At 43.7% G+C, this 144179-nt stretch overlaps 3 protein-coding genes across 3 annotated transcripts; 1 reads left to right on the top strand and 2 right to left on the bottom strand.

The window, feature by feature from the left end:
* The first annotated feature begins 59125 nt into the window (after positions 1 to 59125).
* marcksa (myristoylated alanine-rich protein kinase C substrate a) lies at positions 59126 to 62687 on the top strand. The gene is made up of 2 exons (XM_084314611.1): positions 59126 to 59499; positions 60724 to 62687. The coding sequence occupies exons 1-2, from the start codon at positions 59401 to 59403 to the stop codon at positions 61426 to 61428; spliced, it is 804 nt and encodes a 267-aa protein (XP_084170737.1). The 5' UTR covers positions 59126 to 59400; the 3' UTR covers positions 61429 to 62687.
* Positions 62688 to 64243: 1556 nt separating this feature from the next.
* LOC311229317 (histone deacetylase 2) lies at positions 64244 to 91423 on the bottom strand. Its single transcript, XM_084315393.1, has 14 exons — positions 91257 to 91423; positions 89214 to 89326; positions 88954 to 89071; positions 87580 to 87654; positions 83206 to 83344; positions 82881 to 83022; positions 81921 to 82013; positions 81414 to 81522; positions 72461 to 72601; positions 70622 to 70730; positions 68621 to 68751; positions 66721 to 66888; positions 65233 to 65290; positions 64244 to 64794 (listed from the first exon to the last, which is right to left on the bottom strand). Exons 1-14 carry the CDS (start codon positions 91309 to 91311, stop codon positions 64764 to 64766), a joined length of 1482 nt encoding a protein of 493 aa, XP_084171519.1. The 5' UTR covers positions 91312 to 91423; the 3' UTR covers positions 64244 to 64763.
* Positions 91424 to 93981: 2558 nt separating this feature from the next.
* LOC311228011 (heparan sulfate glucosamine 3-O-sulfotransferase 5) lies at positions 93982 to 105156 on the bottom strand (the record flags this gene model as incomplete). Its single annotated transcript, XM_084313901.1, has 2 exons — positions 93982 to 94912; positions 105050 to 105156. 2 exons carry the CDS (start codon positions 105154 to 105156, stop codon positions 93982 to 93984), a joined length of 1038 nt encoding a protein of 345 aa, XP_084170027.1.
* Between the last annotated feature and the right edge of the window lie 39023 nt (positions 105157 to 144179).

Genomic DNA, 144179 nt, shown 5'->3' with positions numbered 1-144179 from the left:
GAAAGGCAACGCAGATGGAATATCAGACTGTTGACCCCTGGGCTAAAGGAGGAGGAGGGAGGGGGGAGGGTCTCTCATAGAAACCCTCATTGTGATTCCCACTCTAGACTTAACAGGTGTGAACATGTGTAAAGGCTGAAGTAATTCGGCATTACAAGAGTGGGAATCCTATTTCACATGTTCTTCATTAAAAGTGACTGAGAGAAACAGCTGTATATCTCTGTTTGCCTCGTGCGTTGTCATATCAGCCCCAAATAAAATAGACTGGATCAGATTAACCATCACGTCAGCGGTTCTCATGTTGTCGTTTGTGAGATCCTGCTGCCATTCGCTGCTTGCTACCCCACTTCCATCCGTTTAAAACGAGGTGGCCTTGATTACGATTACGATCCTCACGAATGACGTTACCAACTATTTTTCTATAGCCTTTTGACCCTTTGCGGAGCTACTAGGATAAAACAGAAACTTCAGAAAGCTGCACATTTGAAATGATGGGTTCAGAGAACAGTAAGGAAATTGGCGGTAATGATTTCACATCCACAGTTTCCACGACGAAAAGGACCATGGGTTACAGTTGGAGGAGGTGGATCTACCCGTCTCTGGGAGTTTCTCTGGCAGCGATGGTGTGGCTATCTGCCATGTTACAAACTGCCGCAGCAGGTACAACAGACAGAGCAGCGTTTGTCACCGGTGTTACCTGATCCGAGTAGTGGCAGGCAGGGTAGGTTTCACCCAGTGTAGATGTGAAGTGACAGGGTGTTATTGTGATAAAACTGAGACAGGATCAGTGTAATTCCAGGGGGCTCTGTTAGCCAACGAGAGGGGCAGCGCGACGCCGGCCAACTTTGTAATGTGACCTGAGCCCCAAACTGCCTGCTCGCCTCAGAGTGAAGTGAAGAAGTCTGGAGCTGGATCACCATGTGTCTCCATTAACACCACAAATGCATTACTTTTCTATGACACCGTAGACAATAAGTTAAATCCAAATTCAATCCACTTATCTACGATACCCTTGTCTACAGTGTCCACAACACCGACATGTGTAAATGTAGTCATATTTACTTGTGTTAAACAGAATTGTACCTCTGACATGAACAACGTTTGTTGTAAAGATGGAGACAGGGGTATAGACCACTAACAGGGCAACTCAACACGTGGGCAGAAGGGCGGCTGGCAGTGAAATGTAGGAGCATATGGCAGGGGAGGGGAGGAGCAGCAGGGGTGATCTGGGTGGCTTAAAGGAGAATTAGACCAGAGCGAAGCTCAGTCCATCACTGCTGCTGTTTCCAGCCCACCTTAAAAATAAAATATTGTATATAATAAAATAAAATAAATCATTAATAAGGAATGATAATTCAATAAGCAACAGGGTTGAATATTAACTGTAATTAAATTATGTCATCATCCTCAAATACGCTTACAAGCATTCCCCCTCAAAATGGAGGACAATGTAGGGGATGTGAGAGTGATACTGATGTGGGTGGGGAGGGGAGGGAGGGGTGCAGCCCACCATTTGCTGCTCTACAGGTCAGGGAGCGATACCCCCACCGCCCCACCCGATCCCCCCACCCCCCGCCAGCCGCCACTGCATCACTGGGGCATTGTAGAGCTGTTGCCATGGCGATGTGGCCGACAGTAAACTCCAGCTGAATCTAGGTCAGCGGGGTTCTCCGGAGCAGAGGCAGGCTGTGACTGAGTTGTGTACAACAAGTTAGTAGGAGAAGGGAGAGTCAGTAGGGAGGGGGGGGGGGGGTGAAAGGGGGTGCCCTGGTGGGAGGTGAGTGGTGGCGGAGGGGAAGGCGGGGGGATTCCCTGTTCTGCTGAAGCAGTTAAAGGTCTGGACTGGGAGTTACTGTTGGTGTTCACTTTGATTACTGCAGTGTGGACATATTTCACGCCCTTTTAAATGGCAAGTTTAGCTTTGGATTATGAGTTATTCAATAAGAGAAGAGCAAAAAAAAAGTTTACATTTAAATTTGAGATATATATGTTTGATATGATATGATCAGGGTGTGGTTGTCATACAGTTTGGGCTAGCAACTTTCTGAATCACATACAGTATGTGAAGAGGACTGGTCCCTAGATGCTAGTTTTGTGAGAATCGTCTAGGACAGTGGTTCTCAAACTACGGGTTGCGACCCAAATTGGGGTCGCGGATAGGTGACAGTGGGGTCACGAATTGGAAAGTAAAAAAATATTAAACAATTTTATTTTTACTTAAAATCTTAAATTTGTAATGTTCTGGCAACATATTTTGGCTAAATATGCCTCGTTTTATAAATGTGTATTGATAATATAATGCTGTAATTACATTTTCTAATAAATATGCATGATCATGTTCAACGTGTGCTTTTATTTTGATATTCCTTAATTCCACGTTTAAATTACGCGATACACTTTCAGCGCCTGCCATTACCCTTATCCCTGTAGCATTGTAGCTAATGCGCCAGCTTTCCATAGCCTATTTTTACTGTGCGTCACTATGTTTGCAGAGCTATATCTATATTCTATATATATATTTTTTTTTAATTATCTTTTTCCCCCTTCTTTTTCCGTTTTTCTCCCATCCCAATGTTAGTCGTTATGCCAATTCCCAATCCCCTTCCTGGTCGTTGCGCACTCTACCCCCTACCGTCGGTCTGGGAGGGCGGAGACTATCACATGCTTCCTCCGACACATGTGTAGCCAGCCCACCGCTTCTTTTCACCTGGCAGCGTGGACTCTCACTGGGAGAGTGTAACGTGTGGAAGGTCACACTACCTCTCCCAGATCCTTCCCTTGCTGTGCAGGTGCCCCGACCAAACTGTAGGAGTCGCTGTTTACAACGACCAGGCACCACAGCCGGATTCGATCCCACTGGCTCTGTGGTGGTAGACAGACGCTTAGTCCGCTGCGCTACCCGGCCGCCCATCTATATTCTATATTATAGCTATGGAGACAATACTGTGGTCATTTGACAGTCACTTTCTCCCGTCGAACATGCACAAAAGAGATAATTTTTTCATGTATACGTTTGCGCGTTATCCCGTGGTGAATATTGTATAGTTTAGGAGTGATCTGGGCTAATTCCTGAAAAGCTGATTTATAGGGCGCTATGTGAATTTAGCTAAAGTCGTTGGCGTTTCTCGCCTGGACACGCTACTATTTCCAAATCAAATGTATGGTATTATGTTTTTTTTATGCTCTGATCGCCAGTAACAGCATTTCGTTTTGAACACCACACACGCTGATCAGCTGGATCGATATGAAATCATTGTAGGATCAAGGTGGAATTGACGTCAGATAGTCCTTACCTTTGCTCGGGGTTATTCCACAAAGAATATTCCAATTGTCTGATAGCAATTTCCAGTATTGATGTCCATCTGGTCCCGGACATAATTTGGCACAACTTATGGATCAAGTGTGCTAGATGCGTTTCAAGTTGCTTGGGTGAAGCGTTAGACTTGCCTGACCAAAATTCTCCGCCCGGAGGACATTAGATGTGACACACAGTCTGGAACAGGGTTTCAAAGGGTGGGCGATACTGCCACCTAGCAGGATCTGGCCGGTACTGCACTTTTTGGGTCTCAGTATGGCTTTCAGCGGTAACATATAGGTCCATGAGTGTAATATTGATATTAAAATCTAATTGCTAAAGATGGTATAATCCAATATGCCGGACATGGCGTGTGCGGGGGGTCCCGTATTAAAGTTGTAGAATAAGTTTCATTGGATATGTGTACAAAGGCTGTATCCATCAGACTTAAGGTGTATGAGTTATGGCTTTCCAAAGTTGGTGACCTTCGATTATAGCGCCACCATCTGGCCAATTGGTGTGATAGTTGTTGTTTAGTTTTGTTTTTGTTTCTTTGGTTTCTTTATTAGTTGTCATACAAAAATACAGAATACTTTTATATGAAATGCTTTTTTCCGTTTTGCCCCTGAGAGTGTGCTAGATAAAAATAGATAAAGTATAAAATAGAAAGTCAAGTACGTAAACAAAATGTAAACAAAAAGTGTTCAATATACATATATACAATACAGAGTAGACAAAATTAGTAACTGCGTTACAATACAATACAGTATACAGTACAATGCATAAATGGGATGAGGTACAATTTAGGGTATAGGTGTAAGGTGCAATGAGGTATGAATTGTAGTGCAAATCTCTTTACCAATAAATATAAAGTGTGTTAAAGTGTCTAAAGTAGGTAAAGGGGTGTTACAGTGAGTTGTTTATTTAAAGTGAGTGTGTACGTGTGGATGTGTGTGCTGTGAGTGTATTTGATGGTTTGTTACATAGTGTTATTGTCGTTGAGCATCCGGATGGCCTGGGGATAGAAGCTCCTTCTGAGTCTCTCTGTACTGGCCATGAGACTCCGGTATCGCTTGCCTGACCGCAGCAGTTCAAAGAGGCAGTTGTTTGGGTGACTAGAGTCTTTGATTATTCTCTTAGCCTTGGTCCTGCAACGCTTGTTATAAATGTCCTGGAGAGTGGGAAGCTCACCTCCAATTGTGCGCTCGGCTGAACGGGCCACTCTCTGTAGTCTGCTGCGGTCTTGTGCGGTGCTATTCCCAAACCAGGAGGTGATGTTACCAGTCAGGATGCTCTCTATTGTGCATGAGTAGAAGTTCTTAAGGATCTTAATGTGATACCTTGACACACCAATATCCATCATTGGGACACATTTTATGTCTCTATGGTGTACTATGTTGGAGCAAACAACGTTTTTTTATTTACCTTCTTTAACTTCTTGGTTGCAGTTAAAAACAAGAAAGCTAAGACCTTGAGAATGAGTGCTACACTCTGAGAGCATAATAGTGTACTTTAGACCAGGGGTTCTCAACCTTTCTGCTGCCAAGGCACCCCTGTGTTCAATAAAATATTCCAGGGCACCCCTATATACGATAAAGACTTTTCCGGTCCTGTCTTTTTTGCTACAATGATGAAAAGTGCTTGCTTTCAAAATAAGGTTTAAATGGCGTTTCAGGTCTAAATGGCTTAGTACTGTTGACATTACACTGCTTGTAGTAGTAAATCAAATAGCATATTTTTTTAATTAAAATTACAGAAAATTATCTGTTACAGCTGCACTGTTTTCCATTGAAATTGCATATTTGGATAAGTGTGACCATTTCTCAAAAACAGAAAATCATGTATTTCTTTTAAATACAGAAAAGGATCACCAAGTTACCATTTCTCAAAATTTTTTAATAAATCCAGAAGATAAGCACTTGTTCACTCAGTGGACATTTCTAGCTCAATGCGAGGTCTGCTGCTGCTGCTGGCTAATAATACGGTCAATACATGGGGAGATCTTTGACAAGGCAACACGCATGTCATCCTCAAGGCTCAACTCAATATTTTGTTTTCAGAGCTGTCATGATGAAAAGCCAGCTTCACACAGATATGTGGTGCTGAATGGTATCAACACCTTAACTGCTGCATCATGAGTTACTTGGTACTCAGCTCCACACTCAGATCAACATGTTTCCAGGGGCACTTCACTGAAACCAGCTCTCCAGGTAGTATCAGATGAGATTTCAATGAGTTCTTCCAAGAGTTTGGATTGAGATGTGTCAGGAAGCTTTGTCTCAATGTTGTCTGTAAAGGGGTTCTTTATCCAGAGTAACTTGGTGATCCTTTTCTGTGTTTTATTAAATAATGATTTTCAGGGTGCCAGGGTGGTGCACTGCACGGCCGTCCCGGGTTCGACTCCCGGACCCGGCGACCTTTGCAGAATGTCTTCCCCCATATTATCTCTCCCATCCTTCCTCTCTGCCGGACTTGTCCAATAAACAAATGGAAAAAGCTACCAAAACATATTAAAAAAATATATGATTTTCAGTTTTTGAGAAATTGTCAAACTTATCCAAATGTGGTATTTTCATGGAAAACAGTGCAGCTGCAACAGATAGCACTTTAGTTATCATTTTCTTTAATCATATAAAAGAAAAAAAATATATATATATATATATATTTTTTTTTTTTGTTGAGAAATCTCAAGGCACCCCTGGCAGCTCTCTGAGGCACCCTATTGTGCCTAGGCACCTCTGTTGAGAACCGCTGCTGTAGACAATTAGACATATTAGCATGGTAGGTAGTAGTATAGATATTTAGCATGGTAGGTATAGTATAGACATTTAGCATGGTAGGTAGTAGTATAGACATTTAGCATGGTACTGTAGGTAGTAGTATATAATTATTAGCATGGTAGGTAGTAGTATAGACATTTAGCATGGTAGGTAGTAGTATATAATTATTAGCATGGTAATAATAATAATGCAGGACCTCTTTAGGGGGTCTTTATTCGGCATGCAACGAACTGGACATGCAATTGGAGCGGCACACACACACCGGGATACACACACACACAGACATGCATTGTCTTTTTCTCAGTCGCCGATGCGATTGAGTCTCTGCACTTGACCCATCCCGTCGTCCTTCCCCCCATGGGCAGCCGGGAGCAGATAGGGCGTCAACGTGAGCTGCGCCCCGGGGACCAATTCAAGTGCTCCTGCCCGTCTTCGTCAAGGACGCCACAGCGTTAGCGATCTGTTGTTGTGCATGTTTTTCCATTGGGTTTATCTTATCGGGGGGGAAACCATTGCGAGCACGGGGAGAACATGCAAACTCCACACAGAAAGGCCTGGGAGATCACCCACCTGGGTACCTGGCATCATGGAAACCTGGTCCCCAAGCGGGAATCGAACCCTGGACCTTCTTGCTGTGAGGCGACAGTGTTAACCACTACACCACCGTGCTGCTCCACTACACCACCGTGCCGGTAGGTAGTAGTATAGACATCAAGTCAAGTCAAGAGTTTTAATTGTCACGGCATACAAGTATACAATGAAATGCCATTAAATAACATTTATCATAGTAGGTAATAGTATAGGGATAGTAACATAGTACATAGTAAACAGTAGTATAGTCATATTAGCATGGTAGGTAATAGTATAGGGATAATAGCATAGTACATAGTAAATAGTAGTATAGGGATAATAACATGGTATTTAGTAGTATAGGGATAGTAGCATAGTACATAGTAAACAGTAGTATAGGGATAGTAGCATGGTATTTAGTAGTATAGGGATAGTAGCATAGTAGATAGTAGTATAGACATAGTAGTAAAGTACATAATAGTAAAAGACAGTAAGAATTTTTTTATTATTATCATCATTATTATTATTATCATTATCATTATTATTATTGGGTCCAAACTGTTCCCTAGCAACAGATTTTAAGTGAGTCACGGTGTTACAGTGCAATACCAGCAAAATATCTCAGTGGTGGTAAATTAGGTACTTGTCATTTTACGATAATATAATAGCTATACTTTCTGTTTGCATTGTAGAACTGTAAAATAGTGACAGCTGTACAAGGAACCCACTGGTTTCTTGTATGAATAACAACAGCTATTGGGGACTCGACTGGTCTCCAACAAGTATCACAAAAATCACAATAAGCTTTATTGTCATGTCTCTATCCCTTTGAGAGTATAGAGGAGTGAAAAGCATGTCACTGGGTGCTTCCAAAAATGAGATGTCATTCACATCAGGAATGATTTTAGCTGAAGTCTACTCGTCTGAGATCAAAATAAATAACTGTCACCTAACTGTCCCTAGAACTGAAAAAGAGCCATGTGGGTCATGAACAAATATTAACATTGCTTGTTGTTGTGATACAGTATTAACCACTCATACGGTCAACGTAGGGATCTCACAAACACCGATTTCCATGGCTTTCAGAGTTTCCCACATTAGGTTATTATGGGATTAGTTATTTCCAACATCGTCTGCGAGCACCCATATGATGTTCTTTTTTTAATTAAATGTTTCTTATGAACCATCTGTCAGATCTCAAGTCCTGCCATTTAAACATAATAACAGTTTACTGTGCACGTGGGTTGTTCTTTCAGTCTAGAGAGATTTAATCAGAGAGCAGCTCCTAAAAGATAAGATACTGCTATAAGCCATCATCTAGGCACACAGGGACCCTTTTCCCCCTTAAACAACTCAAATCTAACTCTGATCCTATTACAAAACATAGGCCTGTATCATGGAACAAACCCAGGCAGAATGAGGGGAAACCATTTTCTCCTCTGGCAGTAATATCAAAGCAGCCTCCGTACTGTATGCGCCAATTCAGTGACTTAAGTCTCCCTGCCCATAAATCAGTCTGTCTGTATGAAAAGGCAGACAGTCTTCCCCAACCATTATGACACAAACCACACAGAGGCAAATTCTCACTCACCACCTTGGTAAATCTTTGACATGGTAGGAAACCTGGAACAATGACAGCCATTCTTTGCACACTCCACCAAAGGGCACCACAAAAGGAGGCAGGCGAAAGGCACAGAAAAAGACTTTGTCCAAAAGGAAAATGCAGATATAGGGTGTCGGGAAGCGAAAGGGTGAAAGGGTAGAGGTGAAGCAATGATGGAGCCCCTCAACGCTGATTAAGAACAATAGTGTTCAAGACTAATTGACCCGAGTTCTTCATTGTTAAACATCCAGACTAAGAAGGGAAAGGCATCATTCTCTAGGTGGACCGCACACCAGATGCGCCACAATACTACCAGTATGACTCCATTTATCCACACAATTATCATATAAACACCTTAAAAGAACACGCCGACATTATGGGAAATGTGCTTACCGTCATCACTAGAGTTGGACAAGAAGATAGAAACCAATTTCCTCTCTGTACGTTTAGTAGAAAGCTAGCCTAGCTTAACACAAATTAATGGAAGCGGAATACGGACGTGCTAGCCTAGCTGTTGGCCAAAAACACCTCTCCTAGAGTTTTAAGCTATAGACTAATGGTCCGTATTGTGCTAAGCTAGGCTAGCTTGCAGCAGGATAGCTTTCTACTGAACACACAGAGAGGAAATTGGTATCTATCTTCTTGTCTGACTCTGGAGAAGACGGTAAGCACATTAACCATAATGTTGGCATGTTAATTTAATCCAAGTATGTAATCAGGCATAGCATCATAATCAAAGCATTCGTTATCTTATTGAAACCTTGTTTGGACCTGTTTATGGTATAATCTGAGCATGCTTATTTATTTTAATTTATTTATTATTTTACAGATTGTGTTGATGTGTCTCTCAGCCTATGGGAGAAGGACAGTGGAGCAGCAGAAACGCAGTGGGAATATCACTGCAGTTTATCATAGGAAAGAAATTAATGAAGTTCCTTTGCGGCCTATAAGGGAGCAGGCGATCTGCGTATTCAATCGATATTGCTACATGAGATTGCAAGGGAGCAGAAAGAAATGACGGGAAATTCTATTTCACTACGTATAGAACCTTTTACTGTTTGTAAACTACGACGTGTTCGCGGATGCGTGTGCAAGTTGGCTTCACAGAGGTCTCCGGAGACGGTGGATGAAACTGTGCCAAAATCCATCCGGAAATGCCCCAGGAGTCTCTCCCCAAAACACGCACGCACGGTCTGGAAGCAGAAGCAGAGTTTTGAAACTCAAGACGATGTTGATGAAAAAGAATCGTCTGGGGAGACAGCCTAAACAAGTAAAGGCAACCGTTCAATTATTGTGTGCGTTTAGATTAACTGAACGACTAGACCTCAATCTTGTTGAATACTTAGACCACAACATTTTTTGGACCATTTTCCCTCCATTGCGCATGTTACATCACTGTTTTCTACAACAGTATGGATCGGTATTTGAATGTGTCAGAAATGTAAATCAAATTGACAAATTACCTGCCAAGTGGATACAACAACAAACTGTAAGGATCATAACAGCATTCCAAAGTTCGCCCCGAAGGCAAAGTCAGTTAAAGCTTGCGGTTGCAAGCTGTCTATCCCTGCTGGGCCGCTAAACTCACTCTTGCCAATTTCTCCAAAGTTGCCTACCACAGCTTTAAAGGTTATCTGAGACCTGTGGTTATAGAACACTTCCCTACCTTAATCCAGAGAGGAAGCCGTGGGACTGTCTTTCAGAGGTTGTGGTGGGCTCAGTTTTGAAGTTTAAAGTAAACAAAACACAAGGTTTATGATTCATTTTTTTTATCTACTTTTTCTCCCCATTTTTCTATTTTTATCCCATCCCAATTTCGTATTATCCAATTCTTCCCTCCCCTGTCTCGAACGTTGCTAGACCATGCCTCCCACTGGTCGGCTGCAATGTGGACGAAGCCTTGCATCACGTGTCCCCTCCGGTACACGAGGCAGCCGTCGCATCTTTTCACCTGCACAGCGCAATCTCTCAGTGGCGAGGAGTAACGCGTGGGAGGCTCACGCTGCCCCCGATATTTCCTGATTCTGCTGTACAGGCGCACCAACCGACCTGTAGGAGTCGCTGTCCACAACGTCCGATCCCCACCCACCGGCTTTCCCACCCCCTAATACTGCCAATTGTATTAGTATGAACGACCAGCCAAGCCGGAAGCAACGCCGAGAGCTGGGCTCGAACCCAGCATCTCCTGCGTTAGTGGCGAGCGCCTTGCCCACTGCGCCACTTAGCCGCCTAAGGTTTATGATTCATGACTAGAAGCTGCATCTCAAATTAATCTACAGGTTTCCAGCTTTCAGATGATGTATACCTCTTCTAGGTGGCATCTACTGGTGACCTGCTATCTCCCCCTAAATATCCCCTGCCCTCCCCCCTATAAAAGACAAACATGGGTCTATGTGGGTCTCAGAGAGTTTTAGAGTGTTTTCCGTCACTGCGTACCATTATATCACTGTTTTCTATAATGTTATAGGTAACAACCGGACAAGTAAGGATCAGGATTTGAACGTGTCAGCAATGTAAATCAAATTGGCAAACAACCTACCCGTGGATACTGTAAGGATCATAACAGCATTCCAAAATTCGCCCCCAAGGGAAAGTCAAACGTAATCGTAATCTGAGACCTGTGATTATCCAACACTTCCCTACATTACCCTACAACTTTGTAACAACTTTGTACAACATATTGAAGGTTTGACGGCTTATCATATAGGTCAGATCAAGACAATGAAGATAAACGTTAATATTCCCGGTTCCATGGGACTTCTAAAAAAGAGGGTGAGAAGGCTGGGTGTGACTGTTTTAGGCGGTTCCGATGGAGCTTTAAAATCTGTCTTTTCTCTCCCAAATACTGTGCTAACGCACAAGCCAGTAAGCAACACTGCGCCAACAGTGTTGTCACTTGTTGTAACTTAACTCCGTTATTCACAAAAGGATGATTGTGTAACCACCGGTGAAGCTCCCATCACTAGGGAAACCTTTTATTTGGAACAAGGAACAGGCAACCGATCCCACTGATACAAAAGCTGCTTATTTAATTGACATCCATTGTGAGTGTATCTCTATCATGAAAGGTAGGGTTCGAAAATGGGTTCGAAAGCATTTTTTGTTTTTTTATCCGAATCCAGTAGGGGAGAACAGGGGACGTTGTCACACTCTTTACTCTAGTGTGAATTGCTCATCATCAAAACATCTTTCAATAGTCATTCCTACATTAAATTGAAGCTTAAGATGTTGGCTTGAAATGTGTATCCCTCTCATTTTCCAACGTATTGTAACAAAGAGTTAATCACCTATCAAAGACACTCTGACACATTGTGACAACCAACCCCATCATGGGGATGGTTGTCACATACTATGGGGTTGGTTGTCACACCATGTGTTTTAATGGGGAAAATCTTAAAAAGAAGACAAGAAGGCAGAACTAAATTTGAAAGTTTTATTGCATTGACAAGTTGACAAATACATAACTTAACCTGTTAATCTGTAGACCGTTTTCGCCTAAAAATACATGCCTAAGTAAATGGAAGATTGCTCCACTTCTGCAAGGTCAATTAGCATGTTCTTGGTATCTAGGAACATCTAGGGACCTGGGGGTATGTATTTCCAGTGTCAGAAATGTTGTGTCTGTTACTAGGCTGAGTAAATTGTAATGAATAAATAAATTATGATTAATTATGATTTATGATTTTGATGATGATGATCAAATTTTTTTTTTTAAATCTGAAAAATGCTCACTGAGCTCATTCACCACTTTATTGAGATCATGTGTACAAAGAATCTAAGGAAATTAACCGCGGGAAGATGATTAAACAGAAGGATTTGTAGATACAGTAATGAATGATAATCAACTTTAATTATAAATTCATATTTGACCTTGAACTTGACCTTGACCTTATTATGGCCAAATCATACATCTATGGATAGGGAAAATGCTCCTCTTTCCAATGGCAGGGTTGAATCTCGATTTAGTCATTTATTGGTTTTTACGATAATTAGCATTTTCCGATAAATTTGTATTTCCGATAAAACATATAAAACATTGGTAAAAATGAAAATATACACTTTGACTACTGTTTTTGATATGGTTATGGTATTTACTCTTGGCTACGAATTATTTTTTTGAAAAACTTTAACCTCTTAACATCCAAGGGCCCACATGTGGATGATTCTTTGCCGACCTCTAGTGGCTCGTGTGTGCATTTCTTTTAATACAATATATAGGTAGATTGTTGCCTGTCGATTGCCCTTTCAGGTGACAAAATCCGTTCAGCGGTTCTCGAGTTACATGCCGATATGTGAGGCGTGCCCCAAAGTACGCAAAAGTACACATTACCACCCCCGACTCCCGGGGCTCTAGCTCCGTCAATCATTTGGCGATCTCGAAAATCGTTGCACAGGGTTGTAGCCAATGAGTGTGGCTTTCCAATGATACCCCATGATATGATAATTGGGGATCTAATACGGTCTGTATTGATCGATTTATGATAAAGAAAAGCAGGGTCCCCCTATAGGGGGACCTTAAGGCTTAACAGGTTAATGCATCTTAACATGAACATAAACAGGAAACACATCTTTAGGCCATCCTATATAACAAAATAAGAACACAATAAATCGGCCTAACAATAATAGCCTACACAACATGTGACAACCAACCCCAAATAAAATGTGACAACCAACCCCAAATGGAATGTCTTGATAGCATCAAGGGCCAGGCTAACAGCCATCTAACAACTAGTTAGCTAGCTAACAACAATCTAAACTATAGCTATCCCTTCACACTTTTTAAGGGTAATAATTGTTTCATTATAAACCAATTGTGTAAAAGCCTAGAAGAAAAATACTGAGGAGCGGAATATTTACAAATGGACATGAAAAACACAAAAAGTCCTCTCACTTCAAATTCAGCTGTTTCACTCCAAAGTGACAACCTACCCGTGTGACAACGTCCCCCGTTCTCCCCTATTGAATCTGCTCATTGCATCCAAATCCTCTACAAATCCCTTATAGAATATTTTAAGGTCATTATTTGAGGGGAAAAGACAATTTCTTAGGTAAAGAGTTTGTACTGCTTTCATTGCACTTGCAAACAAACTATTCTTTCAGCGATGTTGTAAGTAACAATGTTGAGAGGCTGGGGTTGAGGTTGCAGAAGAGGTTTTGAGGACTTTATCAAAAGTGTTTTGCAGCGGGCGCCAGGGTGGCGCACCACGTAACGCACTGTAGTGCAATGCGGCTGTCCCGGGTTCGACTCCCGGACCAGGCGACCTTTGCCGAATGTCTTCCCCCATATCTCTCTCCCATCCTTCCTCTCTGCCAGACTTGTATCCGAAATAAAGCAAAAATAATTATGTAAATCTAAAATGAAAAAAAAAAGAAAAACGGCTAAGCCGGCGTTGCTTCCGGCTTGGCTGGTCGTTCATACTAATACAATTGGCAGTATTAGGGGGTGGGAAAGCCGGTGGGTGGGGATCGGACGTTGTGGACAGCGACTCCTACAGGTCGGTTGGTGCGTCTGTACAGCAGAATCAGGAAGCAACGGGGGCAGCGTGAGCCTCCCACGCGTTACTCCTCGCCGCTGAGAGATCGCGCTGAGATGCGACAGCTGCCTCCTCATGCACCGTGATGCAAGGCTTGGTCCACATTGCAGCCGACCAGTGGGAGGCATGGTCTAACAACGTTCGAGACAGGGGAGGGTAGAATTGGATAATACGAAAATTGGGAGAAAAAGTAGATACAAATTTAATAAAATAAATATAAAGGGTTATGCAGACTCAGGAGAATGAAGGCCAATGTGAAAAAGTGGACCAACAGAAAAAAAGATTCCGTCTAGAAATTGGGTCAGATTGGTCTAACATATGTCTCATTACTCCTTTACAATTCCATCCGAGTGCGTGAGCGACTGCAACGGACTGGCCTGAGCAGTTTCCATCCAGGGCCCGGCTCACCCAGCATGATCTTCTTTGACGGCGCCTCATTTGGAAGCATTTCTATTGTGTTATACTTACTTACCCCCGTTTGACACTGTGTACATGTCTACTGACGTCTTTACCGGTCCAGGAGATCCCAGGGAACTCTGACTGTGGCCTCGCCGCTCTCCTCCGTGAAAAACTACAACCGAGGCAATTAGTTGACTGTCAGTTACAATATGTAGAGGGGCTTGGGAACATAACAATCCACGGACCTTAGAGGACCTTTCAAAAGGACCAAACAATGCCTTTCCGGCATTCCAGGGGTACAAATGTACATATGTCCCATGGCAAAGAGGGGGGGGGGGGTCACATACCAAGTCGTATTGGAAAGTGACGTCTAAAAGGGTTCACAATTAGCCCTCAGATGGAGTGCAAGATGAAGAGGTCTGAGAAGTACTGTTTGAGAACAACAAGGGGGGGGGGCTCAATTGAGATCAACCTTTTAATTCCAGCAACTCAATGAGCTCTGATCATCTGGAATGAATGGGGCTCGTTTTCCATAGGCCCCACGCTGTAAAGCAGCTACAGTACGGACGCGGATAATCCACGGAAAGGGGCATCGGTGCATGTGTGCCGTATAATAAATGTAAATGTAAATAATGAGAACTTCCTTCCATCAGTCCGAGTGAATTACGGGGAACATAGCGTGTTGCGGGTGTTCTCCCTCTGAGTCGTAGTGGAGGAATGCCCCTCGGATGGTTTTGAGTGAGCAACCCAGGCTTCGCCGCTGCCCGCTCTAAACGCTCTAAGCGCGGTGCTTTCATGCGGCCCGGTCAGCGACCCAGAGGAATGCCGTTTGACTTATCAGCAGATGAAAAGGTGAAAGCAAGCGTTCGTTTCCTTGTGTCGTATCAGTTGCATCTGAGGTACCAACAAGACTGATAACATCATTAATATTTCAGCCGGCCTAAAAATATTTGTATATTGTATGGGTGGCTTTGCGCTGAAAACTTTTATTTTCGAGTTAACATTCAAAACATTAAATCTGAAGGTGATCAATTTTTTTTTATGATTTCTAGAATTGGAGTTTTTAAATTATGCCCAACAAATAACCAACATACATGTACAAAAGATAACGGTATACATCCAGCAAGGAGAAGGGCCACCAAGATGTTCATCAAAGAATGTTCCAAGTCATATGCTTAAATCAATGACCAGCCTAAAATGTGTTTTGCTCCTAATAAAGGTTAATGTACTTTCTGTCGCTTACCCACAATACTGTGGGGATCTGCATTTAAAATTGCCGTCATAGCTACGTCCAATGCCCCAGGGCATCCTGGGTAGTGTTAGTAGAATAGAATAGAAATACTTTAATCATCCCGGGGGAAATTTGGCACTACAAATCGTTCACAGTAAACATTTAGGTAGACAAAACAAAGTCACGAATAAGAATAACAAAAAGATTGCCTAAGAATAAAGAATAAAATAAGCCTAAGGATAAAATAATAATAATAAAATACGGTCCGGGATTCACATTTCCTATGTTATATATATATATACATTCTAATATAAAATATAGAGTAAAAATATACAGAAATCTACAGTAAGTGTACAGTAAGTGTAATATTGAACAATGTTGTTTTAAAAGTAAAAGTTGTAGTTCTGTTGCTCAAACTATGTGTTTGAAATGCGCCGGTGAGTATATTTCGGCTTTTGTGTCACAGATATGTGAAAGATTAGTCCATAAAATGCTAAATATCCTCACAGAGAGCGACTGAAGAGGCCCCCGTGGGAAACACAACTTAAGTGGTGATTGAAAGTCCTCTGGGACCCACGGCCACAGAGAGGGGGCGGGGTTGACTTGAATTTCCAACTCTATAGGCTGTAGGGCAAGGAGATTAATGCCAACAATTCAATCGAGCTTCATTCCTTTACTGAATATAAACCCACCTCTGCAGGAATCTAAGAAGTGATTACCGCTGCCACATTGATCGTGGCTGTTCTCTCTTACGCTGAACTTCCATTAGTCTCCCTCGCCTCATCGGTGTAACAAAACAAGCATGTTTTCTTTGCTGTACCAAAGGCATCACTGTTCCAATGTCAGTGATAACTTGAGAGTTACGGATCAAACAAATTGTTCCTTGTGTTACATATGTCATCATTCCCTCTGTATTGTGATGGATTCAAATAATATTGTGATAATTCCCTCTGTATCAGTGTAATGTGATCAAAAAGGATCCCCAAGCCAACTGCTGGTTTTCATCCACTCGTCTGTTTCCTGTTTGTTGAAGTTCAAAGGTCGCCGGCAGAGAGGGGAGAAAGGGAGGAGGGAGTGTAGGAGTAGAGAAGGAGTACTGAGTAAAGCAATTCATTACTCTTAAAGGAACACAACAACATTAAGGGAAATGCGCTTACCATCTTCTCCAGAGTCAGACAAGAAGATAGATACCAATTACCTCTCTGTGCGTTCAGTAGAAAGCTATCCGGCTGCAAGCTAGCCTAGCTTAAGCACAAATAAATGGAAGCGGAAAGCCTAGCTGTTGGCCAAAAACATCTCTCCCTGAATTTTAAGCTAGGCTAGCTGATCCGTACCCGCTTCCATTCATCTGTGCTAAACTAGGCTAGCTTACAGCCGAATAGCCTTCTACTGAACGCACAGAGAGGAAATTGGTATCTATCTTCTTGTCTGACTCTGGAGAAGAGGGTAAGTGCATTTCCAATAATAATGTAATTTTTTTTTTTTTTTAGGAACGACCCCAATGAAGCCCACAATAACACTCAACCAGAGACTCAGTCATGCATGTCTAATTTTACAGCAGATGTGATAGAGAATAAAAGTTTACTTTTCTTTTCTTTCTGGGCCTGGCTACAATTGGCACATGGTCTGACAGGCACATCACAGACTGTACGACCGCAGATATGTCGTGTGGTTGAGACGCCAGCTTCCCCGCTGTGTCCAGAGGATCCTGCATGTGTAGCCCATATACATGCTCCACTGGGAGATTACAGTGGTTTTCTATTTGGCTGGTCTGAGGGTCACGACTGTAATTGTCATAATCATGGTTAACACAATGCCAATCGGGTCCAGAAACGTGATGGGTAATGTGTTGCCACCTAATTGACCGAGCTTTGTTCCGAAAAAGCTGATCAGAAAAGCAAATGTCATCAATTGGAACGTAGTATGTGGGTGGTGGGGGAGTTCTGATTTGTGAGCAGCATTCAAAGAATGCTTCCTCTTCCTGCTTCCCCTTAATCTGCATTCAAATGAGCGTACCGCACTTCCTCCTGTGTCTGCTGCAGGCATGCATGCAGCTCAGGTATGAAGCCTATACTATACTATACTGCAGCTTGTTGTCTTGGAGAGGATTTACAAAGCTCCGGACACATAGCACATCGACCAAAAAGTAAACATCACACCAATTACACACAAGTGCACACTTGCAAACGGGTACGATTGGAAATAATGAGAAATGAGACGACCACTGCAATTTGGGAAGTGGATTCCTGCTTCGAGCGCACGGTAGCGACGGACCGTGATTGTGTCTCTCTGATGGAGCAGGTTTGCTCGCGTAGAGTCGTGGTAGAAACCCTATTGATTAAATGAGTGACCTGCGGGAGAGCAGGAGGCCCAGACAGCCCCCAGGTAGCCGCAGACACCAGCCAGGGTGATGAGAACAGCAAGCAGTGTGCAGTCTCATTAAGGAGCTTGTTTCTTTTTTTTTTTTATATAGCACTTTGCCATTCTGACATCAGGCCAATGGCAGCAGAGGCCAATGGCAGCAGAGGCCAACGGCATTAGTTAAATATCTGACACCCTGGCTCTGACTCATTAAGTGTCGGTGCTTTGGAGACTGAGGCTGTGTAATTTGGCAAGGGCTTAAAGGTTATATCCTCCCCTCCTATTGTTATCGAGCCCGCATACGCAAATCAGCATTATCAAGATCCAGTTTGCACACAATGGAATGAATGCTTTGAAAAGGAATTGCAGCGGAATAATAAAACAACTATACTGTGTGCGTCATGCCAAATTGTTTGCTTGTAAGTGTACGCGATGACAGTCAGCTGCCTGACATTGCCTTTACACCAGAGGCGACTCAAACGTCTCCGGCCAAACATTTGATTTGAACAGACTCGCCTGTCAGACAGCCGGTACAAATCTTAAAATCTGGACCTCCGCTCAGCCACACATTCAAAAACCCACAGAATTGCGGTCGACGGCGAGTGGAGGTTCTCGAGAGAAGTCAGATCCATTTATTCTGACGAGGCAATTAACTACTCTCCTTGTATCAAAAGCCACCTCAGTGTGTTCACATGCCCTCAGGACATCTGTTGACTGTTCATTCCATCATTTCATAATTCCTCCATCCAGTTGTGCGAAGGTTTTCACTGAACACCACACGCCATGTTCTATAGTAGGACAGAGGGGGAAACCAGCACCAGAGCAAAACAATCGTATGTAATGATAATCACTAGCATTAGTATCTTTGAGCTTTGATGTATATGCATTACTGGCCTTGCCTTTATTATTCATGTTGTCTACAGGCTTTCTGCTAGTAAGCTACAGTAGGCATGGGCCCTGTATATCCCTGAAGAAGCAGTAGTGTTTGAACATATACTATTATGATCTCTGTCAACTAACATGCTAAGCTATTTATTATTATTTCCCTGGGAGGAATCAGTGGAGGAGGCTTATGAAAGGGAAAAGCTTAGATATGCAGATATGGCAGCAGAAACAGCGAGGATGGAAAGCTATAGGGTTGGTCTGGTAGAAGTGGGATGCAGAGGGTTCATAGCACGGTCGACTTCATCATTTTTGGGAGAGTTGGGGATTTGTGGGTGGAGTTTGCAAAAGGCAGTACATGAGTTGTCAGAAGAAGCATTGAAAGCAAGTCAGTGTATTTGGCTGAGGAGAAATAATATTTGTCTGGGGGCCAAAGTAAACAAACTCTGTTTCATGTGTGATATTGTTATCAGGAATAGTTGTGTTTTCGACATAAGGATAGGATAACACAAGGAAGTTCTGCATGTGGGTATCATGGACAGTGAGAGCTAGCATGGAGGGGGTGGTTCTGGGACGCTGGAACTAACTGTCAAGCCTTCCCGAGGTGTCCTGGGCCTAAATTGACAAAACACCAGTGAAGGGAGGCGCAAACTTGATAACCCTGGTAATGTGCTGCCTATCTATCCACACGTTGGGTTGTGGTGGTCATTAGGGGCCATGGTAGGGTATGTAGCATAAGCATTGTCAATACCTGGAGCTCGTACAATGGGGCACGGATCTGTTGAAGTTGTCAATGCTGTGTATGGGCTGTTATGGGCCATGTAATACATTGGTAGTGTGTAGTTCCATAGTATAGTATTCCTAAGCACGTTCAATTTTCTTTTGGCAATGGGATTGGGTTTCTTCATTGAGCGCTTATCCTTATCATTAGGGCAAGTATCTTTTTTTTTATTATCTTTTTTTCCCCCTTTTTTACATGAAATATAAAACAACACAAAACACCACACAATACAATAATAATAATAATAATAATAATAATAATAATAATAATAATAATAATAATAATAATAATAATAATAATAATAATAATAATAATAATAATAATAATAATAATAATAATAATAATAATAATAATAATAATAATAATAATAATAATAATAATAATAATAATAATAATAATAATAATAATAATAATAATAGACATGACTTCACAGGACAATAATAACACGAACAATAACAATAATAACAATAGGATCACAAAAATAATAAATATAGATGTAAAAATCTAAATAAAAAAAGAAAATAATTTTTACTACAGACACCACAAAACACATTCCCCCCCCCCCCCCCCCAAGGACCCCTGGACCTCCCAGGACCAACATCCCGCTCCCGCTCCGCTGCTAGATAGATGCCTTAACCCTCTCGGCTGCAGAGACCCACAGCTCAATGCCGGCCTGTCAGGGCACAAGTATCTTGTGTTTTATTATAAATTAATATCTGATCAAAATATCTCAGAGGTCATCATAAGGAATGTAATATCTTTTAGTGATTAACTGACTTTGGTTTTATTTGAAATCTAAAAGATTGTTTTGCAAATTCCTATAAGCCACAATGTACTAATTCCTAACATAGTCAACTGTCAGAAAATAGGTCAGGGTTGTTGTTTGAAAAGCATTCTGGTTTATAGTAAGAAAGACTTTCTTGTGAATTATACGGATATGGATGTGGCAACAGCTTGCATCTTGAAGTACTAAAAAGTCTTCGCTGTGGTACGCTGGGGGGGTCAACTCAACAACTGACAAACTGATGAGGAAGACTAGCTCCGCAGCGGGGGTCCAACTGGACAATCTGGAGGTGGTTGTGGAGAGGAGGATGAGAAAGAAGCTGGACTCTATCCTGTAGAAGCCCTCCCATCCACTATATGAGGAGCTAGCTAAGATGAGGAGCACGTTCAGCCACAATGCAATCCCCTGAAGTAGAAGTATTTCACAAACATAAAAAAAAAAAAAAAATGCTACAGTGCATAAAAGAGCTCAGTGCTCCATTTAAAGTGCATAGTGCCTTAAAGTGCCTGTCGGCTAGTGCTAGCCCTTATAGTACAAAGTGCCTGTGCATTAGTTTCAAGTTTGTTTTTATTTGTCAGAACAAAATACAGGATACTTTATAATGAAATGCTTATTTCTTATGAGCCCCTGAGAGTGTGCTACATACAGTAAAGAGAAAGTAAGTACAAAATGATGAAGTAAAAAGTAGGTAAAGTCAATATACATATATACAATATACAATACAGAGTAAAATGAGTACCAGTGAGGTAGAATGCAGAGGTACAAAACTTGGGGTAGGGTGCAAATGAGGTATGAATGTGGTGCAAATCTCTTTAATAATAGATAAATATAAAGTGTGTTAAAGTGTCTAAAGTGAATAAAGTGAGTGGTAAGGTGAGTGTTTGTTTAAAGTGAGTGTGTGCATGTGGATGTGTGTGCAGTGTATGTAGATGTGGGTTGTTACATAGTGTCATTGTCATTGAGCATCCTGATGGCCTGGGGATAGAAGCTCCTGCTGAGTCTCTCTGTACATTAGGGCTTGAGTTCAGGTGACAGACAACCTCAGGATATGTTCTATTCTTAAAACGAGATGTAGACTTTGGAGTCTTCTACCAGACTACATACCTACATATATATACATACTAGTGCTGTCAATCGTTTAAAATATTTAATCGCGATTAATCACATGATTGTCCATAGTTAACTCTTGATTAATCGCAAATTAATCGCATTTATTTTTTTATTTTTTTATCTACCTTAAACGGATCTTTTTCAAGTTCCAAGTTTTAATACTCTTATCAACATGAGAGTCAACAAATGCTTGCTTTATGCAGCCATTTAACACAAAATGATGACCCTCATGCATTGCAAATTTGCATCAAATTCAAAACAGAGTGATGCACAAAATAACTTAAAAGAAAATAATAATTTAAAACAATGAATAAAGTGTGCATGAAATAATAGGGGAAAGAAAACGTTAGGAACCCTCTCTCTCTCTCACACACACACTCTCCCCCCTCTCTCTCTTGCCCCTTCCTCATCTCTCTCACCCCCCTCTCTCTCTCTTTATATCTCACACACACACACACACACACACACACACACACACACACACACACACACACACACACGCACACACACACACACACACTTCAGAAACAAACATAGTATCAATGAGAGCATCAATAATACACCTGAGTGAAGTCTAGTAAAAAAAAAAAAAAAAAAAAAAATATCTTTCTTAACACTTTGAGTGCCAGCGACGTGTTATGTCGTCTTATCATGCCTTCCCGTTGAGTGCCGACGACGCAAATTGTTTTTTTTTTTTTATTATTAGCAATCTGAATTCATATTTCATCAACCGAGTCTCCCGTTGGTACAGCAGCCCCTCTAGGAGCCCAGATGGTAAAATACCGCCCCGTATCGTCTATCCCTGTGTAACTGCAGGCCATTCGATTAGACTGGTGGATCTGTGTGGGGGGAGCCTACTGGCTCCATTATGCTGGCGAGGGATCTGATGATGAGGGAAGTGATCGCGAGTTGGAAAGCAGCGTGAAATATATATTTACAGCAGCCAATAATCAATCAATAAACGCGATCGATATTTGGAATGGCGATCAGGAATTGGAATAATCTTTTTGGAGAACATCTGATCTAAGGTAAGGAGTCTATGTTACCAGTTTTAGGATAATCAGAGCTGTATTCACTGAGATAACAGCGTGTCCTGTATGTGTATATGTGTGTGTGTGTGTGTGTGTGTGAGTGTGTGTGTGATGTTGAGGAAATGAGAGATTTCTCAGCTCGCTTCTATAGTGTGCATAAGTACACATATACTATCGATAATCTAGCATTTATTTGAAAACGATTCATAAATAGGCCGACAAATGACAACGTGTCTAGTGTATTCGAGAATATTCCAATAAATGCCGTTTATGAGGGAATCTTTCTATTTTCCGGAAATTTTCAAGAAAACGATAGATTTTCGAAATGCTATAAAAAGGATATGAACCGATTAAAAAACAATCCGTTTCGACAATGTTGACTGCAAACAAGTCATTGATAAGCGACAGGCAGATTAGACACATAGCCATAATTTAAAACATAGATTATGCGTTTTTAACGCTAACATTGAAGTGGGTGGCGGCATTCAAGGGGGTAAAAAAGAAAACACAGAGTTAAAAGAAATTGTGGCGTTAATAGAATCGGGCGATAACGCGTTAATACCGCGTTAACTTTGACAGCCTTAATACATACATATATACACATACACACAGCCAGATATCAAATCCCTTCTTCATCTCTGTACCTCTGGAAAACCATTTGACTATATTTTTATTTTAAACTGTTTTATGTTTTGACATTGCTTTAACTCCACAATCAGACCATTCCATAATGTTACTGAGCAAATTGAAAGACAAAGACTTTTGATGGTCGTTCGAAAACTGAATTGTAACCCCCATCTTGCACATTGAAAATCTTTTGAATATTTCCTGGGAGTTTATTATTTTTTGCTTTATACATTATTTGTGCAGTTTGATACAAATCAAATCAAATCAAATGTATTTATAAGGCCCAACAACACACGTTAATGTCCCCATGGGCCGTACAAGTCTTCTTTAAACAAGTCAAGAAGAAAACATAACAATAGGTCAAGAATAGAACAAGGACACCATAAGGTCCAACAAATTTAAAATAAATGCAAATAGATGAAAGAATGCAAGCACTCCCAGACATACCCCACGCGAAGGTAAGGAAAAACTCACTAAAACCTAACAATAGGAAAAAATGCTCCACAGGCAGTGTGGAGGAGAGAAACCTTAGAAGGGCCATTCAAGGGCGGATCTCCCTTCTTAGATGTCGGTGATAGTAGTGTTGCAGACGGACAGTTGGTAAGCATGCACTCAAGTGTGTAGTGAAACACAGATGAGTGCATGCAATAGCAACTGAACATTTTGAAAGATTAAAGATAGAGCTGATAGCGATAGCAACTGAACATTTTGAAAGATTGAAGATAGAGCTGATAGCGAATCTATTTGAGGCACAGGGGCGGCGCAGAGAGGGTCGCGTCCTCCCCGTCTTAATCACGGGACATTCAACACTCCGGTCATTGCTCAGGGACAGCCGGAGACAGGGAGATAGGGGGCGGCGCAGAGAGGGTCGCAAACTCCCCGACATCATCGCGGGACGTCCGGCACTCCGGTCACCACTACGAGACCTCCGGAGACAGGGGGGCACGCAGAGGGGGTCGCAACCTCCCGGCCTTCATCACGGGACGTCCGACACTCCGGTCAGCACTCCAGGACGGCAACTCACAGGGGGACAGGGAGACGGGACAGGCGTTAGACAGCTCATGTGATTGTAGTGGGCGGACATAGCAATAGATACAAGTGGTAAGCATATATGTGAATGGAGTAAATATATGAAGTAAGCATATTATGTGAATAGAATAGAAGTACTTAACCCAGCAATAAAACCGCGTTGACTGTTAATCTGTTAACAGTCTGTTAATACTGTTAATCAGTTGACAGGACCACGGACAGACGACGGTAGATAACTGATCCAAGGCCGCGGTGGTGCATGTAGAGCAGTCACTGCAATCTTGGCCAAGACCCCGAGACATCCATCACCTTAGTCAACGCTAGGAGACGGGCACTCAGAGAGATGGGGGAGGGAAGGGGGGGGGGGAGGGGGGAGGGAGGGGGGGAGGGGGGAGGGAGGGGGGGGGAGGAGTTAGAGAGTTCCCATGTTTGTGGTGCTGCAAAAGAGCAGACATGTAGTACCCTGTAGTGCCATGTAGTACCATGTAGTACCCTGTAGTGCCATGTAGTACCCTGTAGTAGCCTGTAGTGCCATGTAGTACCATGTAGTACCCTGTAGTGCCATGTAGTACACTGTAGTGCCATGTAGTACCATGTAGTACCCTGTAGTACCCTGTAGTACCCTGTAGTGCCATGTAGTGCCCTGTAGTGTCCTGTAGTACCATGTAGTACCATGTAGTGCCATGTAGTGCCATGTAGTACCATGTAGTACCCTGTAGTGCCATGTAGTACCATGTAGTACCCTGTAGTGCCATGTAGTACCATGTAGTACCCTGTAGTACCCTGTAGTGTCATGTAGTACCATGTAGTACCCTGTAGTACCATGTACCCTAACTAAACTAGACAGATTAATCTAAAGGTCAGTCCCCGACCAGGTGAGATCAGGGTAGGTTGAAGGAGAGAGAGAAGAGATGAGTCTTAAGCAGGGATTTAAAAGCTTCGACAGAGCAGGCGCCCCTGATGACGGCAGGTAGTTTGTTCCACAGGTAGGGAGCGCAGTAGACAAAGGCTCTGTGGCCGGCGGATTTCTTTTTAACCCTAGGGATCGATAGAAGCCCCGCATTTTGTGAGTGCAGAGCACGAGCGGGCGAGTATCGGGAGATGAGATCGGATAGATAGAGCGGTGCAGTACAGTACATTTTAATAGTTTTGACTGTAAGAAGAGTGAATGAGTATGGTCCAGATATCCAACCTTGTGAATGATGCGCATCTCTTTTCTGTAGGATGGTGGGTATAATGAGCATTTAATTTTTTAAGTTTAATAATTTCCTTTGTAATATCCTCCTACAGTTTATTTAAATAATAATAATAATAATAATAATAATAATAATAATAATAATAATAATAATAATAATAATAATAATAATAATAATAATAATAATAATAATAATAATAATAATAATAATAATAATAATAATAATAATAATAATAATAATAATAATAATAATAATAATAATAATAATAATAATAATAATAATAATAATAATAATAATAATAATAATAATAATAACTTTATTTGTATAGCACTTTTCATACAGAGGTTGCAGTTCAAAGTGCTTCACAACAGTAAAAAATACAGGCATAAGCGAGCATAAAAAAGATAGACAGGTAGCAAGGTATGGTAAATCACAGTGTTTCACATTAGGATCTAGCATCCCAATAGGCTCTCTGTTTACAGTTTCATTCAGTAATACAAATAATAAAAATAGTTTAAAATTATTCAGTTTAAAAATAGTCTAAACATTTTAAAAATAGAACGGACATACAACAGAGTATTAACATACAACAGAGCAGTGCATCAGTAAGAAGTAAAAAGTGTGACACATGCATACAGTAGGAAATAGTGAGATCAAATTAGCATAGAACCGACACATGAATTTGATAGGCAGTGTATAAAAGTAGGCAGGGTAAGAATAGTGCAGGTAAGTACAATTTGTGTCAGGATATCCCTGATGTTTCATTGAAATGCCTGAGCAAAGAGATAGGTTTTAAGCTGTCTTTTGAAGATGTCTAGCGAGTTGAAATGATCCCCAGAACAGAAAATATTTGTATCATTAGCAAATAAAACTAATTTCAATTTAACTTGGACACTTTACATATATATAATAGTACAGTAACAGTGATGTTCCCCAATTCTATTGAATATAATTCAATAACTCACCCTTTTTAGCAACGAGGTGAGAAGGGACTTTTGCTGTTAAGAATCAGCGCTGCTTCTGGAGGCTAATTGGATAGATAGACGTTTTCTGAAACACTCTAGTAACCAATGGCCCAAGTCTACAGGAAAACATGGATAAACCAGCCAAGCATTAGCAGAGTTTTGTGGACAGAAATGATAACAGCCAACTACATGTAAATCAATCGTATATCATGATACTACAACAGCAGAGAAACTGAGACAGAGAAGACATTTAGATATGAAGCGTTTTCCAGCACACTATGTATCACCAAGAGGCACTTGACCAGTCAACCAGAAACAGATGTGAAATGAGCAAAAGAGAAGCTCTCCAAACGCTTAACCCTGACTCTTCCATGGTGAACAATGCTCCTCTTGGACGCTCTGTGTTAATCCACTGGAAACCCCTCACTGGCTTGATAAGACTACAAAGCACTGTCCACCTTCCTGGGGTGCGTCTCCTCAGCTACTACTTCTGTTGCCGAGACAGGAAGGCTTCCCTGGAGAAGCCTCCTGTGACACGGTAACATCAAAAAGGAAATCCTACTCCTTCAAGAATTTTTCAAGAACAATGAAGTCAGAAGGTATGAACTAATTCTTAGCTAATCAGGGACGATCCGTAAAGCATAGTGAAGGGTTCAAACAGCTGAACCCTTCACTAAAACAACTGTACAGTATTATCATATAGCCAAGCCATTTGCTCCAATTTCAAATCCAAAATCCATATTTTAGAGTATCTGCCTCTATGAAATGCCTATATTGATCTGCCTGTTTTGTCTTTTATTTTATGAAACCAAATGAATATCATATTCTGTATGGTGCATGCCAGTTAAGTTCCAATACGTCATATAAAAAGATGCATTGTGGCATCAAAGGCAATTTAAAATAAGCTGTATTATGTATTATAGTGGCTGCCTCCTTGTTACTATGGCGATACAGCTGGAGAACGTATGGGAGACACAGAAACATTGCATGTATTTATTCTGCCTATCCATTATCTCGAATGAAGACATTTAAAAAAAAAAATTACATTACAAGCAGTAATAATTTTTTCCTCCTATGATTTAAAATGATCGAATAATTGTCAAAATTATAGTGCTGCTCGTTGCAGGTTTGAGAGAGATGACGGGAGTGTTGTGGACTGGACTGAATTATTGTGAAGATTGCTGTTGGTGTATAAATACCAGGTGCTGAGCTGTGGGCCTGGAGCAGATACCCAGCCACTCCTCCTCACCCACTGCCTGCCACCCTAAACAACCTCTTCAAGGCCACTCTGGTGCCAAGTTGACTGTCTGCCAGACCAACCCCCCCCCCCCCCCCCGACCCCCAGCTGCATCTCCCTGTGGTTCTATCAGCAGCTGAAAACGGGAGAGAACATTGACCTGATAGAGAGACTCTGACACCCACACTGCTCTAGTCTCCCTTCCCCTCCTCTCCACTTCCTCTCTCTCTCTCTCTCTCTCTCTCTCTCTCTCTCTCTCTCTCTCTCTCTCTCTCTCTCTCTCTCTGACTCCATCCACTTCACTCCCACACCTTCCGCTGGTGGGACCGCCATCACCTCTCCTTGAACGCTCAACTCGGCGGCAGACCGGAGGCCCGGGGTCACCGACACGTTTCCCAGCCGCCTGCGTTGCACCGCTGAGGCGGACCGAGCTGCCTGTGTGGCTCAGGTTCCATTTCACCATCGATTGCGGATTTGGTAGGGATTAGCGGGGGCTGCCCACATCATACTAAGTGTTTAATGGGGATTCCAGACAAACAAAAGAGTCTTAACAGTGAGAAGTGAGGATGTGTTTGGGGCGATTAGTGGCTCAGGAGGTAGAGAGCACTGCGATTACAGCTCCTCCCGGCAGCGCGTCGAACGTGTCCTTGAGCGAGACCCTTAGCCACTAACTGCTCCCGATGAGCAGGTTGGCACCTCGGCCTTGCATGGTTGCCTCCGCCGTCGGTGTGTTAATTTGTGAGTGAATGGGTGAATGCGAGGCATAAGTTGTAAAGCACTTTGGATAAAAGTGCTATATAAATGCAGTGGGGAGGAGGTGTCTGGTGCTTGCAAACCTAACTTTTCACATCACCAACGTGGACAGAGGTTGAAATTAGCGTTGCAAAATATAATATATGGGCAACTCCGAACTTGTTTGTTATCAGATGATGCATAGTATTGCCGAAAGTCTATAGAGGTAAACATGAAACAGATGGAAATGCCAGAACGAATGTCACTTCCTCTTAAATGGTAGAAGAGGAAGTCGTTTTCCATCTCGTGTAACTGGAACTGTAGGACAAGCCAGACATGTTGAAAAAGCGGAAGACATTCAAAGTCAGATTCTTCCATAGGTCCCTCACGATTAAAATGATCTGAAACCATCATCATCATCATCATCGCTTTTATCACCATCCTGCAAAGACAATTGCACCCGTGTGTGCATTCAGGTCCAATCATGTGGCATCGTTTCTACAAATTATGTGAAATAAATGGTAGTTTAAAAGGTGGGGTAGGAGATTTCAGAGAAATTAGCGACAATGCGCGTACTTGTCGAGCAGAAAATAGAGCAAGCTCAACGTCACTTTTCAATCCTGGCACCGTTTGCTGTCTGGGATGGGTAATAAAAAATCGGTACCGGTTCCCTAATCAGTCCGTACCAAAATATCGATAAGCTTCTGTTATGGTTTGTAACCGACCTCAAACGCAACGGCACAGAGAGGAAGTTCAGAGTTAGCCAAAGCAAGGGCGTATTTATTTACAGAGTCACAAGATGGAATGAAGTACAGCAATCGAACAAACGGGGAATCTGGCATGTGAAGATGTTGCGGCTCTGCAGATACTCCCAGTAGGTAGTGGTGAGGAATTGGCTAGTGACGTTGAAGCGGCTCTGCAGATACTCCCAGCTTTCACTCCCGGTGGAAACGGAGAGAGAGAGAAATCAGAGTTAGCCCAACGAACACACAGAGGCAGAGAGGTGACTGATCCATTATAAATCCAAGTGACTTGATCTTCGGTGTACCACACACAAGTTTAGCTGAGTCCAGAGAAAAAACAATACGGTATCTTCAGTGTTAATCTAACACAAAATTAAGTGAGTCCTGGTACAAACAAAAACGAGATCTCTTCGGTGTTCACCAAACACACAAAAAACTGATAATCCAAAAGACAGTTTCCAAAAACTCACCAGAGCGCAACGCGAGAAGCGGGCAGATAACGAGGCGTAGCTCCGAACGGGGAACCAGGTTCTCCACAGCAGTTCTCCACAAAAGATCCTGGAGAGCAAAAAGACAGGAACAGCGACGGGGAAGGCAGGAATATGCAGGTGTAATTCAGAACGACCCAACATCGATAGTAAGGGGGTCTGAGCATATAAAGCCTTCAGGGGCGCTAATTACAAGCTGTGACAGCTGCGGGATGAGATTGATACTTGCTCCAAAAGCGTGTGGCGGGGAAAGCACCAATCAAACACGGCACCTTAAAGGAACGGAGCGCGTGGCGGGGAATGCATTAATCACATAGTACCTTAAAGGAACGGAGCGTGTGGCAGGGAGCGGACCAAAACCTCACAGCTTCTGGACAAATGGTGCTGCTATTGATATTTCCGTCCCCTAATGATGACGAAGCTGACGCTGTCAGCTGTCGTGTTCTGTGCTCTCAAGTCTCATGACTGATAGGGCAAAAGGTTCAAAAGTGTGGCTCACTTTACTAAATGGAATGAATATGCAGCTAAATGCAATATTGTGGACATCTACAGACGATTGCACTTGAAACAAAAACATTTCATTTGGAAAATAAACGTCTTTACCAACTTTACCATGGACAATTGCTAAGCTAATGTAAACACTAGATCTGGTAAACGCTAACGCTAGATCAGACAAAAGTACTGGCCACTAATGAATGAGTTTGCCGCAGCTAATAGATTTGCTATCAGCTCTATCTTCAATCTTTCAAAATGTTCAGCTGCTATCGCTATCAGCTCTATCTTTAATCTTTCAAAATGTTCAGTTGCTATTGCATGCACTCATCTGTGTTTCACTACACACTTGAGTGCATGCTTACCAACTGTTAGTCTGCAACACTACTATCACCGACATCTAAGAAGGGAGATCCCCCCTTGAATGGCCCTTCTAAGGTTTCTCTCCTCCACACTGCCTGTGGAGCATTTTTCCCTATTGTTAGGTTTTAGTGAGTTTTTCCTTACCTTCGCGTGGGGTATGTCTGGGAGTGCTTGCATTCTTTCATTTATTTGCATTTATTTTTAATTTGTTGGACCTTATGGTGTTCTTGTTCTGTTCTTGACTTATTGTTATGTTTTCTTCTTGACTTGTTTAAAGAAGACTTGTACGGCAAATGGGGACATTAACGTGTGTTGTCGGGCCTTATAAATAAATTTGATTTGATTTGATTTTGATTTGATTGTCAAGACAGATGACTCAACAGTTGATTTCTACCATTACTGAGCAGGGCCGGATCACAGTCAGATAACTTGGCAACCCACTCCTAACCTCCACACCGCTTGGTAAGGACGGGAGCGCTTTCGAAAGATAGCAAGCAAGCTAACGCCCTAACAAACACACCATTAGAAAATACAGAACACCCGAACAAACAGACACCATTAGAAAATACAGAACACCCTAACAAACACACATCATTAAAAAGGACAGAAAACCTTAACAAACACACACCATTAGAAAATACAGAACACCCTAAGAAACACACATCATTAAAAAGGACAGAAAACCTTAACAAACACACACCATTAGAAAAGACATAACACCCTAACAAACACACACCATTAGAAAAGACCATGATCACATCTTTTCATGTCATGTCTTAATTTTTGGCACCAAGCTATGGAGAGTAGTACCAATAAGTGTATCGATAAGTATCGGTAATTAGGGCTGCACAATTCTTGCTAAAATGTGAATCACGATATTTCTCTCTAAGAATTGAGATTTAAGTAAAAAATATATTAAAAAAATCGTCATAATTTAGAAATGAGATTGCATGAATCGAGATTAAAAAAAAATAAATCCGATTAATCGTGCAGCCCCAATCGGTATCGATACAATCCTAACGATCCCCCTCCCTATTCACTGTGCACGCCTACAACTAAAGTACCCTACAGACTCCCAGACTCAATAGCTGCACTAGCAGCTTCGAACTGGATGTATGGAGGCTGGGACAGTCACAGACAGTGTTGCGTTGCTCATATCAACACTGGTTGCACGCACACTAATGACGCCACGTGCACGCGCGCTCCCGGGCGCGTACGTGCGCTCCCGCGCATGCGCATAAATGTTCCCTCGCATAAGGGACAGACTAAAGACGGTGCCTAATTGCCTCTACGAATGGAATGTAACACCTGACGACCGGCGCTATTGATATGCCAGGTGGGTACTGCGAGTTGGCGCATCAGTCTAGTGCAGCGCATTCCTGTGCGCACGCGCTTCTGCTCACAACTTTGGTTGCACGGCGTGCAACCCCGTCCCATGAGCAACGCATCACTGGTCACAGAGAATTGATTTTATTCTCAGAGGATTTGATTTATTGGTAGCTGTCAGGGTGTAAAGACAATTTCACAAAATATTACCCAAAATGGTTCTTTAATAATGGCCTACTCCACCTTTAAATATGACTTAAATTAAGCACTGCAAGCGGCTGTGAAATTCACATGTGAAATTCATCAGCATTGCACACTGGGAATATTTGTAGAAATAGGGAAATATTCCGTTTGTGTCATCACTTCCAAACACTGCTGTCAAGCAGCACCCCGGGGGAATCTAGTGAGGAAGAGAGATGTACCACTAACACTAAACCTAAAGGCCAGACCACAAATGACTTAAATCAGTATCTCCTAAATGGATAATATTTATAGCATGGCTGTTGTATTTAGGCTGGAGAGGAGTTAAGCCTTTTCCCAACAGCACGTTTGCTTGTATGAGACTTCAAAACATATTTAATCCGGCTCAAATAACTACTTCATAGAAAAGGCTAGTTTCGCTGCCAAATTTTTATTTGCAAAGGAATTCAACCATGAGAGTATAATGCTGGGGGCGGAAGGGGGCGGAAGGGGGGGGGGGGGGGGGCATATGAGAGTACTTGGATCTCTTACTTATAAATAATAGATGTCAAAGAGAGCATCTCTGCTCCTGTTAGTCCCCCATAATGAACCCTTTCAGTCATTACACAGTGGGTCCTCATAATGAACAGTGATGTTTTTGGTGCAGTCTAGAACACAACTAAAGACATTCATCGTGACCACGGCAAAGGACTCAGGCGATCTATCTACCTTCATGGCCGAGGGACATCTTAGCCCTCATTGGGCAAATATTTCTATTTTAAATGGAAGAGGAGGAAATTCGAGGTTGGTGTCATGCGAGTGCTTATATTGTGTCATTCCAAACAACACCTATCGTGTTCCACCCCCTGCACAGGGTGTGCTCTCCGTTTCAGCCACCGGTTTCAACCACTTGACTGCTAATCAAGATGAGAGAGACCGTGTGTGTGTGAGACAGCTGTGTGGAGTGGGGTTTTTAAAAGTTGGATACCTTGTGATGTGAATATGCCCGATGCAGCCCTTTTCCAGTGCCATTGCTTGGGGCCGTACAGGGGAAAGATCACGTGTCCATTCCTTCTCTCTCCTACACTGCGACAGCTCTCTCTCCGATATGGTTCCGCCTCACCCAAAGACACAATAAACACATTCTCAATAAATAGATAACATCGACCAAGCACAATCCGTTGATAGTTAACCAAGATTAATTAGGCAAATCAATCAGTGAGCCACGAATTCGGAAAAGGGATAGGACGCTTAGGGCATCCAGGAATTTACATGAACATGTGGATGTTTTGCTCTGACGAAGAGTTTGCAAACAGTGTCCTGCCCCGGCGCCCTGTAGCGCAGATGACTGAGGAGGGGGGCGGGGCTTCGCTTCACAGTTGCCACCGCTGCTGTTCCTGTTGCCCCTTAAATTCCTGCTTTAAACACTGCTGATCTGACACACCACACGCAGCGGCAGTCCTGTTTACTGAGGCCAGGGGTCAAAGATCCTCTGCACGTGTTTTGTCATTAATTGGGAGCAACTGGCCAGAGGGGCGATCAAAGGAGACTAGTGCAGACGTGTAAACACCGGCCTGGCCTCTGAGGCACTGCACTGCTCGGGGCACTCCGGAGATGGAGAGCAGAGCACCACACCCATGTATCATGACTTCAGTTTGTTTTGTATTGCATCTTTTGACAAGGCATCTCGTGACTCTCTTGAGTTTACAAAAGGCTGCCTTAGCTGCACTGTCACTTGTGGAGTTGATTTATCGTGATTGCTCAGGCCTTTATATCTGAGGGATAAGAGTTGATTCATCATGATTGCTCGGGCCTATATCTTAGGGATAAGAGAGGTGACCGGCGTCATCCTATTAAATGTTTCAACGAGATAAAACAAATTAGATTAAAAAGAAAAGATTAAAATTAGGCCGTTGCTGTTCCCTGAGGCTCATTCCTTTAGCTAATATCTACCGACCGCAGTGGCGCTGGCATTAAAAGGCATACCAAAGATACCGAAGCCATTAGGTCGCATAAAGCTAAACTACTCTACCAAAAAGCTCAGAGGGGGTACAGTCAGGGAGGGATATAAGCCTGGCACCCGGCGCGCTGGCGGGCTAAACGATTACTCTGGGAGACACATGCCGCTTGTATTCTGGTGCATCTGTCACCCGGTGGCATTCCTGCGGCTGCAGCCTGTGCTGAGACAGCGATCTGCACAGACAAAAGTCTTATCAACACGCCACACAAACAACAGCCTGACCCCCCCCCCCCCCCCCCCCAACCCTGCCCTCCTAGCGTCCACCACCACTACAACCTCTCTCTCTCTTTCCTTTCCCTCCACCCATGGGACTGCTTTTAAATGGTCGGCTGTACCTCATGGGAAAAGGGGGGAGCGTATTCGAGTAACGGGCGTGTCGCTGTGATGTGACAACATCTGGGGCTTCGGCGTTGCGTGGTTGTTGTCGACAGATAAACGTTTGGATAAGAGATGTTTTTTTTTTTCGTTTCTGCACTGTAAATGAGAGAAATAAAGAGGCCTTTTCAGAAGACGGGATGATGGAGTGCAGCCGAGCCGCGCACTCCCAACGTGAGAGACTATTCCCTCCGCTAATGAGGAACACTTAACCCTTTCACTGCCACACTACCAAATGGTTAACCCTTTCACAGCGACAATACGGAAGGTTAACCCTTTCACTGCCACACGACAGTAGGTTAACCCTTTCACTACCACACTACGGAAGGTTAACCCTTTACTATCACACTACAGACGGTTCGTCTCGTAGAGTGATAGTACAGGCTTTACCTTCCATAGTGTGGTAGTGAAAGGGTTAACATCACTTTTGGAATGTGTGACTATTAGTTCCAGCTGCCAGAAGCCAACACACACACACACACACACACACACACACACACACACACACACACACACACACAATATGATTCATATTGCCGTTTCTTACAGATAATGTGGTTAAACTCTCAGTAATGGCTGAGGAGACAAGTAAAGGGATATTCCACCTTTTTTTTAAGAAGCGTGTGACCATGAACTTGGAACTTATTTCAATTGATTTAATGAGCTATTCTGTTCTTTTTCCAAATTCCATAATTCTATCATTCAATTTAGGCGCTTATGGGAATGGCCTGAACTGAATCATAGAATTAATATAGGAATTTTGGAGAGAAAAAAAAGGACAGAAGTGGGTGATCTCACTCCTGTCCTCTGAGAGAGGGGTGTGGGTTCAGGGGGCTGGATACAGGCTATCAAAAATTAAATACCATTCTAAATGAAGTGTTGCGGTGCTACGGAGAGGTCCTGGCCCACAAATCATATTCCACAGACCTAATAATAATGATTTTTTTTTGTTACAAACCCCCGCAATTTTTTTTATCACATCACAATCATTTAAATATTTAAAAAATATTGAAATAAAATAACGAAGCTAAAATTATCATTCCCTCTAATCTCGCGAGTCATATCGCGATTGCACAAGAATGTCAAAAGAATCGCAATGACCCCCCCCCCCCCCCCCCTAATTGTTCAGCCCGACTGTTAGCTATGCATCTAGGAGGGGCCAGACGAGCGGGAGACGAGGAGGCCGGGGTTATCAGGTTCTCCTACCTGGAAACAATGTCAGACAAAAGACAAGATTCCACCGCAAACAACAACCCCCCCTCCCTGTTTGTGAAAACATGCGGTGTACACAAATACAGGTCATCTGCGAGGGAGCAGTGTGGGTCAGAGATAAGCCCGGTGTGGCGTTTGACATGCGGGAGCCTGACTCGCCATCTGTGTCAGCAAGGGCGGAGGCACACCCAAAACAAGAAGGAGATATTCCCTCAATGGTCCCAGGCAGGGAGAAGGGGGAGGAGGGTAGGGCGGGGGGGGGGGGGGGGGGTGTTATGGAGCAGAGGAAGAAACAAAAGCCACGGGGGAGCAGGAACCTGGCCCCAGATCAGCTAGACAGACCTGCAATTATTCCGCCGAGTGGAATCGCTACGTCCCCTCTCTCACACAACAACCCAGGCTTATGAAACAGAATATTATATTTCGGCCCGTCTTTTGTGCATGGCCCCCGTGTTCGGTTCCCATACCTTTTGTTGGTATAACCACACACGGACAAATCTCGTGCCAGTGAGGTTGAAGTGAGGATATTCCCACAAGGCACAAAAAGGGGACGCGGCTAATGGCGTTCCCGTAATGGCGGTCTGGAAGAGCAGAGGACTAACATTTTACGGTCGGGGCAGATCGAGGTTTAAAGAGGTCCTTTTCACCTCCTGTCCTTGGTCCCATTTAGCCGGTCAGCGGGCTCCTCCCTGCTGTTTTGTGTAGAGCTATTCACCAGGTCGTCATCACTCAAGGCCTCCAAGCTCTCTCCCTGTGACCCTTGGTTCGGTTTAATTACACAACATTGATCCTGAACAAATGCATTGCATGGTATTCCTCAATACCTAAGGAAAATTAAAAGCTATAGGCTATTTGGATGTTCTCCTCTGAGGCAAAAAAGAGAAAAAGGAAGCAAATAAAAGTGAAGTGATAAAATAGGGGGCATGGAAACACAAAGGGGAGAGTGTGTCAGTACTTCAGAGATATTTCAGGTATTGGTCGGCCTTATGTTGTCAGCGCCGTTGATATCAGGCGGGATGTTATGGATTGTTATCGCCTCGTGTTGAGATAGGTTCCGCTCCCTTATTGGCTCCAACCCCAATGCCGTTCACACAATCGCGCGTTCTCTGTGCAATCGCAGTGCTGGAGATTACAGCGAGCATCAAGCCTCCGACAGGCAGCTGCTTCAGACCCGACAGGCAGCGACGGGAGGCCGCGCTTCAGAGACCTGAAAGAAGAGTTCTGTTGGGTCAGGTTTGGAGGCCGTGCTTCAGAGACCTGAAAGGGGTGTTCTGTTGGGTTGGGTTCTGTGGGCTTGGGTTCGGAGGCCGTGCTTCAGAGACCCGGAAGAGGTGCTCTGTTGGGTTGGGTTCTGTTGGGTTGGGTTGGGAGGCCACGCTTCAGAGACCCGGAAGAGGTGTTCTGTTGGGTCGTATTGGGTTCTGTTGGGTTGGGAGGCCGCGCTTCAGAGACCTGAAAGAGGTGTTCTGTACTGTTGGGTTGGGCTGGGTGGGGGGCGGGGGGTTCTCAAGAGTTTTTAGGTGAGCTAAGAGGACGGTTTAACATTACAACAGAAGTCACATGAAAGTCGCCCCTCCCCCGCACCTCCCTTTGCATCATACGGCCCTAAGGCCCTGTATCTCATTAAACAAAGGTGTGGTTACTAACCACTTGTGTTCGTTGACAAAACAACGTGCTGTTGTATCAGTAATATCATTCGTGTAACATACTGACGCGGGGACTTTTGTGTTTGAGCAATGGCTCAAATGAGCCATCTAATGGTGTTCTCTCTTAAGATGCCAATCATGCACTGTCCAAACACTTTATTGTCAACGCCCGGGTCTCACTAGACTGAGTGATGCTATCACTTTCCCTTGTCATTGAGAATCTATAACATACTAGGCTGCTAGAGGCCATGGTGGGCATCTCTGTAGAGATCAGAATGGACAATGAGATGACATCTCCACTGAAACCGAGAGTGAGATATTCTAATTAGAACAACAGCAATGCTAAGCAAGCAAGGCATCATCAAAGTTCCCTGTCAAAGTCTTACAGCTTATTAGGGGTGTAAAGGTACACGTATCCGTACCAAACCGAACCGATTCAGTGTGTACCGTACGGCTGTGTAGTGTACCGAACGTGTTAACCACTAACGACCGCCCACCGGGAGCTGTTTTTTTCACAATCTAATATAATAATAATTATTTTTAAATGTTTTAAATACAAGTCGATTATTAATTTCAATATAGAATATTCGTTGACAGCCCCACAAGTACAATTAGTTACTGCACACTACATCACCCCTGAGTGGAACATTTCCCCCACTGTACCGAAAACCGTACCGAACCTTGACTTCAAAACCGAGGTAGGCACCGTGGTTTTTGTGTACCGTTACACCCCTACAGCTTATACAAGTTCTACTTGTTTAGGAAATGCAAATTGTCCTGGAAAAGAACTACGAAATAAGTTTCCTGGGCAAACATGAAAATTAATGTCAGTGAACCTGCCTCTAGGTTTGTTAGGATGTTACGTTGAGTCAAACAGAATGAAGAGAAAACCTGTCTCTTTGATACAGTCCCTGTATAAATCATCTTAAAGGTGCTATAAGTGGTATTATGTTTTTGTTCAAATAAGTGGTCTACACGTTAAAATAATAGCTCTACATTCTGACAGCTATCACTGATATAGTGTGTTTGGTCAGTAACATGAGTCTCCCAGTCCCTCTGCATAAGAAATTTAAAAAAAAGGTTTGAAGCAAATGTGATTGAAACAAGTAAAATAATCTGCCAGTGCAGTAAGCAAGATGGGCTTGGCAAGATGTCTTGAAATAATTAAAAAAGTATCTCTGTTGATTGGATAAAGTGGGAACGTGATACCAGGTTATGTATTTTCTGTTTACTGCAGAGAGGAGGGACTGAGAGGCCCATGTTACTGACCAAACACTCAGAATGCTGTCAGAATGTAGGGCTAATGTTTAAAGTCTGTGTAAAGGAAATTCAGAGATTTGTTTCTAAACACATTATACATGTTAAAAAATAGTTGCTGAAAACATGTGAAAAGACTGAACATAAGGTTATCCTATAACCCTAGTTATATGAGTATAGCGAGCGCTCTGCTCTTTGTGGAACTATCCCTTTATCCACTCTAATAATGAATAATTTTCTCCACATGCCACACACCCATCCGCCTGGCCACACCCACATCCGCTCCTCTATATAAGCGGGGTCGTGGCCACACCATCAGCTCCTTCCCAAGTCTTTCAGCACCGAAGGCGAAGACCACGGGGTCCTCAGTGAGTCAGAGCAGAGCGCTCGCTATACTCATATAACTAGGGTTATAGGATAACCTTACGTTATAGATCTTTGTGGAACACAGGAGCTGAGCAGAGAGGACGCTAAACAGATGTACCCGCTGAGGCCCCCCACAACCATCAGAACCGGAGAGGACCCGAGCCCCCTGGACCCCCCTAGTGGAGGACGGGAGGGAATCGGATCCGACTGTGCAAAGAGGGTTTAGCACCTCAAAACGCACAGGGTGAGCAGACCGTGGGACTTACCTTCACTCAGAAGGACCTGCGACCACTCAGGCGCGCATCTCACATGCCACCAGGGAACGGACGGGAAGCAAAAACACCTCCGTCACAGCCCCCAACATCACAGGGTCGAAGGTCAAGAACCCAACCCCGTGGCAAGGCCGTAGCAGTGGAGCGCGGAGGAGGTCCCAGCCCTATGACAACCTGAGGGCCAGGACCCCCCGACAAAAGGGGGCCTGGTGAGCCCAACAACGCCGTAGCATCGGGAGCCCACCAGACGGTCACTGGTGACACCACCCCCCACATCGCCAGCATATCGGACAGGGCCCAAATCAAGAGCAGGCCCTTCCCCCCTCGGCACGCCGTTCTGAAGCACTCTACAAGAGGCTACTCCCCCACAACACTGCAGGGCCAGTTGGCGTGCCGGGGAGACAACCCCCAAGGAGGTTGATCCCTCAATCCAGGCAACAGGCCCCAAGAGCAGAACTCGACCTGTGCCTGGAGCACTGCGGACTAGACAGGCGCCTAAGGGATCTACTGTGAGAACAGTATCCCGGCGGAAGGGGTGTTCGGTATGCCGTGCACCATGTCATAACCTCCACAAACCCGACCCCCCAATCCAGCGGGGTCGAGGTTCAAAGAAGAGGCTGACACAATTGGCAGACGTCATGAAAGATGCGGGGGCATACTCTCGTGGCAGACGGGGTCAAGCCCAGCCTCAACCCGAGAGTCGACTCTGCTACCAACACACCGGAGAACCAACCACCCCACTATGTTTAGTTTAACAGGAGGCAGTTGTTCCCTTAACCCACAAATAAAACTCAGAAAACATACCTGCGTGTATACACAGGCTATACAAGCAGCCCCCTCCCAGCCCCGTCCTAGCAGGGAGGGAGGGGTGAAACAAATGAAGAGGGACCAAGCCCCCTAACACAGCGCAAGGTACAACACAGTATGGACCAAGCATGTCGCTGTTAAGGGCAACCCGTGGTGGCATACATAGTCCTTCGGGGTACCAGAACAGCAGATCTGCGCCCTGGCGGACAACAGGTTAACTGACCTAGTCACACCGCCATCCCCAGTCCTAAGAGGGGGGTAGGTACGCGTGTCGATCTAAAACCTCACAGAGGGCGCCACCAAGACGGTCAGTACGCGAATGCACTGCTCCTGGTGGCCCACCTCATGGGCGTGAGACCCCTCCGCCAATGTTTTAATCTACTCAGTCATCTCCCCCCGGAGATGCAAGTGAGCCGTCGAGTCTAACCTAGTGCATTGGCGCTCGATAGAGATAAAATCCCCTTCCCAGCCGCCTGCATATAAAACGCCGTTTCTATGCCCTCCGCCAATTGGGCAACCAAGGCGTGCCAGCCATAAAGTGGTTCCACATGGAAAGCACCCAGGGCCAGCGCTATATGCACATCGAGAACCCGAAACATATCGATGGCGAATTCTAATAAGAAACACCAGACAAAGTTTCCTCCATGCTGTCTGGGACGAGCAGCAGAAAGCCGGCCTATAAGACACAGACACAGGTCTCATATGACACGTCTGAGAGTAAAACCCTGTAAATTCTGCTCTTTACATAAGAGGGGAAGACAGAAGTTCCCCCAGAGAGACCTCTACGTGAGTAACAATTGAAAAAGATACATGTAATAACGATTGGGCCAAGTGACCAACGGCCCAATACACACTTTAACAGAGAGCAGAGCAGAAATCCAACAGTTCTCGAATGCATCGCATCATCCAACTTTGACAATGACAGCGGTCTGTAGCACAGACCTGAAAACTCACGGATGTCTCATGGCCAACAAGAAAAACGCGCCCAGTGACGTATTCCATGGCCGGGGGGAAATCCCGTGACCCACCCATCCTAACATGGAGTGGAACCAGGGAACCCCCCCCACCCCTTCCCCCTCCCTGGACGCGCTGACCCCTCAGCCGACTGGGAGACTGACAGGCAGGAGGTCCCACCTCCCGGCCAATCAGTAAAGGGGGAGGGGTTATTAGTCCACCCCTTATGACTAGGGTGACCATATTTTTATTTCTAAAAAAGAGGACATGCTGGCCCCAGCCTCGAGATACTTAATGATACTTTGCACAATCGAAGCAGGCATGGCCACCTTCATTTCACTATGTCTTGTGTATGTACTGTACTGTATGTGATGAATAAACCTCTTGAATCTTGAATCTCTACTCAAAGTTTACTCAAAGATGCCTTTATTGTTTTAACCTCTTAACACTTTGGCTGCCATGGGTTAAATTCATTATCAACCGTAGGTTGCCGGCTCTATTTGTCTATAGAGAAAGTCCCCTTCTTTGCATGGCTATAACTTTTTAAATTCTATTGCTACATTGCCATTATTAGGGCCCATTCAAAGTCCTATATGTATTGTTCATTGTGTAGCAACGTTAAACTTTTTCATTCACATATTCATAGTAAAGTATGGTCTAATGTATAAGTATGTTTTCATCTCTTTCTGCAGCTTTCTCCAGAACGTGATATATAGCCCCAAATGCATTATATTGATGATGAAATACAGTTTGATGGCAATCAGCGCGATATAAAAAATTCCAACTAGACGTACTTCTAGAAGTTACTACACGTCATCTGATGTTGACCGGATGGGCGAGGGGGCGTTTATAATTCCGTGGGCAGCGTTATACCAATCATCTAATGTGGGTCAAATGTTGATAAAAGCAGTTAGTATCGAAGATGGTAACGTTACACGCTGAAACTCACCCCAGTCTCCGCGCGCCGTTGGGCGATCATCGTCGAGTAGAAATTTTATCATTATGGGATATATTATTACCCGGTCCATCTCCAGCTTGTATAATGGTATATACGTCCAAATCATGTTGTTTATCGAGTTATTGGCAATCGATCGCTATGTAGTGTGACGAGCTAGAGTGCCGGAACCTATACCGAGTGCCCGGAAGTATTACGGCCGACCAGCAAAACCTCTACTGCGCTTCCTGTTAAGCGGTTGCGCCGATCGGCCACCAGATGGCGCTCCTGAACCGCCAGAGAGCTCAGTGGGTCCTCCTGGTGGATCTCAGGCCAGCGGAGGGGAAATATGAATCCGATTCCAGATTTTTGAAATATTGATATAAGGACGCTGTACAGCGTCCCCCGGCAACTTTAGCATGGCCGGGAATGACGCTGTAAAGCGTTTTTAGGCAGTCAAAGTGTTAACATGCACCCAGAAAAGCGGCAAATTTTATTCTTTCAATAAAAATCACTTTTAGTGCTAATGAGTAACATAGGGATGAACATGAGTTGAACTTGTGTACTCACGTTTTTGTGTAGTAGTTGCAATATTCCAAAATAATATATATTTTTTTAATAAGCTGGAAAACACCGCAAATCCATAGCCTGAAGTCTTACGTGTGTTGTCAGGCCTTACAAATACATTTGATTTTGATTTGATTATCAATAAGGTGATATCTGGAACACACAAACACACTATTTTTTAAATCACATGCCATGAAACTCTGGGACCTGGCTGAATGTAAGACTGCACAAATCATGTTTAAAGCACGAAACAATTCATTCCCGGGTAACATCCAAAAATTCTGTTATAGAGAGGGGAGTTACAATTTAGAGGAGAGTCTAACTTCAAGAAACAGGCTGTTGATTCAACAATGTATGTATATTTCAGTTTGTGGAGTGAATATGAGTTGCATAAGATAATAGAGTGTGAAGGTATACTGAATACTGTCTATCTGTATGTCATGTACAGTATGTCATATATGTTATGATGAATTGAAAATGGGGGACCCTGATGTAAACAAGACGAAAGTCTTTCTCTGGTCTGCATCCCCTTAACAATTGTGTGTATTGAGCCGTACTGTATTGTACCCATTCTGCAATCTGTTAATAAAGTTTTCAATCAATCAATCAATCAATCAATCAATCAATCAAGGGGGTAGGAATACATACGTTTACTCCTGCTTGTTTGTTTTTTAATCTGTTTATTACTTGTTTTTTTATTATTATTTATTTTCAATTTATGTTCGAAATAAATAAATGCATTCATTCAAGATATTGTGTGAGCAAAAGTATAGTTAATTTACTCATACAGTATGTACATCCTCTGGCCTCGCGCGGATCTCACAGCTGTGCCCGCACAGTGCAATACTCCAATTCAGCCATTGGCAATTCAGCCATTGGGTGGGTGGCGCTGCTGAGCGGCCCTCACAGTGCGGCTGTCAAAGCGCGGCCCTGAGAGCGCCGCTGGCTCTGCGGCTCTGCAGCTGCATGCTTCTCCGGGAGTCCGGGGTGATAATCTGGCGCGCCGCGTAAAAAGTTGCACGCCTGACATATCGGCATGTAACTCGAGAACCGAGGCACGGATTCAGATGGCATTAGAAGGGCAACGAATGGCGCTTTAATTCGGTAATTTATATGTTCGGCGAAAAATGCAGTCCCGAGCCTTCAGATGCTCGCAAAAAGCTGAGAAACTGAAACTGAAAAACAATGAAACCCGGACATTACCATGAATTTATAAACCCCCCCGGACAGGGCGTGAAAAGAGGACATGTCCGGGCAAAAGAGGACGTTTGGTCACCCTACGATGCAACAACAAAGCAGAGCCATGACACCAGTCGTAGCGCGCTACATGAAAGCGCATTACACCTGTTAGGGTAGGTAACAGCTTCACATTCTGCACGCCAGCCACAGACGATAACCTCGTTTGTGCAAAAAACGCGCTTTATACACGGCTTCAGGCTCATGTGCGAACTTGCCACCTGAATTTTTACACCTTTACCCTAAAGTAAGAAAAACACAGACCAAAGAGAGAGGCCAAAGGCCTTGGTACAAGAGCTATACATGTAAACTTCTGTAGGCTAACACCTAACCCAGTTGTGGACTCAATGCCACGTTTACTTAAACGTGAAACATGATACACACACAACCCTCTTTCACAATAAAAAAGGCTAAAGTTCACTCTCACTATTGCAAGAGGAACGCCGTCTTTTATGACGAGAGAAGACATAAGTCTTCGACCAAGTGTTAGCTACAGGCCTTGCTAAGTCCATAATAGCGACCAAACAATTTCCAGAGAAAACTGCACTCTCCCTAAGCAAGAGCACAACCCCAGCAGTAGCTGAGGGATTACACCGTATCCCCAAAAATATAGTGAATCAACACACGTTTTGAAAACAAAATCCTATTTGAGGGGGGGGGGGGGGGGGGGGGGGCAGGGGCAAACCGGGGAATCATTTCACCCACCCCCTCACCACCTCACCCCTGATGCGACGCCAAAAGAAAAAAACAGAGCCGTGACACCAGCCGTGGCATGGCGCGGCAGATGAAGCACATACTCACCTGTAGAGTAAAAGCTTTACATCATGCACGCCAGCCACAGCCGATAACCTTGTTTGAAAACAGGTTTTATCCACGGCTCTGCTTATGTGTGAAAACTTGCCACTCGTTATTTTTACCATTACCCTTAACACTTTCAATGCCAACGACGCGATATGTCGTTTGTTCATGCCGACCGTTCATTGCCAACAACGAGATATCTCGTTTGTTTTTTTATTAGCGATTTGAATTCATATTTCATCAATCTAGTCTCACGTTAGTGCTGCAAACTCTCTCTGAGCTCCATTGGGGAAATACTTTGGAATGGATTGCATGAAAACACATGGGGGGGGGGGGGGGATCCAGCTTCCTCATTTTACTTCTCGGGCAAGCCAAATCTTTTTGGAGAACATCTGATCTGAGGTAAGGAAGCTTTTTTCACAGAGATATCAGCGTGTGCCCTATGTGTGTGTGTGTGTGTGCGATCAGGAAATAAGAGATTTGATTTTTCAGCTCGCTTCACTAGCGTGCATAAGTACACATATACTATCGATAATCTAGCGTTTATTTGAAAACGATTAATAAATAGGCCGAAAAATGACAACGTTTTTTGTGTATTCCAGAATATTCCAGTAAAGGGCGATTATCACAGAATCTTTATATTTTCCTGAAACTTTCAAGAAACTAGCGTTTTTCAAAATGGTATAAAACGACGGCCAGATTAGACACATAGCCATAATTTAATATGTAGTTTATGCGTTTGCAAATATGAGAGCTCTATCATTGAAGTGGGTGGTGGCAAGGAAGCACTAAAGCTTGCACCGAGCTCCGGCATTGAAAGTGTTAAGTAAAGAAACTAACAAGCTAAGAGAGGGCTCAGGCCCTCGATCACATGCCATTATGTACAGCGCTGCAGGTTAACACCTAAACGTTACATGAACACACACACAACTTCTCATCATACAACAAAAAAACCCAGTAAATTTTTACTCACGTAAAAATAACGCCGTTTTTAGGTAGAGAGAAAGACACAAGCCTTGGCAAATGCTAAAAACCCAAGCTATACAAGACAGCGACCAAGACAATTTTCACACAGCACACGTCGTATCTCCAAATGCAGTGAAGTAACACATGTTTTGTTAAACAAAGACATCGTTATTAACCAAAAACATTCGGGAGGGGGAGGAAGGAAGAGTGGGGCTATGTCCAATGGACATCTTACCTGCACCTCGTATGCAGGACGAAAGGCTGCAACTTGCAGCCTTTCGTCCTGCATACGAGGTGCGCCTGCAACACAGGCTGGTCTACCACGTTGACGAAGCCTCTCGCTGGCTGGGCCAGAAGCGGCGGCAGCTGGAGCCTTGCTCCGGCGCAACGCCCCCCCCCCCGCCCCCCCCTGCGGTCGTCATGGCGCAGGCCCGACGACATCTTCTACAAGAGATGACGCCGCAGTCAGAGTGCCAGGGCCTGCTACTTCCTCACGGCTAGCGCCAATGGTTGTAGCACAAGCTAACAGTTTAACTCCAGGCTAACTGATAGCATCAAGCTAACGTTTCGAGCCGAGCGTAGCCGCCAGCTAACGTCGTAGCTTAACAGCTAACTGGCTAACAGTTAGCTCATACCGGCTATCGATAGCCACTAGCTAACACAGAAGCAAGCTAAGCGGCTACTACTGAAGCTGTACAACGTGGGAAATAGCGATACAGGCCAATACTACTGACAGCCGCTGTCTCTTCCTCTTTTTATCAGAAGAAAAAAGGGAAAAAGGCAACACACGTCCCACTCACAGGACGGTGTTTACCAACAGCGGTATCGGCAGTAAGCCCCATAGCGAATGCATCGCATCCACGCGGGCTGCAGCCGACCTGAGCTCGGAGATATTCTCATAATGAACACCAAGGGCTAGATCCACAAAGAATGGATTGCACGGAGCAAGTTGCACCCTTACTTACTGTAGGAGCCATTTCATTTGATTTAATAGTTTTGACTAAATAGCGCCGCCACTGGTCGCCTCGTAAAATGGCACCATGGTTCTCCTATTAATTACGGCACAGCTGTGTGTAAACGCACGCCAGACGAGAAACAGTTTTTCAACCGCTCGCTTGCTACACACACACACAGCGCAGATTGAATGAATGAAAGACTGAAAAGAAAGACTTTGCTTAGAATCATTATGAGTTTATTTGAAACCCTTTTGCTGCGCCTGTTTGTTTTGAAACCTCTTTAGTACAAGTCTGGAGCCTGTTTTGTTTCATTTGTTTGCTCCGTTATTGTTTGAAACTTTACGCAACTCCTTCCATAAAACTCAACCGGTTCGAACCCATCGGATGCAACTATCAACAACATCAAACAGTGAGTAACAAGACAGCCCAAGTCAATGTGGTGTGAGCGCGTTGAAGACGTATCCTGGCTTAGATAGGCAAATTGAGCCTTCATTCAAGTTGAAAAACTCTCTGATACGGACACAATGAATGGAATTTGATGGATCAAAAGGACCTAATGGATGTGTCACGCTATTGAGAACAATGGAATGTGCAATAAATATGATTGGATAAATGAACGCGAAAGACGCGCATTTAAAATGGTATCAAACGGATCTAATGGATGTGTCACGCTATTGAAAACAATGGACTGTGCAATAAATATGATTGGATAAATGAACGCGAAAGACGCGCATTTAAAATGGTATCAAACTGATCTACTGGATGTGTCACGCTATTGAAAACAATGGACTGTGCAATATGATTGAAAAAATGAACGCGAAAGACGCGCATTTCAAAATGGAATTGGAAGATCAAAGTATCTAATGGATGTGTGATGCTATTAAAGACAATACAATGTGCGATATCATATGGATAAATGAACGCCAAAGACGCGCATTTCAAAATAGAATTGGAGGATCAAAGTATCTAATGGATGTGTGATTCTATTAAAGATAATGCAATGTGCGATATCATGTGGATAAATGAACGCCAAAGACGCGCATTTAAAGTGGATTTGAAGGAATATGTCGTCATCAAATAAACCTGTGCACCGTTATAAATAGATAAATAGATGCTGCTTAACGATGTCTGAGCAAGATAAAGAGGAATTGGGCCATTCTGATGCAGCTGCTTTGATTGTGACCGAAGGTGCTGATGCAGCTCCTGTGATTGAAGTTACCACCGTTCACACTTCTGACACAAATGTTAACTTGCCTGTGGTTGAGGGAAAGAGACAAGTGAAACCCACGCAACGGGCACTTGAGGCTAATTATACAAAACAATGTAATCGAAGAAAAGCTAAACTTGGACAACTCACAAGCAAAAGAAATGTGTTACAAGCACTTATGGTTGATTACAGAAATGTTGAATTGGTTAAACAAGAATACAATGAATTTAATTCTAAAACAAATGACTTCAAATCACTTCACAAAACAGTACAGCAGCTGTTATCAGAAGAGGAAGCGGCAGAAGAACAAGATCAGTGGTACATGCCGAAGTTTGAAATCATATGTGAATTTCATGATAAGGTTATAGAATGGATAAATAATGCCCCTGCAGCTATGGCACAAAAGCCACCAGAAGTGACACCAGCAGTGACACCAGCACAAAGTGAGAAATCATTTGGCAATAAATCAGTTGGCATGAAATCCACTTCAAGCACCGCAGCATTAAGACAGGTAGAGGCCGAAAGAGCCGATCTAGCCACACGTTCTGCTTATCTCAAGCAAAGACAAGCATTTGAATTTCAGGAGGCACAGCTCAAAGCAAGAAAGGAAGCATTTGAATTGGAAGTGGAAATTGCAGCTGCTGATGCCAGGTTAAAAGTTCTGGATGTAACTAAACATGTAGACACCAGGCTTGATGTTAACCCCTTAATCCACATCAATGAATATTTTGACTCAATGCAATCCTTACCAGTGGACAGCCATAAGGTTAATTATAGATTGGATGATGAAGAGGAAGATGATGGCTATGAAGAGAATAATGATGATGATGATGATGATGATGATGATGATGATGATGATGAATTTGAAGGAGCAGCTTCCCATCCACCACTGAGACTAAGGTCTCAACATGCCCCTAGTGGCCAATTACGGCAGCCACAGAAACAAATGGCTCAGCAGCCTACAAGGTCACGAATGCCTGTTGCTCACCAACAACCCCAACAGCCTAACCCAAACCTTGGCTTGCAAGATGGTGCTCAGGTTAATGTTCAATCAGGCGGAGCCATGATGGACATTTTGAGAAAACAAAATGAAATCACAGAAATGTTAATTCAAGAACAGAGGTTCTCACTCTTGCCTTCTAGAGAGATTCCTGTTTTTAAAGGTGATCCATTAAGTTATGTCTCTTTCATTAGTACATTTGAACATTGTATAGAAAGCAAGACAAGTAACAACAGAGATCGACTGCTCTTTCTTGAACAGTTTACAGATGGAGAACCAAAGGCAATTGTGAGAAGCTGCCTTCACATGGATTCCCAAAAAGGCTATGTGAAAGCAAAACGGCTGCTACGCAAACATTTTGGAAATGAGGTTCTCATTGCTGCTGCCTATCAGGAACAAATTCTGAATTGGGATGCAATCCGATCAGAAGATGGTAAAGCCTTACACAAATACTCACTCTTCTTGAGAACATGCTGCAATGCTATGAGCAATAATGAAATTCTGCAAGACATGAACAATCCTACACACTTGAAATCTGTCTTGTCAAAACTGCCATTCAAGCACAGAGAGAGGTGGAGGACAGTAGCATATGGTTACTATGAGCGTACACACAGAAGAGCTAAGTTCCCACAACTTGTAAATTTCATTGAAAGGCAAGCAAACATTGCCATTGATCCCCTCTTTGGAGAAATACAAGACACAAAACCGAAAGAAAAGAGGACAATCCCTTCTCCCCGAAATAGTAATTTGAAATACATACCAGTCTCATCATACACTAAGAGCAGTTTTGCCACAGTAACCGAATCCTCAGAACCAAAGTCACAGTCAAGCACAAGCAGCTCTGCAGCCGTGCAACAGAAAACATGTTTCTTTTGCAAAGAAAACCACAGCACAGACCTGTGCAAGACATTGGATAAGAAAATACACAAAGACAAAGTTGAGTTCTTTAAAGTAAACGGTTTATGTTTCGGATGTGTGACTCAGGGTCACATGAGTAAGGACTGTAAAAAACGTGTGACTTGTAAGATATGTACAAAGAAGCATCCTACTGTGTTGCACATTGAATTTAAAAAAGATACAAGTCAAACTAGTCCAAGCACCGATAGCATGTCAGTGGGCAGTGCATTAGTCACCATGAAAAGGCCTATCCATACTGGGGCCGGTGACCAACAGAAACTGTCAATTGTTCCTGTGCAAGTCAAGTTGTCAAATTCTAACCAGGTACTTCAAACGTACGCTTTCCTTGATCCAGGAAGCACTGGAACCTTCTGTACTGAGGCTTTAAGGAAGCAACTGAATGCTAAGGCAACACCAACTCGAATTCTACTTCGTACTCTAGGACAAGAAAGGGTCATAAGTATTAACCGAATCAATGGGCTGGAAGTGTCAAGTCTTGAAGGAGATGATTTCCTAAAACTGCCACCACTCTATACTCAAATAGAAATTCCTGTAACCAAGCAGCAAATTCCCACTCAGGATGATGTGCAAGAATGGAACTACCTAAAGGAGGTTAAGTTGCCATATATTGATGCAGATATTGGACTCCTGATTGGTAATGATGCAGCTAAGTTTATGGAACCTTGGGCAGTAATTAATAGCAAGGGTAATGGGCCCTACGCTGTAAAGACAAGACTTGGATGGGTGGTTAATGGGCTTCTACACGAACCCACAACAAGCCATAAGCAGCCAACCCATATTTTCGGTAATCGTATATCGATAATACATTTGAATGACCTCATGATCCAAAAAGGGAAATTCAAGAAAGATGTGGAGTTTCACAAAAGAAGGACTCACCATGGAGTACGCCACCCAAAGAAACGCAGACTGCGTGTAATCATGGCAAAGGCAAGAGAGGCCCCCTTGAAACGGGTTACAACACCCAGAATGGAACTTACTGCTGCAGTACTAGCAGTGAAAGTGAACAGGAATGTGGATGAAGATACATTCAGAACCCAAGTGAACACCAAGATCAACCCTGCAGACCATGTGTCCCGAGGTCTTACAGCTGATGCATTTTTAAAGTGTGAAAACTGGAAGAAGGGACCGGATTTCCTACAGGAAAAGGAAGAGACATGGCCTAACTTACCTGCTGATCTCACCCCCATACCAGCCGACGATCCGGAAGTCAAAAGAGAGAAGGTTACAGTCAATACCATTCAGATGACAGATCAAGATCCTACTAGCACTCTCATACACCACTACTCAAGTTTCTACAAATTGAAAAGAGCTGTAGCATGGATGCTGTATTTGAGAACTCACCTTTTGCAGTTGAGTAGAAAAAGGAAAGATCTGATGCAAATTCAAGAACCAGACACAGACAAACAAAGACAGACAATTGAAGTAGAGATGAAAAAATTCAAAAACGCTGTAAAGGCATACAACCTCTCTCTGGATGAACTGGACACTTCAGAGATGGCCGTTGTTCAATTCTGTCAAAACCAAGGATTTCAAGAGGAAATCAAAACATTGCAGAAAGGAAGTTTGAACGTGCAGAAACACAGTTCAATCTACAAGCTTGATCCCAAACTTGAAAACGAAATATTAAGAGTGGGTGGGAGATTAAGCAGAGCAGCCATGCCAGAAGATGCAAAGCACCCTGCCATCCTCCCAAAGGACCATCATGTGTCAAAGCTCGTTCTTAGAAAGATCCATAAGGAAGTAGGACACAGTGGGAGAAACCACATGCTCTCCTCACTGAGACAAAAGTATTGGATTCCTTGTGCCAACTCATTGGCAAGAAAGATTATTTCTGAATGTGTGACATGTCGACGTCTCAATGGATCTGTCGGAGAACAGAAGATGGCAGACCTGCCAAGAGATAGAATAACACCTGACCTACCTCTTATGAATGTACATCAAAAATGGAACCGCATCCGCAGGAACTTTGAAAAGGAAGACATTGTGATCATAGCTGACACGAATGCACCAAGAGGATCCTGGATGTTGGCTAGAGTCCTGGAAACAATGCCAGACTCAAGAGGACTTGTGAGAAGTGTGCGTCTTCAGACAAAAACCAGTGTACTTGAAAGGCCCATCAGCAAGATTTGCCTGCTGGTGCCAAACTCAAATTAGGTACTGAAGATTCAAACAGGCCTATACATCATGCCTGTTTCCCACCTCACAAGTATTTATTTTGTTTTGAACATTTTGTATGGCTCCAGCAGTTTTTTGATTTTGTATTGTTATTAGAGCCTGCCCATAACAATAGGGGCCGGTTATGTAGGAGCCATTTCATTTGATTTAATAGTTTTGACTAAATAGCGCCGCCACTGGTCGCCTCGTAAAATGGCACCATGGTTCTCCTATTAATTACGGCACAGCTGTGTGTAAACGCACGCCAGACGAGAAACAGTTTTTCAACCGCTCGCTTGCTACACACACACACAGCGCAGATTGAATGAATGAAAGACTGAAAAGAAAGACTTTGCTTAGAATCATTATGAGTTTATTTGAAACCCTTTTGCTGCGCCTGTTTGTTTTGAAACCTCTTTAGTACAAGTCTGGAGCCTGTTTTGTTTCATTTGTTTGCTCCGTTATTGTTTGAAACTTTACGCAACTCCTTCCATAAAACTCAACCGGTTCGAACCCATCGGATGCAACTATCAACAACATCAAACAGTGAGTAACAAGACAGCCCAAGTCAATGTGGTGTGAGCGCGTTGAAGACGTATCCTGGCTTAGATAGGCAAATTGAGCCTACACTTACAATTCATTATGAATTGAAAATGGGGGACCCTGATGTAAACAAGACGAAAATCTTTCTCTGGTCTGCATCCCCTTAACACATTAACTGCCACGCTTATATCCATCAATGTATGATCACTGCCACCAGTCTAAGCCTATGGAGATGTTCACCTTCTTTGCAGGGCTATAACTTTTTAAATTGTATTGCTAAATTGACATTACTATGGCCCATTCAACATCGATTAGCTATCGTTCAGGATGTAGGAACGTTATACTTTTTCATTCATATATTCATACGAAAATACCATCTAGACTCTAGAATATAAGTATATTTTATCGTATTCTGCAGATCCTAGAACGCTAGTTATAGGCCTAAACGCATAATATAGATTATCGATTGCAGTTTATTCACGATACACGCTATATAAAAAAATTAGAGGTGGGCATAGATAAAAAATTTTAATCTAGATTAATCTATCTGCAATCCTGGATTTAATCTAGATTAATCTAGATTAAAATGGCTCAAAAAAAAAAAAAAAACCTGCCGAAGGCATTCAAAATATGTGTGTTCTACCCAAATAATGACCAGAAGTAAGTCCTTACTTTTTCTTTCCTCCTTATGTTTCTCAGGCCAGGTGGCCCATTACACCATGAGCCCATCTCCCGTTTCCAAAATGCATTACAGACTGTTTGAAAAAGCTGTTTTGCTATGATAATTGGTAATGAAATATCAAAATAATGTTCAATAAGATGTACTTGTGTTTAATAAGTTGTTTTATTCAGAAGTTAACACAAATAAATAATATTACCAGTACAGTACAGTATCTAGCACTCTCAGGAGCAAAACAGAAAGAATCATTTCAAACTTGAACTATGTGACATGGCTTGAATCAACTGCTCCAATGGAGTTGCTCAGTGGCCAATGGTGTCAACTGTGGTTGTACTGGGCAGCTCCCAGGTGTGAATGGAACTGTGTAAATGTGAAGCAGGGCGTTCCTGAAAAAGAGCATCTGTGCTCAGCGAACCTACCCTGGGTAAATAAAGGTAAAAAAAAAAAAATGTAAATTTTTTTTTTTTTTAGATTAATGCGTTAATTATATTATCGCGCGATACTAGTATAGCGTTAACGCAGCACGTTAACGCCGTTAACGGCCCAGCTCTAAAAAAAATCCAACTGAATACGATCCTAAGCGCTATGACTCATCATGCGCGGATGAAAGGGGGGGGGGGGTCGTTTATAATTCCGTGATCGTCAGTAAATGCTTTATGTAGTATGGGTGATATATTGATCAGAGCGGTTTGCATTAATAATAATAAACAATCACGCTGAAAGTAACGTTACTGTCCTCTTACCGTTCGCTGATGAGACTGGAGGAAAAAGATCCCACTTATTTGACGTCGATCGACTAGATCCATTTCCGGTTTGTATGGCGCAATAAACGCCCAAATCATATCGATTATTGAGTTATGGCAGCGATCCATATACACGGATGTGTGTCTAGAGTCCCGCAACAATATGTGACTGCCGGACGCATTTCCCAGATGCACAGAGATCACCAGAGATCCATTTCCGGTTGTAACTTGCCCGATCATCCACCAGGCGGCGGTATTGAAGCGTTGCGCGGTTGTGCCGAGTCCCACTGTCTCAGCCGAGGCTGGGTGAGGGAATTATGAATACCATGGCGAAAATTTTTTATATGATCTCAATAACGTTGTACGCCGTGGAATGGCGGAATTCGCATGACCTTGAAACCCGTCGTACAACGTGATTGGCAGTGGATGTGTTAACAATTGTGTGTATTGAGCCGTACTGTATTGTACCCATTCTGCAATCTGTTAATACAATTTTCATTCAATCAATCAATCTGCATGGTGATTGATTGAATGAAAATTGTATTAACAGATTGCAGAATGGGTACAATACAGTACGGCTCAATACACACAATTGTTAAGGGGATGCAGACCAGAGAAAGACTTTAGTCTTGTTTACATCAGGGTCCCCCATTTTCAATTCATAATGAATTGTAAGTAAGGGTGCAACTTGCTCCGTGCAATCCATTCTTTGTGGATCTAGCCCCAAGCTCACCCCCCTCGCGCCGGGTGTTTTTCGTCTCGAAAAGCGGGGCCAGCGCGGCGGCAGAGGGTATCCGTTTGTCCAGAGACCCGGGGAATTGAACCGCAGATTCGGAATCACGGTCCCAGGAAAACAAAGCTACGACTTCACTGAGGAGGAGTCTATGTTATTGTGGGGCATCAGACTAGAACCCCCTCCACGCCGCTAAGGGGCAGCGAAAGGATTCCAGCCTGGAGCCGACCTTCACAAGCTTGTACAGTTTGTCCCCTCACAACTGACACACCCAAGGCTCGCGTCGCAAAAACATCACCCGCCCAGGGAGACCGTCAGCTCTCACACAGCCGAACGTCTCCCCAGGCATAGTATCCAGCTGCAGGGCCGGAGACAATGCCGGCTGGGATTGCTCAGCGATTAGGGGTGGGACGATACATCGATCCAGATCGATATATCGATCTATTATCAATAATCAAATAGGATCGATGCCACGTAAAAAGATCGATTCATATTGCGATACTCTTATTTCGAAAATCCGGCGACGGCGACGTCATCGCCCCCGCGCCCAGTGTTGTGAAACTCAAACTCCGTTAACATCAACAGCAGTAGCGTCTAGAGCGTCACTAGTGTGCCTATTCTGTGACCCAAAACATGTCCCTGCTGTTTTATTCCACAACGGGTCCAATGCATCTAACCTGCTTTGCAATCCTCGTCACTCCATTATGCCCACGTCGCGTTAAAGATCGAAGATAACGTTACTTTAGCGTGAGCTAACAAGCTAACCCAGGGCCATAGGCAGAGAGAAGTGGGGACTGGGAGGGTGCATTCTCGGGGATAGCCCCACTAACAGGATCTGGCCGGTACTGCACCTTGGGACTCCCAATATGCTTTTCCAGCCAAAATACAGCTCTGTGACAGTGAATAGGATATTAATATCGAGAAAAAAAAGAAAAATGAACCAAAAACAGTGAACAGGAGGTCTATTTGTATTAAAAACAATAGATTGTTTTTCATTTAAATGTCTGGAAGAGCTCAAAAATAAAAATGTCATGATATTTCCATTGCCTTTTTTTTTTGTTGATTTAAATGTTACTGATTGTATTAAATGGGCACATAATATCGTCTCATATCGATCGGAGGCACCTGAATAATCGATATCGTATCGTATCGTGATTAAACTGGTGATTCCCACCCCTATCAGCGATGTGTGCCCCAATGCAAAGCGCCGGTGGAGGTCAGAATGATCATCATCTTCTAGACTCTCCAGTGGTGAAAACATTATCGCTTTACTTTCTCAAAAATAGTGAGAGAGAAAACAAAGATACAATGTCAATGCAGCTCCTCTCCAACAACTATTTTTGGCACTAAACTTAAAGTGGTGTGTTACAGACACTTTTCGGTGGTGAAAATAGGGAAGGAGCTGATGGTGTGGCCACAACCCCGCTTATATAGAATAGCGGATGTGGGTGTGGCCAGGCGGATGGGTGTGTGCATGTGGAGAAAATTATTCATTATTAGAGTGGATAAAGGGATAGTTCCACAAAGAGCAGAGCGTAAGCTATGTTGTACTGAATTGTGTAGTGACTAGTTTTTCACCATTTCTATGTTTTTTGGGCTGTTTTGAAATCTTGGCTCAAAGACACACTGGAGCCACTCGTAGCTTTGTTTCACTGAGGTAAATTGCTTATGTAAATTGAGACAGAGAAAGACATGGAGAGAAGAGAGAGAGAAAGAGAGAAAGAGAGAGGTGTGGTATCAACGCCTTCAGCGGACACACCCCCATAGTTTCATAGCAGATACTGCTTATCTTTTCACAATTTTGAAACCTATTTTATATATTGCCAATATTTTTTATCATTCAAATTTGGCTAATGTACCTTATGAAGCACAGGGCTCATAGCTAATATACTTTATGAAGCACAGAGCTCATAGCTAATATACTTTATGAAGCACAGGCTCATAGCTAATACACTTTAAGAAGCACGGGCTCATAGCTAATGTACTTTATGAAGCACAGGCTCATAGCTAATACACTTTAAGAAGCACGGGCTCATAGCTAATGTACTTTATGAAGCACAGAGCTCATAGCTAATGTACTTTATGAAGCACAGGCTCATAGCTAATGTACTTTATGAAGCACAGAGCTCATAGCTAATGTACTTTATGAAGCACAGGCTCATAGCTAATACACTTTATGAAGCACATGCAGGCTCATAGCTAATACACTTTATGAAGCACAGGCTCATATACATCTGAGCTACTCACTGAAACAGGAAGGTGTTGTGATGTTTTTTGCATATCATACGATAACAGAAAATTATTCAGAGATAAAAACAGACTAGTCCAGGAAGCACAGCTTTACGCACGGATCACTATCTATTTTGTCTCTCTGATGGTGTGCAGGAGTTGCTTATGTGTGATGTCGTTTGCATTGCAAATGTAGGATCTGTTGAACACGGACTTCCCCTTTAGGGCAGATCACCTAAATGTCAACAAGCCTGTGGAACCACCAACCAATACACTACACGCACACACACACACACACACACACACAGACACACACACACTTGTATTTATACTTGTGAGAACTATATTCATCCCACAGATTCCAACCCAAAACTCAACCCTCACCATTACATGTCATAACCTTTACCCAAACCCTGAAACTAACTCCTGGCCCTAAGCATTACACTGATTTACTGTAGCTAAGCTCTTCATCCTTGTGGGAAGTCTCATGCGCACACATGTTTGTGAAATATGGGGACATTACATAGACTTTCATGAATTCTGTAACTAACCCTAACCTTAACCCAACTGTAACCATACCCATCACACTACAATAGCTTGTCAAAGAAAATCAGAGAGAGAGAGAAAGAGAGAGAGAGAGAGAGAGAGAGAGAGAGAGAGAGAGAGAGAGAGAGAGAGAGAGAGAGAGAGAGAGAGAGAGAGAGAGAGAGAGAGAGAGAGAGAGAGCGAGAGAGCATCAGTCTGACCAATAACCCCAAATTACTCTTTGGCCTTGACTGTCACGGAGGAGGGACAATACACCTATCACCTGTCAGCATCCTGCTATCTGACTGGTGGGAGTGAAGTTAAGCTAGTTATGAGTTAAGCTAAGCTATGAGCTAGTTTTCATCTGTAGTCCCTGCCTACCATGCATGTCTTTATGGTGTGAGAGGAAACCAGAGTACTTGGAGGAAACCCACAGTCCTGAACACAGGGAGAACATGCAAACTCCACACAGAAAGGCCCCCTGCTGGGGTTCGAACCCAGGACCTTCTTGCTGTGCAGTGAATGTCAAAAAGTTGGTTTCCACATAGACTGAACTTAAGCCACATACTCCAAATGTGTTGTCGCTATTAACCATAACATATGTCATTGTTGATGGAGAGATGAAGCGTATGGTGCCGTCTATTTAATATCATTCCATTACAAATGATTCAAAACTTCAATAAGGAGGTATATAAATATGGGTTTAACAGTGTTGGGATAACAAGCATTTTGCAGAAACTACTCAAATCTGCCTATGCTAAGACAAGGAAGTGAGGAGAAGACTATAATTGTTACTGCGTTATATATACCGTATATTTTTCAAATAAAGGAAACAGGCTGCATCCACTTGTACAATGAACGCAAGACTGCTTGAGATGCATAAATAGCTATGTTTATAACTTGCAATCAAACAGGCAGCCTTGGGGGCTAAAGTGGTCCCCAAAAAAGTAAAAGTGGGTCACAAATGCAAATGTATTTGATATATATAAAACATGCATTAAAAGAATACTTCGAACACCACAAAGCACCATGCACGTGTCTAACGTGCTGTCCAGCGGACTGTCAAGTCCGTTGACACTTTCCATCCAAGTGCGCCAGTTGTGCGGAAAGCTCTGCGTGTAATGATGAGTAATGACAAAACTAACCAACTTCCGTACTTTGTAGCGGGTCAAAGGATGCCCTCATGACATAACTGCAGACCACTCTCACTAATACTAATCATAGTGCCACAGAAAAAGCTGCATGGCATTTCCTCCTATGTCTTATCTGTCCACTATCCACAACAACATGGATTATTACGTTATGTCACTTGACCACCGCGGGTTCTCTATTACTTATGTCTCCTAAAAATCCTGTTGCGTATTATATACAGCATTTAATTGAAAGCCTTCCTTGGAGAGGCGTTCAGATGGTGCAAAGGACAGCAGCGTGCACACAATTCGTCTCCCTCTCAGCTCCACTCCCGGTAAGATTACCATGGTGACGTGACGATCCCCCGCGACATGAGAGGACCTCGAGGACACAAACTAATGTTTACTTGGAAAAAGAAGATCAAATCAGATAAATGCATTTCATAAAGAACTCCCAAGCTCGTTTCCCCAGTATATCACGACTGACAACAGAGTAGAACAGAAGCCTCCACGTGTTCTAATAGTACCGTTTTTAAAACATTGACTCCCAAGTCACTAGGCAAGGCTATTGCATTTTATATAGCTTCGCCCCTCCCTCTCCTTTCATTTGGTAGGCATAACGGGTCACTTAAATGTTAGTCGTTCACTCACTTTATTACGTATTGTTCAGTACATTTTGCCATTCATCTATTGATCAGGGAATACTGGATGAACTGGTTAAAATTAATTAAGTCTCATCACATCAACATACAAGTGACAGTTACACATGACAACATGGAGGGTGGAGCATTACAATGCCAAATGGCACAGTGGATTCATGAACACATTTCAACTATTGTTACCAATGCCGGTTATGCCATCTCCAAACAAAACAAACCGATCATTAGACACATATCAATTGTATGCTCTTAAAACGTCTGCATGCACCGACAAATAAAGATATCCTCCACTTGAGCATGTTAGTAAATTCAAGAGAAATGGTGTGGCCATGACAAGTTGTTGTTTTTTTCTCTCGATATGCTACAATATCCTAAAATGCATTGTTCATTCCTTTCCTAAGCCCTGCCCACTCTCTGTATCAGGCCTGTGATTGGCTGATTCGGAGTAGGTGCCGTCATCGCTCGGAATGCCCATTCATCTCTGCACTTGGGCGTTGGACTCTGCATCTTATTAGCGACAAGGGAAATTTCTCCATTTTCCACCCTGTCTACGGCGACACAGCCACAAATCTGGGATTTTTATTACTTCTCTTCACTTGGCAGTTTTTTCTGCAATTTTTCTAATTCTGATCCCCTGCCGTTGGACTTCGATTTCTTTTACCGTGAACTTTTCAAACGGGGACATCGGGAAAGAGCTTTGCGTTCAAGAAACGAGGCTTGTGCGGTCTTTGTTCGTTTTGGGATCTCGGTTGAGTTTCTTTGTTGGAGCGAAAGCATGGGAGCGCAATTGTCCAAGACGGTTGCAAAGGGCGAAACCGCGGTGGTGGTGAAGCCGGGAGAGGTTGCCGCTTCACCAACTAAGACCAATGGACAGGTAAATGTTTTCTAATTATTTTTACATTCATCAATGGGGGGGGGGGGGGGGATTCATGCGCAAAGGCGCAATCCGTGCGTAATTGTGGAGAGGGCTATATGGAGACGCACAATATGGGAATGCTATGGGCATTTTAAACAACACGACGGGAGTAACTGTAAACGATTATACTCTAGTTCACGAGGAGCAATTATTCGTAAGTTACGGTAACTTCGTTACGATTAGTTCGTTTTATTTTGAAATGGTCTAGAGCCTAATTGGTCTCGATATTTTGGACCATTTTGGATTCAATTCAACATCTTTAAATGGATTTATCCGTGTTGGGAATGCCTCTTGTTAGTTGCTATCCTACACAGAGGTTGAATCCTTTGTTTGAACCAAGTCGCTGAATGTTAAATCACATTGTAGGATAATACCCATGTGTTGCCCGGCTCTGTCTGTTGTTGGGTTCGTGTGTACTATCAAGATTATATTTAAATTTAAACGTAGGCTTATCTCAAGTGTTGCATGGAATCGAGTAGGTTGAATGTGTTGACGCGGATGAGTGAGGGGAGAAGATACACGACGCCAACAATGGCTTTCCATGGTCTCTGGCTGCACCACGCCTTTTGTTACAGATGCTCCAACTAGAGAGTGGAGAGATGGCAGAGGCTACTATCACATCGGAGGGGAGAGCGCCACACACTCTGCGCTCTAGAGAATGGTGTAGTTTATTTTATGTCACTTTATAGGAGTGTGGCATTGAAAATGGAGAGCTCGATGCTCATTAAAGGTTTTTTGATTTTTGGTATATCCTCCCTGTTCTGCGTGATCTGGCGTATTAATGAGCATCTGCTGTTTTAATGAGCAGCTGCTTCGCTTTGGCGCTTCGTTGCATCGAGACCCCTTGCGATCCATTTGAGGCACTACGTTCAATCTTGCCCGTTATATGAATGAATGGCATGAAGCTGGTCAGACGAACAAGTGGGCTCACAGAACTGAACTGCGTTCCATACCTTCCTGGACAAGGTCCCAACATGCTGTGCAAAAGCTTACAGATGTAAAATCATTTAGCCTCCCCGGGCTCCATAACATTTAAGGGAGAGGGGGAGAGTCTGTTTTTGTCACTATTGATTCCATGGTGTCTACTGCCCCTTGTGTCAATGGGCGGCATTGGCTCACATTACAATCCAAAATGTGAACTTGCTCTTTGACATGATATTAACAGGCTGTTTCTCTTCGCAGGAAAATGGCCATGTGAAAGTAAATGGGGATGCCTCTCCCGCAGCCGCTGAGGCCGGGAAAGAGGAGGTGCAGGCCAACGGTAGTGCGGCCGCAGAGGAGAGCCCCAAAGAGGAGGGGGAGAAGGCTGAGGCCGCACCTGCAGAGGAGGCGGCGGCGGACGGGGAGAAGGTAGAGGCGTCTCCCGCCGCGGAAGGAGAGGCGGCCAAGGTGGAGGACGGCGCTGCACCTTCGACCAGCAACGACACTCCCAAGAAGAAGAAGAAGCGCTTCTCGTTCAAGAAATCCTTCAAGCTCAGTGGCTTCTCCTTCAAGAGAACCAAGAAGGAGACCGGTGAGGGGGCGGAGAGCGAGGAGGTGGCCGCCGCGACAGAAGAGGCCAAAGCAGAGGCTACGGAGGCTGCCACCGGCGAGGAGGCCAAGCCCGCGGCGGAGGGAGAGGCGGCGCCCGCCGCCGGAGAGGAGACCAAGGAGGCGGCGAGCCCGGCAGAGGCCAAGCCAGAGGCTGCAGCGGAGAAGCCTGCAGAGGAGGCCAAGGCCGCCCCACCCGCAGAAGAGCCCGTGGCGGAGGTGAAGCCTGCGGAGCCCGTGGCTGAGGCCAAGCCGGCTGAGGAGGCGCCCAAGACGGAGGAGGCCGCTGCCCCCGCAACGCAGGAGGCCGCGTCACCAGCTGCCCCGGCCGTCGCAGAGGCTGCTGCTGCTGAGTAAAGGCCACAGACGCAAAGAGCAAGATGGAAGAAATTTAAAAAAAATATTACAAAAAAAAGGAGAAAAAAGATAATCAAAGAACATTTCCCTGTTTGTATGTTGGGAGTGGTGCCAGTTCCTGGCTTTGAAGAACTTGTCTACAACCAGGGATATTTTAAAGCTTTTCTTTTCTTTGTTTTATTTTTTATTTTATTTTTGGTTTTGTTTCTCCCCCTACACAAAACCCATCTCGGTCCATTGTTACTACCATTCCAACGGGCAGGGAGGTGGGTGGCTTAGATACCTAATACAGAAAAAGAAAAATACATCCACACTCTGCCATATATTTTTTTGCATCAGTATTAAATGTTATTTTTTCTTTTTTTTTGTTGCATTTTTATACAAAATGTAAACTTGTCAAAATGTATGGACATGCCCATGGTATGAAGGAGATGGGGATTCAGTAGATGCACATGAAGACGGGGGTTTGGGGTGGGTGGCCAGGGAGGGTCGGTGGTGGCACTCGTGTGCCTGGGAAATGTGCCACAGACTATTATGTAAAGACTAGTCTAAAAAAAAAAGAGACCAACATCTATGTACCATGAGAGTACCATGCGGTTTACAACACTAAGTCATTTTTACTATAAAGACAACAACAACAACAAAACATACATTTTCCCAGAGATAGGTTTTAGAAAGTCATAAAAAAATAGGAGCTTTTTCACTTCTCATTAGCTGTACCAGTCAGTGATTCAGTAGAAAAATACAAGTTGTATAGGCTTTATTGTTTATTGCTGGTTTTATGACCTTAATAAAGTGTAAGTATGTATAGGCGGGGTGTTTTTAACTGTGATTATTGTACAAATGAAATCTTGGATCTCAAGAAGCACATGAAGTTTGCAGCTCTTTTTCCACCCGCTCATTTTGTAAGATAACAATAAACAAAGTCATCCTGGAAGAGACCTTTTAAGCAATTTTGAACTCAAAACCAAGCTGTGATAAGTGGAACGGTTACTGTTTATATACTGTGGTATGTTTTGATTACAGCAGACAATGCTTTTTTTCAGTGGTCTTTGACAAATTTAAGGAATCTCTATCAGATGTTTGTGTAGCATCTTGTCTCTTGTTCTTTTGTAAATACTGGAGAAGCTTTGACCAATTTGACTTAGAGATGGAATGTAACTTTGCTTACAAAAATTGCTATTAAACTCCTCTGCTTAAGGTGTTCTAATTTTCTGTGAGCACACTAAAAGCAAAAAATAAATGTGAATAAAATTTGAGCAGCATCTGTCTTTTTTTATTCAAGGTTTTGCTGGGAAACTTAACTTGTGTTTGGCAGGGCAGTTAAACCACTATCAAGTGCAATTGTGTGGCTTATAGGCTAGGCTAAGTTGTATGCTAAACAAGACCCAAATTGTTGATTTGTGAACGCACTCAATGGAGTGTCTCATAGTATGAATATAGGTAAAAAGCTGGTGGGCAGGACCCACATTTTGATATAGTTTGACATTAGCTTTTCTTTACCATTCTCAAGATGAAGACTTTGGTCTGGTATGCCACAGGATGGGAACCACTGTCTTCATATTGACTGGCAAAAGATCCCTTTATCCTTCAACCACTTGGCTGCGTCAGAGAAATTGGCTTCCTACCAGCAACAGTGTCAACATGGCTTTTTAACGTTTGGCAGGTGCAGTGCCAAGCTCCAACTCGGTAGTGGGATATTACCACGCTAATCTATGTTTACAGCCAACTTTTGGATACGATTCTGGTTAGGGCCAGGGAAATACAATACCCCTGTAGCCTACATAAGTGTTCTGTTAACGTGGTGGAATTGATCACACAGGAGAGTACCATGGGGTTTACAACATTAAGTACCTTTAAAACATGTTCGCAGAGATGTTTTAGAAAGTAATTTAAAAAATAAATAGCTTTTTCACTTCTCATTAGCTGTGTTCCATTAACATGGAATTGATCACACAGGAGAGAGTTGGCAGATCTACGTGTCATATCGACATTGTATTAATCGAAGTAGGCCTATTTTTGTACTGCAACCCATATTAACGCATTTATTACATCAGAAGTACAGGAATAATAAATTGTAACTGCTCAATACTGTAATATTGTTGAGAATTTGGGACTTTCAGTGGGGGGGGGGGGGGCATAAACTGGACATGTCTGGAATGTCCCAGTGTCAAATCATTGGTCCAGGAATGGAGCCGTCTCACATGCGTGCACATAATCGAGGGAGGGAAGGGGGTCTTAACATTATAAAGTTTGCTCTTCTCTCTAAAATAATCATACGTGGCTGTCAAGGTTGATGTTCGTCGGATGTTACGTGCAGCTGGTGGAAGTCCAGTGGCTGGTTTTCTACACACAAATTGACATACAATTGGCACCCATTTGAACTGCTGTACGTGCAAATGACTATTAATTAATACAAACTTCTTGAGACAACTTGCCATTTTGCATACGTCGTTAGTTACAGACAGAACATGATTACATGCCTCCTTCATGCGATTTGTGCATGCAACCTGCAGCTCACCCGCTTCGATGTACGTGTACCTCCGCCGATGATCATGGAGCTTCCTCAAAGCTGCAGGTACATTGAGCATAATTAGGCCTCTAACTTGTTTAATTCAAGTATCAACGTCTAAAGAGAGCGCCGATTCGGCAGAGAGGTTCTGTTCGGCACACGGTCCAGGTTAAGATGGGATAAACAGAACGACTCCCTAAAATGATTTTCTGGGGATATGTTGCCACCACATGGCTGCATATTGTCATGACACAAGTGCTTACTAATAACAAGGTAACATGATAAAACAGGCGTTTGTACTCATTATAAAAAGGGTTTTTATTGGCAAATGCAAAATATCAAATTTTAAACACATACGAAATCATTGTAGATCTACAGAAATGCTCAAATAATCTTCTCTAAAAACACATGGTTTAGTTTTTTATAAAGGTTGACATTTTAATTCAAAGACGGCACATAATAGCATTCAAATGGTATCAAAGTAGGAGGAGGTATTGGAAATTCAAGTTGGATGTGTGAATTCAGGAGATCCACGGTGACAGTAGACAAAAAAAAAAGTAACAATCACAACCGATTTGCGGCTCACGATATAGAGGTCAGTTATAAATATAATGCATCTGACTTGGAGTGCGATAGGATGTGTTCAGCATTGCTGTGATCATCACCGTTGTGTTCAGCACCCTTGTGCACTGTTGTATTTCGGCACACTGCTGTGTTCGACACCACTGTTCAGCGCTGCTGTGTTCAGCACCCTTGTGCACTGTTGTATTTCGGCACCACTGTTCAGCACCGTTGTTTTCTGCGGGGGGGGGGGGGGGTGAAGTCAGACACTGCTGGTCTGCTCCGTCTTGACGCTGTCGATGAAAGAAGTGGAATGATGAGCGTTGAACCGATATTGACCATAATTCATTCACACGCCGGGCCTTTTTGCTCTCATGTCACGCCCAGGCTGGGAACAGGGTGGAAAGGAATCCCAACCCGAGCATGACATGAGAGCACAAACGTCCGTGTGTGAATATGGTCAATTATCTGGCAATTTTAAAGGAAGGCAACATGCATCTAATTTAGTAGAGCCTTGGGTGAACATATGAGTGCCAGTGTTGCCAATTGCATATTTCCTATTTCCCAAGTCCTACCTTTCTAATTTAAGGTCATACTATTCACTCTAAAAAGGCGAGTGCCACTCATTTGAACCCTGTGCCCTGGGACAGCCCCCACTTTGCCGCTGTTCAGAGTTGGCTGTGTGTGACCTCAGTGTTACAGAAGGAACCTACCGCACGGTGTATCGTTACCTTTTGGCGTCGGTCTTCTCGGTGCTGCCGTCTTTTGTTTTCTCTTCCTCTTTCACCTCTGAGGGCGAAAACCAAACCAACAAATGCAGATATTAGCACAGTGTTCGAAATAGTATTACATAATTAATTATATGTAGAGGTGTTTGCGGCCGCGCAGAGAAAATCAACCGACGCGGAAACTATCACGGAAGACCGCGTGTCCCGGCGGCTGGGAATAAACTATCCAATCGGCTAAAAGAAAGCAGTGTTTCGCAGTGATTCGAGGCACTTAATAAGCATCTGGTGAGTCTCTGGTGTCAGTCTATATCATTGTGTAAAAGTAATACATTAGACTGGTGCTCACTATCGGCCAATACTTGGAAGGAAAACATCTTTATTATTTTACCAGCATCACACTGCACTAGTCTAGACTGTTGTGATGACCTTTACATACATACCTCCTTTCTCTGTTTCCCATCTGTTATATACATACCTCCTTTCTGTTTCTCATCTGTTATATACATACCTCCTTTCTGTTTCTCATGTTACATACATACCTCCTTTCTGTTTATCATGTTACATACATACCTCCTTTCTCTGTTTCTCATCCATTACATACATACCTCCTTTCTGTTTCTCATCTGTTATATACATACCTCCTTTCTGTTTATCATGTTACATACATACCTCCTTTCTGTTTATCATGTTACATACATACCTCCTTTCTGTTTCTCATCCATTACATACATACCTCCTTTCTGTTTATCATGTTACATACATACCTCCTTTCTGTTTATCATGTTACATACATACCTCCTTTCTGTTTCTCATCCATTACATACATACCTCCTTTCCGTTTCTCATCTGTTACATACATACCTACTTTCTGTTTCTCATCCGTTACATACATACCTCCTTTCTCTGTTTCTTATCCGTTAAGAAACTCAATAGTCACTAGTCACTCTAGTACAGACCTCTTACTAGTCCCTCTAGTACAGGCCTCTCACTAGTCACTCTAGTACAGGCCTCTCACTAGTCACTCTAGTACAGGCCTCTCACTAGTCACTAGTCCCTCTAGTACAGGCCTCTCACTAGTCACTCTAGTACAGGCCTCTCACTAGTCCCTCTAGTGCAGGCCTCTCACTGACTAGTCCCTCTAGTGCAGGCCTCTCACTGACTAGTCCCTCTAATACAGGCCTCTCACTAGTCACTAGCCCCTCTAATACAGGCATCTCACTAGTCATTAGTCTCTAGTACAGGCCTCTCACTAGTCACTAGTCTCTCTAGTACAGGCCTCTCACTAGTCCCTCTAGTACAGGCCTCTCACTAGTCACTAGTCTCTCTAGTACAGGCCTCTCACTAGTCCCTCTAGTACAGGCCTCTCACTAGTCTCTAGTCCCTCTAGTACAGGCCTCTCACTAGTCACTAGTCCCTCTAGTAGAAAAAGTGGTGTCAGTGCATCTCCAGCCATCGCTGCTCTTCAGTATCCATGTTCAGAAGAACACTCACCAACTTTCTTCTCCTCAGTCTCCTTCTTCTCCTCTTCTACTCTGGGCCGCTTGAGTCCCTTCTTGTGACTGGCCACGTTTCTCCTGCCTCCCTCCCTGCCTCCCTCACCCTCGTCCTCAGAGTCGGAAAACTCCTCGTCGCAGGTGATCCTCTTATCTGAGGCGCGGACTGAAATGAGAGATGAGGTGTTATGTCTGGAAGGCTTGGGCGAAGCAGAATGGACCTATCTCAACCCCAAAGTTTTTACGAGGGAAGCAACAGCCGTGGGTCTTCATTTTACTCTACCGCTACCAAGTACAAATGCACTTAGGATAACCGTAATGTATAGAGCTGCTGCATACTGGAATTGTATACCTGTGAAGATAAAGATGATCAGCAACAAATTTACTTTTAAGAAAAAGTTGAAGGATGCTGTTATGAACGGTGAAATACAGTTGAGTTACTGATTTATTTAGTTAGTAGTTAGTATTGTATTTGTGGTTGGAGCCTTTGTGTGTTTTTTTTGTGAGATTTTGAAGATGTTGAGAATGTGCTTAGGCTAAGGTGTTTCTTATGTTTTTATTGTTTTTTTGTCACTGTAATGTAATGCACTGTAATGTTGTAGGTTGTGCGTTAGGACCCCAGGAAGAATAGTCTTTCACCCATGGGTGTAGACCAGTGGTCACCAACCCGTCGATCGCGATCGACTGGTCGATCTTTGAGACTTTCCCTGTAGATCTTTCCCTGGAAATTAATATATATATATATATTTTTTTTTAATCTTTCCCTGAGAGTCCACATTACAGTTCTACTTTTGTTTTGATGTGAAAAGTGATGCTGCACTTAGCACTGACTGAGAAAGTACACATACAGTTCTACTTTTGTTTTGATGTGAAAATGATGCTGCACTTAGCACTGACTGCACTTAGCACTGACTGAGAAAGTATACATTACAGTTCTACTTTTGTTTTGATGTGAAAAGTGATGCTGCACTTAGCACTGACTGAGAAAGTACACATTACAGTTCTACTTTATAAAATGCTAATTGTAAATATGTTTGTCAATGTTAATAATATGAGAAAGTCCACATTACAGTTCTACTTTTGTTTTGATGTGAAAAGTGATGCTGCACTTAGCACTGACTGCTCTTAGCACTGACTGAGAAAGTACACATTACAGTTCTACTTTATAAAATGCGAATTGTAAATATGTTTGTCAATGTTAATAATATGAGAAAGTCAACATTACAGTTCTACTTTTGTTTTGGTGTGAAAAGTGATGCTGCATAAGATGACTGCACTTAGCACTGACTGAGAAAGTACATATTACAGTTCTACTTTGACGTTTTAATGTTGGACCAAAGCATTGCATGTAATTAGAATACAGGCAAATAAAAGTCATTTAGTTTAAAGTACAATCTTGGCTGTCTTTTTCTCTCAACGCTTCAATAGGTAGATCTTGCCTTCACAAAAAAAAAAAAGGTGATCTTGGGCTTAAAAGGTTGGTGACCACTGGGTTAGACTAATGGGGATGATCCATAGATAAACAAATTAACAGTTGTGATTGGAGGATCAAGAAAAGAGGGTGGGGTTTGATACAGGTCAATTACACCTGCTGATCTTCCCTCGTATTTATCCAAAACAAGTCTTTGTGAAGGAGGGAAATACATTTCCTATCTGAATATGATTATTTTGTGTATTGACAATTCATGTGATGTTTTCTTATGTTTTTAGGGAAGTGTTGAGGCTTAAATTCAAATTAAATAGCTTGGCTTAAATGAAAAGAAAAAGAAACAAACTGGACTGGTAACCACCAACTATAATGCAATCATAAATATAAGATAGCGATAACGGCAGTAATATAATACATTCACTGGGAGAAAAGGACATCTATCTGCCAGGTCAATGAAGAGCTGTCTTACTGGACACGCGCTTGTCAGGGTCCTCTGTGTCCTCATCCACGATGTCGTCTGGGATAGCGTCCTCTGGGATGGCCTGCATCTGGACCCCGGGAGCATGAGGCAGCATGCGCAGGTTCTCAAACAGGCGCTGCCTTCAAGATGAAACACGCAGAGTCAATGCTTTCAGCACTGCTGATAATATACATTCAAATGGTCATCTGCAAGATCCTCGTTTTGGAGACATCTATTGGTGATAACAAGTGATCATCGCTGTTGCATTTTTGCACCGTATTGACTTGCTTTCAGTCTTCAAAACTCTCGATCTCAAAATATCTAACTCTGGACACTTTTTTGTGATCCTCCGATCACAACTGTTGCTTTCTTCGGATAAACTGAGTTTGAGATAGGTCAATGATGGTGACATAAAACAATATTACCAAATATATATCTATCCACCTGCACAAAATCCTTTTACCTATCTGTAGCTATATCTATATGTGTATATCCCTTACCTACTCTTACTAGTTACACTGGTGGCCAGTATGACTACAACCATACTGTCTTTATACCTATATCACTATACATATTGGTAATACAACTCTGTACATCTGATTAGCACTACACCCGAGTACAAATTTATATATTTTATACCCAGTTTAATCACCTGTACAGTACATTGTATATTACTTGCACTTTACTGTTACATTTGCACTCCGGTTGGATGCTAAACTTTCTTTCGTTGTACTGATCTAATCTAATCTAATCTAATAAAACATATCACTTCCTGTGTGCCGGATGATTTCCGGGAATGTCCTACCAGACACCAGTGTTTAGAACAGGAATGTCCTACCAGACACCAGTGTTTAGAACAGGAATGTCCTACCAGACACCAGTGTTTAGAACAGGAATGTCCTACCAGACACTAGTGTTTAGAACAGTAATGTCCTACCAGACACTAGTGCTTAGAACAGTAATGTCCTACCATACACTAGTGCTTAGAACAGTAATGTCCTACCATACACTAGTGTTTAGAACAGGAATGCCCTACCAGACACCAGTGTTTAGAACAGGAATGTCCTACCAGACACCAGTGTTTAGAACAGGAATGTCCTACCAGACACTAGTGTTTAGAACAGGAATGTCCTACCAGACACCAGTGTTTAGAACAGTAATGTCCTACCAGACACTAGTGTTTAGAACAGTAATGTCCTACCAGACACTAGTGCTTAGAACAGTAATGTCCTACCATACACTAGTGTTTAGAACAGGAATGTCCTACCAACCAGACACCAGTGTTTAGAACAGGAATGTCCTACCAGACACCAGTGTTTAGAACAGGAATGTCCTACCAACCAGACAGTACACCAGTGTTTAGAACAGGAATATCCTACCAGACACCAGTGTTTAGAACAGAAATGTCCTACCAGACAGACACCAGTGTTTAGAACAGGAATGTCCTACCAGACACCAGTGTTTAGAACAGGAATATCCTACCAGACACCAGTGTTTAGAACAGGAATGTCCTACCAGACACCAGTGTTTAGAACAGCCAAGCACAGCAAATATAAAAACTACAACATGATATAAGCGTGCTGCTACAAACAATGACAATACCGAGAAGCTATTGTATGACACATGCACGATGTATTCTATCGACCATAAAGGCGAGGAAGATTCTGGATTTCCAGATGCCTACACTATTGATCACTAACAGAGCCTGTTAGAATGAAACAATAAAATAGCTCGCAAGCCATTCCTTTTACACCTGTAGCCGTAGTAATTGTACAGATTGTGACAGAACCATTTGAAAGGACATTGCATGCCCTTTTGCCCTAGCGTTGCCATCAGATGCGAACAGTACACCGGTCTCAAAAACTCTGGTCCCGCTAAAATGCTATATCAGCGCTACGCGAGTAGACAGTAGACACCCATAGTATATACTATATGAAAGACACATACTGGATCTTGTCCATGTATTCCCACGTGTTCTGGTATAGTATATACTATATGAAGGACACATACTTGATCTTGTCCGTGTACTCCCGCGTGTTCTGGTTGCTCATGTTGGACGGGCTGATGTGGAGCTTGAAGTCGGGGCCAAAGTATTCAAAGTAGTCATTGTAGGGCAGCTCTGGAACAGAAGTATTCAAAGTAGTCATTGTAGGGCAGCTCTGGAAGAGAAGTATTCAAAGTAGTCATTGTAAGGCAGCTCTGGAAGAGAAGTATTCAAAGTAGTCATTGTAAGGCAGCTCTGGAAGAGAAGTATCGTCGAGGTTTATATGGTAAGGACAGTGGGAGACGAGACGAACGCGGTTGTTAAACATTTATACGCTGTGACCTTAAGGAGGTGTCAAATCATCGCTCCTTTCAAATAAAAAAGGGGGGATAACACTGGTGTTACTTTGATTCATAAGCTACACACAACTCCCTCATCGCTAAAGGGAGGTTATATCGAAAGAGGGGGTAACAGGTTCAGTTAACGTCCTGGAATTCCATTAAAAGAACCGCCGGGGGCCTTTTGACAGGCTGTGATAATGTCCTCTCGCTCCCAGTCACACTACGCAGAGACATTCTGCTTAGTCAGCTGTCCCTGGGGCAAAGAAATATCTGGGCCATTCCCGTCTAACGGTGAAGTAGTCACATAATATTTTCTCAAGATGGGCCCCTGCTACCCCATCGCCCGCCACTGTCCGCCCAGCCACGTCGGAGAGCGAGGAGAGGAGGGGAAGTAAAATCAAGAAAAGCCATAAGCGGAGGTGCGGCGATATACATCAGCAGACAGGCCGTATTGTGTGTTTTTTAGAGGCCCATTGTTGGCTGATTGTGGAATTGGCATCCCTGTGACCTTTTAACTGGGAGTGCGTTGCTTTATGCTTGCTGGGTGGGGGAGGGGGGTAGTGGGGGTGGAAACCGGCAAATGTTCCGTGGCTGCTTTCTTTTCATTCTGACCTTGGACACCACAACACGGCATGTGTGGTCCTTATGGGGAGGTTGTGGTGTGTATATATATATATATGTTGGTCTGTGTATGTGTTTATTTTTGTTTTTATAAAAAAATATTTTTATAAATACATTTGAAAATTTAAGTTAATTTCTTCTATAATTTAGATGTAACCCCCCTTTCAATCATTATTGATCAATCAATTGATTGCCTGACGATAGGCATGTCTAAAAAGCTAGAATCTTTCATGCCGTCAAACAGTGGCCTCTAGGCAAAAGAGCCCCGCTTTGTTACTGCACTTTGTTTCCATTTCTTGTTTTGGTCAGACGTCTGGGTTGGAGTTTAGTGGGGATAAGGGGAGGGGTTGCTATCGCTGGCCACAGCTCAGATTCTGCCAAGAGAGGTCTGGAGAAATTCTTAGTATAAGCTACTAAACTTCAACACACGCATGAAACAAAAATGTAAACAAAGTGCAATACAGAGCGGGGCTCTTTTGCATAGAGGTTGCCGTTTGACAGCATTACAGATTGTATTGTATCTACAATTTGTACTAAAATCCCAGTCAGTATCAGTATTGGTAAAACTCTCAGCTGATGTGGGTGGGATGAAAACTCATATCGTATCGACCTGAAGAAAAACATATTCCCTGTGGCCTATTAGTGAATCCCTTATCAGTGCGGCAGGCTGATCTTAACAGCACACAGGTCACATAGATCAACATCAATCACAATAATAATCACAGAATGAGCCACCTGACTGTATGAAATGTATTTTACCCGCATGTGGTTAATTTCAACAGATTCTCACTGTACCAGGTGCGTGTCCGTTACACTGTGACACCTGTGAGTTATCACACATCTCCGTACATTCATTGCGCCTCAAATAACAGTGTTTCCGGTAGTGAGTCTCGGTTAACAAACCGTCGGGGATCTCCGTGTCCAGGGCCACAGCGGTCTCGTAGGTCCAGCAGCGGGCCACGTTGCGGATGGTGTAACCTCCTCCGCCCAGCATGAGGAGGGGCAGGTTGAAAGACTTCATATACTCCACACATTTGGCATGGCCTGGTGAAAAGGGACGCGCGGGTAAGAGACGCCGTGTGATTTCTGGAGTGTCGGTCGACCAAAGGACAGAAAACATCACTGGCAAGAGATCACTCTTTTTATAGCAGGGTGATGTATATACCTGGATATAATCCTTCCTATATACCTATTTATACAACCGGCATATAACACATATAACTCTGTATGATAGCATGTACAATAATGCTGTATATATATATATATATATATATATATATATATATTATTTATTAGGGATGTCCGATATTGGCATTAAAATGTGATATCGGAAATTATCGGTAGGCATATCGGTTTTCAAAAAAAAAAAAAAAAAAAAAAAAAAAAAAATTATTTAACCTTTATTTACCCAGGCAAGCAAGTAAGAACACATTCAGATTTTTTATTGTCAAAAGTATGCATAATGTTGTGTTAGTTCCACAACAAGAGATATGTAATGTTAATTACCTGAAATTATTCGGTTTGGGGGGGGGGGGGGGCCTGCATATATCGGTATCGGTTGATATCGGTATCGGAAATGAAGAGTTGGACAATATCGGTATATAGGTATCGGTAAAAAAGCCAATATCGAGCATCCCTAATATTTATACTTATCGGTCTGTATATACCTGCATATAATCCTTTTAAGATAATCACATATTGTCGCATTGTCGATATTGATATATAGATATATACAGGGATTAAAGCAAAAAATAATTGCGTTAGTGTTTTATTTTATTTATAAAAAAAAAGAATGAATATATATATATATTTTTTATATATAGTTTACAATAATAATAAAAAAATCATTATTTTTCATCTGTGTTATAATTTTTTGTTTGAATTGTCTCCCTCTTCTCCTTCTCACTCTCTCTAACACTGTCAGACTCACTGAGGCAGGCTGGCAGTCACTCTGTGCTCACTGCAGCTCAGGCAGAATAGAGAACATTTGCAGAAGGGGAGGTGTCTTTTTCTAGCGTCCTGGTCCGTCCACATTGTGGTTGGTTGTGGACTCCACAACCAATTATTAGCCAATAAGATTCGAGCTTAATAAAGGGGTTGGGTTAATGTAACACGGGCCGTCTGGCTGCCAAGTAGTCTAGCGTCTTCAAATGTGCCGCCCTAGGGGCGGGCCAGTCCAGAACGTTTCCACCGATTGACCAATCAAATCACATTCAAAGCTAAACGTGACGATGTCATCGCCTCGGCCTCGTAAACTGTTTTGAATAGAGTATGTGTTACAAAGGGTCAGATTAAACCGAATATATGTATTTATTTATGGATATATATTGAATAGTATTTGTATGTCGTTTGATATCCCTTGTATATTCTTTGTACATATACACGGAATGTCCCTTTAGTCCAGCCCATAATATTTCATTCTCCTATTGGATGGCGTGCCACCAGGCGCCAGTGACTTACCCCTAGAGCCGACTTGAAAGCTACCGACAGGACTCGTCTTAACATGCCCGCTTCTGCCCATGGCTACGAGACAGTGAGCAGGCTGGCACTCGTTTATCCCCCGTACATATAAATATGGCGCAGGCGAACACGTGAAGTCCCTTGTCCCGTTCAGTCTCGTTCAGTTCCAGTTATCCAAGCGACGCCTCACCATGCAACGTGCGGCAGAGTAGGGCTCGTATTGCCCCAAATAGAGTCGTGCTTATCCTACTACGTTTGTTCAACGTATGGTTCGCTATTTACTAGTAAGCCTTCATTACGAGTCAAAGACCACGTGAAGTGGGTAATTGTGTGTCTACATAGAGCACTTATTGCCGCGTGCTAATAGGATAGTAACGTCAAGTTCAACTGTGAACTACCGTGGACCACGGAGGATTTACACCGGTGATTGCAGAGCCACTTTCCGGCAGGATTATTATTCTTCATTCTTCACCAAGCTGCTGGAGCAGAGAACCGTCTACACCCACTGCTGTGGGATCTACACATGCCCGTGAGGACATCACTCGAGCCCGTCTCAAGGAGAGACTCCACGGCTTCATCTGTGCGGCGCGCACACTGGGACCAGCTGCCTTTTCATCCGCTGCTGCAGGGAGTAATATACCGTCTCCAGGTGCCTAGTAATTGTCGCCTGTGGAACCATTGACTTGCATAGAGCATTGCCTCCCCCTGCTGGCTTACAACCGGTAGTAACTCCCCTACCATAATTCCCTAGATAATTCCTAATATCCAGTATTGACTTGCCTACGCACATTCTTTGCCTTATAAGCGCATTCAATATAAAGTATATTCTGTATCCTTTGATGTAATAAATATTCTAAACAAGTATTTGTGTGGAAACCGTTTCATTGTGGAAGTGTTCTCATCTGATATACTTGTGTACAGTATGGCCAGTAATGTACATAAGACGGTAGTGGTTTAATGATACTAATACTTGATTAATACAGTCAGGGAATTGTACCCCTCAGTTACAATTGGTCCTTCGAGCCGGAGAATAATTAGCGTAATATTAATATAATATTAATATTGACATGGCCGATGACGAACACTCCACAAACGGTTCTCCTAAGCTAGATCGCCCGCAGCGCAGACGGCAGCCACCTCCCTATCTAGAGGCATACGCTGTCAGTCCAATACCTAGCTTTAAAGGGAAACTAGATACGGATAAAATAACTAAAGCGGATAGTAAAATTATGTCCGACCCTATCAACCAGGCTACCCCGCCAACAGAGGCCCTAGTGGGTTCTAATGTAACTGACCAAGCTCACGGTGGGGACCAGGAGGGAACTGACACGACTTTATCCCCCGACAACGCCGACGAGGTAGTCCCCGGAGCGCTCCAGGATAAAGAAAGCCCTCCCGGGATGGAACCCGACCCACCACAAGAAGAGACGCGCACCCAGGAGATGGATCTCCTCGGTACGCAACAGGAGAACGGGTCTCCAACAAGTACTGCCGGGAGCCGATCGCCCCGAACGGCGTCTTCCCCCAGCGCGGCGGACAAGATGCTGGCGCAAGCACTCATCGCCACCCTGGCAGCCTCCACCGAACGCGATCGACTTCAAGCGCAACAGACGCGCGAGCGCGAACATTTTGCAGGCGAGCGAGAGCGCTTCCAGGCGCAACAAAGGAGTGAAGACCGCATAAGACTGGAGACCAGACGCCTCCAGACAGAAGAGAACATTGAGAGAAGCCGCGCCGATGCACAGCACGCCGCCGCCAATGCACAGCGCGACGTCGCACATGCCCAGCGCGACGCCGCCAACGCACAGCGCGACGCTGCCCAGGCCAGCGCCAATGCGCAGCGCGACGTCGCCAATGCCCAGCGCGAAGCAGCGCGCGACGCAGCCCATGCCCAGCGCGAGGCAGAGCGCGACCGGCTGCAGGCGGAGCTGATGGACAAACTGGTTGCCATGGCGACACCCCCTCACTCCACACGGAGCTCTCAGAGATCGTCAAGACATGGGTCTAGGACACATTCCCCTACTTGACGAAGCGACCCGGGACCCCGCCAACAGGAGGATCCTGTCCACGTCTCCGAACCCCCTCCCCAGCCGGTCCATACGAGACCCAGCAACCGGGAAGAACCGGACCACGCCAAGAGACTGAACAGAAGACTCCAGGTCCTAGCAGAGGAAGAGGAGGAGGAAGAGGAGGAATGTCAAGCCGACCAGCAGCAACGTACTCTGGCCCAGGAGGCCCAGTACAGCCCCGACCAGCAGCAACGTACTCTGGACCAGGAGGTCCAGTACAGCCCAGAAGTCAGCCCCGAGGCCCTGCGCTACAAACCCCCGACTCAACTCACGGGTGAGTTTGACGCACCGCCAGCCCCGAGGGACAGCACCTGGGTACCCGACCTTCGGTACCCACCAAGTACCAGCCCAAGACGACACGCACGGGGAGACTCGCCTAGGAGGCCTCTTCCCCAACGCTCACCGATGTGCCAGTCATCCATGGCATCGTACCTTGGCGCACCGACGTTTCCAGACTTCACCCATGAGAACCGAGCACAGTACACGGAACTACGGATGTGCTTAGAGACCATGATGGTTGATGTAGCTGATGAACGCCACAAGTATGCTACCCTATTGAAGCACCTCAAGGTGCCCCGAGCGCACAATATAGCGCTGGCATATGCCAACTCTACTACCCCATACACAGCGGCTCTAGCAGCACTCGACCAACGTTATGGACGCGTATGGGACTATGTGATACAGGAGATAAGAGACATTGACCGTCTCCCCCCAGCCAGAGACAACAGAGCATTAGATGACTTGTCTATCAAGGTACAGTCCCTGGTAGGGATGCTGGGGTCCCAAAAGGAAAAGGGTATCTACGAACTGTACGCTAACTCCAACGTAGAGAGGATATTAGAGAAGCTCCCTCCCGCCCGACAAGAGCGCTTCAGGCGGCAGAGAGACTACCGCGACCCCAACGGTCCAGAGGCATCCCTCCTAGACCTATCTGAGTTCCTCGCCAGGGAGGTCAGTAGCCTACGACTCGACACGTTCGTATGGAGTGGATCAAGCCCAAGACTCGGACCTCGGGGACAAACGGATAACCGCCGGTTGGTGACCATTATGCACCAAGCCGAATCAGTACCACACAAGAACCACAACACCCCCTCGACGAAAGAGGACCAGTGGAAGATTGAGTGCCAGTACTGTGAGGGAGAACATCGGCTGTACCAATGCGACACCTTCGGGAAGCTGACCACGGACGAGGTGAGTCAGTGGACCAAGGACCACCGCCGCTGCTTCCGCTGCGCGCGCAGCCACCTAGCAGCTGAGTGCCGCCTGAAAAAGAAGTGCAGCAGGTGCGGTGGCACCCACTTGGAGGTCCTGCATGACATCAACAGGCGTCAGACAGGACAACAGAGTGGGCCCGTCGCGGTAATGTACCATGCCGAGGCGGTGGCACCAGCACCGAAGAGCCACCAGACCGCTCCCTACTGTACCTACTGGGACAGCGGACACTGGCTGGCACAGTGCGCCGAATATAAGACACTGAACCCCGTCCAAGTGGACCAGTGGCGTGAGGCGGCCCAGGCGGGCGCCGCTTACCACGCAGGGGCGGCCCAGGCGGGCGCCGCTTACCGCGCAGCACTGTGCGGAGCCCACCAGAAGGTCCAAGGCAACCAACCAACAGGAGTGCTCCACATTGACCAGCATAGCGGGACCCCCCGTGTGCTCCTCAAAGTGGTCAGAGTGCTCCTGAGCTACGAGGACAAGGTCCTGGACACTTACGCCGTCCTGGACGATGGGTCTGAAAAGACTCCTCCTCGCTTCCGCAGCAGCCCAGTTGGGCCTGCGGGGTGTCAAAGATACCATGACCATACGCACCATCAGAAGGGACCAGAAGACCATAAAGGGTGAAAAGGTCTCCTTCAAGATAGCAGCGGTGGACCAGCCCGAGAAGCAGTATAGTATAACTAACGTCTTCACCAGCCACGACATAGGCCTGTCTCAGTACACCTACCCCATCCCACAGCTGATGGCTAAGTATGTGCACCTACGTCAACTACCTATACCGCTTATCGACGGCGCCACACCGACCCTGCTCATCGGCTCCGACCACGCGGACCTCATTCTCCCAATTGAGGCGGCCCACGTCGGACCCAAAGGATGCCCAGTCGCGGTTCAGACCCGACTGGGATGGACGCTCCAGGGCCCCCTCTACGGACTTGACAGTCAACCCACGTCCACACGCTGCCTACACACAGAGGCGAGCGACACCGGCCTCTCCCCTGTACAGCAGAGGCTATTGACATTAAGCGAGAGGCCCGTGAGAGAACCGTGGGTACCAGAAGGAGTTCGGAACCCCACCCCCCTCAGCTGCGCTCCAGACGTAGCTGACATCGAACCCAGCACCCCAAGCGACTCCTTGACGGGGCGGCCGGGACCGGCCCCTCCTCAGATGGGGTACAGAGCAAACAAGAGAAACAGACGGAGGAGAAAGCACAGCCAAGCACAGATCAAAGCAGTCTCAGGCCCGCTTCCTCCTAAGCCCCCCTTCATCCCGTCCAGTCGTCATGACCGTAGACCAGTCACTACCCCGAGCTGCGTGGCCGGCCGGCCGCGTAAGCAAAGTGACCACTGGTGCCGACGGAAAGGTCAGAGTGGCAGAAGTGCTCGGCCAAGGGCGGACCTACAACCGACCCGTGGCGAGGCTGATCGAGTCGCCAAGGCTCCCCGACTCGCTTAATGTCGACCATGACCCATGACTTTGTGAACTGACCGACCCCCTCACAACGGACATTGAGTAGTGGACAGTGCGATTAATCTGTCTCTGCTTAGCTAATTAGGTGGGACTAATTAGGGGGCGGCTGTTACAAAGGGTCAGATTAAACCGAATATATGTATTTATTTATGGATATATATTGAATAGTATTTGTATGTCGTTTGATATCCCTTGTATATTCTTTGTACATATACACGGAATGTCCCTTTAGTCCAGCCCATAATATTTCATTCTCCTATTGGATGGCGTGCCACCAGGCGCCAGTGACTTACCCCTAGAGCCGACTTGAAAGCTACCGACAGGACTTGTCTTAACATGCCCGCTTCTGCCCATGGCTACGGCACGGTGGTGTAGTGGTTAACACTGTCGCCTCACAGCAAGAAGGTCCAGGGTTCGATTCCCGCTTGGGGACCAGGTTTCCATGATGCTAGTTACCCAGGTGGGGTATCTCCCAGGCCTTTCTGTGTGGAGTTTGCATGTTCTCCCCGTGCTCGCAAGGGTTTCCCCCCCGATAAGATAAACCCAATGGAAAAACATGCACAACAACAAGATCGCTAACGCTGTGGCGTCCTTGACGAAGACGGACAGGAGCACTTGGATTGGTCCCCTGGCGCGGCTCACGTTGACGCCTGTCTGCTCCCGGCTGCCCTTGGGGGGGAAGGACGACGGGATGGGTTAATCGCAGATACGAATTGCATGCATGCATCGCATGTGTGCCAATTGATGACCTCGGAGCAGGTCCTAAATTATTATTATACGAGACAGTGAGCAGGCTGGCACTCGTTTATCCCCCGTACATATAAATATGGCGCAGGTGAACACGTGAAGTCCCTTGTCCCGTTCAGTCTCGTTCAGTTCCAGTTATCCAAGCGACGCCTCACCATGCAACGTGCGGCAGAGTAGGGCTCGTATTGCCCCAAATAGAGTCGTGCTTATCCTACTACGTTTGTTCAACGTATGGTTCGCTATTTACTAGTAAGCCTTCATTACGAGTCAAAGACCACGTGAAGTGGGTAATTGTGTGTCTACATAGAGCACTTATTGCCGCGTGCTAATAGGATAGTAACGTCAAGTTCAACTGTGAACTACCGTGGACCACGGAGGATTTACACCGGTGATTGCAGAGCCACTTTCCGGCAGGATTATTATTCTTCATTCTTCACCAAGCTGCTGGAGCAGAGAACCGTCTACACCCACTGCTGTGGGATCTACACATGCCCGTGAGGACATCACTCGAGCCCGTCTCAAGGAGAGACTCCACGGCTTCATCTGTGCGGCGCGCACTGGGACCAGCTGCCTTTTCATCCGCTGCTGCAGGGAGTAATATACCATCTCCAGGTGCCTAGTAATTGTCGCCTGTGGAACCATTGACTTGCATAGAGCATTGCCTCCCCCTGCTGGCTTACAACCGGTAGTAACTCCCCTACCATTATTCCCTAGATAATTCCTAATATCCAGTATTGACTTGCCTACGCACATTCTTTGCCTTATAAGCGCATTCAATATAAAGTATATTCTGTATCCTTTGATGTAATAAATATTCTAAACGAGTATTTGTGTGGAAACCGTTTCATTGTGGAAGTGTTCTCATCTGATATACTTGTGTACAGTATGGCCAGTAATGTACATAAGACGGTAGTGGTTTAATGATACTAATACTTGATTAATACAGTCAGGGAATTGTACCCCTCAGTTACAGTATGGTTTGGGTGTTTTTCAGCAATTCCAGGAAAAAGGTGAGAAAAAGGCATTTTACTGTAATCCAGTCAACACGTTGTAATTTTTCGGCTGATTATCTAATCATCCTGAAATCAACGCTAGATTATCATTAGTATGTCTCCTCGTCCATACATGAAATGACCGTCATAGCGGGGCGCTCCCCACCCACCCCACCGCAACCAACGGTAAACAGCCATACACGGTCCACACATATAGCTGTGATCGCGGTAGAAATAAATGTCAGATCAACGATCAAATTTATATATAATCTTCTTACCTTGTATCTGATGTAATGCAAAAGAGATAATCCAAATATTTGATCGCAATTCCAAATAATGCTTGTGGAGGTCCGCACCACACTACCGACCGGTTCACAATGACGGGCGGGCGGAGTTACTGCTCGATGCCACCGTTGTATAGAACTGGTTCGCCCGAGTATTTAAACCCTGCCCGCCCGGCGCTCAGATCGCCTCATAAAACACACCAACCCATTTTCAATGAGATGCAATAGCTCCGCCTGGCAGTAGAGGGCGGTCTTGACCGTCTGCCAGCTCAGACAGGCTCTGAAGAGGATACCAGAGGCTGCAGCTATGAATTATGAATAGATATTGCGAATAAATGAAATAACGATCCCAAAAATGAGTTAACTCGTTTCTGGCGCTCAGCGCATGGCGGCCAATAACGAGTTAACTCGTTTATGGCGCAGAAAGTGTTAATGAACATCTTCAGTTTCCACATCAATGTAAATGTGCCAGATACAAGCTAGTTTCCATCTGTAGTCCCTGTTTACCATGCATGTCTTCATGGTGTGGGAGGAAACCAGAGTACCTGGAGGAAACGCATGCGAACATGCAAACGCCACACAGAAAGACCCCTGCTGGTGAAGCCGGAGGTCTCTTACCGCGGAGGGTGAGGTTGAAGCAGCCAAGACGGTCTCCTGACAGCGAGTCAGCGCCGCACTGGAGAACCACGGCGCTGGGCTGGTACATCTCCATCACCTTCGCCATCACCTGCACAACCCACGACAGACAATACACTGTACTCAACCACGCCGTGGACTAGGGCTGTCACTTTAACAAAAAATCGGATTCGAAATTCGTTGCAGAATTGTAGACAAGTTCGAATTCAAATTTCAGTGTAACATTTTTAAATACAAATTAAATAAAATTAAAAAATGTGTTTGGTATCATTCTTTTCAGCACAGTCTCACCTATGGCCTGACATTTTTTTTTATAATAAAAAAAATACATTATTATTATTTTCTTTTTGTATTCGAATTTCTCCCTTCAAGTTCTAATCTCATGTTTTATGTAAATTCGAAATTTATTTCGAAATTCAAAAATAATGTGACAGCCCTACCGTGGACATAATGTGACAGCATTCCCTCGACTCCCGCTGACATACTTACAGGCTTGAAGATCTGTCCGTAGGACTCGTCATCGATGCCGTCCCTCAGGGGGAAGTTGACCGCGTAGTATTTGCCTTTTCCAGCCCCGATATCCTGACGACAGAGGCGGGTACCGACGTTAGGGTTAACTTATTATGTCAACCGTGCTAAATGTTTCTCTCGGTGCACGCAGAGATGAAAGACCATGCGTCTCGGGTTCTCCAGTTTCAAGTTCATTTATTTCACTTTACTTTAAGTACAACACGCATACAAATAGCCTAAACAATAATAAATACATTAAAACGTACATTATATTCTAGGCTGGCTAATAGAGGATTCTGATTAGATAAAAGTTTGATATAATTTTAACAAATTCCATATCACTTTGAATTTGTTCAAACTTGATTTTGGGGGGAAAGTGAAATCCCCTAGTTCCCCACTGTTCTGCAGCGTCACTGACTGACTGACTGTCATTCAGGGTTCCCACTCATTTTGAGAAAAAGTTTTACAGGACTTTTCCTTGACAACCCAGGACAGCACAAACAGTCATATCATTTACAAATAGGCCTAGTATCTACAAATTTAACCCCAATTTTATTCCTTTATTTATATTTATGCATGGTTCATGATGATGTGTCTCACGTTCAGGTTCATTACATGTGACTGCTACACCCATCACAAAAAGTTACGTTTTGTAGTCATTACGGTTAGGAATTAAGCGGAAAATAAGATTTGTCAGCATGTCAAATACCATGGCGGGCCAAAACACAGGGCCCACAGGCCCCAAATTGGGCGGCACTGCTATAATCCTATCAACAGTTGAGTTTCAACCTAAATACACAGGATATTTGGTCATTTTAGTACATTTTCCAAGTTTTCCATGATCTAGGTTTTCCAGGAGGAGTAGGAACCCTGTCGTTACAGCCTGGGTCTGAATGGTGAACTTAAGTGCAGGTTGACCTCTGAGGGGTCGACACTCACCCTGAGGTCTCCGGTCCCGGGGAAGTATTCACCGTACTTATGGAAGGACACGGTCATCACCCTGTCGGTGGTGTAGAAGGCCTCTTCCACTCCATCCCCGTGGTGGATGTCAATATCGATGTACAGCACCCTCTGGTGGTACCTGGGGACATGGCGGGGGGAAAGACACAGGATAAGGAGATGGGTCGCACTCTTCAGAAGCACATTCACTACTGGACATGTGACAGGCTTCAACCAGATGGTCGCCACTGTGTCAACGCTGACATTCGGTGGCAAAAATCGTATTTTTCGCCTGTAATTTTCAGATGAAGAGAAAGTGACTCACTTGAGCAGCTCCAGGATGGCCAGGACAATGTCGTTGACGTAGCAGAAGCCAGAGGCCTCAGACTTCTTGGCGTGGTGGAGGCCTCCTGCCCAGTTAACGGCGATGTCCGTCTGTTGCCTGTTGAGCTTCACTGCCCCCGCTGTGCCAGAATAGATTTGTAAAATGTTATTTAATAATAGAATTAAAAAAAAGTTGTTATGGTCACAAGTTGCTTTGGGCATTTTGATAATAATAATAATAATAAACTTTATTTATAAAGCACTTTTCATGCAATAGAAAGCAGCCCAGAGTGCTTTGACAAAACAAAATTAAATGTACAAATACAAATGAATAATAAAATGCAGGACTCAGTAGAGAAATTGCATATCACAAGGCACAAGCAATAAAATAAATAGAAATAATCTTTTTTATAAAATGATTGAAGCAAAAGGAGTTACTAAATAGTTAAATGCCAAGTTAAAGTGATGACTCTTGTCTCTAGTGTGTAGAGACAAAATGGACAAGGGGAGAGAGAAACGCAGCAAGACTTCCTAGCCTCTGAACACCATTACCTATACTCTAGGCCAGGGGTGGCGAACCTTTTTTGAACCAAGATCTACTTTTTAATTTACCACCTAGCCGAGAGCTACCAGCCAAAATTGTATATTGTAAGCCGTCATTTGAGGCTTTATAAAAGCAGCATAATGAACACAAATCTGTCAGTGCAGAGTCCGACCTCATCTTAAATAACAAACAGCATTGCTTGTTGTAGTTAACAAGGAGAGGCAGAGTTGATTTTGCACATTTTTATTTTTTTATATATAATCTAATTTTATTAATCGAGATCTACTTGAAATCAGCCCGCAATCTACCTGTCGATCGCGATCGACTGGTTGGGCACCACTGCTCTAGGCTCTGTTACCCTGTACCGTTACCCATACTGCATGAACTCTGAACTCTGTTGCCTTTAGACCTGCCTACTGCTTTCACCGTCTACAACTGCCTTACACTGTAATCACAGCTACCTACCTCAAACTATACTGCAGAAGCTAACAGCAGTGACTACCCAAACAGTGAAACTGAGAAAAATGGCTTTAACATTCTTTGACTATCCAGTGATTTTGTAGTTACTGCAATTCTTTATACCCTTTTCCTCTAAAACAGAGTTAAGATTTAACTCTGAAACTGTCACAAGATAAACAAATATTGAGAAGTTCAATTTAACTTACAACTACATTTAGAAAATAATTGTAGTTACTGCAGTTAGCTTCTGCAGGACAATAGTCTACTCATATAAATCAGCATGTACAATAATGCTGTATATACCATATATATATATTTATATTTACCGTATATAAATGTATGCATGTCTGAATATATAGTACCTGCATATAATCCTTTTTACATACCTGTATACTATATGTATACTGTATATCCCTTACTAGTTATACCGCTGACCAGTATGACTTCCTACCATAGTGTTTTTATATCCGTATCACTGTGCATAATACTATAACACTGTAGATACATCTGATTATCATTATTACTCAGTAGTACTCATTTATAAATGCTCCAGTTTAATCACTTGTACATTATATATTGCCATTGCACTTTACTGATACATTTGCACTCTGGTTAGATGCCAACTTATTTCCGTTGTACTGTACGTTGTGCTGTATAATGACCATCAATTTGAATCTAATCTAAATCTAACCACTTTTTAACCTAAAATTGGCCTGTAGTCGAACCGGAATGATCCTCTACAGATCGCTGTGCGCCCCAGGGGCACAGCGTCAGCCTGCCAAGCCTGATACGGCTATGTATAATTAATGAGCCAAGAAGGAGCCATGAGCAGAGTATGCAGGGGGAAGGCTGGGTAGGAATGTGAAGCCACAGTGAGATGATTATTGGCTACCGTGAGCCAAACAATGTAATGAAACCAAAGTCTATCTCAAGAGAAGTCTGCTCACTCTGCCGCCATCTTGACAACGGCAATTAACGAGACCTGACCGCTTCTACACATGCTGTCACGGCATGGTGGTGTAGTGGTTAACACTGTTGCCTCACAGCTAGACGGTCCAGGGCTCAATTCCCGCGATGCCAGGTACCCAGGTGGGGTATCTCCCAGGCCTTTCTGTGTGGAGTTTGCATGTTCTCCCCATGCTCGCAAGGGTTTTCCCTCCCGATAAGGTAAACCCAATGGAAAATCATGCACAACAGATCGCTAACGCTGTCGCGTTCCCTGACGAAGACGGACAGGAGCCCTTGGAGTGGCCCCCGGGGCGCGGCCCCACGCCGCAGCACTTCTCTGCTCCGGCTGCCCTTAGGGGGAAGGACGACGGGATGGGTCAAGCGCAGAGACTCAATTTCATCCACGACCCCAAAAGAAATTGCATGTGTGTCACTGCATGATGAATAAAGACTTCTTCAAAAAGTCCAGTTTATTTATTATTATTATGTCATCCAGCGGTTTCTGCCAGAGGCCTTAGTTACCATGGCAACCACTCACAAAAAGAGTTTTAAAGACCAAAAAAGAGTTTTAAAGACCAAACGTATTTAAAAAGAGAAAAAATACAATTTCACCTCAAAATGTGGTAATTATAATTTTACTAAACCTAAAATAACATCACATTTAATTATTTGCTCTAAATATGCTTGTTTTGTAACAAGTAGTTTCGTTGCTGCGTCCATCTTTAGAGCTATGAATTCCTCCATTCAAAATCCCGGAGTGCTCCGTCTGCAAATAATATAGAATCTCTGATGAAACATCATCATCATCATGCTTTGGGCTAGAATAGACCATCAAAGCTTAAATAACAGGCCTGAGGTAAGACTAATAATAAACTAATTTTGACAATGAGATTAGAAAGATATATTTATTTTAAAATACCGCCTTATCATTGATTCTAAAAACAGAAATCAGCACGGAACAATGTGGACAGGATCAAGTCAAATGGAAAGAACATGTAGCTATAAATGTATGCTAAAATAAACAAGATAATAGTAGTGAGTGTACACACGGAGTAAGCCTACCCTGAGGCTGCAGATCACTAGCCTGGAGATGGCCACGGCATAAGTCCTGCTGTTCGATAGAGAGCATCTCTCAAACAGATGTGCACCCGACATAAAAATAGACATCTGCAAACTCTCAAAATAAAACGAGTATACTGATTTAATATTCTGAACCATCTGTATCTAACCACAGACACCAGAGGAAAATACTAAATCTAACTAAAGTTCCTGTTCCAAAGTTCCAACTAAAGACGTCTGAAGCTCGATTCGGTACGTGCGCATGGCAAAAACCTGACCTCACTTCGTTCTCAGGGATGTGCCAACTTGTCTTCCCGTCCCAGGGAATTGGAACAGGCAGCCAATGAATCTTCCTCCATTAAGATTCTGTGATGAAATGTAGGCTCACGTACAGTTCATTTAAAGGTTTTATCGACATCAAACTTCTCATCGATATATAAAACGTGGTCCAATCAAAGGATCACTTCCCACTAAAAGGGGAAATCTTCAAAGACTGGGTTGGAAATGCAAACAGTTCCAGAGAGAAGACGAATTTCAAAGGCATGGAAAATGCAATCCTCCCTCTGACAGCACTGAGCTTCAATAGAGACCCTGCAAGCAGCACAGCTTGTACATATATCCCAGCTCTGCCTCAACATCCTCATCTCCCTAAGCCAAATCCCTAAAGCCTGAGGTACCAAACACAGCTGTCGGAGCTGGTTTGTATCTGCAGTGACACTCCACTCCATTCTCCTATGTGGAGAGTTGGACGACATTCCATTTGTGTTCTGTGGTCAAACATCTCTGCCCGAAGTGATGCCTAAACTAACCAGTATTACCTATTTTTCCTTAACATATTGAAAAAATGTGTTTGTGTCTGGGTAGTGTCAAGGTCTAAGCACTTTCCTACCACCGCAGAGACCCGGGTTCAGTTCCCGGCAGAGGTACCTTTTACTTGGTCAGTTGTTCCTACGAACACAATTGGCAGTGTTTGTGGGTGGGAAGCCGGTAAGGTATCAGTCTGGTCGTTGCGCGACTCCTACTGGTCGGTCGGGGTGCCTGTTCCGCAGGGAGGGGATCTGGGAGAGATAGCGTGAACCACCACGTGTGTTACGCTCTCCCAGTAAAACCCCTCGCTGTCGGGTGAAAGGAAGCGCCTGGCAACTCCATGTGTATCGGAGGAGGCATGTGGTAGTCTACACCCCCCCCCAGACTGACAGTAAGTAGGGCAGCGCATATTCCACAACCTTTCCTGGCCAGGAAAATACAACGGTTAAATTCCATGACTTTTCCCAGGATTTCCCTCATGGTAGGAGCCCTGGACAGACATTGTCACCAGACTAATTCTTTCTGTGACGATTTTACAACTTTTTACACCTAACTTACCAGCAGAGCCGCCAGCTGACAACTGGCAGAATTCAAACAGGCCATCAAACACCGGGCAGTCCTCTCCAACATTGCCTGTGGGGGGGAAGATAAAAGCATCACATGCATAAATCAATATGGGATCTCTGAATGTGGTTTTGAGGGTCAACAGTGAATAAGTGGTCATGGTCATTCAGAACAACCAATTGAGCTGTGTTCGGAATGGCTCACTTCTATAATCAATATAATACATTTGGCACAATCTGACATGAGCTCCTTACATTTAAAATGCAGCGTTCTTACATATGAATGGAGATTTGGCAGTTCTGAACACAGATCATGGGCAGTTAAGTGGTTATTAAAGATGCGTACAAAGGCGCCCGGGTTGCGCAGCGGACTAAGCGTCTGTCTACCACCGCAGAAACACTGGTATCGAATCCAGCTGTCAGCGGTGCCTCCGGTTTGGCTGGTCGTCATACTGACACAATTGGCAGTGTCAGCGGGAGGGAAGCCGATGGGTGGTATTCTGGTCTTTGTAAACAGCGACTCCTACAGGTCGGTCAGGGCGCCTGCACAGCGAGGAAGGGATCTGGGTGAGGTAGTGTGCCCTCCCACGCGTTACACTCACCCAATGAGAGTCCTCGCTGCCAGGTGAAAAGAGGCTGCTGGCTGTCTCCTATGTATCGGAGGAAGCATGTGATAGACTTCAGGGCTCCCTAGAGCGGCAAGTATGGGGCAAATGCGCGCAACGACCAGGAAGGGGAGGGGGGAATTGGCATAATGACTAAATTGGGATGGGAGGAAAAATACAAGAAAAATAGGAGAAAAAGTAAAAAAAATTTAAAAGATGCGTACAAAGTGATTTATTTTTATTTATTTTTTTAATACGTGTTAAATAGCTCTACATTCCAACAGCCATCACTGATATAGTTTTTGGTCAGTAACATGGGTCTCCAAGTCCCTCCACTCTGCAGTAAACACAAAATGCATTTTCTGGTATCCCATTCCCACTTTATCCAATCAGGAGAGAACACCCCAGATATTTCTTTTTACTTATTTCAAAATATCTTGCCAAGCCAAATTTGCTTGTAGAGTATTTTACTTGTTTCAAGCTCATATTTTTTGTTTATGTTTCTTATTTTTGTCAGACCATTTTTGGCAGTGAGGTGTTCTCTCTCCTGATTGGATAAAGTGGGAAGGGATACCAGAAAGTATTTTTGGTTTACTGCAAAGAGGAGGGACTGGGAGACCCATGTTACTAACCAAACACTATATCAGTGATGGCTGTCGGAGTGTAGAGCTATTATTTTAACATGTAGACCACTTATTTGAACAAAGGAAATACACATTGTACCTTTAACCTATAAGTTAATGAGTTGTGCACACATTACTTACATCTCTGCATCTGCTTGCTGAACTCAGGCATGTTGTCTGGTCGTATGGATCGGAGGAACTTGATGTAATCATCACTGTGGTACTTTGTCATCTCCTCCGCTGTGGCTTTGTGTGGTCTCTGTGACAACAAATAAGCAAATAGCTTGATGGAAAATACACAGAAAGAGTACAGCAGGTACAATGAATATGATACTGCTGAGAATGAGGCAATAAAGACACTTGTACCAGATGCAGAGTCATTCAAATGGTTAGGAACTTACATATATCTCCATTTTCCTGTAAAGTCCATAGTTCAGCAGTAGGTTGTGAGTCATCCGAATACGGTGTGGTTTCATGGGATGCCCTTGTCCATAATAATAATTCCCTATGTCTCCTGAAAATGGAAGCATGGGAATAATTTGTCATGCAATACAAATGTTTCAAGGATGCAGTGGGAATATTTTGTTTATATTACCTTGCTTTTGTCTGAAAGTGCATGTTCTATTCTTTACCAAGGTGCTGCAACTGAATTGAGAGGCTACACTTGGAGTGACACACTTGGAAGTCACACAAGTGCTTGTGAGGCTACTTGTGAGAGTGAACATGTAGGCTATGCCTACATTTAAAATAAAATGTCACCCTGACACAGATTTCACATTATTCCAATGTAACATGTGTATATATGTATAATCATATACATTATTTATCCTGATCAGGTAAAGGGGCATTTCAATGAAAAACAACGCTGATTTATTTTGCACAAAATCTCACATATTCAAAAACCCTAGACAGTTTTGTATGTTAATTTGGTTTGACAGTCATTGAGAGTTAATGAGATTGGATATGTCCTCCAGTGACGACATTGGCGGACGTTCAATCTTTGTGTTTAGGCGTTAGGCTAATTACAGCTCAATGAAATGATCATGTAGGCTAGATGAAAGAGTAGAGATGGGGATTGCAATAGACCACTGCAACACGTCCAGTATTCTGAAATCATGGGAGAGAGAGCGGGGGAGAAAATTAATGAATGTGGATGAGAGCTTTGACATTAAGTGTTTGTAGCTACAGTTGTGGGGGTGCTGGAGACATGATCCAATATACTTTTATACGCCTGAGTGAGTCTCATGAACACGGAGCGACCCATCCCAAATCGATCGGCCCTTTCTCGGCCGAGCTATAGTCACTTTCCCGCACCTACTGAGTAGGTCCTACTCCCGAATTCCGCATGCGCAGATTGCCCACGGAGTATCTCAATTGTCTAGATTCTAGAATAGATCTAGGTTTATCAATCTGCGCATGCGTAGTTTGTCGGTGCGGGAAGTGACTATAGCTCGGTCGAGAAAGTGCCTATCGACTTGGAAATCGAATCGGTCGCTCCGTATTGTTCAGGAGACGACAAATTCGTATAGTCTATTAGATCATGTCTCCAGCATCCCCACACAGCCGTAGGTACAACCACTTAATGTCGAGGCTCTAATCCACATTCATTCACCCCCCCCCCGCTCTCCTCCATGAGCTCAATGTAACGCGGAAGTGCAGTGGTCTCTAGCTGTATGGCTATTTATTCATCTACATCATTTCATTGTGCTGAAATGAACACAACGCAATGATTCAGTGTCCTCTGGTGACATCACTGGAGGACATAATACAAAGTCATTAACTCTCAAACTACTGAAAATTAACGTGAGCTTTGGTAATATATATTATTATGTGCACAATCAACATTGTTTTAAGTCTCACAATGCGGTCAAGATAAAAACAAATATATATAATTCTGTCGTCAGGATGGCCCTGTGTGTAATAGCTGGGGACAATGATGATAATGCGTGTGATGCTAGGGATGGGAACTTTAGTATATTATTTCCTTGAGCTTATTCTGGTATTATTTTCTTGATTTACTTTCTGAGCTCAACACACACAGGGTGGCTAATAGATATATAAAACGTTGCTAACTTTATAACGCTACGAGTCAATATATAGTATGTTAGCTGGCTAGAACCACTTGCACCACAGGCCACAAGCGACGGTTAACGTTAGCACGCAAGCTAGCTTGTGTTAGCCTATACTTATCATGCTGGCTAATGTTAGCTGCTGGCTAGCTTGTGTTAGCCTGTCCATACCATATCATGCTGGCTAATGTTAGCTGCTGGCTAGCTTGTGTTAGCATTTACCATATCATACTGGCTAATGTTAGCTGCTGGCTAGCTTGTGTTAGCCTGTCCATACCATATCATGCTGGCTAATGTTAGCTGCTGGCTAAGCAGCTAGCGTGCCAGATGCCCCCTTTTGGGTCCCTACTGTATGTATATTCGGATATCCCATACCGTCATAGTAGTAGCAGACCTTCTTCTTAGTTCCACCTGCAACCGTGTACGCCATATGCAAAGGGGGTTTTTGGTCTTAATTAGCCCGAAGTCGTTTTAATAATGAAGATTGTGATGAACGGGATCTATAGCGTGCGTTGCTTGGCAGACAGAAGAATGAATGGGAACGGGAAGTGCACCATGCAAAGGGAGGGGGAGGCGGTCATGCAACGTCCTCCCAGACTAGACGAGATGCTTCCAGACTAGACAGCAGATTAGGCACACAGAGACACATTTAAAATGTTGTCTTCGACTCTGATGTAGGCAACTAGTAAACCCACATGGTTATCACCACGCATGACCACTCACTGCAAATACCAACTCAAAATAGGATTCCCGAAATAAATACACATATTATAGGCCTAGGCTATGTAGCCATAATGTAGTTCTAGCCGAACCTAGAATCTAAACACCAATGTAGCCCTCAGAATAAAACTCATGTCGTGGGATGGGGTGGAAGCATATATATATATATATACACATTTTCTTATTCGAAATAACTCGGTGTCATATACAATCACACAACACTAGATGTCAGCATCATCTTGGTATCCACAGTCACTTGATGAATACAGCACAGATTAGAGTGCAATAGGGAGAGGTGTGTATGCCAAGTGCCAACCATTCAAAATATTGAATCAAGCAGTGATTACTCAAATCACACTGAACAGTGAGGTCTTGTGAAATGCCTCATGTGCAATGTATAATGTACAAATAACTGTACAACTGTACAAGCAAAACTGTACATTGGAATATTGACAAGACCATACTTGGTAATTTACTGTACATTGGAGGGGGTTGTGTTAGGACATTTACAGGGGCCAGTTTCGAATTGCAGTCTCCCGTATAGGTGTTTTTTGAGTGTTTTTGAAAGTGGGTAGTGATTCACATTCCTTTACAGCTTTGGGTAGGGCGTTCCACATTGATGTGGCATAATTGCGAAACGTGTTTAGTCCCTTGTTTGAGCCGAATCTGGGTTTAACATGATTTGTGGAGCTCCCTCTGGTGTTGTGATCGTTGTATTCACTGACCTTTGGGAAGTATTTTGACATGTACATGGGTACCTTGGTCGTGTAGTGTATCTTGTAGACCAGGCCCATTGCAAGTTGCTGTACTGTCGTCTACTCTAAGCCATCCTTTGGTTGTCAAAGTGGGCAGGGGTGAGGTGGGTTCTAGGAGTGAGGTCAAGCAGTAGTCTGACCAGTTTGTTTTGAGATGTTTGTAATTTAGTTTTTAGCGCCTTTGAGGTGCTTTGGTACCATGAGGTGCAAGCATAGTCGTAGTACCCTTGAATGAGTGCTCCTGCCAGAGTCTTCAGGGCATTCTTGTTTACCAGTGAGGAGATCCGGTACAAGAATCGAGTTCGTTGGTTGACTTTTTTTTATTACATTGGATGCCATTTTGTCACCGGAAAGATTTGCCTCTAGGATGGAACCCAGGTAGGTAATTTCTTCTTTCCTTGTGACAATATTGTCACCCACTGTAACTGAGAAGCCGTCGGTCTTGCTGAGTTTAACTTTGATGTCAAGTAGGGGGCTGCAAAATATCATCCAGCGGGCCGCAATTGGCCCGCAAGTTTGAGACCCCTGTAGGCTATACAGTAACTTTATGTGTGGTATGGGTGATAATAGATAAACACAGTATTCAATGTACTGGTCATGTTAAATGAGACAGTGAAGAGATAAATAAATCAGTCGACCAATGTTTAAATGTTATTTTAATTAAATCCTTTTTTGTTACAGAACAACACACTTATGTTATGATACAGAATGGGTACTTGTTGCACATAAGACAAAGTTGCTAATTATCATAGAATAAACAGTTGGTTTGACAATAACTATCAGATGGCATATTACCATGGCTTTTTCACCAAGCGTATGGGGTACTGCCATGTAAAAGCTGTGGGGGAAGAAAAAAAAAGTTACGATACAACACGACTTTTCTTAAAAGACGTGGACATGGTTTAAGTCATGTTTGAGATAATAAAGAGACCCCCTCTTATGAGCATTCGCTATTTTTCAGATTGTTGTCCTGGTACATGTAGTTTGAGAAAAGTTAAACAAGAGAATTCGATTTTTTAAAAGAATAATAATAATTTATTTAAAATAAATTACGCAGTCTACATATGAAATAACAATGGTCTGAAAAATATATGAAACAACACCAGAATCTTAAATATGGTATTGGTATCTTGATTGCACATGCAGATAAAAAAAATTAAGCAAATTAACAATTCTATTGCTTACAAACTACTGAAGAGTAAGCGGTTTGCATGTATTCAACTGTTTTATTTTTAATCATGAAAAGGCATCACACTTAAAGCTTATCATAACAGCATGGATAAATGTTGGCGGTTGATGATAAGTATTTTGAAAAGCAAAATGGTGACAGAAAATTATCTCTTTAGTTTACCTCACACCAAAGTGGAAATCTTAATGGAGACAGTGTGAAACAGGTGAAATATGTTGCAAGATCAAGTGCTTTGAACGGAATCGTTTAGCCAAACCATCAAACCATTTGTCTTCACATAGAAACAAACAGACATCAACTTCCTTTTATATTTGGTCACATTGTCATTCTTGTATTAAATTCAATCAAAGTGCTATTGATATCCTTTGACATTGCTGAGCCTGGCGTTTTACAAACACCAGCGGAACAACCTCACTGTAAGGGGTCCTAGAGTTCCTCATGGCCAGTTGAATGTCCTACCAGTGATCTGGTAAAACTTCTGATTGAAAGGATGGAAGAATCTCTGCAATTTAGCCATAACAGATGGATCGACCTCCGGGTGGATGCGCCCCTTGCTACCCGCCAGGCACTTGTTGAAGACGATGTTGAATCGCAGACAGTAAAATCCCCTGGTAGCGTTGAAATACAGGTTATACTGGCTGATCCTCGAGGGGAGGTTGAGGAAGCTCTCAACAAGCTGCAGCTCTGGCAGTGGGTCTGTAATGAGGCGATCCCCATCCACAATATGGAACTGCTCCACTGGGAAATACTTCAACCAGCGCTCCAAGTGTTTGGTGTAGATGCTGGTCCGTACAGCCTTGTACTTAGTGTTCACCTCGCAGGTGTTGGCGTCTATGGCCAGCTTCTCGAACTTGTGGTAGGTCTTGTTCTTGCGCTCCTTGCCCTCCAGCACCTGCGTGTAGTCCGACACGGCTCTCGTGGTGGGTTCGCGCACTATGATCAACAGCTTGATGGAGGAATTCATCTTAAAGATCCGCTCCGGCACCTCCTCCGTGATGAAGTAGGCGGGGCTCTTCTCAATGGTAATCTGGTGAGGGAAAGAGAAGGGCATTTTCTCCCTGTACCAGTCGATGCCCCGGGCATAGTTCTGGTCGTTGTCAAAGAAGTGGATCTCCTGTGAAGCCTTGACCACTGCTGGGTGCAGGTTGAGCATCTCCAGTAGGGCACGTGTACCCCCCTTACGCACCCCAATGATGATGGCCCGAGGTAGCTGCTGTACCAGGTTGTGCAGGCGGATCTGCTCTTTGCTGGCATTGCCCTTGCGTAGCTCATGGAGTAGGCCACGTTTGTACTGCAGAGTTCGAAGAGGGATCTGCCCTGGTTCAGGGGGGTGCAGTCTGCTCTCAATGGGGCAAATGGGCTGTAGCCTGAATGAGAAAAAGAGAAAAGGCCACAATGTGTAAGATTATTTTAATTATTATATATATTTAATATATTTCAACATTTCCTATATTTCTATGCACTTCCTGTCAATTTCATGAATTGTATGCACTTCCTGCCAATTTCATGCATTTCTATGCTCATTTTATGCTTTTAACTATTTCATTGCACTGCTCCTGTGAGGTTTTGCCCGCTGCTCACTACCTTTTCTCTGTCTTCTTTAAGCCTACTGTTAGGAATTCCCTATTCTCTGTCTTCTTTAAGCCTACTGTTAGGAATTCCCTACTCACTCTCTCTAGCCCCCACCCTCTCGTTCCTTACCCTTAGTGGCCACACCTGTTTGATATTCTATTATCTCTCGCACCTGTGGTGGCAGGCTAATTAGTCCCCCTGTGGGCTTTAAATACGAGGGCGCTTCCCCTCGTTTTGGCGTGGGGTCGTGTTGTATACTTGCCGAGTCATATTCTCTAAACATCTAGACTCTTTCGGGAGATCCTCTGTCTGCCTATGCTGTTCCATTCTCCGGCGTCGAGATGTTTGCTCCAGCCTTCGCCTGCTGTCGCCGTTGCCTGAGAGTGGGACTGGTCTGCGCTCCCTAGACTTCCACGGGAGGCATCCCAGTCATCCACTTCAGACCCCCCGCGCAGCTGTCGTCCTGACGCACATCCAGACCAGCGCAGACGCTCTCCAGTCCACAGCGCGCAACGCGCATCTTCCAAGGACGCTCGAGCTTGGCACGCTCTCCAGACCAGCGCGCAACGCGCATCTTCCAGACCTTCGAGCTTGGCACGCTCCTCCGTACCAGCGCGCAACGCGCATCTTCCAGACCTTCGAGCTTGGCACGCTCCTCCGTACCAGCGCACTGACGCGCATCTTCCAGACCTTCGAGCTTGGCACGCTCCTCCGTACCGGCGCACAGACGCGCATCTTCCAGACCTTCGAGCTTGGCACGCTCCTCCGTACCAGCGCTCTGACGCGCATCTTCCAGACCTTCGTGCTTGGCACACTCCTCCTGGCAGACGCACCCCGATGCGTCTCTCTGTTCCGACGCGCACACCAAGGTGTGGCGCGCCACTCTGTTCCTCGGCTCCGACAGTGGCTACCCGGTGGACGACATCCTCGCCACCGCCACTGTTCCAGCTCCCTGTTCCGACGCGCACACCAAGGTGTGGCGCGCACTCTGTTCCTCGGCTCCGACAGTGGCTACCCGGTGGACGACATCCTCGCCACCGCCACTGTTCCAGCTCCCTGTTCCGACGCGCACACCAAGGTGTGGCGCGCACTCTGTTCCTCGGCTCCGACAGTGGCTACCCGGTGGACGACATCCTCGCCACCGCCACTGTTCCAGCTCCCTGTTCCGACGCGCACACCAAGGTGTGGCGCGCACTCTGTTCCTCGGCTCCGACAGCGGCTACCCGGTGGACGATGCCCTCGTCACCGCCACTGTTCCAGCACTCTGTTCCTCGGCTCCGACAGCGGCTACCCGGTGGACGATGCCCTCGTCACCGCCACTGTTCCAGCACTCTCTCCCTCGGCTCGGACAGCCAGCCGCCCCGGTGGCGATGCCTTCGTTCCCGTTGCTGTCCCTGTACCATTACGCATGCGCCTGGGTGAGTTTTGATTGTGATGTCACTCACCCAGCGTAGTGCCCTTGCCCCCGTTCCCGCTGCTGTCCCCGTACCTTTACGCATACGCCTGGGTGAGTTTTGATTGTGATGTCACTCACTCAGCGTAGTGCCCTTGCCCCCGTTCCCGCTGCTGCCCCTTTACCTTTACGCATACGCCTGGGTGAGTTTTGATTGTGATGTCACTCACTCAGCGTAATGCCTCTTGCCCCCGTTCCCGCTGCTGTTCCTGTACCTTTACGCATACGCCTGGGTGAGTTTTGATTGTGATGTCACTCTCCCAGCGTATTGCCTCTGTTAGTTAGTTTGGACATTTCATCTCCCAGCGTATTGCCTCTGTTAGTTAGTTTGGACATTTCATCTCCCAGCGTATTGCCTCTGTTAGTTAGTTTGGACATTTCATCTCCCAGCGTATTGCCTCTGTTAGTTAGTTTGGACATTTCATCTCCCAGCGTAATGCCTCTGTTTTTGGTTCTCACTTAGAATAGTATTTTTGGACTTTACATCTCCCCCTGTGTGTTTGTCACACGAAGATATTATTACTTTGTTCACTTTGTTATTTGGACTGTTCTGCACCTGCTCTGTTTTTTCCCTTTTGTGCATTAACTCTCTCCTCTGTCCTGCAGAGCGGCCCAGATGTTTTCCCACCAGTCCCCAGTTCCTCCCTGTACCCCAGCCCGCCTCCGCGGGCCTCAGTCCCCTCTGTTCCCTAGTTCTCCCCTTCTAGTTCCACCTAGTTCCTGGTCCCAAGTTCTCCCTTTCTAGTTCCACCTAGTTCCTGTTCCCTAGTTCTCCCCTTTCTAGTTCCACCTAGTTCCTGGTCCCAAGTTCTCCCCTTCTAGTTCCACCTAGTTCCTTGTCCCTAGTTCCCCTAGTCCCCGTTTTCTCCTGTTCCCTAGCTCTCCTAGTCCCTAGTTCTCTCTCCCTAGTTCTCCTTGTCCCTGGTTTACCTAGTCTCTAGTTCCTCTGTCCCAAGGCGTTCCCTTAACCTTCCCTTAGGCGTTCCCTTACTTTCCCTTAGTGTTCCCTTTTCCTGCCCGCCTCTTAAAGGCACCTTTCCTTCCCCTCATATTATATTCCTGTATTTGTGATTCTCCCTTAAAGGGACAGTGCCCTTTTCCCTGTTTTTCCCTGTTCACAATAAATATCTGTTTCTTGGCAAACCACCATACCTGTCTTGTGTTGTGCGATTGGGGTCGGTTTCAAACCATAACAGTACGACCCCACCAAGTCTACGACCCCAGCCAGCACAGACTGTGTATGTTGAGTTTGCCTTTTTTTTTTCTTGTCCCCTCTAGCTCCCCTGTTAGCCCTGTTAGCTTCCCTGTTAGCCCAGTTTAGCTTCCTTGTTAGTCCTGTTTAGCTCCCTTGTTAGCCTGTTACTCCCCTGTTTAGCTTGTTAGTCTCCCCGGTTAGCTCCCCTGTTTGCTTCCCGTTTTGCCCTGTTTGACCCCCCTGCAGCTTGTTAGGCCTCTACTACCAGCATGGCCCTGTCTGCTAGCTTTGCCTCGGCGGCTAGCACAGCCTCTATGTTAATGCAGCCCTTACTGCTGGCATAGGCCCTGTAGCTAGCCATGCCCTGGCAGCTAACCCAGTCCCTCAGCAGAGCCCCAGTCTGCTAGCTTGGCCCCGGCTGTTAGCACAGCCTCTATGTTAATGCAGCCTTGCAGCTGGCATAGGCCCTGTAGCTAGCCAGGCCCAAGCAGCTAACCCGGTCCCTCTGCATGACCTCCACCTTTTTGTGTAGTTTATCCCACTGCTAGGACTGCCCTTTCAGCTAGCAAGGTCAGTTTTTCTCACACAGCTAGGACTGTCCTTCCAGCTAGCTTGTGCTCTCATGCTGGTCCAGCCCTGTCTGCCAGCCTAGCTCCGGCAGCTAGCGCAGCCTCTATGTTGATGTAGCAGTACAGCTAGCATAGGCCCTGTAGCTATCAGTGCCCTGGCAGCTACCCTTTCCCTCTGCTAGCCTGGCTCCGGCAGCTTGCGCAGCCTCTATGTTGATGTAGCAGTACAGCTAGCATAGGCCCTGTAGCTATCAGTGCCCTGGCAGCTAACCTTCCCTCTGCTAGCCCTTTCCCGGTGCTTCCATGGTTAACCCTTTGCTACCCTGCTTGCCCCTCAGTTCTCTAGACCCAGTTCCTCTAGACCAGTTCTCTAGACCAGTTCTCTAAACCAGTTCTCTAGACCAGTTCTCTAGCCCGGTTCTCTAGCCCAGTTCTCTAGACCAGTTCTCTAGACCAGTTCTCTAGACCAGTTCCTCTAGACTAGTTCTCTAGACCCAGTTCCTCTAGACCAGTTCCCCCAGTTGCCCCTCTGCTACCCTAGTTACCCCTCGGCGACCCTGTTTCTTTTGCTAGCCCCACTCTTGTGGTGGCTTCCCCTGCTGGCTTGGCCAGTACCTCTTGTTTTGCCCCCTGCCACTCTGTCTGTATTTGTTTTGGGTCGCCGGGTGGCTCCCGTTGGAGGGGGGGATACTGTGAGGTTTTGCCCGCTGCTCACTACCTTTTCTCTGTCTTCTTTAAGCCTACTGTTAGGAATTCCCTATTCTCTGTCTTCTTTAAGCCTACTGTTAGGAATTCCCTACTCACTCTCTCTAGCCCCCACCCTCTCGTTCCTTACCCTTAGTGGCCACACCTGTTTGATATTCTATTATCTCTCGCACCTGTGGTGGCAGGCTAATTAGTCCCCCTGTGGGCTTTAAATACGAGGGCGCTTCCCCTCGTTTTGGCGTGGGGTCGTGTTGTATACTTGCCGAGTCATATTCTCTAAACATCTAGACTCTTTCGGGAGATCCTCTGTCTGCCTATGCTGTTCCATTCTCCGGCGTCGAGATGTTTGCTCCAGCCTTCGCCTGCTGTCGCCGTTGCCTGAGAGTGGGACTGGTCTGCGCTCCCTAGACTTCCACGGGAGGCATCCCAGTCATCCACTTCAGACCCCCCGCGCAGCTGTCGTCCTGACGCACATCCAGACCAGCGCAGACGCTCTCCAGTCCACAGCGCGCAACGCGCATCTTCCAAGGACGCTCGAGCTTGGCACGCTCTCCAGACCAGCGCGCAACGCGCATCTTCCAGACCTTCGAGCTTGGCACGCTCCTCCGTACCAGCGCGCAACGCGCATCTTCCAGACCTTCGAGCTTGGCACGCTCCTCCGTACCAGCGCACTGACGCGCATCTTCCAGACCTTCGAGCTTGGCACGCTCCTCCGTACCGGCGCACAGACGCGCATCTTCCAGACCTTCGAGCTTGGCACGCTCCTCCATACCAGCGCTCTGACGCGCATCTTCCAGACCTTCGTGCTTGGCACACTCCTCCTGGCAGACGCACCCCGATGCGTCTCTCTGTTCCGACGCGCACACCAAGGTGTGGCGCGCCACTCTGTTCCTCGGCTCCGACAGTGGCTACCCGGTGGACGACATCCTCGCCACCGCCACTGTTCCAGCTCCCTGTTCCGACGCGCACACCAAGGTGTGGCGCGCACTCTGTTCCTCGGCTCCGACAGTGGCTACCCGGTGGACGACATCCTCGCCACCGCCACTGTTCCAGCTCCCTGTTCCGACGCGCACACCAAGGTGTGGCGCGCACTCTGTTCCTCGGCTCCGACAGTGGCTACCCGGTGGACGACATCCTCGCCACCGCCACTGTTCCAGCTCCCTGTTCCGACGCGCACACCAAGGTGTGGCGCGCACTCTGTTCCTCGGCTCCGACAGCGGCTACCCGGTGGACGATGCCCTCGTCACCGCCACTGTTCCAGCACTCTGTTCCTCGGCTCCGACAGCGGCTACCCGGTGGACGATGCCCTCGTCACCGCCACTGTTCCAGCACTCTCTCCCTCGGCTCGGACAGCCAGCCGCCCCGGTGGCGATGCCTTCGTTCCCGTTGCTGTCCCTGTACCATTACGCATGCGCCTGGGTGAGTTTTGATTGTGATGTCACTCACCCAGCGTAGTGCCCTTGCCCCCGTTCCCGCTGCTGTCCCCGTACCTTTACGCATACGCCTGGGTGAGTTTTGATTGTGATGTCACTCACTCAGCGTAGTGCCCTTGCCCCCGTTCCCGCTGCTGCCCCTTTACCTTTACGCATACGCCTGGGTGAGTTTTGATTGTGATGTCACTCACTCAGCGTAATGCCTCTTGCCCCCGTTCCCGCTGCTGTTCCTGTACCTTTACGCATACGCCTGGGTGAGTTTTGATTGTGATGTCACTCTCCCAGCGTATTGCCTCTGTTAGTTAGTTTGGACATTTCATCTCCCAGCGTATTGCCTCTGTTAGTTAGTTTGGACATTTCATCTCCCAGCGTATTGCCTCTGTTAGTTAGTTTGGACATTTCATCTCCCAGCGTATTGCCTCTGTTAGTTAGTTTGGACATTTCATCTCCCAGCGTAATGCCTCTGTTTTTGGTTCTCACTTAGAATAGTATTTTTGGACTTTACATCTCCCCCTGTGTGTTTGTCACACGAAGATATTATTACTTTGTTCACTTTGTTATTTGGACTGTTCTGCACCTGCTCTGTTTTTTCCCTTTTGTGCATTAACTCTCTCCTCTGTCCTGCAGAGCGGCCCAGATGTTTTCCCACCAGTCCCCAGTTCCTCCCTGTACCCCAGCCCGCCTCCGCGGGCCTCAGTCCCCTCTGTTCCCTAGTTCTCCCCTTCTAGTTCCACCTAGTTCCTGGTCCCAAGTTCTCCCTTTCTAGTTCCACCTAGTTCCTGTTCCCTAGTTCTCCCCTTTCTAGTTCCACCTAGTTCCTGGTCCCAAGTTCTCCCCTTCTAGTTCCACCTAGTTCCTTGTCCCTAGTTCCCCTAGTCCCCGTTTTCTCCTGTTCCCTAGCTCTCCTAGTCCCTAGTTCTCTCTCCCTAGTTCTCCTTGTCCCTGGTTTACCTAGTCTCTAGTTCCTCTGTCCCAAGGCGTTCCCTTAACCTTCCCTTAGGCGTTCCCTTACTTTCCCTTAGTGTTCCCTTTTCCTGCCCGCCTCTTAAAGGCACCTTTCCTTCCCCTCATATTATATTCCTGTATTTGTGATTCTCCCTTAAAGGGACAGTGCCCTTTTCCCTGTTTTTCCCTGTTCACAATAAATATCTGTTTCTTGGCAAACCACCATACCTGTCTTGTGTTGTGCGATTGGGGTCGGTTTCAAACCATAACAGCTCCTAACAATTTTATTGCACTGCACTATTGCACTATTTTACTCTTTTATTACTGTATGTATATTTGATCAGTGACAATCAAACCGTAAACAAAGAGGCTTATTAAGATGTTAGATTGTTTGTAAAAAAGCAATGAAGTCAGTAGGTATAATTAGGAAGGTGTGTTCATTGATAAATAGAAGTTGTTTTTTAATCCTGTATTATAGTCTGATCTTTCCTTACATCTTATTGTAACATAATATGAGCTAGCACTCATTCATCTCATCTTCAAAAAATTATTTGACTTCAAAAAAGAATTGTCAGACTGGCAACCCTCTCAGTCGATTTGAACCATCTGCTCCTCTTTTCAAGAAACTAAACATTCTTTCCTTTATATGTTTAATTTATATTATAACTATTTAATTTGCATTAATTTGAATTATTAAGTGTCTTGTCATTATTGTTATTATTGTTATTATTATTATTATTATTATTATTATTATTATTATTATTATTATTATTATTATTATTATTATTATTATTATTATTATTATTATTATTATTATTGTTATTATTGTTATTATTGTTATTGCTGTATCTGTCCTGTGATGTCTTGTTTATTATTGTGGTAACTGTATTGTGCTGTGTCTTGTTTCATGTGGAAAAAGGAAAATAAAGACAAATATGATATAAAAAAAAATAAAAGAAACGAAACATTCTAACTGTGTCTGAGGTTAATTCTTTACATATATGTATATTTGTGTACAAATGCATTTATGATTATCATAATCTACCAAATGGTTTTAATCGTTTTTTTTCTTTTAATTCGGATTTTCATTTATATGTCACACGTCAGTCCAGGGACCTGCATATACCTTATTGTGGTACTTCTCTTTAGGCAGATCTCAGTGAGGTATAGAGGGTCCAATCTTTGGAATACAGCTGATCCTATGCTGAGGAAATCTCCATCTGCTTATTTTTAAAGCCAACTACAAAAAAAATGCTCATATCCAAAAAGTAGTAGATAGATAAATAGGTCATACATGTAGGTATGCATTTGGTTATGTGGGTGGGGTTTGTAGGCAGGTGGGTGGGTGGTTATGTATTATACGCAGTATACAGTATATGCATGTATGTACTGTGTGTATGTATGTTTGTATTAACACATATCTTTTGAATGTATTACTGGTATTTTTTAAATAATATGTATATTATTTTTGTATGTTTGATTTTACAAAACAGGGGAAGTTCTCGATAAGCCTCTAGGCTTCTAAACTTCTCCTACACAATATGGTTATTATGTATTTTTTTTAAACTTTTGTTTAACTCTTTGTGTTAATAAATAAATAAATACAGATCCTAATGTGAAGAATTATGTGATTTAATGTGCTATGCTTATTTTATGTCTGCACTTTATGCCTATGTCTTTTTTAGTCTGCGGTGGTCTGGGGCTCGCGGGACGGTGGTCTGGGGCTCGCGGGGCGGTGGTCTGGGGCTCGCGGGGCGGTGGTCTGGGGCTCGCGGGACGGTGGTCTGGGGCTCGCGGGACGGTGGTCTGGGGCTCGCGGGGCGGTGGTCTGGGGCTCGCGGGACGGTGGTCTGGGGCTCGCGGGACGGTGGTCCGGGGCTCGCGGGGCGGTGGTCTGGGGCTCGCGGGACGGTGGTCTGGGGCTCGCGGGACGGTGGTCTGGGGCTCGCAGGACAGTGGCCTGGGGCTCGCAGGACGGTCCACACACCGCTATCAGTGTTCTTCTTCCCCGCCAATGAAGTATTCACCCAAAGACCCAATACCGTGGCAACAACTACCGCACTACCGGTAGAATAAGTGCCGAGAACCGTGGGAAGTGATGCAAACTGTCTTGTCATGTTTTGAACATTTATGTTGTGTTGATGGAATCACGTTAAAGGGGAACTATCTTATAAATGGCCTTTTTGAGTGTTTAGCATTGTTTCCTAGCTATGTGAACTTATATTAATATGATCTATGTCTCAAAATTCTCATATTGGCGCATTCTTCCAATTCTCCTCTCACAATATTCACCCTCACTGAACTGAGTCATTTGAAAATGTGCCTATATGTGATGTCATATAGTCACCGCTGCATGTTAATGTTCAGGAGAACCAGAACGCGCACAGTGGTTTAGGAGCCCAGGCTCAAAACAGCTTGAGATCTTGAGGTAGAAAAATGCTGTTTTTGAGGACTTGATTAGAAATACAAAACAATGAATAAAAAAAATATATATATTACAGAGGTGTTCCATAGACTCACAGGAATTGTGTAAAAGTGCCCAAATAGTGAAAGAAATAGTAAAATAGTTCCCCTTTAATATAGAGAGATGAAAACAATACGTTATTTCGATTGATATGAATTGGATAATGCTGGCTGCAGGCTGTTAGCAGAACTGCGTAACGCGCTGTTTGGGCGTAGAGAGAGCGTACGTCAGTGGCCAATCAGATCGTGCAAACCGAACGCGGAAGTGCAACTCCGTTAGGGAAAATATACACGAAGCAAGGACACATATAGTGTCATAGATGCAAAGCACTTTACACAAAGCAAATATCCTGTGACCTGCCACTAGGAGCAGTGCGGCTAAGCATGAGTGAGTGTGTTACTGAATGAGTGAGTTAGTGGTCATAGGATGCTGCTTTACATTTAAAAATCAGTGATCAAAATATTGCACATTGTAGCTTTAACTTGATACGAAAGAAACATGTTATTTCCTTAAATACACATGGACCTTTTCCCCCCACTTTGAAATGTTTGGTCTGACAGTATGTAATAACTAAAATTTAGTTTTACTTGACTTTTGAGGAGGCTGTAAAAGGTTTAGCCTATTTACATTGTACTGTAATGTTTGTAAACATTGGAGTATAACAGGCTTGTATTTTGAGATATGGTGGGTTGAAAAAGTTCTCAAAGGCTTATTTTCCATCAAGTTAAAGAATCACGCCAACATTATGGAAAATGCCCCTACCATCTTCTCCAGAGTCAGACAAGAAGATAGGTACTAATTTCCTCTCTGTGTGTTCAGTAGAAAGCTAGCCTAGCTTAGTACAAATGAATGGAAGCGGATACAGACCACTGGCCTAGCTTAAAACTCCGGGAGATGTGTTTTTGGCCAATAGCTAGGCTAGCTGGTCCACATCAGCTTGCATTAATTTGTGCTAAGCTAGGCTAGCTCACAGCCGGACAGCTTTCTATACTGAACACACAGGGATGTAATTAGTATCTTCTTGTCTGACTCTGGCGAAGACGGTAAGCACATTTCCCATAATGTCGGCGTGTTCCTTTGAAACATTTCAAGAAAATACACAACGCTACCCGAAATTCAGATGGTCAAAATACGAAGGGATTGTGCAGAATGTACCACTGACACCCACCTATCCAAGGTCCCGACCCTGGCCACTAGATACAGGAGACTTCCGATAGCGAGGCTGCCCAGCACGAAGAGCTTCTGTCTCAGCAATGCCTGCTGTTTGAATAGCATGGCCCTCCATCAATCTTCAGGCCTGCGTCTTCAGCCTGCAGAGAGCGGAGCACATAAACCACTAATCACCGCGAGAAGAGAGACAGCCTAATGTTTATTAACATACACTCAATCAAGCCTTACAAGTGATTAAGCCACACAGAAGCCTGAAAAGTGCTGCAGTGCCATTAGAGCAGACAGCCACTCTCTGTACCCCCCCCCCCCCCACACACACACACACACATACACACACATACACACACACACTCACACAGACACACACACACACCTTTGATCCTCCAACGTCTTTATTTATTTCTGCCAACTCTTGATGCCGGATTTGATCTCATGAATAGGCAACATGTCTGTGAACGGATGATGGAGAATATAAATGCTGAATATGCACTGATGCCACAAGACAGTGTTTAAAGGTAGAGTCTGTAATGCTGTCATACAGCGACCTCTTGGCAAAATAACCCCTTTGTTTACTTGTTTTTTTGTTTCGGTCAGACGCGTGGGTTGAAGTTTAGTAACTTATTATTATACTGTGCATTTCTCCAGACCAGGAGTAGCAACCCCTCCCTTATCCTCAACTCCAAGTCAGACAAAAACTAAAAATGTAAACAGCATAAACGTAAAGCATAAACAAATAAGGGCTCTTTTGCCTAGAGGTCACTGTTGGACGACATTACAGATTCTACCTTTAAGTGTGAGTCTATATTTCATTTAATTTCAAACCTTTATTTCAACTTGTGAGACACTGAGGTTACCCTCATTTACAGTGATGAGGAGCGTACAAAAAACAGACAGTTATCAGTAGATTAATATAGGCACAACAAATACGAATAAAAAATATAAACCAGTTAAGACCGTTACAAGTGGATACGCAGTGGTCGGGTCGGAGATCATACTTTTAAATGCAGCAAGAGAAGGAAGAACCTTCAACTTTAGGGTCAGTTGGAGCGCATTCCAGGTGTTGGAAGCATCAAAGCAAAGAGCAGTTTTACCTAGTTCAGAGCAAACTCAAGGAACCCTAAGAACCAGTCAGTAATTTGAACGTGTAGAATAGGTTCCAAGATTCCATTCCAACAGTGATGTGGAGGTGTAAGGGGGAAATTTACCAATAAGGGCTCTAAAAATAAACAAATACCAATGATAGTTACACCTTTCAACCAGAGAAGGCCATCTAACCTTTTCATAAAGGACACAGTGGTGGGTATCATATCTGTCACCAGTAATAAATCTTGATAGAAGGAGTCCAGGGGTTTAAGAGTTTAAGCCGCAGCTATGCCTATACATCACATCACCATAGTCCAAAATGTATAAGAAAACAGCTTCAACAATCATCTTTCTACTAATGACGGGAAAGCAGGATCTATTTCTGTATGCCTAAATTATGACAGGGACTTGGAAGATAACTGTTGAGGAACGCTGCGATGAGTTCTTCACGTTGTTTGTCTTGCATGATGTTGTATCACACAGAGCTAATATATCTGGATGCACACAACAAAGAAGAAATCATGTTGTTGAAAGTAAAGCATCTCTGCTGCGGCATGTTATTGTATAACTCACATGCACGCACACACGCACACAAACAAACAAAAGGAAACAGGGGATCTGACCTCATTCGTCTAAAACTCCTTCTATTGTTTCAAATGAGGAAATTATTCTCAACATTCACTCAGCATTTCTTTGCAGTTTCTATGTTTGTACAGTTCAAAGGAATTATATAAGCAAGTAGAGTATCTCCAGGGAGGGGTACTTAAACCTTTCACTGTCTCCCTGAGATCCAAACCCATTACAATACAGCCTTAAAACTGTTGTCATTTGGAGCCCCATCAGAAACAGGCCTGAGTGACCAGTGATGTCATAATAAAATAAAACTCCAGGCGATTACGGTAACGCTAATAATTACCAACGCCAGCCCACAGTCACACTTTGTTTTTATAAAAGCTATATTTCCATATAACCTCCATCATACTTCCTATAATCTATACAGCTGAGCCAACTACAAATGTCAGTCATAAAGATTTACAGTTGAAAAAGGTGAGTGAGGTCAGCGTTACGAGAGTGGTGGGTTTACCCTCCAGTACATCCCTGTGTGACCCATTCTAGCTCCCACCCAATAGTTTAAGAAACGTTTTTCTAAAGAATCACCCACTATCACTTTCACTTCCATGTGAGATATTGTGTGACATCAGTGGTTTTAAGTGAAGCTTGCTTCTCATGATATTGGAGAGTTCAGCAATCTGAACATATGCTCTACAAATCCATATACGCTATTAATACTTTACTAGCTCAGCAAAATCTACACCTTTATATAGCTGAATTGCTGAAGAAAAAGGGGCAAAGAGGTCAATTGTTATTTTCCCTTATAGTTCTCTATAATTTACATGGCTGATACATTTAATTATTTGTGCTAAAAGGGGGAACATCACCCCCCCTCTCACATTACCCATCCACACCAGTACATGATTAGTTTAACCTTCAAATGCGGCACGGTAGTGTAGTGGTTAACACTGTCGCCTCACAGCAAGAAGGTCCAGGGTTTGATTCCCGCTTGGGGATCAGGTTTCCGCGTTGCCAGGTACCCAGGTGGGGTATGACCCGGGCCTTTCTGTGTGGAGTTTGCATGTTCTCCCCGTGCTCTCAAGGGTTTCCCCCCCGATAAGATAAACCCAATGGAAAAACATGCACAACAGATCGCTGACGCTGTCACGTCCTTGACGAAGACGGGCAGGAGCACATCGATTGGTCCCCGGGCGCGGTACCTCGCCGACGCCCTGTCTGCTCCCGGCTGCCCTTGGGGGGAAAGACGACGGAATGGGTTAAGCGCAGAGCTCAATCGCATCGGCGACCCTGAGAAAAAGACAACGCATGTGTGTGTATTCCTGTGTGTGTGCCGCCCATTGCATGTCCCATGTCGTTGCATGCCAAATAAAGACACTCTAAAGAGGTCCTGCATTATTATATTATAATTTGAAGAGGTGGGAAAAATCAACCAACAGGGGGCAGTATTTCCTTATCTACAGTTGGAGATCAAACTTGTACTTTTCTCAGAGTAACTCTTGCAAGACTTCCATAACTTTTTTCGTGAGGGAATACCTGAAGCTATGCTTTCACACCTCGAAACTATGCTTCCCTAAATTCCTTCTCTACGCTTAGAAAGATAATCCTTCATCCTCATCAAGTTAACCCTTTCAAGATGCAATGTTTTCTCACAATTCCATTTTAGAGCTCTAAAACTACTATAGCTTTCAATGGCCAGAAACCATTGTTGACATTATCGTTAGAACTATCCGTTCTCAAAATTCTAATCTCTCATGTGAGATACTAGCCTACTACACCTGAAAGGGTTAAAGTATGGCGTCGCGTAGTATCATAGAAGCAGACCCACACTGAGTTCAAGTTCATCATCCCACTACTTCAAAGTGACCCCCTACTTTACTTTAGCTCAGTCTGTGGTTAATATATATAGAAAGAGCATCTGTAACTAGAAAACACTTAAGTCACATTGCCCTGCCGCAGCTTTTGGTACGGGAGACGAGCCAAACGATTGCAAATGTTATCAGTCAGAGAATGCAAGAGAACAAACCCACTTAGATAGAGGCCGGTGCCTTGTTTGTGGATTTCCCATTTGTAAATGAAATGTTTTTTTTCATTACGAGGCCATATCTCTGAGACACAAGGGAGCCATTCACAGATCCCATTGAGCGAGCCTTCATTCCATCGGCTCCTTGGTTTATAGAGTGCCTTGGTTTATAGAGGCTGTCAGGACAATACTTTGCCATGCTGATGAACTGTTAGTCCAAGTCACTGAATTTTATCTGAGTCCTTTGTTTATATGCGTAGTTGCGTACACAGAAATAAGTTGTTTGTATCCTATACTCAAGACAGGAGAGAGATAGAGTGTATATATACAGTATATATATTTTTTCCTGACCATACATCTATGAGTTGCAACACTCTGGAACTGAACGAATGAAGTGAAGGTATACAGATCTCATTAGCATTGACGGAGTTAAGCATTCGTGCACAATGTGACCTAAATAAACAGAGACAAGCTTCTGAAATATTCTCTCTGAAAGACTTGGAGGGGTGTTTTTGAGTTAACATCCAAAGGGTTTAAATAGGGAGTGACAGAATGAAACAAATGGAGACAATTATATTACTAATGCTAGGCAGTATATGCAGGTTATAAGCAGGCACTTACTATTCCCTCAGCGAGAGGCAGGATGCACCAAATTGTGTTCAGGTACACAGCGGGTGGAACTGTGATGTCAACAGGTAATTTCGTCTAGTGTATTTAGGCACAAAGGTTTCTGGTGAGATCATTTAGTAAGCCCCTTGACGTTTCTAGTGTCGGGGGAAAGTTTGATGAAACTGGAGTTGAAATCCAGTTGAATAGACAAAGTTGACATTGACATTCTAAGACAGATATGGAAGTCTGGTGTAGATTATGACATCAAAGAAGGGATATCCATAATAACACTCTGATATTTCAGTAATATTCTCAGCGAGAGAGAGAGAGACCCCCCTTGTCTCTTTTGCATTTCTCTCATCTCTACTCCTGACCTTAACTGTCGTGGAGAATCTTTATTCCCTGAATGTTGTGAAGTAAAGGGTTAAAACTGTTCTGACTGACGTGTGTTATGAGTGATCTATTCCTCCAGCTCTGAAGGCTGAGTAGAAAACTGATGCGGTAAAAAGAGAAGAAATTAAAAAGCGTGATAATGAAAACACTGACTTGCTATTTTGGAACGCATCTAATTAAAACATAACTGTAATTAATTTCATATAGCCTACTGTATATTGGAGAGCAAAGCTCTCTTGTCTTTGTTGGATAGTGTGTATTTTTACTGACAGTGACACAGCATAAAAATCTTGTTTTACTTATTAAGGTTCCTGCTGCATTGTGCTAATTACATGTGCCGCGTTGTGCTAATTACATGTGCTGTGTCGTGCTAATTACATGTGTTGTGCCGTGCTAATTACATGTGCTCTGTTGTACTAATTCTTAGAACATGAGGCATACTGGTAAAAATAGATCAGTACAGTTGCTCTCTGCAGAGCTCCAACACAGCGAGGTCCTTGAATGAATGAAACCTTTATTGCCCCTGGAGGAAATTTGTCTATTAAAAACACAACATTAAAAAACATACACATCAAGTCAAAGCAAGTTAATAGTACATAAACATAGTTACATCATCATCATCATCATCATCATCATCATCATCATCATCATCATCATCATCATCATCATCATCATCACTGTCGTCATATCATATTATAACTAAAATAAATAGGGATGTGAATTTCATAGGCAGAACTGAAAGATGTGTCCGTTCACACTAATACAATTGGCAGTATTAGAGGGTGGGAGAAGCTGGCGGGGTGGGTCCGGGTCGTTGTAAACAGCGACTCCTACAGTTCGGTCGGGGCGCCTGCTAAGCGCGGATAGGATCTAAGGGCGGTAGTGTGATCCTTCCACACGTTACACGCTCTCAGTGAGAGTCCGCGCTGCCAGGTGAAAAGAAGCGGTTGATTGGCTAGACGTGTGTCGGAGGAAGCACGTGATAGCCTCCACTCTCCCAGACCGACTGTGGGGGGTAAGTGCGCAGCGACCAGGAAGGGGATTGGGAATTGGCATAACGACTAACATTGGGATGGGAGAAAATCAGAGGAAAAAGGAGGGGGAAAAAGATAAAAAAAAAAAAAAAAAAAAAAAGAAAGTATAAAGTGCTAGTGTCAGTCTCTAGATCTACTGTATATAAAGTATAAAGTGCTAGTGTCAGTCTCTAGATCTACTGTATATAAAGTATAAAGTGCTCGTGTCAGTCTCTAGATCTACTGTATATAAAGTATAAAGTGCTCATGTCAGTCTCTATAATTACAATATAAAGTGCTCGTGTCAGTATCTGGATCTATTTACAGTATAAAGTGCTAGTATCAGTCTCTGGATCTATTTACAGTATAAAGTGCTAGTATCAGTCTCTAGATATAATTACAATATAAAGTGCTCGTGTCAGTATCTGGACCTATATACAATATATAAAGTGCTAGTGTCAGTATCTGGATCTATATAGAATATATATAAAGTGCTAGTATCAGTCGCTGGATCTATTTACAATATATATAAAGTTATAGTGTCAGTCTCTCTAGATCTATAAACAATATAAAGTGCTAGTGTCACTGGATCAAATGACATATTATTACCATATCAACGCAGGTGTAAAATGCTTAAGCATTACACCACGTGCAGGAGTGTGTTATACGAATTAGATCATGCCTAGGGGTGGTTGTTAGGCCCGACGCGCAGCGGAGGGTCGTTAGACCCCCCTAGGCATGATCTAATTCGTATAACACACAACCTCAAGTGATGTAATGTCTTTTATACAATGGCCGAATTCACCCAACCTTATTGCTATAGAATAAACACACAGTAATTGAAGCATAATGGAGATTTATTCACAAAGCCATCACCAGAAAAAGTAGGTAAAAAAAATAAAATAAAAAATTGCCTCCGTGTCTAGAAGCAGAGGGAGGTTGCTTCAAAGCATGCCATCTAACAACAAACTTCATATAAATCCTGCGATGTATTAGTTTTGACAATGGGTCATGTTACATTTACATAATCCAACATTGTGTAAACAACTAACATTCCAGTTAACTGTATCTTTTTTTAATTATTCGTTACGAATATATCCATACTGCCATTGTGTCCGGGACATCCAGTGAAATCGCTTCGTGCGACAGTGTCCTTTTGCAGAGGTAGGTTGCTACAAAGCATGCCATCTAACTACAAACTTCATATAAAATGACTGCTATAGAGCCACACTCCGTTATGCACAAGTTTACAGACATACATGACATACAGATAGACAGTACTGCTACATATATACATTTATGACATACCAGATTTACAAATACAGTACTGTTTTTGTAGGGTGATTATGGTTTATTTACATTGAGGTTCTGGGGTCACGTGGAGTGTTTTATACAAAATACCCCCCCTCCACCCCACCTACCAATCTCCTACCTCCCAACCAATGTACAGTTTCTTTGTCAAATGTATATACTCTCTTTTTTAGACTCTTCTTGTATCACAAACAGTACTGTATTTGTAAATCTGGTATGTCATAAATGTATAGATGTAGCAGTACTGTCTATCTGTATGCCATGTATGTCATATATGTTATGATGAATTGAAAATGGGGGACCCTGATGTAAACAAGACGAAAGTCTTTCTCGGGTCTGCATCCCCTTAACAATTGTGTGTATTGAGCTGTACTGTATTGTACCCATTCTGCAATCTGTTAATAAAATTGTCAATCAATCAATCAATCAATCAAATAACAACCGGTAACTTCACTGTGCTTCTTAAACAATGATTGGTGTAAATCGTGTCGGTGCCCGTGGCTTTACATATTCGGGGTATCATCATACATGTACATAGATCAAAATGGGCTGTCTTAAATACTTCGAAGCTTCGTTCGATGGCACGAGCTTCGAACATTTAAAAAAAAAATCGAAGTAAAATTATTATTTTTTTTGCCTCCAAAATCGTGCGCCTCCATTCCAATGAAACGAAAGTAAGCGGCGCCTTCCCGCCTCAATTCCAATAAAACGAAAGTAAGCGCCGCCTCGACTCCACCTCTCTACAACAAGCATGTGGAGATTATCTGTGTTGAAAACAACAAGGACATGTGCAGCAGACATGTCGACGAAGAAGTCATCAGATGTGTGGTTACACTTTAAAATATGCAAAGACAATGCCCAAAAAGCCAAGTGCCAGATATGCCAGAAGAAAATGGCATATCACAACTCTACAACAACTTTGTCAAATCACCTAAAAAACGTAAGTATCGTTGTACACGACGGCGACGCCACACAAAACATTAATACGGCTATGCCTATGCTGCTATGGCTAATGTGTTACCAAGTTGGCTAATTTAATTGTAATCATCTGCTTTTGTAGGTGCATTGTCTGATATAATTATAAATTATAAATTAAATATAATATAATTGTTTGCTTGATAGACGAAGGTTGCAACATAATTATGTAATGTCATGTCGTTGGCTGTGAGAGCAGCCCCACTGCACCCAGGCAGCGCAGCCGAGTGAAACCTTGTTGACTGCGTCACAGTCATGAAAGGGGCTACTTAATTAATTAATCCAATCCACTTTATTTAGAGCACATTTAAAAACAACAAAGTTTACCAAAGTGCTGTACAAGTCCCACAACATAAGATAAAAAAATATATATATATATATATATATATATATATATATATATTATAATAAAAAAATGTTTTTTTTTTTTTGAAGCTTCGAATTAAAATCGAAGCTCGGCCCCGAAGCTTCGATTGCCAAAAAAAGCTTCGAAGGTCAGCCCTGAAAATGTACAATGATAAGTTTGTTTTCGTCAATGTCAGCATGTCTTTTTTACTTCTCCGGCTTCTCCTGTTGTATAGGTTTACAGACTTATATTATTAAATGAGACTGCCAGCCAGCTTTTGCGCGACGGACAGCGACACAGAGAGCACTCAGCCTCAGAACCCCCCCCCCCCCGCGATTTATATTTTGTTTTACAATGGGTCATGACAATAGGGTGACCAAACGTCCCGATTTGCGCGGGACAGTCCCGATCTGTTGAGAGTCACAGCCAGCGTGACCCAGCATTTGCCATCCCGTTCCCCCTCACAGACGTTATTAGGATAGTGACCTCTGTGCCTACTTTCTTTCACCGTTGATGGTATGATTAAAGAACATGTATTATCTTGTATATCACAGCAGTGCAATTGTTCTGTTCTCTTCTGTTCTCCTGCTGCTCCAGGATTCTCTCCCCCGGACAGGGCCTCACTACTGCAGGGGACAGTTCTGTTTCATTATGGCTTCGCTCAGCACCAGTTGCACTGTACTTCACTTCGTGCACATGCACTGAATAAAAAATTCCACCATGTACCTTTACAACCCAACATTCGTCTGACCACACCCCCATCCGCTTACCTTTATAAGCAGGTGTGTGGTCACCTACTCGCCTCCTTCTTCACTTTCACCACAAGGAATTGCCTTCGGTCAGATCCCCACTTGACGAGGTTGTTAGCTGAAGAAAGTTGAGACGTGTTTACATTGTGCTTATTTTTTTCTTCTCTCATATATTCGATAGAAAAACCTAAGTCATAATGTCTACTCCGGAGAGTCGTGTTCGCAGCGCCACTCTCCACCGGCGGTTCTCCATTTCCGCCTCAGTCGTACGTCCTGGAGCGGGGCTGTTGCCTCTCTCGTGGTTGACAGCCACGCCCGGTAGGCGTCCGATGGGTAGTTTGCCTCTCCAAGGAGCCTATGCGATGGCCTGGTTCTGGCTCTGGTTCCTCTGTTTCCGAGGAATCGTCCGCTGTTGGGCGGCCGGTTCCTTTGGTTCCAGGGGATTTGAGACGCAAACTTTTTGCGTCGGCTCGCTCCCGTCGCAAGATGGTGGCTTGCAGACGCGAACGGCCCGGGTTTGGTGAGTTGCTGGAGCCCAGTGAGGATGCGTCGGTCTCTACATGCCCGATGGAAACAGAGGATTACATGGTAGAGGCGGACGGGTTCTTATTTGAAGGCCCGGTGGAGACAGGTATCCCGCCCGTCCAGGTAACACTGGCGGGGTTTGAGATGTCTCCTTGGGGCGCCTCGTTTGAAGACGTTGGAGAAGAACCTCTGACTCGTCGGCGGGATGCCCTGCTATCAGCCACATCGGAGTGTGGCTCCTTGACCAGTGGAAGCCTGCTGTATGTGAGGGATGCGGGCTCGGTGGAGGAAAGTCTGCAGGGGGAACTGCAGGCTTTGTTTCCCGAGCTCATGGCGGTGGCGGCAGTCGCAAACGGCGTGCCGCTGCCGCAGCCACTGCCTGTTCCTGTCCCTGATGATATCATAGGTCATTTATGGCAGCGTCGCCCGGTGAGAGGGGTGGACGTTGTCTACCCATTTTCCCCCTCAATGGGGGCCTATGTTCGTAAGGGCCAGGTGGTGTCCCACATCATAGGCCTCACCCCCGCCTACGTACAAGTAACGCGGGTGGCGGGTTTGGTCGACGGTATGAGGGAGGGCGTGCCACGGCTTGATAGGCCGATGGCCGCGCTCCTCTGTCCGGAGGTGGTGTGGGAGCCGTTACGGAAGCCGGTTCCTTAAGGGAAATCGGCGAGGCGGTTGGCATACTGGAGCGACCAGTCATTTATCTCCGGAACACAATCTCTAGCTGCCGCGTCTAACATCGCGCAGCTGGCAAGATTCATGTCCGGGATATTGACGGGCGGCATGGAGCAGAGTGATGTACAACATGACCAGCTCTCTACAGGAGCTATCCTGTATCTGACTCAGCTGCAGGCCATAGCCGCTGGGAAAGTGCGCGCCCTGGCAACTCTGAACCAGCGCCACCTTTGGCTGGAGCAGGCGCGTGTGCCGGAGAAGAAGAGGCTTCCACTTCTGACGGCACCCCTCTCCGATGCTGGACTATTCGGGAAGGCCCTGCAGTTGATGACCTTGACGTGCAGAGAGATGCAGGATAGTCCAGATACTGACTCTGCTCCTATTAAACAGGTGTTGAGTGTTGGGTTTCCCCCGTCATAGCACACGTCACTACGCACGTTGCTATTGACGATGGCTTCCGTGAGTTAGACCTGTATGTACGGTCTGTTGTTGTCAAAGTGTCGGGATAGAGCGTGGGTTCCACTACGCTCGATATATGTGTAACGTGAGTCGGTTGGTCACATGACTCAAGATTGCCATGGCTTTTTCACTCTATGACTCACGTGGGAAGTCTCTCTGGGGAGTTCCGTCTAATCCTCTGTGGTGGGGGTGACTGGATATAAAAATGTGAACAGTTTTTATCCTCAGCTGTGTCAAATGGGATTCATGTCAGTCGGTGCTTCTTTTCTTTTTAATAAAAGAGTGTGGAGTATAGGAAGCACCACACCCTTCTTGTCGTTCTCCCAGGCGCCTTGAGGATTCAATGAAGGGTCTAAATTAGCCTGTTCATTGATGTGGTTGTGTCCCGACGCATGCATGGTGCTAGCTCGGGGTGTTTCTGATAAGAATCATGCGGGTAGCTAGTACGCCTTGGTTGCTTGTTGTTAAAACAGCGTTTTTATAAAGCAACTGGGATGGAGGTTTTGTCCTCTTCCGAGAACCTGTTACTGGTTCTCGACGGATTCTCGTTCATATCTGGGGGATGTTAACGGAATAGATCAGAACATAGGTAGAGGGGTCTCACGCCCTTGGGGTGGGCCACCGAGCACGGTTCACACCGGCCCGTCTGGGTGGCGCCCTCTTTTCATGTTTTTTGATCGACACGCATATCTGCCCCTTCTCCCGGAGTAGGCATGTCGGCGTGGTTAGGGCACGGGACTGGTTCTGATCACGCTGGTCCAGGTCAGTTAACCCGTTTGTCCGCCGGGGATGCAGATCTGCTGTTCTGGTACCCTGAGGGACTTGGGCTTTTTTCAGGGGGAAAAATGCCGGGTCGGCCCAGGGTGTCACAAGGTTAGGCGTTATGGAGACCCTTGTTGGGTACTCTTTTGTACCTGGCACTATCATAAGGGGCTGGTTCTCTTTCTTCGCTCCTCTCTCACGCATGGCGGAGAGAGGGCTGTTGGGGTGGTCTTCTGGACCTCCTCTGGTAACCCTGTGTGCTTCCCGAGCCGCCGGGCCCGGTCCGAAGTAAAGTTTCGTTGATACCGTAGACCTGGGATAAACCTTTTTCTTGAGGGGTTATAGGAACAACCACCGCATATGGTACCAAGGGGGTGGTTGATTCCCTGGTGTGTTGGAGCAGGGTCAACTCCCGGGTTACCCGGTTGAGTGTGCCCCTGCACGTTCATGACGTCTGCCAATCATGTCAGCCTTCTCTGCCTCGACCCCTCTGGGTGGGTTTTTTTTTTTTAATGGAGGCTTTGTCATGGTGATCAACAACGCCAGCATACGCCCCTTCCGCCGGGGGGGGGCTGTTTTCAGCTGACTCTTGGGGCCTGTCTCGTCCGCAGTGCTCCAGGCTCAGGTTACAGCCTGCTGCCTGGTTTCCCCGGTGCGCTGCCTGCTTCCATTGGTTAACCTTTTGAGTGCTTACGGCCATGCTGACTGCCTGTTCTGCAGGGTCAGTGTGCCAGGCGGTGTGCTATTGGGGGGAAAGGGCCCGCTCTTGGAGGGGCCTTATCCGAATACGCTGGCGATGTGGGGGGCGGTGTCACTAAGTGACCACCTGGTGGGGTCTTGATGCCTGGCGTCATTGACCTCTCCAGGCCCCCTTTTTCCAGGGGATCCAGTCCCTTCAGTGGGACTGGGTCTTCCTTCGCGCTCCGCTGCTACGGCCTTGCCACGGGGTTGGGGTTGCTCTTGACCCTGTGATTTTGGGGGCAGTAACGAGGTTTGTTCCTTCCGTTCGTTCCCTGGTGGCATGCGGGTTGTGCGTGTGTGTAGTCGTGGGGTCAAGCCACGGTCTGCTCACCCTGTGCGTTGAGTTGCTTGAGTTCCTCTTCGCATGGTCGGATCCGTCTCCCTCCCCTAAGCCTCCAATAGGGGGGGTATCCTCCATTAGGGAGGGTCGGGGGGCTCGGTCCTCCCCGGTCTGATGGTTGTGGGGGGCCTCAGCGGGGTACATTTGTTGGGCTATGGCTCCCACTCAGCTCCTGTTGTGCAACTGGTGCTGAGCGAAGCCATAACGAAACAGAACATAAGGTTATGTATATAACCAAGTTCTGTGAGTTATGGTGCGCTCAGCACCAGGACGCCGCTGCGGCCCTTGATCTCGCCTTATGGTGAAAGTTTGGGAAGGAGGCGAGTAGGTGACCACACACCTGCTTATAAAGGTAAGCGGATGGGGGTGTGGTCAGACGAATGTTGGGATGTAAAGGTACATGGTGGAATCTTTTATTCAGTGCATGTGCACGAAGTGAAGTACAGTGCAACTGGTGCTGAGCGCACCATAACTCACAGAACTTGGTTATATACATAACCTTACGTTACGCTCTGTGCCTACACTACGTTCTTTCACTGTGTGTATAAACGTATAACTAAAATGATAAGTATATGTTGATTGCACATGTTAAATAAACTAGAAAATATAATCAATACTTAGTATACTTACATACTATATACATACTGCCAAGCAGGAAGGCTTGCATCAGTATTATCTTTCCCTCCCCTGTGTATGACCTTGTAGCCTGCTATCACTGCTCCGGTCGGCGCCCCAGGACCCTATATACTGATGTGTGCTGATTGGTCGCTATGACCTTATCTCGGGAGAAGAGTTGTTGCTGTCTCACTTTACAAACAGTTCGACCTCCGGTCGCGTCCGAGAATCCTAAAATGCAGCCAGCTGATTGGTGCATCAGAGGGTTAACCCTTTACTATCACACTACCGATGGTCATGGTCTCTGCACAATGCTGTACGTGTGTTTAAAACACAACGGGTGACGATTAAAATACATGTGTGATGTGTAAACATATAACCATGATTAGTGTGGTTTGTATATGCTAAAAGTACATGTATATATATCTTATATATCTGTTCATGCTGTGTTACTGCTGCAGGCCACATTCCAATGACAGAGGGGCTTTCCAGTGACAGTATTCAGTTTTAGTTACTTTTCTAGTTACAGTAACAAATGGAAGAAGAAGGAGTGTTTTGATTGTTTTCAGACAAATAGTAAGTAGCTTTGAAAGTTTGAAGATATGATGCAAACTTGAGTATAAATATGAAATATCCGTACATTGTGCTCTTTCTGCTACCCTCTCCTCCTCTTCGTTTTCTTCCGTGACTTTTTTTTATCTCCATTTCAAAGTCGTGCAGTGTATTGGGACTTGAATATGGATGTTTTAAATGTGAGCTTTTCCCTATGATGGCAAGCACTATCTTGTCTGTTTGGATTTGAAGAGCTGTGCTTGGCTCTCCGCTCACTTTTTGTGATTATTCTTAAACTATAGAGGTTTTATTGTTCTTCAGGCGAAAGATGTTGATTTGGACTTTGATGCGTTCTTATATTCGTGCTTTATTATTTTCCTGGATTGGATCTTTCCAAGACAGTATTATTGTAACTACTTTTTCTAATTAAACCAAACGTTGTTAAAAACTTTATTCAACTCTTGGACGGCGTTCTTTTACGAGCTCCATCATGATCTTTCAAAATGCTGGCCATGCCTTGCTTTCATCTGAGGTAAGCGGGATGGAATTAAATATGTCCTGGTAGCCTGATTACAGATTCAATCAATTGCTGGTACTGCTTCTAAGCTAAAGTTATACATATTGGCTATTCAGTATGTTCAGTCTGTACCCTTGTATTGAGCGTGTTTTGGCCTGGTCTTTTGGAAATTATTATTAATATTATACACTAATATTATACTATTATTAATAGTACTAACTATTAAATAGTATTGCTATGAATATGACGATTCGATGAAAGGAGTTTTCCCAAGCAGACATTCTGTTTATTACAAACAATAAAGAGGTTAACAACTCTTTTATTTCATATGAAATGGATAAAACTAACCAGTGACTATGAAATGAGAATTAAATAAAATACAAACTTGGCCACTTCCATGAAGAATTAACTCTCCTGGAAGGGGTTCCAAGCAAGCATTAGAAGACTCTGTTTCGACAAATTCATGATATTAAAAGGGGGTCTGAAGGCTAAGCATACAGGACGCTGTATGGGGAGCAGCCAGGCCACCAATTTATGGGTTTGTTGAACTAATCAGAGGTTCTGGGGCTTAATACATGGCGTGATTAGGATTGAGAATTGACTCGAGAACTTAGCGAGTTTAGCACCTCGCTGAGGGATATCGAGCGGCCACAGGGTTTTATCTCAAATAGAGGTTGAGATAGATAAGAGACCCCTGTAGCTCTTAACACTGTCCCGCATGCCGCAACAGAAGAAAAATGTCCCGCATTTCAATAAGTGTCCCGTATTTCAATAAACTATTTAAATATGAATCATTATTGTTCTTGTCCTCTCATTAATCCCCAACCATGCACTAATGCAACGCAAATACTGTACGTTACATAGCCTAGTCTAACCAGCGCAAGCGCATATGTTATGAATAGGCCTACCAGTGCCATTCTATTTCATCGCATCTGATGCATCTAATCACGGGACGGCCAAACTCTTCCCACTCGCCATGCGCGACGTAATCCACAGCCAGATCACGAGCAGGCTTCGTCAAAATGGTCTGGTCTTAGACCGCATATCTGCATATGCGGTGGATAATGCTAGTGTTAATCTGTGTACAAAAAGCTTCATGACGACCACGCCGGCATTGTGAAGGCAAACTGTCTTGCGCACATCATTCACAACTGCAGTCATCATGCAGTTACTGTCGGTAACTGAAGAGTGAGATCCAAGTCAAAGCGAATTTCTACCTGTACGTGCACTATGGTGCTCTCCATTTCTTCTAGTTACAGCCATTTAGCCCACTGTTCCCCATAGGCAATTTTTTAAATAGTTGTTTCCTATTGTTCACTGCTGTTTTAATTTGTTTATGTATGTATTTCACTTATGCAGGATAACACTCTTTGTAGGCCTACGCATGCTACTCATGTTATTATATTAATTCTGTATATACCTGTGATATATTTACATTTAACATGTTAATTAAAGTAAACAAAATTATCAAATGTATATATGATTAAAAAAAAAGTATTAATTTAAAAGTATTATCATTTTAATAATTGTAAAACATTTTGGGCGGCTAAGTGGCGCAGTGGGCAAGGCGCTCGCCACTAATGCAGGAGATGCTGGGTTCGAGCCCAGCTCTCTGCGTTGCTACCAGCTTGGCTGGTCGTCCATACTAATACAATTGGCAGTATTAGGGGGTGGGAAGCTGGTGGGTGGGGATCGGACGTTGTGGACAGCGACTCCTACAGGTCGGTTGGTGCGCCTGCGCAGCAGAATCAGAAAGCACCGAGGGCGGCGTGTCCCTCCCACGCAGACCCTCGCCGTTGAGAGATCGCGCTGTTCAGGTGAAAAGATGCGACAGCTGCCTCCTCGTGTACCGGAGGGGACACGTGATGCAAGGCTTGGTCCACATTGCAGCCGACCTGTGGGAGGCATGGCCTAACAGCGTTCGAGACAGGGGTGGGTAGAATTGGACAATACGAAATTGGGATGGGAGAAAAATAGAAAATGGGAGAAAAAAGTAGATCCAAAAAATATATAATTGTAACATTTTGTCAGATTATCATTGAATGAAACATTTAAACTTTGTAGTATGTTCTGGACATGTTTAGAATCAAGGAAGCAAGTGTAGACAATGTATGCACTTCAGTATCACATTACAAGAGAGATCACATGTTATGTACCTCTTAACTATAGCCATAGGACTCTGGAACCTCTTAACAGTATGTTGGATTCCATGGTATGGTCTTCTATATAATTATGAGTATAATAAGCAATTAAGATGCAACAATATTGTGTTTTTAATACATTAAATGCTTATATTTTGATCAAAATTATGGATACATTATGTAAATATGATTCTTGCATACGTATTCATTACTCCCGCAATTTCAACAAATGTCCCGCAAAATCGACATGCTGTCCTGCATTTGGATCATACGGATTTGGTCACCCTACATGACAAACCAATTACATAATCCAACATTGTGTAAACCAATACAAATCAATACATCCATTCATAAAGATTATTGTCCGCCATCTTGGTTTCATTCGGAAAAGACGAACGGCGGATTCATTTGAAAAAAAAGTAATTCGGTTGTGGGCGGGTTCTGGAGTCACGTGGAGTGTGTTATACGAAATAACAACCGGTAACTTCACTGTTTCTGCCAATCAGAATCAAGAAATGTGCATGCCATTGTATAATTACAATTACTTGTTACAGCCACAGCCAGGACCTTTCTCCTCCCTGTCTATAGGCAGGTCCCCGCTACCATATATGGGTCCCTCCATGTTCCCGCTCGGCGCTTCACCCTCACCCTTTGTTTGCAACACCCATTTATTGGCTTGCACTGCAGGCAAATTTTTTAAGAACCAGTAATGTGTTTTCAATTCACCTCATATCAATAATGTTTATTTATTTAAATTAAAATTGAAGTTTAGTATTCAAATAAAAATCCATTCTCAAATTTGAATGACATTTGAATATTAATTAATTAATTCTGACAGCCCTAATTTGGACAGCTGCTGCTATGACACAAGGAACAGCTAGTTAGAATGACATGAAAGCCTTACATGAGATTGAAAACGATGGTGTCCCTGATCTATCATGTCAGATCAATGCCATTTTCTACACTTCATAATATACTACATATATTCATCAGTGAGAAATTTCAGTCAAAGTTTCCTTCCTATCTATCTCTATTGCTTTTCAGTGCAAAATAAACGACCGTGCGACATATCTGTATGGACGCAGTAGAACATTACAGGGAGTGGTAATGGTTGAAAAGTAAATTGAAATAAGGTTTCCATTTTTGGTGCGTCTGATTTATTTGCTCTGAAATTACTCATAAGGCATGATGTGATATCATATTCTGAATCAAATCATATCTCGGTTTGTGCACGTATCTAATGTAACAACTGAAAATTAGAGTTGTTCAGTCAAATGTTTATTTGGGGGGGGGTATATTCTGGGCGATTGACTCCAACATTTCCTCATAGAGGCAGCCAGGCAACAACTATAAATGTCAGTCACCACAGTCTACTTCACACAGCCTTTTTACATCGACAGACCTGGTTCAGAGTCACTCTTTGTAGACAAAAACAGGATTGTGGGACAAAAGACAGTCCAGGCATTCATTATAGAAATGTTCATGCGAAAAAGAAGAAGAACCAATTGTATTGCGTTACATTTCTACGTAGCTACGTAGTTATGTTAATGGCAACACATCCTGTGAAACTAGAGACAGAGTGGCACCGTTCATCCCTGCGATGCACTCTCGAGTCAGCTGAGGACAGTGTGATGGGATGAAAGCAGAGGAAGCAGAATGTTGATGAATAATTCACCACTCTTTATTATTATTATTATTGATCTGTGCTTTATGCACTTGGGAATGATTCTGCTTCTCTATTTGGAGCCCCAGCCGTCAACGCTCCACTCGTCCAAACCGTGCATCCATTTTGTGATATTACACCTACATTATTTATCGCCCGTTGCTGTAGATACCCTTTGTCCAGGGTTTTTCTCGGGCACCATCGCACTTATGCACACACGCACACACGCGCACGCACGCACGCACGCACGCACGCACGCACGCACGCACGCACACACACACACACACACACACACACACACACACACACACACACACACACACACACACACACACACACACACACACACACACACACACACACACACACACACACACACACACACACACATTCTGTTCTTCTTGTGGTTGAATCTATGTTGAATCTTTATTTACATTTCAACGTGTATCTGAGAAGTGCTTATCAAACTGATAAAAAAAAGTGCTGCTGTCACAAGATAAAAAAAATATCTCTACGTACAGTATCTAAAGGAAAACAGCAGATAACTAAGAGGAGTGGTATCACGCATGCAAGTCAAATAATCATCTTTTGCTACTATGGTGTGGTTAGACACATGTAAGATGCAGTATTACTGTCAAAATACAGTGGCTTCTCCGCTTGGCATGCTCTATGACTTTGAGAATAGCAACCATAGTATGCTAAGATAAACGCAATCCATACAGACGGGAAGCCTCCCTTTCATGGAGCTGTAATCAGACAGATCTGAAAATCAAAAGAGGGGGCGTATCTAGACCCAGCACTTCAGTAGGGCACAGAAGGGCACCAACAACTACGAAAAAAATTTGGCCGGTTTTGGCCGGTTTGTGGGCGAAAATGGGTGGATTTTGTAACTATTTTTTTTTTAACTTTATTTCGGTTTTAGGGTAAGGTTAGGGTTATGTTATTTAATTATTTTGGGGAGCCAGCCCCCCAAACTCCTGAAATGCATAGAAATCTATGAAATAAATAAAACAATCTGACATTTATATTAAAAAGAGCTAGCCACACAAACCCCTAAAATACATAGAAATCTATGCATTTTGGAACAGTTACTATATATATAGTCAATAAAGCATTTAGTCATACTTAAAGTTTAAAGTGCTTTACTTGCATTGAACATTGCATTGAACATTGAACATTGAGGAGACATCATTAGAAAGCACAATGTATGTTTCCATAGTTACGCAGATGACACACAATTGTACATCTCCGCTGAACCAAATGATCACACAGCTATAAACTCCATTTCCGCCTGTCTCTTAGCAATAAACAAATGGATGACGAACAACTTCCTAAAATTAAATGAGGGCAAAACTGAAATCCTACTAGTCGGTCCTATAACAAAAAGAGAAATGTTACAGAGCAATATGGGGCAACTTACTCCTTGGATCAAACCCGAAGTTACAAGTAAGTAACCTACACTGGCTTCTGGTAACATTTAGAATTGATTTCAAGGTCCTCCTCCTTATATACAAAGTATAAACATTGTGATCATCTACTACTGGTCTATTGAAGGTTCCAAGCCACAGTCTAAAGAAAATCAGGGATGCAGCCTTTGCTAACTATGCACCAAAGTTATGGAACACACTACCTATGGACATTAGGGAAGCTAGATCTCTTAATATTTTCAGAAATAAGCTAAAAACGTACCTCTTCACCATAGCCTTCTAATACACCCCGCTGTTGATTGTACTGTAGCACTATTTTACTCTGGCCATTCTATTGCATAATTTTACTATCTATTCTACTATTCTATTATTGCACTGTATTATTGGTGTGCAAACCAGTCAACTTACAAAAAAGAGCCTGTTGGAGGATTTCAACAAGATAAATGCAGTGCAAAATATTTCACTATAATATTTCAAAGCGAAGTAAAAAATATTATAATAATTATTTGATCATGTTAAATGATCATTTGATCATGTTAAAAAAGGGAAAATAAAAAACATTTGTTAAAAAAAAAAAAAAAAAAAAAAACATTTTTTATTTTATTTTTTTCATCACTGGGGCACAGATGATCATCACTAGGGCACGTGCCCTAGTGATAGTGGTCTAAATACGCCGATGGGCTAATTGCTAAGTGTTCCAAAGGATCTGCACATGCTTCACACAATGCCTCGACACGATGGGAGAGAGCGGAGCGGCGAGTGGAACACAATAAAGATTATCACTGCGCTCGAGTGTGAAGACAATATCGGCTTCACAGCTGAGTGCGGCGGTGTGACCTTGAAGCAGAACAAATAAGAGAACCCTCATTGCAATAAAGTCATAGCCCGAGGATGCATAGGGGGAGAGCTCTCAACATACATGGTTTATGCCACCTCCCTCAAGGTAGTGTCTGGGGAGTGTATCATTAACCTCCCTCGAGGTAGTGTCTGGGGAGTGTAGCATTAACCTCCCTTGAGGTATTGTCTGGAGAGTGTAGCATTAACCTCCCTAGAGGTAGTGTCTGGAGAGTGTAGTATTAACTTTCATTTGCAGAAATGTAACCTCACCTCACCCCCACCCCCACCTTGCAGGGCTCTACAGTGCGAGCATTTCACTCGCATTTGCCCCTAAAAATAGATTTGTGTGAACCAGAAAAATCATTTAGGAGCACAGTGTGTGAGTAATAGTTTTGCGTAGTGGGCGTGTCAATGCTCAATTGTCATTTCATAATAGACACAGAGCAGCGTGGACCAGCTCTGTAACAACTCATCTCGCGAGTCACATGTTACAAGGGAATTGGGAATGTTGTATAACCCCCCTACAGTGGTGTGTTCAGTTGGTACGTCTCAGCAGGGACCAGGATGTAAGCTATATGATGTTATTGTTTGCAATACAGACACACAGTTGACACACGCCCTAGTCTCCTGTCTTGTTATTTCACACAAACATCACGCTGTTTCTTTTTTTTTATCCACTTTTTTTCCTTTTTAAAAATGTTTTCTCCCATCCCAATTTAGCCGTGCCAATTCTCCCCTCCCCTGTCTTGAACGTTGCTCGCATATGCCCCCCACTGGTTGGTTGTAGGGAGGATAGAAGCCTTGCATCACATGTCCCCTCCGAAACATGTGGAGGCAGCCTGTCACATCTTTTCACCTGCCAGCGCGGACTCTCATTCGGCGAGGTGTAACGTGTGGGAGGCTCACACTACCCCCGCCATTTTCCTGTCTCTGCTGTGCAGGCGTCCCCCAACGACCTGTAGGAGTCGCTGTCCACAACGTCCAGATTACCACCCATCGACTTTCACCCGCTAACTCTGCCAATTGAGTTAGTATGACAGCCGGCCCAAGCCGGAGGCAACGCCGACAGCCGGAGTCGAACCCGGTGTCTCTTGCATTGGTGACGAGCGCAATGTCCGCTGCGCCACCCAGCCGCCACATCACGCTGTTTCTATGTGCAACGAGAACTCTGCATAACATGCTTTGTATTCTTGCCATTCGTAAATATCCATGTTGCTAACTAATGTTAGCTGCTAACTCTAACTAAGCTAACCTGCTAACGCTAACTACTGTAAGCTATCCCTGGGAACATAGTGAGGGAAGGGGGGGCTGAGAGAGAGAGTCTAGAAGAGAGTAGCATTAACCTCCCTCGAGGTAGTGTCTGGAGAGTCAGCTTGACAACCGATATCCTTTGCGTCTAGTAGGCATGGGCCAATGTATGATTTTGGTGGTATGTGCTATTGCCCATATGTTTGTCCCTTAGTATGCACACGCACGCACAGTATAATATGCATGTAATAAATAGTTGCATCACAATAGTTGCATCACAAAAAAATTAAAATAAAAAATAGTTGCATCACTTGCATGTAATAAATAGTAAAAAAAATATAAAAACTCTGTGTTACTTGAAAATGTTTCACTGTGCTCCTAAGTTTCTTTATGTGCTCCTTGGGAAAAAGGTTAGCGTAGAGCCCCGCACTCACGCCACCACCACACACGCTTTCAAGAGATATCATATTATGAATGACAAATACATGATATTTAATAAAGATATGTCCCAACACACTCTGTAGCCTAGACATCACTGGAATCATTAACCACAGGCATTGCTCTGTATCACTACTTTGCAAAGAAATCCCAACAGGGAATTAAAAACCTTTAGAAATTAGGATGATCGATTGGGGCTCCAATTAAGAGCTTTTTGTATTAACAACTCTTGCGGCGATATCAGAAGCTTCATATACCCCTCTGCATTTGGGAGCGGCCATGTTCTCTGATGTGTTATTCCTTCTCTCAAGTTCCCATAGCCTCATTGTGGATGATGCCAACTAACTAGATTAAGTAGAGAGGGGACTGTTTCACCTTCCGAGTTAAGTGCGCTAATGAGATTTGTGTGCGGCGGCCACGTGATCTACCTGGGAGAGTGGCGATGTGTTGGGGAGGAGAGGGGGGGGGGGGGTGGTACAGCCTCTGGCCTCTCTACCTCTGAGACACACCTGGACCACATCAGACAGAGACACCTGCTGGGGGAGAAGCCTGCGGAGCAGATGTGCACCACACTCCCCCATGAGAGAAGGCTGCTGTCCTGACAACCAAAACAGCCCAAGTCTCTCCTCTCTCTCTGCAGCTCTGGAGAAGGGTTGTTGATGACTGGCAGACAGCAGAGGAGCAGTGCACACAATCTCGGTCCTCCACAACTCCAACTCCTCGGATTGCATTCCGTTACAGAGACGTGCTGCTGGCTGCTCTGGGGTCTGCCTCTGCTGAGCATACAGGGGTGTAAAGTAGGCTACTTGAGTAATTGTACTTCGTTACAATACTTAAGTACTGTTTTTGGGGATTTGTACTTTACTCAAGTATTATTAGGTACTAGGTATTGTACTTTTACTCAATTACATTTCAGAGAAAAAAAAAACATACTTACATTTAAAATGCAGACCTACAAAGTACAAAGTACAAATCTCGCAGGTCCAACCATTTTAATTAGTTTATTTGTTTCTCTGGCCGAACTAACGTTAACGTTATTAATCCTACAGCCGCACTTTATATAAAAACAGCCAATCAAATCCCCATCAATGGAAAATGAACCTGCCCATACCCATGCTGATTGGTCCTTGTGCAAGACTAGAAAGCGGGGATCTTTGATTAAACACCTGCTATCAGAAGAATAGACAGTCAGAAAAAAGGTTTTTACTTTTACTTTTTAGTAGGCCTACTTAAGTACATTTAAAACTAAAATTTGAAACTTTTTTACTTTTACTCAAGTGTGTTTTTAGCCAGATACTCTGACTTTTACTTGAGTAATATTTTGAGACGGTACCCATACTTTCACCTAAGTATAATTTCTGGGTACTTTTTACATCCCTGTCAGCATAGCAGATGAGGCTATAGCTAAGAGAGCAGGTGGAGACAACCTTATCCAGATATCCAGGCCAGATATCCATGACAAGCCTTTTTGTTTGTGATAGTGATTATGTTTTCATGTATCTGAGACTGACGTCGTCATATAGACATAGCATCAAGAATGGGATGATACGAGTAACTCGTGATATTAGGCCCTCAATAACAATAATATCACAATACGATACTGATATTTGGCCCTCAATAACGATAATATCACAATACGATACTGATATTTGGGCCTCAATAACGATAATATCACAATACGATACTGATATTTGGGCCTCAATAACGATAATATCACGATACACAACATCTGTATAAAAAGGTGAAAAGCAGGAATGATAAATATATATATAATAATATTAGTGCTGTCAAACGATTAAAATATTTAACTCGATTAATCGCATGATTGTCCATAGTTAACTCGCGATTAATCGCAAATTAATCGCATTTTTATTTTAAATGTCTTTTTACCTTAAACAGATCTTTTTCAAGTTCCAAGTTTTAATACTCTTATCAACATGCGAGTCAACAAATGCTTGCTTTGTGCAGCCATTTAACACAAAAGGATGACCCTCATGCATTGCAAATTTGCATCAAATTCAAAACAGAGTGATGCACAAAATAACTTAAAAGAAAATAATAATTTAAAACAATGAATAAAGTGTGCATGAAATAATAGGCGAAAGAAAACGTTAGGAACTTGTTACATTCACACACACAAGGGCTGATTAATCACACACCCCCCTCTCTCCCTCACACACACACTCTCCCAGCTCTCTTTCTCTCTTGCCCCTTCCTCATCTCTCTCACCCCCCTCTCTCTCTATATCTCACACACACACACACACACACACACACACACACACACACACACACACACACACACACACACACACACACACACACACACACACACACACACACACACACACACACACACACACACACACACACACACACTTCAGAAACAAACGTAGTATCAATGAGAGCATCAATAATACACCTGAGTGAAGTCTAGTAAAAAAAAAAAAAATGTTTTTTTTTTTTTTTTTTAGTTAATCTTGAGTTAAAAAAATTAGTGGCATTAATAGAATCGGGAGTTAACGCGATATTAACGCGATATATTTGACAGCCTTAAATAATATATATATATAAAAAATAGAGAAATAAAATAGAGAAATAAAAATAAAACGAACCTTCTTAATAGATTTTACTATTGTGTACCTTACTATTACGTAATATCCTTATACTAGCTTACTACCTATCATGCTAATATATCTTTTTTTGTATTTAATTTTTTTATAATTTTTTAAACAAACACATAAACAAACATGACAACACACGATTAGATATACAAGCATTGTTAACAGTGCACATCAAATTAAATCACAGTTTAAATAAATGTCTTATACAAGATATGCCCCTAATACCTGCTATCTATTCCCCTACACACATATGCTCTTGCTCGCACCCCCCACCCTGGACCCCCCAATGGATAATCCATCCATTATCATTCGCTCCTAACCAGACACTACCATTTAGACGCTAGCTTTTATTCTCTCCACCACTTCTAACCACATTGTCAATTTGGATTCATTGAGACCCAAAATTCTTGCTGTAGATATTTCTAGATAAATCACATCGAGATATGTAAGAATCCAGGGCCCTCATTCATCAACGTGTCTTACGCACAGATTTGTGCTTACCCTGTGCGTACGATCATTTCTAAGCAAAGAGTGGGATTCATCAATTTCAACTTGAACTTGACTTAGTGCTTATGTGTACGCACAGCTCGGACCACACTTAGCTGACGCCCAGTGGTAGAATATATTATTACAACAAGGAAATGAGCTTCTGTGCATAATAACACTGGCATGTTCTGTATGAACCGTAATTCATTATAGTTCATTGTAAAATAGCAACAGTAGTGTAATTATGGTCAAAACCCTATAAATAGCATTTGGAATAATAGATCTTTCTCTCAGAATGAATGCAGCATGGTTTATATAGCGTTATCGGAATATACGGGGTGTAGTACTGACTGACTGCGCTCCGCGTAGCTTGATTGATTGATTGATTGAAAAGTTTATTAACAGATTGCAGAATGGGTACAGTACAGTACAGCTCAGTACATACAATTGTTAAGGGGATGCAGACCAGAGAAAGACTTTCGTCTTGTTTACATCAGGGTCCCCCATTTTCAATTCATCATAAATCATAAAGCTCAACTCGTTATTATTTTGCGCACAGACCGCAGAAACACGGGAACGTTTTGATTATATTTAAAAGGCTTTACGTTAAACGAAACAAGTGGAGTTTCGAAGCTGTAAGCAGAGTCATATGAACACCCACGATATAGTGTTCTTCCCCCTTTTTACTGCATAAGAAAGAATAGAAAACGCATTGCAATGACACCAGATAGTGGACAGACTATGTATATGATGGGATTCAAGTTCGCGTTTTTGTTGATCATAGGCATGCTGTCAGAGTATGATATCTTAATCAAACATTCTAGAACATTTGTCGTCACAGATCATGTCCTAATAGAACATAGGCTATGGCATGGTCCATCGTGATATTGTGTGGACTGTTATTATTACTGTACCGGTACCACCCATTGTGACAACAGCCTTGTGAGTCCCGCACACAAACATGATGGAATTCAAGTTCATGTATTGAAAGGCAGGCTACATCATACATGCAGTGAGATTCATTGTTCTTGTATATGCTCTCGTATTATTGTTTATATAGGCTACCCAATACTGACATCAAAATAGATTGTAGTATGCCTCTAGAAATCATATGCAGCAGGTAGGAAATTGACGGAAGATCCATCGCGATTTGGAATAAAATTGAGGAGAACTTTAATCCCTGGGTATTAATCAAACAACACAGGAAAAGGCAGTCATATTCCAGCGCGGTCTTTATTAGTGTTTGCGCTGCCCAGGCAGCAATGGTTAATAGATATCATATCCGACATCACCGTTCTCATAACACGCTTCCCTCGGCTTAGTCCATTTTTCCACATTTCATGGGGGTATACCATTACCGTATATGGTTAATCGGGGCGGTTCTGGTATGCAAATACTTAAAACAGTGCACGAGCTCAAACGTAGGATCAAAGTCATATTCATCATGACAGGTGTGCGTAGAACCTGCGTACGCACGTGTGGTGAATCCCGATTTTCCTGTGCGTACACTCATTCTAAATTCTGTGCTTACGTGTGAAAATAGAACATGTTCTACGCACACGTTGATGAATGAGGGCCCAGACCTTTCGGCACATTTTTTCCGGTTGAATCCATCGTGATGCTATCAGTTTTTTAGCCACTGTAATACCAGATAAAACCAATCTCTTTAGCTGTGGATGTACTGCATACTCAAAAACATCATTCAGCAGTAATACAGAGGGGTGTACAGGTATATTCAGAATTAAGAGATTTGATAATTGCTGGGTCACTTCTTTCCAGAATATCTTAACTGGTGGGCAGTCCCAGTACATGTGCATAAATGTCCCCTCGTCCCCATTTGTACATAAGGAGCATTTGGAGTCTTGTTTAAGACCCATTCTGTTCAGTCTTATAGGAGTCAAGTATGTCCTATGAATATAGTTAAGATTGATTTGTTGATGGTCCGGGTTCCTTGATGCAAGTCGAACATTTGCCCAGGCTTCTTGCCAATCAAAATCTATTTACAGGTCTGGTATATCCCTCCTCCAAATAGAGTCTAGGTGGAGGGTTTCATACGAGGCCGTTAGTAATTGATGATAAAAATCTGATACAAAACCTCTCGATGTCTCTCTTTCATAGAAACATTTGTGGTATCTGTGGTGTGCAATTGGTATCCTTAATGGAACACCGTGAGACTTCAAACATAACAATAATTGTGCGTAAAAATAATATGTGGAACCGGTGAGATTAAACCGTTTGATCACTGACAACATAAGACGATTACTATACGTACTAGATGCCAGCAAGGACGACACCACACCCAAGGCGATGCTGTCCCTGGATGCAATGAAAGCTTTTGATAGGCTGGAATGGTCGTATCTATGGGCAGTATTAGAAAGGATGGGGTTAGGAAAAGGATTCATTGATATGATTAAAGTATTATACAAAGACCCATCGGCCATGATTCGGAACAGGTATAATCACCTCCGGAATATTTCCGGTATCACGCTCTTCCAGACAGGGTTGCCCTCTTAGTCCCGGACTATTCGATTTATCATTAGAACCTTTAGCACAATATATAAGACAATCCCAACTCATAGAACCAATCGTAATCAAGGGCACACAACACAAAATTAGTCTATATGCGGATGACGTAATACTGTTCATGCAAAACCCTAACACCGCAATGCCTCATCTTCTCAAGTTGATTAATGACTTTGGCGACCTATCGGGATTTAAGATAAACTGGCCAAAGTCGGCTTTCCTTCCAGTGAACGCCCCTGCAAAGAATACAAGTCTTCCAGAAGAAATACCAATGGTTAAACACTTTAGATGTTTGGGAGTTGAAGTATTCCCTACCATAAGCCAAACGGTGAAACACAATTACATAGAAATCCAAAATAAAATAAAATACGACTTTGACAGGTGGTCAAAACTTAAAAACTCAGTACAGGCATGGGTTTCAATAGTTAAGATGGATGTCTTACCTAGAATCAACTTCATCAGCTCAATGCTTCCGTTACCCCCTCCAGATGGTTACTGGAAAAAATTACACTCTTCCGCATATAAATTTATTTGGAATAACAAACCACCACGTATAAAAAGATCCACCGCACAGAGAAACAAAGCCGACGGAGGGATGGCATTTCCAAATTTGTTCCACTATTTTAAGGCGTACACTTTAAGACCACTGACAACCTGGTTTGAACCCCAAGCATCAGTATCCTGGAGAAATTTAGAAGTAAATATAGTAGCACCACAGAGACTGCAGGACATAGTATACACCAAAATATCAATTAAGCAATGCGAACTGAAATTTGGCCCCATAATTACTCATGCGATCCGGATATGTCGTGAAACACAAAAAAAATATTCTAACCCACATAAATGGCATAATCATACTCCCTTATTCAATAACAATGCACTCCTGATTGGAAAACGACCTATAAGATCCCCTAGATGGGAAAAGCAAGGCATACATACATTAGGAGATGTTTTCAACAAACAGGGTATTTGTAGTTATGATGAAATAGAAAAAAAAATTAATCTCATGCTAATATATCTATACTACTATGCACTCAAGATTGTAACACTCAAGTTTGACACTATTTGACAAACAATGCCACTGACCCTTAGCTGCCAGAGTTGTACCCCTCCTGCTGACTTGTTGTTCACAATTTGTAAGTCGCTTTGGATAAAAGCATCAGCTAAATGACTAAATGTAAATGTAATGAAACAAATTGCATAGTGTCTCACAATAATCTCTTGATTATTATTAACTATTATTTATGTCCCCAATGGAAAACTTTGTTACCATCTCCAATAAAAAAATAATATATATATAATCTGTTTTATCTAATAAGATAATGTTTTTAGTTTGTTCACCTCATTCGGATCATTCTTATTGCAGTAAAACAGGATTGTCAAGCCCAAAAATAAATAATAATAATATTGATATAATATCGGCATGCAAACTCTTCTGATATATTGCTGCATCAGCCTTTCCCCCCCCCCCCCCCACCCCTACATAGCATGCTAATACCTATATTATTAGTGTTTAGTGTTTGTGCTGAGGATGCTACACTGTGTGACTTCTGTAAACCAGACCGATCACAAATGTATTTTTAGATGAAGACATTATTTCCCCAATATCTATCAAATGTCAATTTATTCATACCTTATACAACCTTTAACAAATCATGTTGTTTTTTCGAGTTATTTGCACCGATCGATGTTCACTGTATCAAGACGGAGTCTCTCTAACGATAGCGAGTGCCCGGACCACATATGGATGAGCACTACCGGTTCAAAGGTTAATTTCCGGTTGGCGATCTGCCGATCGGCCACCAGATGGCGCTCTTGAACCGCTAGAGAGTTCAGTGGAGCTTTGCAGTGTGTCTCAGGGCTCCGGAAAGGAAATATGATTTCGATGACAGATTTTTGAAATATTGACATCAAAGTCGAGTTACGGCGTCTTCGGCAGAATGAGCATGGCTAGGAATGACGTGCAAACTCGTCCACGGCGATCATAGTGTTAAAACAAACACAAACAAAACAAACACGTATTTGTTTACCTCTGGACTTTCTCTTTTATGGCAAAGTTACAGTGCAGTACAATCAGCAGAATGACTTCTGTGAGCAGCCTAAGATAAACCACTATGCAACACACTGTTTGGTAACAGTCTAACAAATGATGCAAAGAATGTCTAGCGTTGTCTTCTTTCTCACAAAATCAGACCAGTGTTGTTAGTTCGATCTCAATCCCATAGAGTGAATAACTGCCGATACTGATTAGTAACTAGCAGGGGCGGATTTAGGATTGTAGGAGATCCGGGGCTTAGCCCAGACCGGATTTTTTTTACTTCGACACCACAACCTTTAACTTATACCACCACCTTAAAGCGGACAAAAGGCACTAGAGAACACTTAAATTCACACCCTTTAATTAATGAAGCAAACTATAATAATTTATAATAATAATAATAATAATAATAATAATAATAATAATAATAATAATAATAATAATAATAATAATAATAATAATAATAATAATAATAATAATAATAATAATAATAATAATACACTGTGTTTGTATAGCACCTTTCATACAAGAATTGCAGCTCAAAGTGCTTCACAGCAGTACAAAAAGACAGGCATAAAATTAGCACAACATTGGCAGATCAAGAGCAATGCATAAAGTGCAGACATAAAGCATAAAATAGATAGCAGTAAAATAGACAAAGTCAAGGTAAGACATAGAACATTAAATCACATCGTTTTTCATATTAGGATCTAAGATCTAGGGTTAACTCGCCGAACTCGTCGGGTTTTCATCGTTGTTTCTTTTATTCGATATTTCCATTCATAAAGACATGCCGGCAGCCTGTGCTATCACTGGGGATGGGTCTGAGATCTCAAAAGTCCAATACCGCCGCCTAACACCTTGCGGCCGCTATTGCACTCCATTTGAAACGATGTGGCTTGGTGTCTGTCATTTTGGAAATGACACCAGACCACCCTGAAACTACACTCATATTCACGACGGTATAAAACGGAAATGTATGGATGGAAAAATTATCTGTTTTTTCCATCTTGACCGGAAGAAACTCAATGACAATCGACTATATTATTAGATCCATAGCTATAATATATAATATAGCTTTAGGCCTGCAAACACAGCCACGTATCCCCATGTTAAAAGGCGCTGGCCTTTCAACAGTAACAGTAAACAGCGCCATCTGGCGCTGAAAGTGTTAATATGCATCTTTGTTTACGGTTTGATTATCACTGATACAAAGTAAATTAGTGCAGTGCAATAAAATAGTTAGTCAAATAGAATAAAATAATGCAATAGTGCATTGCAATAAAATAGTTATCATCGTATTTTTTCGGGAGGCCGGTAAGGAGTGCATTACAGCAGTGGCGGCTCGCCACTGGTGGCGCTATGGGCGCCGACCCACCTGTTAAATGAGAGAATAAGAAAAAAAAAAACTTTTTTGTTTTTTGTTTTATAGCCCTATAAATAATATAAACATGTTTAAAATGAATAATATTTACTCATTTTAAGTATGTTTGTATTTCCAATGCACAATATAACGTTATTATCTAAATAAAAAAAACAGCGTTTTCATGGGCAGGAAGTGACGTTTTTTTTTTATTTTTTCGTATTTCTCGCCCGGGCAAGAAGCGATAGCGCTCTGAGTGCGCGTCACAGTTTGATCGCTGTCTCCGTCACAGCCAATCAGTGCATACGGCGTTGTGCGTTGAAATATGACTATTATGTTGGAATCCGAGCGCGATTTGAAGCGGTCTAGAAAGCAGCGTGAACTTCCGTGAGAATTTCCATAGCCGCATTTCGCGGAGACGCTCTCTGATTGGCCGACGCCAGTATTTTTTTCTATGGCAGAATTTCACAGAGACGATCTCTGATTGGCCGAATCCAATTTATAATGTTCCAATTCTAGCAAGTTCTAGCTTGGTTCCTGGTACTAGGACTGTTGTTTGTCTTAGAGCGTGCCGTGCTGTGACTGCAAGTTCTTTAGACTGTTAAGTTTAGGCACTCTTTCAAAGTTGGTTAAGGTTAGAGTTTGTCTTAGAGCATGGCGATAGAACGCCAGGTAGTTTGCAGTCTGTTCGAGCGGAAATGGACAAAGGAATGTACTTGTTGAGTGTTGTGCTAACGTCGACGAGCTCAGCTGAGCTAACACTTGGCTAACAAGCTATATGGCGGATTATACACGTTTCCTGCCCTGGACGTTTCAACTAAACAGTGAGTCTCTCTCTCTCTCTCTCTAACGTTAGTACTACTAGGCTGGTGCGGGCTAACTGGCTATCGTTCTGGGAGCTAACGTTAGTAGTACTACTAGGCTGGTGCGGGCTAACTGGCTATCGTTCTGTGATTTGTTTACTTGGTAACACGGGTTGCTAAGGAATTTAGGTTCGAGGTTGAAGAAATCTCTCTCTCTCTCTCTCTCTCTCTCTCTCTCTCTCTCTCTCTCTTCTTAACGTTAACGGTTGTAAATAGTTTTTTTAGGAGCAGTACTACTGCTGGCCATTCATGAAGCGAGACATTGCTGATTGTTTATTTATCGATGGCTCATTGATTTAACTACTGCAGCTCTCTCGGATTGAAAATACGTGGATTATGGCTTGTTCAATATCGTCTATGTTTGAATGAATGAATGAATGAGAACTTTATTAACAGATTGCAGAATGGGTACAATACAGTACGGCTCAATACACACAATTGTTAAGGGGATGCAGACCAGAGAAAGACGTTTGTCTTGTTTACATCAGGGTCCCAGATTTTCGATTCATATCGATAGTTTAATAGCTAGCCTTGGCTCGTTTAACAATATGCAAAATATGTGTACAGCCCTGTACTCATACTGAAGTTATTCTTGGTATATAATAGGTCTGATTGTGTAACGAATCGATTCCACGTCGCGCTGTGTGTGAGAGAGAGAAGGAGAGAGGGAGAGATCTGCCTGTGTTTGGAGACAGGCGAGTTTTGTTTCTAACTTTTCTATTTATATTGTGTTTCAAGTTGTGAATTAGAGTCTAGACTATACTTTATTTGACTGGTTGTGTGTTGTTGTAGTAACAGCTGAGCGACTCGTTCATAAGAGCCGATTCATTGCCGTGAGCGTGAGTCGAATCGCTCACGTCTTGCCATGAGTCTTGCGTGGTACAGTACTGTACTGTACTGTACATGTTCGCAAAATATTTGGTATAGCGCCCCTAGTGGCGAAGTACCCAGCGGCCGCCACTGCATTACAGTAGTCGAGTCGGCTTGAGATAAAGGCATGGAACTGGTTTTCAGCGTCCTTTTAATTTATAAATGGCCGTACTTTAGCTATGTTTCTAAGGTGGAAGAATTATGTTTTTGTCAACTTGTTGATTGTGATTTAAAGCTTAGGTCTGAGTCTACCATAACACCAAGACTTAACTCACTCAAATACAGTTAGCATCTGGATAGACTACAGATGGAAATTAGCTTCTGCTAAATCTGGTGCAAACATATTTTCATGTAACAATGATTAATTGTAAAAAAAAAAATACAAATAAAAAAAAGTATTTATAGATATTTTTTTATTATTATTATTATTTTTTAAATAGATTCTGGGCTTTTCAGAAAACATTCGGGGCTTGAGCCCAAGTAGCCACCCCCTAGCCCCGCCCCTGGTAACTAGCCTAATAGATCAAAGCATACATAGTAGTTCCGGTGTTTTTCACACTGGGCCAATGCTACACTCCCCAGTCCACAGGTGTGAGCGTTCACATTGTGAAGGACCTTGAAAGCAAGTAAAGTGTTTCAGTCAGCAAACTAACACCCGCTCAGCTTGCAGATGAGCAACACTGCTTCTCTCATGATTAGACAGCAGGCAGAGGAATCACCTGGAAGTCACGCCGGGTGTTTTATTTATTGCTTGATTTTCATAGAGATGCAAGCGTGTAATAACAAGAGCAGATCTTATCATGGAACTACTGTGCAATGCAGATCACCTGAATAAACAAACCCTAACTATATCCGCTCGCAGCTCAAAAAGAGATGGCTCCACAGTAGGGCTAATGAGTGTCCATCCTCCTGGGGGGGGGGGAGGTTAGAGCTCAGTCATGTGTAAGTGAGAAGTCTCTGAGTCATGAAAAACACTGCAGACACACACACACACACACACACACACACACACACACACACACACACACACACACACACACACACACACACACACACACACACACACACACACACACACACACACACACACACACACACACACACACACACACACATCCAAGCAGTGTACTGTACTTGGTCTAACTATGATGTGATTCAGTTATTTAGAATGTTATGTCATGCTGTGTTATGTCATCATCATCATTATCATCATCATAGTCATCATTATCATCATCATCATCATCTTCATCTTCAAGATTGTTTGAATTGAATGGCCCTTGGTCCTCCATGTCAAAAAGTTGACACATGAATGGAGCTAATTACCAGGTTGGCGCATATGAACAACCGTTCAACCTTGTTTACAGACATCATGTACCTTCTGATTGCCACTGACAGGTCTGCTGCTCTGCCCTACATAGAGAATCAATGTGTTTAAAATGTCATCCACTCTCCCTCCACAGAGACCTTTTGCAGCCCGCAATTTCATTTGCCCGTCAGGGTGTCTGCAAACAGCCCCCCTCAGCAGGATACCCCTGTCATCATCACAGTTAACCCTCTCCCTGGATAGCCCAGCTCGCCCCATAACTTTAGCCTCTGATCGAGGACCAGACACACAATGAAATCAATGTAAGCATTGGCCTCTCTTGTGTTCACATTTGTGCTGGAAATGGGGTTGCAGGGCGAGGCCAAAATGGGTCAATAGATCCAATCCATCACAGCGTTGATATCTTCTAACAGGGAATCTAAATAGGAATTCACAGCGGAAGTGTGTAATAAAAGTCCCTTTTGAATTACTGTGGATACAAATATTGCTGTACTCCGACAAGACGGCGCACCCCAGTTTCCAATAATCTCATGACCAAGCATGCTGTGCATAAAATTGGTTGCGTGGTAGGCTGCACAACACGGAGAAAAGCACAGGGTTTGTATGGTCTGATGGTAATGTGAACGAGGCAACAATCACCAGTGAAACACACTCCTGTAGTGTAGATATTGCTTTGTTATTAGTCCAGTCCAGGTAGCTTCACCCACATCTGGTCACCACGATTTCCACTCAAATACCATTCTGATTGCTCAGTATGCCTTCCATGACACCATCCCTTAACTAGGTGTAGAGCGCTCACAACCTAAATGTTTCTCTGATACGCCAAGAATTCCCATATGTCCATCGCTCATATTGCCATTCACAATGAACTGTTGCGTTCTGTTGCATTTCTACGATGTATCCTGCCCATAATCATACATTCACTTTCACATTCCCCCCATGTCAATGTCTCTCCAGCCAGGGATTGATTGGCCAGAACAGTGGCAGTGTGGGTACCGGTGCTGTGGGTATAGTGGAGCTGTCACACAACCTCCCTGGCCAGTGTGTTCAAGTTTCAAGTTCAAGTTTCTTTATTAGTTGTCATACAAAAATACAGAATACTTTTATATGAAATGCTTCTTTCTGTTTTGCTCCAGAGATTGTGCTAGATAAAAATAGATAAGTATAAAATAAGTATAACATAGAAGTCAAGTACGTAAACAAAAGTGTTCAATTACAAGTGTTCAATATACAATATACAATGCAGAGTAGAAAAAGTAACTGAGTTACAATACAATATACAGTACAATGCAGAAATGGGATGAGGTACAATTTAGGTACAATTTACAGTAAGGTGTGATGAGGTATGAGTTGTAGTGCAAATTCTTTACCAATAAATATAAAGTGTGTTAAGTGTCTAAAGTGGGTAAAGTGGGTGCTGCAGTGAGTTGTTTGTTTAAAGTGAGTGTGTGTGTGTGTGGATGTGTGTGCTGTGAGTGTATTTGATCGTTTGTTACATAGTGTTATTGTCATTTAGCATCCTGATGGCCTGTGAGTACAGGAGTCCCTCCCTCCCTTCTCCCCCCTTTCCTTTCCTTACTGTAAGGGGACATAAACAGGCTGCCCATCAACTGCTGAGTATGTACCGTTGGCCCTCAGACAGACAGCGGTGCAGTGCATGGTTAGGCACATTCTCCTCAAAATTCCCTATTCACCATGTTCCCCAACAGGCAAGGTGTGAACTGACAGACACAAGGAAACGCCATAATAGAATAGACCTCTCGCGTGTTTCCTTTTGTCATTTTGACAAGCCCCGGTTCCTTTTTTGGGGGGAAATGAACACCGTTTGCCTATCCCGTTCATCAGTAATTGTGTCCTTGATACTGATACTGCATGTGGGGTTAACAGGGAAATTGCGGACTTTATGTTTTGTTTTTGAAAAGTTGGTCTACAGAGATACTGGCAATGATCATGAATGTTATGACTACCAAATGAAGGGATGCTTAGATGAGGGTTATCAACAAATAGAGGAAATATACTACAGGCTAGAAGTATACTGCAGGCTGGTATGCTACAGGCTAGGGCAGTGGCGGCCGGTGTGAACTACATTTGGGTGGGCGCGGGGGGGGGGGGGGGGGGGGTGAAGGGGCAAGTGGACAGCTGACTCGACAGCGTTTCCAACGTTAAGTCGAGTTGATTCATACTACACTAGTACACGTATGATCAATCCACTAATGAACACATATATATATCTTGTCATTTTAAACAAGTTGCCATTCATTCATTCATCCATTATGCATCACCCACGGCGAAATTAACAACAACAATGACACGCTGTGTTGAGAGAGCGAGAGAGAGAGAGAGCGAGAGAGAGAGCGAGAGAGATAGCGAGAGAGAGAGCGAGAGAGAGAGAGAGAGAGAGCGAGAGAGAGAGAGAGAAAGCGAGAGAGACCGCATTAACTCACTGTTTAGTTGAAACGTGGTCCAGGAGGGCTTGATAAAGTGTATATGTCCACTGTCCCACAGACTGTTGATGTATATCCACTGTCCAGACTGCATCCAGCAAATAGCTTCTTGTTAGCACAAGTCAACACAAGTACTGATGAGCTGTGTCTTACTGTCTTTGCCCATTTCCACGTCGAACAGCCTGCAAACTACCTGGTGTTCTATCGCCCTGCTCTATGACAAACTCTAACCTTAACCAACTTTGAAAGAGTGCCTAAGCTTAACCGTCGAAAGAACTTGCCGTCACGCTCTAAGACAAACTCTAACCTTAACCTACTTCGAAGAGTGGCTAAGCTTAACAGTGTAGAAACTGGCGTCGGCCAATCAGAGAGCGTCTCCGAGAAATGCGGCTACGGAAAGTATAGACGCTGCTTGCGTAGATGATATAGATTGCTTGAAAACGCGCCTGGCTTCCATCATAATACATCATATTTCAACGCACAGCGCATTACGCACTGATTGGCTGCGACGGATACAGCGATGAAACCAGTGCACGCCCACTGTAAGCGCTATTGCATCTAGCCCGAGAGAAATGCGGCTACGGAAAGTATAGACGCGGTATGATTCTCTATCAGTCACTTCCTGTTAATGAAAACAATTATTTATATTTGATATATTAACGTTATATTGTGCATTGGAAACACAAACATACTTAAAATGAGTAAATATTATTCATTTTAAACATCACCACTGACTGACTGCGTGAAACTTGAAAGATAAAGAAATCGAGCCTTGGCCTGGTCAGCAGCCGCCACTGGTGCTCAACAATGAGAGATGCGGTCTTAAAGGAACATGCCAACATTTTGGGGAAATTAGCTATAGTCTTCTCCAGAGAGAGACAAGAAGATAGATACCAGTTTCCTCTCTGTGCGTTCAGTAGAAAGCTATCTGGCTGCACGTTAGCCTAGCTTAGCACAATGAATGGAAGTGGACAGTGCCGGTTAGCCTAGGCATTGTCCAACACCTCTCCTGAAGGCTAACCGGCACTGTCCGCTTCCATTCATTGTGCTAAGCTAGGCTAACGTGCAGCCAGATAGCTTTCTACTGAATGCACAGTAGAGGAAACCTGGACGGAGGAGACTCATATTAATTTACTGTTAAAACAACTATGTTGTCTGCATTCAAGAGAGTTTAATAATCTAATAAAGCCAGATATAATGCTACTACAGCCCAACGTTTTCTTTTTGTTTCCGTCAAAAGGATGCATTCTGACTATACTGGCTTTGTGACATATAAGTCCATGAATAGGGGAGAGGTGGGTGATAATAAAGACCCTTCCTTAGGACATAACAGGAGCCATTAACCCTTTCACTACCACACTACCAAATGGTTAACCCTTTCACTGTGACACGACAGAAGGTTAACCCTTGCACTGCCACATGACAAATGGTTAACCCTTTCAATACCACTACAGAAGGTTAACCCTTTCACTACCACACTACAGAAGGTTAACCCTTTCACTGCCACACGACAAAAGGTTAACCATTTCACTACCACACTACAGAAGGTTAACCCGTTCACTACCACACTACAGAAGGTTAACCCTTTCACTACCACACTACAGACGGTTAACCATTTCACTAACACACTACAGAAGGTTAACCCTTTCACTAACACACTACAAAAGGTTAACCCTTTCACTACCACACTACATGCGGTTAACCCTTTCACTAACACACTACAGAAGGTTAACCCTTTCACTAACACACTACAGAATGTTAACCCCTTCACTACCACACTACAGATGGTGTGGTAGTGAAGGGGTTAACCTTCTGTAGTGTGGTAGTGAAAGGGTTAAGAAAAACACCTATCTCAGTGATAACAAGGGGAAGTGTTACAGCAAAAGAGTCTACAGTCCATCCATTGTTGTGGTAAATGGTAAAGGGTGCATTTATATATATATATATTAGTGCTGTCAAACGATTAAAATATTTAACTCGATTAATCGCATGATTGTCCATAGTTAACTCGCGATTAATCGCAAATTAATCGCATTTTTATTTTAAATTCTTTTTTTACCTTAAAGGGGAACTATCTTATAAATGGCCTTTTTGAGTGTTTAGCATTGTTTCCTAGCTATGTGAACTTATATTAATATGATCTATGTCTCAAAATTCTCATATTGGCGCATTCTTCCAATTCTCCTCTCACAATATTCACCCTCACTGAACTGAGTCATTTGAAAATGTGCCCTATATGTGATGTCAGAGAGACACCGCTGCATGTTAATGTTCAGGCGAACCAGAACGCGCAGTGGTTTAGGAGCCCAGGCTCAAAACAGCTCGAGATCTTGAGGTAGAAAAATGCTGTTTTTGAGGACTTGATTAGAAATACAAAACAATGAATAAAAAAAATATATATATTACAGAGGTGTTCCATAGACTCACAGGAATTGTGTAAAAGTGCCCAAATAGTGAAAGAAATAGTAAAATAGTTCCCCTTTAAACAGATCTTTTTCAAGTTCCAAGTTTTAATACTCTTATCAACATGCGAGTCAACAAATGCTTGCTTTGTGCAGCCATTTAACACAAAAGGATGA

The sequence above is a fragment of the Notolepis coatsorum genome, assembly GCF_963971535.1.
Source record: "Notolepis coatsorum genome assembly, chromosome: 5".
NCBI lineage: Eukaryota > Metazoa > Chordata > Actinopteri > Aulopiformes > Paralepididae > Notolepis > Notolepis coatsorum.
The sequence above is the reverse complement of the archived record's forward strand: the minus strand, read 5'-3'. Positions and strand labels throughout refer to the sequence as shown.

Excerpts from the sequence above, each read along its gene's own strand:
- marcksa (XM_084314611.1), top strand. The coding sequence starts at position 59,401 with ATGGGAGCGCAATTGTCCAAGACGGTTGCAAAGGGCGAAACCGCGGTG. Across the intron at positions 59,500-60,723 it reads CAACTAAGACCAATGGACAG|GAAAATGGCCATGTGAAAGT; the intron begins GTAAATGTTTTC and ends TTCTCTTCGCAG.
- LOC311229317 (XM_084315393.1), bottom strand. The coding sequence starts at position 91,311 with ATGGCGTACACGGTTGCAGGTGGAACTAAGAAGAAGGTCTGCTACTAC. Across the intron at positions 87,655-88,953 it reads CAGCAAGCAGATGCAGAGAT|GCAATGTTGGAGAGGACTGC; the intron begins GTAAGTAATGTG and ends TCCCCCCCACAG. Across the intron at positions 82,014-82,880 it reads CCGGGACCGGAGACCTCAGG|GATATCGGGGCTGGAAAAGG; the intron begins GTGAGTGTCGAC and ends CTCTGTCGTCAG.